Here is a 144179-nt window from a genome sequence, read left to right as displayed (position 1 = left end):
CTGTTAACACTACAGAGCACTGAGTTAATTTTTAGGAGAATATGGAAATATAAAAAAAAAACTGCGCTGGTCTATAATCCTACCACAATTATTAAATCAACGCACAACATTTGGGTTAGGGTGCGATCGAGTTAGCGTTAGGGTATGGGTGGGTCAAGCAATATCATATTCAGTATTTAATAATTACACTTGACCCATCCTAACCCAAAATGCCAACCCACACCCTAACCCAAATAATGTGCGTTGTGGTAAGATTCTAGACCAGCGCCGAATATGGAAATATTAAACAAAACTTACCAATTGTGTACCATATCCATATTTGAACTGTGGATTCTGGTGTCCCGCTCATAAGCAGCCTACTAACATGTAGTAGCTTTTAGCTTAATCTCTCATATTTGTTGTTGCTGAGTTTTCCCTTGACAATCTTAAAAAAGAGACGCAGAAACATATTTTAATATTCGCCCGTTGTATAAGCGAAAGAAAGTTTTGTTACCAAGCCTGTTAAATACGAAAACAAACAAAAACAAAAAACCTGCCTAAAACTTTCGATTCTCGAATAATTATTTTGTCAAAATGAGTAATCAACTTAAATAACTCTTGTTTATTCAAGCGTTACAAGCTAAACAAACCATTATTAAAACTTTGTAAAACGTATTAAAATAGTCATTTATTTTAGGTTACTGTTCTCCATAATAAAATAACATACTTGCTTCCCGTTTAAGATAATGCGGTCTTTTTCGATACTACGGCATATTAACCATCAAAAAAATAATTCAGGCAAACTTTAATTAAATCACCCTTGAAAATATAACCGCTAGTTTTTTCGTCATCCTTATTGATATTGTTTTTAAAACAAAAAGTTTGTGAAGTTGTGTTTTATTTCACGCTTGTCAAATTAATATAATCGACTAAAAAAATGAGTAAGTTTTTAATGTTTGTGTGCAAAGTCCGATTACCATATTTACGTGCTTGTTGTTATGGTGATATTGTGGTGGCGCTGTTGTGAAAGTTAAGCACACTTCAGAATGGAAAGTGAATTTACACGAAATAACTTGCAATTTACGCTTAAATCTACAGCTGTAGCATTTACTATATAACAAATACAAGTGGAAATTGCTCTTAATAAAATTTGTTTGTTCTAAGTACTGATCGTCATAAATTTGTTGAACTTGTGTAAAGTTTATGTTTTACACGGTTCTTGTACACTGAACCATCAAAGAAAGAGATTTGCAAGAAATAAGTAATTGTTTAGAAAGCTTTAAACCAGGAAAATTCTAAGAATTTGATAAATGTTTTGAAAACTTTATATTCAAGATAAGTACTGTTCTGATACCATATGGCCAGTTCATATTAAATGTTTAAAATCTGGGAAAGGTGATTGATATTTGTTTATTTATTAAGGCCCGTTTACACTACAGCTGCACTGAGCTGCACTGGGCGTGAAATTTTTTTCACTTCAGCTGCAGTGAGCTGCGCTGGGCGTAAAAATCGCTCCAAACGTAATGTGTTTCTATAGCTGCACTGGGCTTGAGTTTAGCAAAGCGTGAAAATCGTTCCAAAGCGTATTTTTAAGCTAGCTGCAGCTGCTGCACGGGGCTTGAGTTGAGCAAAGCTTGAAACTTTCGTCACAATAGAATCTAAATGCAAATTACGCTTTGCTCAGCTCAGTGCAGCTGTAGTGTAAACGGGCCTTTAGTCCAGAAATGCTCGATTTTTAGATATTGCATTTTGTTGTTTAACCCAATAATTAACTTTCTAGAGGTTGTTGAAAAGTTGAAGGTGAATTTACCTAAAATAAAGTGTTATAAACTTTTTAGGGAAGGCCAGTTAATAATTGCTTGCATTCCCAAAAAAACTTTAGAGTAACTTTAGGCATTGTTGGCTCAGAATAGTTCAATTTTGTGCGAAGTAAACGTTTTTGATTAAGTATAAAACTAACTGAGTTTACTAAATATTTAGAATTTTAGGAACACAGTAGACTTTTACTTATTTGATGACTAAGGAATCTGGTTGTACTAAAGCACCAATAGATTTTAAAGTATAACCAGTTTTCAAATATACTCAGTTACAAACATTTTGACTTATTGTTTACTCGTTTAGTTTAATTAATGAATTCATCTCATTTTATAGTTTAGGTGATAAATTGGGTGTGTTGTTATCAAGCTGATAAATTCTTAATTTCGATATCATCTACAATTTCTGTATTTTGGAGAGTGTATTAAAGTTATTAGAAAATTAATAAACATTTATTTCAAACGTTTAAATTTTAAAATGTTACCTACTTCCTGTATGGGTTTCGATATTCTTACTACAACCTTTGACCATTATGCTTTGGAGAGTATGTTATTTTTGATAAATAATTATATCAGTCATTTCATTGGCGTGCATTAGTGTTATGCTAGAAATTTATTAGCAAAAAAAATATTTTTACCAGATATACTAGAATCATATTATTTGCAACTTAAAATGGGAGCAGCTTTAGGAAGAGCTGCGCAATGGACTTCTGTGTCTGGAAGTGGGAAAGGAAAACTTGAACTCTCTCCGATGAATGAAAAGCTTCTAAATGACATAATACAGGTATTCATGTGGTTTAAACTAGGGCTGGAGAGTCAAGCTTAGGACTCGAGGAGTTGGTCTGTCTTGCTGGAGTTGGACTTGTAGCTTGACTAAGACTATGTAAAACTACCCAGGTATTAAGCTTATATGTACAGTACCAAATTAAAAAACTTACAATACCACAAACTGTAAATTATTAAAATAGCATTTGTATTAGAGTATTTGTCAGCCATATATTGTGTGAGGATTAGTTTTATGACACCCCATGGTTGGTTGCTGAATATCCACCTTACTTTAGTCACATAAATGGGTTTAATACAGGACTCAACAAATTCGGTACATTTGGCTGAGTTGGACATACTTAGCAGCCCTGGTTTAAACTAATAATTTAGGCAATACTTACTCCTATGGCCAACTATTGGAAAAAAAGCTTTCTTTAACCACAACAATATTTTTATTGATTCTGTGTGTTTTTGATTTCATTTAGAGTGGTAAGAACCTCATTTTGCTGTGCACCATAATAGCATCATGCAAAACAGGCACGCATGCATAATGTATTAGATTACAGTGGGTCTGTATGTCTACAGTGGAATCTATGTGTTTTATGGCATCTAGATATGGTTTATAGAATACAGTGGAATCTATATGTGTTACCAAATTAGTATGCACAAGTGTGGCTAGGATGCCTTATTAACATTTTTCTATTAGTTTATTTGTCATATAATCGAGGCAAAATATTTATTTTAATTTTTTTATCAAACCTATTTTTTCTAGTTTGTTGAAAGTTTCCCAAGTAAGCATCCTGAAGAAGGAACTCTTGTGTTCAAAGATCCACTGGCTTGGGACACTTCACTTACTTCTGCAGCCTTTTCAACTGGATTCGATATCAGGTTTGTAAATGACAAAACAACAAAGAGTTTTAACCATTTTAACAAAAAAATCACTTTGTAACTAATTTTTACATGCTAAAAAAAAAAATTTTATTTTACATGGCGTACAATCATAAAATATTGTGCCAAAAGTTATATTTCGTGTAACGCACTTTGTACTTCTTTTCTCAGTTCTGTTGCTCAAAAAGTTCATTTAACTACTATTAAATTCACATAAAAACAAGATGTAATAGCTTTATACTGAATATTATAAAGCTATTACATAAATGGTTCTTCTGACAATGACTGCTGCTTATCATAAAAATCTCAAAAAAATCATTTATATATACTTAAGAGAACAATTATTGTAATTTAAAGTAAGTATTGATACCCAAAGAAAGTATTGTTACCCTTACTGCTTTTTAAAATATTTTATTTTTTTCTAGCACCCACAAAGTTACATCGGAGGACAAAGATGACAATGGATCTCCCCTTGTGGAGTTATCTGACGGCATTTTGAGAGTAAGAAGCATGAAGCAAGCAGCAAATGTACTAAAGTTGGCCAAGGAAAAGTGTATGAACGAAACAAGACTTTGCCTGGAAGGTTAGTATTTAAATGTTGGTATTTGCCTTAAGAGTTTTGCCGCAGTAGAAACATAGATTGACTGACTGTTTTAATAACAGTTATTGACATATTACAGCACTGATAAAATATCCAACTGATTTCAAATATACAGGCTACAATGTTTATATGGTTCAACTTATTTAAATAAACTTATAGGATGCTATGAGTTATCAGTAGTGTAACAAAGTGTAAAACCTCCTCAAATGAACTAAAGTCGGTATAACCAGTAACCACCAACTAAACTGGCTTATTCTAATATACACAAGTGAATATTAGTTTGAAATTATTTGAAATTGTTTTATAATAGAACATGCATGTGATAATATTAGTTTCAAAATATTTAAGTATTGTTTTATAATAGAAATATGCAGAAATAGTAAAAATATGTAATCAAAGGGTAACAAATATTTCTATTTCACAGCAAACCATGACCCACTGATTAAAATTCTTGGTCCAGCTTTTGCGACAGTTGATGCTGAGGATACAACTCTTATCAGAATGTTTGAGAAGGTTAACATTCTGTTTTATTATTAGTTAGGCAAAATATATTGTGTCTATTTGTACCAAACCATAATTTACTTCATAAAATTGTTTATTGATTATCACTAACTACTGTTTATAACTGTACTAAATCCAGTAATAACATATTTGTGTAGTGTCTATTTTAATTAAGTTTTTGACAATGGTCACACTATTTATGGAGATTGAAGTTCACTGTCTTAATTATGAAATCATATAAGATTTTATTCTTTGGGGTTAATTATTTTTTTGTGTTAATGTATACAAACTTCATTGTTTATTTTGATGTTAAAAAATAATAATTTTATATATGTTTTATCATCATTGTACAGACTAAGAGTCCCTAATCCTAACAGTTGTCTTAAAAACATATTTAGTTTAGCGTTTAAAAAGTGCTAATACTTTCCAGAGTAAGACTGATGAATCTCGGGAATCCTCTCTACAACTCAACTTCTATCTTGTGATTCAACAGTTCGACAAACGACTTCTCGAGTCTTCAATGCAACAAATATCACAGTAATTCACCAACCTTTTAAATTAAACATTTAAAAAATAATATTTAGTGTGGTAACATTTTTAGGTGGCAGTATTTTTATTTAAAGGATTTTAATTGCTCTTTACTTATAGCATTTTGATAAGACTACAAATTTTAAGAAATACGTAATACAGGGTTGAAATTTTGCACCTGTTCGCCAAAACGAGTGCTATTTGCTTTGTACGGGTGTTAATTCAAACCCACTTGCATGACTAATAAGTGCATTAAGCAAAATTTTATTATATACATACTAATGGTGTTATTTAGTTGATATGTTACAAATATATATAAAATATGTCGCTGAAATAAAAATGCAGGTTAAATCATTGGAAAAAAATAATTTGGTAGGGCAAAACTTTCAGCTTAGAATTTTGACAAGTGGATTTTGTTTGGGGAAGTGATAGTTAGTAGAAACCATACTAGGAATGGAAATTTCAATTCAATATTAACCCTGTAATGTACCTGTAAGATTTGCATTTCTATTTGTTAACTGTTCTTTAGACAAGTGCGACTCAGCCCAAGTGCTATAAATGCTGAAGTTGAATTGCTAAAGACTTTTGCTGGGGATGGTTCTCATACAGCACTCAAGGAAATTGACTTTACCTCTCGTAAGTGCAATCGAAGATTAGTTTCTTACTAAAACTCTTATTAAATTAAGGTATTCATTTTGTTGAAACATACACAGCAGTTTTATAACCAACATGTCCTTAACTATTTAGACCAGTGGTTCTTAAACTAGAGTATGCATACCTGTGACGGTTTCATTTTAAAGTGTTAAGGTAAATTTTTTTTTAATAAAAAAAAAAAAAAGTTGTTGGGAAAAAAAAAGAAAGCCTAGCAGGAAAAACTCATTTTTACAACCACTTCCTTAAACCAATTATATTTTTCTTTAGAACATGAGTTTTCGAATCAATGTCGTGCTCTTCCATGGCGCCAAGTGCACGGCGATATTTGCTATATCTTGGTGAAACCACATGATGGAGACCGCTTCTGTGTAACCGCTACAACCTATGGCTGCTATGTTAATGGGGTATGCTTGTTGGACAATTATTGTTTTCAGTAACAAACACGTTTATTTTTGAAAAAGACATTCTGTGATATATTGATAACAAAAAACTAAATAGCAAACAAAAAATTAAACAAACAAGTGATTCAAAAAAGATTGTGATGTCACTTGAAGCAATATCATGATATAAAACACAAAATACCTATTAATCTGGGTTGTTGTATAAAAAAGTAAAGTGACAGGAAAATTAAGCATTTTAACTACACATAAAGTTGATTTAAGTCTGCAAGTGGTTTGAATATGAATAATAGTCTAATAAATTTGGCTGTTTTTTTATAAGGTTAAGAATGTGTATTTTATGTTATGTGAAGTCTATTTTTGCATGTTTTTGTTTTTATGTTATAGGGATTTGAAGAAGAAACTCAGCAAGTAAAGTTTGAAAAGACTGGAGAGGTTTTCAAGGATCTTGTCAGCCTTTTGAGAGAAAAGTCACAAAAGTTCTCTGAAAATATTGCCAAGAAGGTTTGTTTAATTTTTTATTTGTACCTGCTTTCTTTTTGTGCTTTCTAAATATTTGTAGACATGTTTAATCAACCTATTTGTTAGCATTGAACCTACAAAGTTTTCACCTTTTTGTAAGCTCTTCCATTAAAGATAAAAAAGCAATGTAACTTGTGTAGCAGAATAAAGTATCCGGCGTAGGGACAAACTATAAAATTGTCGCCCCCTCCTCCATGTTTAATCACATTTTCTATTACATTAACATCGTATACCTTACTTTATACTGAATAACAATTCAAATTTTAATAGAACATTGTATTTAAAGAAGAAGCAACCTTATTTTGGCATTTTTAAGCCCTAATTTGGCGCCCCTGTACCCCCCTTGTTGTTGTTTGTTTCTAGAGACTGATTCTAGAGACTCGGGCGAAATATACTTTTTTTTCCTAAAACAGTACAACTTATTAATAACTGACTTTGGCAGAAATGTCTAAAGAATATTTGAGATGAGTTTTAAATTGTTGTACAGGAGTTTTCGTCAAACGACTACATGTCAAGAGAGGCTGAAAAGGACACAGTTGTCACTTCTGATCAATCTGTGGACAACGAAAAAGAGGAAGAAGCTCAAACTGAGAAACAACAAAAGAACCTGAAAGAGACTGGAAAGAAAGGTTGTTTTTCTGCTACAATTGTATCTGGACAAAACTAGCTATTTTAAAAAGACATAAGGATAACTGATTTATTTACCTATCTATATATTAGGGCTTACATGTTCGGGCTGCCATCTATAAGGAATTAGGAGGATGTGTAATATTTTCCAAAGAAAATGATTGGTCCTTCAAAGACACTAAAAACATATAAATGTCCTCTTTTCGATTTTTAACTAATTACTGTTAATATCAATGTTTCCTATTACAAAAGTTAAGAAACTACCAAATTATCCTGACCTGAATCTGGCATTTTGCCTTGTTTATGTGTTTTTTTGTGTTTCGTTTGCTGAATATGTGTATAATCACCTATAAACTATAATATTTCTTTAGAAGTAAACTCAACGAAAAATAAAACTTATTAATAATCTTGCAAAATTAAATACAACTTTTGATTTAAAGTTTCTTATTAGTCTTTTATAATTTATAAATTATCTCCACACAGGTAAGACTGGAGACAAGAAGAGAATGCAGCCTTCTTTGAAATGGAAAAGTCTCGAAGAAAGCCGTAAAAATGAGAAGATTGGAGAAAAACAAAAGAAAAAGAAGGTTGAAACTCCACAGATGCAAAGGAGACCATCTTATTTTTAGTAAGGGAACTGCCATTTATACTATAAATGCATTATTTTGACATACTTTATTTATTTAAACCATGGTTTGTTAACCAGGGGCACGAAAACTGTCCCAAGGGGGTGTGGGGATGCTGAATCAGACACAGAAAATGTATAGCTGTCATTTATTTTTTTGCTTTATTAAATGTAAAACTAACTCACATGCTGGTATTGTGTTATCTGTTACTTGTATCTGTATAAACACAAAAAGTATAATGGTTTTGTTATTTAAGCAATTCTAGGAGTGAGAGAATTTGTTGGTAATGTGAAAGGGTGCAGCAAGGAAAAAGGTTAAGAACCACTGGTTTAAATTGTAAACACGCATATTTTGTTACTGAACAAGTTTAATAGAAAACAAATTAGATTTTAAAATCATGATGACAGGAAAAAGAATAATTTTGCTTAATTAAAGGGTTTGTTGGTATGTAGGGCATCCTTTTCTTGTTAAGGTTTGTCAGAGAAACAGCAGTTTAGTAAGATATTGATATATATACCCTACAAAAGCCTTGTTTTTTTAGAATGTAGTTCAAATCCAAGTTTAACAACTTATCCTACTTTGTATTGTTATGAAACAGAAGGTTAACAAAAGCAATGTCTTGTAATTGTGACGTCACAGTAAGTATTTAGCATTGCTGAGTTGCTAGAAAATTTATTTCAGGAAAAATAGAAAAGAGAGTAAAGGAAAGGTTTTAAACGTTTTTAGCTGATTTTTTTGGTAAAAGACAGTAGAAGTTGAAATTAAAGATGCTTTCTGTAGACAATTCACTCCAATTTGAAGATGCAGACATCAGAAAAAGCTTGATTCACATGAAGCCTTGCCAAACGTAAGTTTTAGGCATTTTTGAAAGTTTTAAAGTTTAACTTGGAAGTGAAATATGTTGAGATGAGTTTTAAAAAGTTGATTTTAGAGGAATCAGACTTTTTATTTTTATTAAGGCAGATGGAAATAAAAAGTTGTCAAAGTACAACCAGATTAGGTTTAATATTTATTGCTTTGCCAACATAAGTTTATGTTATTTTTTTAATTATTTATTTATTTATTTATTTTTTTTTTTAAATATTTTTTTTTTTTTAATAATTAAGTTGCAAGTTGAGTGTAAGTTTAAGTCACTTATGTAAAAATAAATCTTTGAGCTTTATTACAGTATAATAACTCAACTAAATAACAAAACATGGCAAAACATGTGATAAGCAGCAAAATTAAAAAAAATAAAATGTTGAATAAAACACTTCACTCACAAACTTCCAGTCAAGTCAAGTTGTTTAACTTTCTTGTAATTAAAATCTGTTTAATTAGTCTTCAGACGTCTGGAAGATTGTTTTAGAAAAGTTACGTTTGTGTTAAAGTAGATTTTGCAATACTGCTAGTTTATTGTAGTTTGTAAGTGAGACACAAAATATCAGTCTAGCTATTTATGGGTTTAGCTTCACTTACTTGGTAATTGCTGAAGATTATCTGTAAGTTGTTGCCTTTTTATATACATTCTGGACTTCATGTACCAACCAACAAGTATAAAATAATAAATTTGACTATAAAAAGATTGTGTACCTAACATGACTGTAGTAACTGTACACGATAAAAATCTAGTTACAGACTAATTCAAGTATTGACAAACTTTTCAACTTATGGATGCATTTTTAATTCGGCATAGTTTTTAATCAAAAGCTTGTATTGTTTGATTTTAGTAAATACAGATAAACAAAAAGGCTTTCAAACTTTGTTAGAGCTTTACCAAAAAATGTTGTTTGTCTTTAATGAAATTGAAACTGTATTTTCTAATAATTGTAAATTAAAATTTTTTTTTAAGAACAAATTATAGTAACAGAACTAAAAAACAAACCAAAAATAGGTGTCAGAAAAACAGACACATCTGTTGGTGTTGCAAAAAAAATTACAATATATATATATATATATATTCTATCAGTACGGAAAACATTGCTGTTAATATGTTAAGTTTTTTTAAGAAAAAAATTTTAAGAAACACATCTTAAGTTCTTCAGCCAAGTAGTAGTTGAATAACAAAAAAAACTTTGTTTGCACTAGCAAATCTGGAAAATACAGTACATAAAAAAGTTATTCAACAAAAAAAAAAAAAAACACTGTTAACAAGAGTTTTACATTATTTTCAAACATAATTTTAATTTCAAGACCCAAGTTTTAAAAAAAAAATTTTGTGCAGTCGCAAATCTCCGCAAGACGATGAAGACATGAGCGAGAGTTCGGACGAATCGGACGAAGAAGAAGAAATGCAGGATCGGAGACAAGACACAGGCTCGGACCTTCCCTCCGAGTACTGGCAGATCCAGAAGCTGGTCAAGTACCTCAAGGGAGGAAACCAGACGGCCACCATCATCGCTCTCTGCTCCATGAGAGACTTCAATCTGGCGCAGGAAACTTGCCAGCTGGCCATCCGAGATGTTGGGGGCTTGGAGGTGCTCATCAATCTGCTTGACACCGATGAAACAAAATGCAAGGTAAATATGCTGAGGTTTTACTAAAGGTGCAATTGCAGTGTTGCTATAACTTAGGTAACTGTTTTCAAATGACTTGAATTGCATTAAGTCGTTTCAACAAATATCTTGACTTGGACTGAAGTCTATCTGTCGAATGACTTGGGTTGAAATAAGGTGGGGTAAAATAAACTTATGCAGTATTCATGGTATAATTTTGGATAAGATTTTGGCTTGTAATCTTTAGCGGCCACAAGGAACGGCAATGTTTTATAAAACCCAAACTTGCTCAATTGATTATAATAAACTAAATTTTTAGCTGTTAATTTAACTTTTAAAGTAGAAAATGCTTGGTTGTTAACGATTTATGGCTAAAAACCTGCATACATTTCGTATTGCATTATCACTGATATATCACCGATGGTGTGCGACTAGTAATTTAGTTTTAGCAGTCGAGTATTTTGTCCCAATCTGATAATATATCGGACATCTACAGTCGTTACCACAAAATAAACTTTAAGAAAACTATTGTCAAAAGTAAAGACTATTGTGGTTCACGAAACCGTTTTAAAACGCAAATTTGGTCTTATAGGAATGCGAGGCTGTTTTGGCAAAAATTGACCCCGACGTGATTTGAACACGCAACCTTCTGATCTGGAGTCAGACGCGCTACCGTTGCGCCACGGAGTCTTGTTATTGCGCTAATTAATATGAGTTGTGCTTAACCGCGGGGAGCCTTAATTCATTGCAGTTGCATATTTTCAATATTTTGCACAGTAACTGTAAGGTTCATAGATTGACTGATTGGCATACACAAATAAACTAGCAAACCAGTATTGTTGACAACCATTTACTTTAATCTTGGTGCAACTAATTTGATTGACTGATTTGCCCATTTACGTTATAAATTGTTAAGTCGTAACAACCATATGGCTTTAATTTTGAAGTTAAGAATGAAACTACTTATTTTAATTGCAATTCAATTGAAATATAAAATTGGCTGTCTTGAAATGGGCAATCAATCAAATTATATATCCAACATTAACTAGTTATTTCTACACCAAACATAAGATTTTTCTACACATATTGTCGATTTGATGTTCCCTATACAAAAAGTGGGTTTTGTGACTTAGCAAACGGATTACATTCCTACACTATTTGTTTAACAGCTGTTTATAATAAAAAATGATACAAACATAGGCGCCGAACTTTAAACATTCCAGGGCGTGATTTTCTAGACAGTACAAAATTCATTTTTAATTGGATAAACATGCTTTTTGTCTGTTTTCATTGACGAATCATTTCGCCTTTTAAAATCTCATTTTCTCGCACTTTTGGGCCAAACATAACAATATTTTGAAATAAATTGCATAAAAAAACATAGTTTGGGGATTTTATGGCTTCGTGTCTATATAGTAATTCAGAAAAACTTTAATCACTTCTGGTTAACTAAGATTGAGCTACAGGAATTATTTGTACATTTATTTATAACTTGGCCGAATTTCAGGGCGTTTTGAACCCCTATACCAGGGCTACTCAATTGGCGGACCGCGGTCTGAATGCGGACCTTTTCAGTGTTGAATCTGGACCTTATATATCTCAGTATTTACTAAGCAATGCGATTTGATGAGTTTTTCTTGGCAAACAATTGCTGCTGTTCATTAAAAAAAAACCTTTCTAGTCACGTAGCCTACATTACAGAATTATCAGTGAGAGTTATAACGGACCTAAGCAAATTTCAAATTTTTGTAACTGGGCCTTTGCTAAAAATAGTTGAGTAGCCCTGCCCTATCCAAAAAATCCAGGGCGTCTAAAAACGCTCTGCATACCCGCGTTCGGCGCCTATGCATACAAATGTGCAAACTGATTGCATTTCAACAACGAACGTTGGTAATTCACCAAAAACTCTATTTCTTTCAGATCGGATCTTTAAAGATTCTCAAGGAGATCAGTCGCAACATCCAGATCAGACGAGCGATCGCTGACCTCGGAGGCTTGCAGACCATGGTTAGAATCCTTCAGTCGCCCAACAAGGAGCTTAAGTGCTTGGCTGCCGAGACCATCGCTAATGTGGCCAAGTTTCGACGTGCTAGAAGGACTGTCCGACAACATGGAGGAATTAAGAAACTGGTAAGTTGATGTATGTCATAAACAACTCAGAGAACTTGGTTTCTTTGGAAGGAAATCAGGTGTTACTTGCGCTTGTGCTTCTACTTCGTGCATTTTAATTGCTTTCAATTCTACTTTGACCTGATGAAGCACGGTTGCGCGAAAGCTTGTCAAGATTTCACTACAATTTGTCTATATATTGCCACCTAATACCCTATTTATAATTAGGGAAATACTGCCATTTGAAAATTTTCCTGTCTTTGGAGTTACCTTTTTGATATGTGCGCTATAGTTTTATCAACTTTATGTGTATTTTTTACGGAGTGTAGTTTAACGACTTATTTGCTTTTTATGTATATTTTCAACGAACTATTTTTTTTTAAATTAATCTCTGTTATGCTATGTACAATAACTTTAAATAATTTCCTTAAAGTGAAAAACTTAAGCTCGTATTTTAAACCGTTTTAAATGATTTTGCTTATATTTTTTATTATTTCAACGATTTTTAGGTGCACTGCTCAACGTGCCGACCAATTCAGTCAACATGAGCAAGGAGTTTTTCTATTTCCATAAAACTTTCTGCCAATGCAAAATAATTGAAGAAGCAAAATTGTATTTTTAGTTTCATTTTTTAACCATTTTTGTAAATTTCCACCAGGTGGCACTGCTCAACGTGCCTGCCAACTCGGCCAACATGAGCAAGGACATCGAGGTGGCGCGTTCGGGCGCCCTGGCCCTCTGGAGCTGTTCCAAGTCTACCAAGAACAAGCACGCCATCCGTCGTGCCGGCGCCATCCCTATGCTGGCGAAACTTCTCAAGTCGGTTCACGAGGAAATGCTTATTCCTGTGGTCGGCACTTTGCAGGAATGCGCTTCTGAGGTTGGTTTAACTTTAGTAGGTTTTTACATTTTTTGTGCGTGTGTGAGTTTTTACTTACGATTTTTTTGTGTATGTTTGTGACTTTTTGATTCCATTTTTTTTTTGTGGTGTGTGAGCTATTGCTTATTGTTGGTTTTTTGAGTAAGTTTATCCTCACATATTTTTTGTGCTAGTTTTTACTTACGAATTTTGTTTTTTTGTGTGTGTGAGATTTTACTGTAAACTTTTTTTGGTATGTGTAAGTTTTTAAATTTTATTTTTGTGTGTTTTTTTCTTGGTATTGGTTTTTAAACGAATTAGGGAATGTACAATGACGCCTCTTTGAATCTTTTTGCGATAATTATTTAACGATTGTGTATTAAAGGTATATTGGTTGTTGCTAACTTGTTATAAGCAATTAAAATATTTCTATGTAGTATTCTATAGTTTATTTTATGTACTTTCGAAAATTACGCACAATTGCAAATTTCGTTAAAGTCATGTTTTTTGCGTCTTATTTTCTGTACGAGTGTTAAGGCGAATTTAAATAATTTACTACACTGTTTCTTTGAAACTTAAAAACATAAAATGCTGCAAAAATTGTCACTGAAAAAATCTTGACCCCGACGTGATTTGAACACGCAACCTTCTGATCTGGAGTCAGACGCGCTACCGTTGCGCCACGGAGTCTTGCTATTGCCGCTAATTAATATGAGTTCTTCTTAATCGCTGGGAGCCTTAATTATTATTTGCAGTGCATGTTTTCAATCATTTGCACAGTAGCTGTAAGGTTCACAGATTAAATGATTGGCATACACAAATAAACTAGCAAACCAGTATTTTTAACAACGATTTTTATTCTTGGTACAATTAATTTAATTAACTGATTTGCCCATTTACTTCATTTAAAAGTCGTAATAACCATATGACTTTAATTTTGAATCTAAAAACCTTATTTTACATGCAATTTAACCAAATACAAAACTGCGGTGGTCTCTTGGACAAAGGTAATTATTTTACCTCTACATTAGTGCGACCCAGCAATGTTTTGTGCTTTTGTCTTATGAAACAATTGTTTTTTCACAGGAAAAATACCGACTTTCGATCCGAACTGAAGGAATGATTGAAGATCTCGTGAAGAACTTGGGAAGTTCAAACAGTGAGCTGCAAATGCACTGCGCTGCCGCCATCTTTAAGGTAATGTGGTTAATGTAAGTTAAGTCAGTAGTCCCCAACTATTGGGTCCTAAAAATTTGTTGGGGTCGTCATATCTCATCATATTCCTACGGTTTTAGTACGATTATTATTATATTTCGTTATGTTTACGATGAGCATAATATTAAAAACGAAACATCCTAATCGCTTGGAAGTAAAGCATGACATGCAGTTATGCTTATGCAAAGTGGAGCCGCGTTTGCAAAAACTATTGGATACTGCTCTGCAGGCGCAATAATCGCACTGAATGCAATTTACTGTTGAAACAAATTAAAATTTTAGTTATCGTTCGTTTGTTAAATTTAAATTTATATGTTACCTAAACTTCCTAAGGGCAATCATTTCTGGTGCACATGTGTAGCCACAATTCTGGAATTGTGCATAATTTACGCACATTCTCTCGTGTTAGCCTTCTTTGTTCCTAAAATGTTTGGAATATTTTTATTTGTATCTGACACAAAATGGGGTCGCAATGTAAATTCTGATTTCATTTTATTCAAATTGGGGTCGCACGTTAAAAAGGTTAACGACCAGTGAGTTAAGTTAAGTTATGCTTGGCTGTTGTAGACCGACTTAGACGAAAGATAACAGCCCCGGCAATCGTTATAAATACATTTTAAATATTTTAATATGTTTTTAACATTTTAATTGCGACACTTTGTTAGTTAAAATAACCCCATACGCATGTTTATAGTTATCTTTTGCTCGCCTATTCAGTATTGTTGTAATGACTTAAGTTACTGACTTGACTTACTTTCATTTAAGTCACTGTTTTTAAATGACTTTACTTTACTTCGGTCTTTCGGACAAATGACTTTGTTTGAATTAATTTGTTTTCATTAAACAAGTTTTATAGAAATAAGATTTTTTGTAACAATTTTTGAACGTATAACAATTTACTTCGCTATACAGTTGGGTTTTTGATATTTTTTTAGTTTAGTTCATTCTTATATTCGTACCATTTTACCCATTTAATAATCACTGAAATCGGGCAACTGATGACTTGGACTGGGGCTGTAGTATTTAAAATGACTTGTTTTGTATTTTACAAAAAAGCCGAAACCACCTGGTATTTCAAAACATTGAACATGTTACTAAGTTTAAAATTTTAAATGTGTGTGTGTGTGGGGGGGGGGGGGGACTTGACTTGCTTTAATAATGACTTCACTTGCACTTTTTTAAAGACTTGACTTGGACTTAACTGTACCAAAAAAGCCTAAAATAGACTGAACAACGTGTTATTTTCTAACATTGCAGTGCGCTGAAGACGGGGTGACCCGAGATCTTGTGCGTCAATACGGGGGTCTGGATCCGCTAGTGGCGCTGTTGCCCCAGGCCGACAACAAAGAGCTTCTCGCGGCAGCTACAGGCGCTATTTGGAAGTGCGCCATTTCGCCGCAGAACGTCGAACGGTGAGCTGTTTAGACGGAGTAAAAATATCAAAGCCCATACAGAAGTAGGTATAGCATTTTGAACGTTTCGAATAAATCTTTATCCATTTTTAACATAATTAGAAAGCGAAGGTCCTGTATGGGCTTTGATATTCTTATTACGTCTTACTACAACCTCCAGTCATTATGCTCCAAGGTGAGCTGTTTGTTTTTATGATAATGACGACAAACACACAGAATATATTCTGGAAAACTCGCAACTCATTAAGCTATGTGTGCTGGCATTTAACCCAACCTGTTGCTTCCTGATAGGTGCTTTTTATTCTCGTCTGTATTTTTAATTATTATCGGCGTAATAATATTAATGAAAAAAAATGTTAAACGGTAAGCCAAATAAGCAGTGAATATTGAAGCAAACGATTACTTTCGCCAACTATAGGACCGCTTGAACTGTACCTTTAAATACGAGTGTTAAGCAAATCTCAACTATACGTCATCAAGCCTAGTCCACGCGAAGCAAAACACAAAAATTAGTGGTCCGCGGTAAAAAAGTTTTAAAGAAAAACTGCCTTAAATCAACTCGGTTCAACCATTCCTTTAAATACCAGTTTTAAGCAATTCTCAGCCATGCCATACAAAGCCCAACTATGCCTATCAGTCCAATCAGCGATTAAATCGTTTTCCACCTGTTTACCGTCTCACGAAGCCGCGCGCATATTTCACAAGTCAGAGACATTTAAATGCAGATACTTGGCAGGCGTCCACCATTTCACGGAAGCTAGCTGTGATGCATGCGAGATAGAGCCCTATAGTTGGCCTGTACCTTATGCTTGCCTTGCTATGCCTGGCAACTTTTAATATTTATGCCAACTTTATCTGGAGCTTGACTTGTGATGAAAAAACTTGACTTGGACGGGGCTTTGACATTCTTACTACGTCTAGGTACAACCTCCATGGCTTCAGCCATTATCTTGAGATTTATTCGAAACGTTCACAAAATGCTACTTAATTCTGTGTGGGCTTTGGTATTCATTCTACGCCACTACAACCTTCAACTAGCATTATTTAAAGATTTATTGGAAACGGTCAAAATACTACCTATTTAGACGCTCTAACCCAAATAATGTTATAGCAATAAACCGACGGACGAAAATGTGGTAGGATTCTAGACCAGCGACTACGTCTGTATGGGCTTTGATATTCATACGCATTGACACAACCGTGCTTCATCAGGCCAAAGTATACTATGAAACATACTTTGACCTGATAAAGCACGGTTGTGCGAAAACTTGCCAACATTTCAACACAATTTTTCGTTAATTCGAACGTTCACCAAATGCTACCTACTTCTGTATAGGCTTTGATATTCATCTACATCAAAGTTAGTTTCCACCTTATTTCTCGACAGTTTCCAGCAACTGAAGGCGATCGAGCAGTTGGTGGGTCTCCTGAACGACCAGCCCGAGGAAGTGTTGGTCAACGTGGTCGGTGCCTTGGGGGAGTGCGCCCAAGAACCCCCCAACCGCCTGGTCATCCGTAAGGCCGGGGGAATCCCCTCGCTGGTCCACCTGCTGACCGGAACCAACCAGGCCCTGCTTGTCAACGTCACAAAGGCGGTTGGCGCATGTGCAACAGAACCCGACAACATGGCGTGAGTGGATTACGTAATAGTGGTGTGATGTGCCGGGATTTGATGGCGCCGTTGTTATAGCTAAGCAAGTCTGATAATACGATACTTAATGCCAGACTTGGACAGCTAGGTTGTTATAGTTTTTTAATTTAATGAATTAGACCAAAATGTGGCTAATTGTAATTCTAATCTAATTGCTTGTGTGCTCTAATTCTAGTTCTTATCTAATTCGGATTTTACCAAAAATGCTACTTTGTCCAACGGTTGAACCCGACAACATGGCGTAAGTGTAGATTACGTAATGGTAAATATTGCGCCGTGCAATTATAGTTGGGGATGTACGATAATATAGAAGAGAAACTGATGGTCAATTTTAAGTGGCATTATCGCTACTTTGCCGATACTAGAGTGCAAGGATGTCCTATAATATCGGATCGGAACCTATACCCGATACCATGTAATAGTATCGGTCAGCGCATGCGCAACTAAACCCGACAACATGGCGTGAGTAGATTACGTATTAATATGACGTGCAGTTATAGTTAAGGATAGGGATGGCCGATACTTGACATTTTATTCGGATATCGATATCCGACATTTTGGGCAAAAAGTCCGATATCGTTATTATAAGATTTAAGATAATTAAAAGAAAGAAAGCTGAAATAAAAATTGCAAATTTAACTTCAAAAACCCGGATTACTTTTTTCAGTTTTAAACGTCTGTGTAAAGTTTATATTTAACTAATTTTGAAGCGAGTTTAATTTATATCTTAATAACATTGTATGAACGAATGACGTAATGGAATGTATTATACGTCACAATTGTACATTTTGTCATACCACAATTATATTTTTTGTAACGGCTTTCTAATGTCGTTGATCGTAATTCTACAGTATTATAGATCATATCTCTTTAGATATTGTTGCCTCATAGATCTTAATGTGTCCTCCTGTTTACAATCTCTCTCTCTCAGTATCATCGACAAACTGGACGGCGTGCGTCTTCTCTGGTCGCTACTCAAGAACCAGAACCCCGAGGTTCAGGCCTCAGCCGCTTGGGCGGTCTGCCCCTGCATCGAGAATGCAAAAGACGCCGGGGAGATGGTCCGTTCGTTCGTGGGAGGCCTCGAACTTATTGTGTCGCTCCTGAAGTCCAGTGACCTGGAGGTGCTGGCCAGTGTGTGCGCTGCCATTGCTAATATCGCCAAAGACGAGGAGAACTTGGCTGTCATCACTGACCACGGTGTGGTGCCTATGCTCGCGAAACTGGCAACAACTGTGAGTCAAACAGTTTCTCACTTTTAAAATGTGCACGTGTGATTTTTTTATCTGTTCAAACGAGCGTTCTTTTTTTTTGTGCGAGCTGTGGTTTTCTGCCTTTTTAACCGTATTTCGAAATTATTTTTTGTTGGCATTTTTTAGCTGATTTCAGCCAGTTAACAAGATCATTTCATTAAAAGCATTATTCTGTATCTATATATATATATATATATATATTATAAATATATGTGTGACCACATAACGTGTCTACAGCAGCAAGAAGTAGTTTGACTCATTGCAACATTCCCTTCACGGAATAATTTCGTAAAATGCAAAAACGATGTGAAATGAGACCAGATATTTTAGCATCTACTTCTTCAACTATTTTCCGTTCACTTTATTGTTCTGTTTGGCGATAAAGGGTACTAATTTCGAAACCGATTTGAGAATAATAGGAAGCATATTCAAGTTAGACTTACCATCATTTTCGTTCTAAAATCGCGAAAAAAGCACAGGGAAAACAAATTATAATAGGAAACTAGGATTTACAATCAATTTTTTGTTTCAGACCAACGACAAGCTACGACGCCACCTTGCGGAAGCCATCGCCCGCTGCTGCACCTGGGGGAATAACCGGGTTTCGTTCGGGCGGGAGGGTGCCGTTGCCCCCCTGGTCGGATACCTCAAGTCCAAGGACACACAGGTCCACAGATCCACAGCCCAAGCCCTCTACCAGCTGTCACGTGACCCCGATAATTGCATCACAATGCACGAGAACGGCGTTGTCAAGGTAACTGCGAGTTTTGTGGGTCGGTTCGGCGCAGGACTGAGTGTGTATAATTGTAAAATTGTTCTTCCGGCAAAATTTTATTAAAGTGCCAGCGTTTCGATCACCTGTATCTTCTTCAGGGCAATATAATTACAACCAAAGGGAAAAACCTATATATATATATATTTACCAGGCAAACAATAAAAAGTTGCCCTTTAGTTGCAATTATATCGCCCTAAAGAAGCTTGCCCAAACAGGTGGTCGAAACATTGGCACTCAAATAAAACTTTACCGTAAGAACAATTTTACAATTTAGACGATGCCTGACAGCAACAGCATATTCATTGAATGTGTATAGTTGTGATTACTGTGCTTATTGTAAAAACGCTATAATTAGGACAAAAATGGATGCTGCCAGTTATTAAGACAATTAGTGAAAGTAAGTCAGAACGGTCCGAAACGATGTTTCGGTAAAATAAATTTTGTAGCTACACCGCATCGGTTAAAACTGTCCTTTCTTTACCTAAAGATGATCTTTCTTTGGCAATGTTCCATGTTCACCAAGCATCACGCTATGTCGCTATGTATTTTAATGTATTCAAAATTCGATTTGTCCGGTAGAAAAATTGTTCATCATTCCTGTATGAAAATTATGACACAAATATAACCTAACAAACGGACATGCTGCACAATATGATTCTACGTGTTGAATCAATAAATAACAAATTTACTATAGTTTGAACATAAATATTTTACAATACACATACACATAGTCTGGGGTGCAACCCACCTGCCTTTCCAGTCCAACTGCATTCCATAATTAGTTTCCTACAAATTTTATTGTTTTGCCGAACTTTAATTTTGTGATATATACGCCAGAAATGCTTTTTTTATTTAGCACGGCGATATTTCACAAAAAATGACGTCACTTACATGGTTTTGGCCAAGAATTCCGCGCCAATGATCTTTGGCGGTAAGGCATTGGATTGTAAGCGGTGCTGGCAGTATTTACGGACATGACCTCTATCTATAGACCTATTAGACCTAGTTTCCAAGCTTATATTCAATTTTTTCAGACGCTCATAAGCATGGATGGAACTTGAAAAACTCACCAATATAAGTTATAATAATGTTAAGCATAGATCAGTGGTTTGAAACCTTTTTGCCTTGTGGTACCCTACATAAACCATATATAGTTGCGGCACCCTTACTAGTTTTTTTTTCCAAGTGGTTTAATGGAATGTTACAAGAAATAAATAGCTGAAACAACACACATCAACTGTGTACAAGGTAGAAAAAAACTTCTCGATTTGTTGCACTCTGACCGTGCACCGGAAACAGTACCAAGAAACTTACCAATAGGGCAAAATGTGGAATCTAAACGAATTTGAGATATCTCTCGGCACTCTTCAACGTTTAAACCGCTACCCCTATTGGAGCCACTGGCTTAAATTTTAAAACATACAAACGCAAATAACATTACACTTTACCTATAGACCTGTAAAATTTAAAGTCTCAGTATTCATTTATTCACAGATGCTACTAAACATGGTCGGGTCTAGCAAAATACAACATGATACCATCTAATAATGTCAGAGCATATATAATGAAACATACAAACGCAAATAACATTGTTTTACCAAGACCTGCAAGGGTTAAAGCTTATTAATGCGTTTCTTTACAGATGCTTCTAAACATGGTTGGATCAAGTGACAACGCGTTACAAGAAGCAGCCGCAGGTTGCATTGGCAACATAAGGAGACTGGCTCTAGCCAATGAGAAGGCTCGGTACACTTAGACGCATTTCACACCTATCCGCAGCACCAATGTACTTCTCTTGTCGTTTTTATGCATTTGCGCGTAGAAATTTGTATTATCTCGTCTGTATTTCCACAGAGTTTGCCCGATTTGTATTAAACTGTAATTAGCCGAGGTGTGAGTGTTTGTAGCCAAGGTTTTTCGATAAATTTAAGGAATAAGGGCCATATGACCTAACCCAAAGGTCACCAAACTTCAGCGGCTGGACAGATTCGGACCGCCATTGCTTGATTAATAATAACTAATCAAAATAAGCACGTGCTTATGGCACCGAGGAAAGGGGGCACCACAGAAATTTTCATCTTAGTGTTTAATAAAATATTCCGAGTTGATCAGACGACTCAGACCCTAACATTGGCCCGGTTGAAATATATTTTTTGCTAATTTTTTTCTAAAGTACAATCTTAAACTTCCCTATAATACTTGTAGGTATAGGAACTATTTCCAAAACAAAAAGCATGTAAATTAATCTAAACTTGATCTTTAAATACTAATGAAAATCATAGGGAACCGAAGTGATAAGTGCTTAGGGAATCTAAACGCCGTGATCTGGCTCTACCGCCGGTTTATTTTTTGGCCCGCGGCATTTTCCCGTTAAATTCCCAAAGTACTATTATTTAGGTTTTAAGAACAAAAAAGTTTGTCGAATGTAAAACTTAAGTTAAGTTTGGATGAACCTAAGCAAGCTATGTTTTTTGCCTAAAGTTAAATCTTTACTTCGCGCAAAACTCACATGGCTTTGTAGTAGCTTTTAATTCTTTTTGCGACACGTGGCTGTGGCCCCGCCCAAAATGTATTTACAAATCTAGCCTATGTATCTTGTATATCTTTCCTATTTTGATAAAATCATTTTAGCCCAAAGGCGTCGTGTGTCTGATCGCACCATAAAAATAAAAGGTTGGGCAACGTAAACAGTAGAAAGGTATTGTTCGCTTGGCGCAAATCTATAATGTAGCTTTTGTATTTAAGTTAAAGCCTGCCCAATCTAAAACTTTAATAAATTAAATTGTGTGGTGCTTTTAAGTTTACTTCACAATGACGTCACGTTTTGAAGTAGCTTTGTGCGTCATTTCTGATTTTTACGCCCCTTCAATCAAAAATCGTAGATCCGCGCCTGATTGAGCCTTAAATACTTGGAACTAAGGCCTATATATTAAAAACCAATAAGAAATCGCGCTTGCTTTGCTCGTCAGGTGTGCCACCACGTTTTCAAAGGTCCACAGGTGCACTCTGACTTAAAAAACGTTCAAGAAACACTTAAGGCTCCACGTCTCCGTTTAAATAAGAAAAGTTATCAATATCAACCAAATTATCGAATGTTTTGCCCCATTTCCTTGAATATATTTCAAACAAGTCTCCGTTGCACACTTACGCAAGAATTCAATCGAAAACAGGAAGTTTGTAAAAGAGGTACTTGTATCATGACGTCACCTTATGGCGTAACTTTGTGACGTGTAATTTTCCGACAAATATATGTGTTATAAAAGTCTCTGTAGCCAAAGTGTCAATTCCAAAGTTATGCCTAGTGACTGTGATTAAAACAATAAAAAAATATTGTTTTATTAAAATAAATGAAAGAAGAATTTTAGACAAAACACGCCAAAATCATGATACTTGTTTATCACAAACAAATAAGTGACTGTATAGGGTTTTGAAGTTCACTGCTGATACGTTAGGATGACTCAGCTTGATCTAGTCGGCAAAAACATGACTCAAACGGTTTTATGTTACCGGGAGAATTTTCTAAGTCGATCAAAATACAAGCAAGTAGGGGACTTTCATTTTGCACGCAAATAACAAAATTGGAGTGAACAGAACCGTTCAATTTGCATTTAGTATTTGTTTTTCTACCGCAAACAACTTAAGTTAAGGAAACGCAGCCAAATTGTAGTTTAGGCTTCTTTTAGAACGGAGTTTTTTGCGATTTTATCTTCATGCGGTCAGCAAAGCCTTTATTTTCGTTGCAAACGTTACGAAATGGCACACACAACTTTCGCAATGTTGTTCTATTTCGGACGATGCCGAAAGATATGAGCGATTAACTTCTATAAGGGGAAGTGTAGGACCATTGCGCTACAACTAACAATTTGAAATTTAATGCGGTCCGCTTTCCGGGGCCAAAAATGACGAATATAAATATTTTGTCATTCGCAAAATAGTCGCAATATATAGACTCGCGTGATGCTTTGAAAGTCATGGGAGAAATGTTTTTATTTTTGCAGTAAAATACCAAGATTTTAAACTGAATATTTTGCTTTTTTTCCAGTATTTATAAACGATATTCACGTTTTGCTTTCATCTTAATAAATTAAGCGAATATTTTATACAAATACAAGCTACCTGAATCATTCGTATAAAGTTTTTTTAAGCATGGTATACATATTGGTTAAAATTTGCCGTTTTATTTAATTCATATATTTCAAAATAGACTAATCTAAAAATAAGACGCACAAGTTAATCGATTTCGTGTTTTGTTTATTGTAACGAATTAAATAAATGTTTTGGGTTTAAACAACAAATTTTTGACTCATGGATATTAGCAGTTACCAAAAATCCACTAAAGTTTGTTTTCGAATAGGTTACCAAAAAGGCCACTAAGAGTTTTTTCGACCAGAAAGGTTGGAAATGCCTCAGTCGAACTTTGTCCGATTTTCCCTCCTTGCCTAACCACGTGTTCTGCAGCGAATGTGACGTCATAAACGTGGCGTGTCGCCGAGCGTACCGATTGTTTGACGATTACGCGAACGTGGGTTGTGCACGTACCATGAAGGGACGACAGCCCTGGGCCTAATCTACCGGTATCTCGAAATTAAATGCACATCAATGTATATTTGCGAAACAGACTAGATAACTTATGGATAATTTTTTTGGATAGACCAGGCACTGATCTGTATGAAACCTCGTAGATTTTATAGAGATTAGTGACACCAGGCTGTTAGTATCACAGGGTAATTTTTTGTTATTTAATAGGGCAGAGACTTACTGAATTTTCAATATTCAGCTTGTCGGCCTTTTAAAACAGGTTTACAGTATTCATTAATTATTTATTTATGAAACAAATTAATTATCTTTTTTACTTTTAATTTATGTTAAAATATTGGACAGGCCAAAATGGCGTTTTTGACTTACGTCATATAAGTTCATTAAAAATCGATTACAGAATTAAAATGTTTTAGCCCCATTCAGGGTTTACATTATGGTATCCAGCAGTTAACATTTATTAAGGTGGACAATAAAGTCTGACGAGTTTCCATTAGTTATTTTAAAATAAGTATCTGTTAAAATGTTGTTTTTCTAAGAATTTTTTATCGAAATATTTTCTTTCAGAGTCTTTGTTCGTTTTTTTCTCATTTAAATTGCGTCACGCTTATTTTAAATATAACACCTCCACAATTTTTATTTAAACTGTATTTTGTGCTTTGAAATGCGTGATTTTAATCCCAAAATAACGTTATTACGCCGTTATTCATCGCTAGTATTATCAATATCTCCTAAAGTGGTTTTATTGAGAAAATTCGTTCGAATGATTCTCGTATGTAGGCTTTATTACTTTATTCAGATTTTTACCACACGTCTCAATCGAATGGCACATCACCACTTTTTATTAAAACTGAATTTGTGTGATCTGACATAAACTGTTTTTTGCTCTGACATACTGAAAAATAACGCTTGCATAACTTTTAATGAAGGCGTTAGAATAGACCTCGCATGCGCCGCCCCAATTTGCCTGCAAAAGTCGTCAGCAATTTGACTAAAACAGGAGCAATTTTTACCCGCCATATCACGAACTTGGCCCGAAATTGCAGCCGACACCTCATCAGTCGTTAGCCGAGCAATCGCGTACAATTCAAGCGCTGCGTCAGGTCATCGGCTGTTTAAGGGAATTCTTGGCAAAGCAGATAGAGAAAACATTTTGCCCGCTTTTTACTTTATCATTCGGGACACGCGTGCCCCGCTCTTACTTCTTAAAAGCCCTCAGGGCAATTCGACGCTCTCAGCAGGACCGCCAGACCACCAAAAGGGAACTCGAGTGTCGGTCATCTTATGTCGCTCGCGTCGCGCCATACCGCTATCATTTTATCGGTCGCCGCCAACGGTTACATGTGCTGCTTACGAGCTTAGTTTTGGACGAGTTTCTGGCAGCGACTGCTGCTGAATTCAACAGCACCACAACGAACGAGCAATAAAGAAAATGCACGACTGGAATTTCCCTTCATCCGACGATTTGTAAGTGCTGGTATTTTTTGTGGATTCTGCGTGCGAAAAAGTTGTGTAATTGGCTACAGTCCAGCACTGATATAAGGTTTAGATTCGTCTTTAATATGTGTATCACAGGATACCACGTGGTTTGTATTACTTGGCAAGTTAAGTGGAAAATGTTTTTATACACATAACTTTACCCCAATTGGCAGTCACTTATAAATACAGCTCAAGTCTAAAAGGTCCTAACAAGCCAAAGAATATTTTTAGGACTCAATCAGTTGAAAAAAAATGCATCTTAACAATCAAGGCATTTAAGTTTTTATTTTAATTGTAGTTTTCAAATCGTTGTAATGCTTTAAAAGATGAGAAACGTAAACAAGTTGATAATAACGGACGTCTGTTTTTCACGGGAAAACAAGGCCTAAGGGCATTTGCACTTATAAAATGACTGTTTACTTTGTAAGAAATCCTAATAACATTTATTCAAAGCTTGCAAGTGTTTTTAGTTAAAAAACGTTTCATTGTTCGTCACAAATGCCCATTAACTGTTGTATTGTTTCGCAGAAAACAATGTTCGGTTTGGTTTGGGAACTGAAACAGCAATTCTTACAATCAGCTATTCACTTTCTGTTGCTTTTTCTTTTGCTGCCTTCCTGTTTTGAACCCGTCGTACTAACTGCCGCCACAATCATCTCAAAGACAAGACACACAAAAATCAGCCCGCTGGAGCAAGGCGTCTTTAAAAACAGTGCAGTTTTCAAGAAAATGCTTCCAATTTTCAGCGATATCAACCTAATGAGGACTAAACGCGGTGTCTTGAGCGAAAATTTACCCGCCGATGCTCTCTGTAAAAGGACTAGGAGAGACATTAACGCCGTAAAAACAATTCTAAGGCGAAACGCCAAGGTTTTTCGGCACGAAATGCGGATAGAAAATGGAATTTACCTGGACACAGCGCAGCACGAAAGTTTAGCGGTAAGTTGATTTTTTTAATTCGTGCATGCTTTTTTTAGTCTTTGGTTATTTCCCAACAACCTTAATGAACTTTGGCTGCTAAACAACCAAATACTTTTTATTTCTGCTAAATAAGTAAGTTTAACGTTTAGTAGAAAATTGTAAAAAAAGCTTTTTTTCTAAAACTAAGAAAATTCTAAACTAAGAAATCCGATCTCTGAATATCTTTGCATGAAACATAACTATTTCAATCATGGCAGAGGTAAAAACTAAATAAGTATCAATATAGGTGAATTGCTTATTAAAATAAACCGCAAAAGTGCCTTAGGGCAGTGTGTTTTTAGGTGGCACGCCAATAGTTTTCAGTTCTCATGCGAAGTTTAGAAAATTAACAAATCATAAAAAATATTACTGTGGTTTCCCTGAGTTACATTTTATCCTAGCTCAATGATATCGAGTAATATAATTTAACACAGTGCTCCGAATTATTTTTTCCACTTGCGGCACACAATCAGGGCTAAATCAATTCGGCGACACACCTACGAAATACATGTGATCGACAACCGACAAGCTTCAGCAAATATCCTAGGGGGGGTGTCGGATGAGCGATTAATGATGTAACGCAACAACTTTACGAATTGCATTCCTTTATTCTCTGATTTTGCGGCTTTGCAGACTTGAAAATTTCTGAAGCGGTCAAAGTCCTGAAAATTGTACCCCCTTGCAATAGCTGATTATGGAACAGAGGGCTCTTAAAATAATTCGAAAAACTAAAACCTGACATTAGTGTTGGTGATTTTAAGCTTAATTTATTTTTCGAAACAGCTCCCAAGAATAAATATAGGTCTACAGTCACAAAATGCCAGTATATTCACAATAATATTTTGTGGGTTTCGAGCGTATGGTTAATCTCCCTTTCCGATTTGGTGTTCACTATATATGAAAACAACTGCTGTATGTTTATACTCCTGGTAGTTAAGTCATTTATAAAAACTATTTTGATATTTCATTTATGGTGATAGAGAGTAACATATGTTTTAAAATAACTTTTAACTATTATGAAAAGCTCATAAAACTACACCTGGGATTATCGCATAAGATCAACATGCCTGCCTTGATGAGTTAACGTTGATTGGACTGATTAGTTACAAGCACGCTTAAAACGCAAATAACACACCTCCGGGAAGGTCGCGGCACACTTGGCATGGTCTCGCGGCACACCAGTTGTGGAGCACTAATCTATAATCTGCGGCTAGCGCTGACTGCAAAGTATTTTTATTCATTTTGGCTTCCAATTAGCTTAAATTGAGTTGAACTTAAAGGTTTCAAAGACAGTAAAAAATCACCAAGTCAGCGTTTCTCAACCAACAGGTCGCGACCCAAAATTGTGTGGCTGTTTAGTTTGGTTTGGTTGTAAACTGCAGTAGTTCTCATGGTTAGATTATTTGATTTAAGTTCTGAGCAAGATAAGTCTAAATTAAAAAAAAAATGTTGAACCAATGCGAAGGCATGCCTAGTATTAGTTTAACTTGGTTTAACAATGCTATTGTCTTGCTTGGTTGTGTTCACATTAAGCATACAACGCGTATAGAGTAAAGAAAATTGGGTCGCAAAAGCTTCTTTTTTTATTTACTTTAGTATTTGGCTCGCCGCAAACAGGTTGAGAAACACACTAATGGTTGGTGGATATAAAATGTTAAAAACCACTACGTTAGGGTGGTTACATCTTATATAACTTATTTTGCATACAATTTGGACTTAACACTTGACTGACAAAGGTAATTTCCTCTTTTAAAGTTGTGAAAGGTTTGAGCAGATTAATACATATGGCCTTACTTCAGTATTTAACTGCCTTCTTTGATTTTTTGCAAGATAATAAAGTGTTTATTACTATTTTGAATTTTTGAATATATTGAATATAAGATATTCCGTTATTAATCGTTCCTACCATTGTGATTTTCCTTAATTGGTAGAGAAAATAAGTCTCAAAAATGCTATTGCCGCAAAGTCAAAAATTTTTTAACTTTAACGCCGAATTCTACGAAAATATAACGCGGTGTCTGCAGGGATTGCTACAAACGCGACGTAATTATTGACACTCCTAATCCATTGCTGTGCGGTCGGTTTATACCCTCCAATTAAGTGTTAAATTAGCCGGCGAAGACAGGCCTTCATTGCCAGCTTTAACGTTGATGATGAAAATAGAACTTCTACTGTCAGCTGTAGCGAGTTTATTTACCTAAATGCGGCGGTGAAAGTAAGCTGGAACGCTCCGGAATGGGGAGGAATGGGGTTACGCTTTTTTCTTTTTGTTGAGGTTTAATTCATTTTTTTACCAGATCTTAAAACTGTTTATTTAATAAAACAGATAAAACATAAAATAATTTCTTAAAATCTTTCAGAAATATATATTACGCCTATAAAGCATTATCAGTTTCTGTAGAAAAACAAATGTAAAAATGCCAATATTAGTAGATAAAAATAAAATACATATATTTAAGTGTTTTAGCTCATTTTTTACCAGGCTATATACTTTTTTACCAGGCTCTATACTTTTTTACCAGGTTCTATTCTTTTTTACCAGGCTCTATACTTTTTACCAGGCCATATACTTTTTTACCAGGCTCTATACTTTTTTACCAGGCCATATACTTTTTTACTAGGCTCTATACTTTTTTACCAGGCTCTATACTTTTTTACCAGGCTCTATACTTTTTTACCAGGCTCTATACTTTTTTACCAGGCCATATACTTTTTTACCAGGCCAACTTGCAATCTCCTTAATTTTATTTAAATTAAGATTCCAATAGAATTTTTACACAATCGAACGGGAACCTTCTATTTCTTAATGTAACTTGAATTTACTTCCCTAACAATAAACATATCTATCTATCTTGACGTCACGCTATGACGTAACTTTGTGAAGTCACCGCTGAAAATGTTTGTCCGTTCCGCTAGAACAATTTTTCACCATTGAACTGAAAAAAATGTTCTACTTTCACCCGTCTGAAAGGAATAGTAGACAGTTAAGTAATGACATGCTCTGATTGGTAAAAAGGTTATTTGAATTGTGTGGCACAAGCGAACATACTACGCCCAAAACTAAAAGCTGAATTCACCTAATCTCGTTACTCTTTTTTCCAGTCATGTTAAAACATAGTACAGAGATCAGAATAAAACAAATTTCAAGACTATATAACAATTGTAAGTAGTTAACAGGTAATGTTTTTTTTCTCTCTCACCTATTGGAATTCAAGTTTAAAGCCAAGAAGGTCGAGTAAATCGTTATCATCTTGATAAAGACGTTTCGATATGTGATTACAAATCATTAGATGATTTACTTAAATTTTTTGGTTTTAAGATTTTTCATCATAATACATAACTTAAATGTATTTGAAAAACACTTTAGTTATTAGTAGGGCGATTATTTTTGACCTAAAAATTAAGAAATTTTGACCTGAAAAATTAAAATTTTGACAAATTTTGACCTAAATATAATTTATTTTGACAAAATTTTGACCTGTTAGAAATGCATTGAGTTAAATAACCTAGGAGTCGTTATTCACGCGTTTTTTATACTGTATATTGCTCTAATAAAGATGTAATACGGTTAAAATGACTTTGAACACAAATCAATACTAATTTTTTTGATAAAATTGAACGATAAATTTCAACCAAACTGAACGACCAATTTCAAAAAGCTGACTATACATTTTTTTTTAATTTTGTAAACTATTTATGTGCATTTTTATTCGATTTTGACAAAAGTAGGCCAATAGTGGTGTTGTTCAAGTAAACTTTTTAAATTATGCTGCTAATTAATGATTGAACTATATCATTAGAAAATCGAATAAATATCGGTTCCATAATTGAAGTTTCAAGACAGAAAAATAAGTTTTCAAGACGGAAATAATACTTTCATAAACTGGGATAGAACCGCTCTTTATAGTCCACCATATAGAAAAGTGCTCACCAAAGGTTTTGAACTAGGGCCGGATAACTCAAAATACTGACGGTCGCTGGCCGCGAACGGAATATTAATTTGTATTCACGGTATTTGACTTAATTTATTTTAAGACGAAGGGGATATAAAAGCAGTACAAGAGCTTTTAGAAAATGTCGTTTATGTTCAAATTTCGTCCAAATTTAGCTTGATTTTGCACCCGACGAATTTTTTCGGATAATAGGTTATTAAAACGATATGTTAGATTTATTTGGGAAATATGCCGCGGGCTGAAAGAATTAAATCGGCTGGATGTAGTATCATAAGCTAATTTCGAAGCTTAGCTATAAATGCGTACCGTTTATCACGAAGCACACCGCTTTAGTTGTACCCAGACTTGGACAACTAGATAAAATAAAGTTTTCAAATTCAATAATTTAGAGCAAAATGCGACTAATTCTAATTCTAATCTAATTATTTTTTAATTCTTTTTTTATAAATAGCCAAAATAAGTCAAGTTGTCCAAGTCTGGTTTTACCATGCTGATTTAGTGTACATGTTTTTTATTGAACTTTGTTGATAGCTATGTTTGTCTAATTTAAAATCTGGAAATAAGGTGGCACTGTTTAACGACAAATTGTGTTAAAACTGTGCTCCATCAGTTCAAAGTAGAAATCAATTTTTTGTCAAGATTTTAATGCAATTCATCTTTAAACAGTGTCACCTCATTTCCAGTTCAAATTGACGTTATCCTTTAAATGCTGTTTGACATTATGGGTTGTATACCAGGTTATTTTAAAAATAATAAATAACTATTCGTCCATTGGTTGATATTTAAGTATGTGCGACGTTCGTTTAATAATTTAGACGAAGTTGGATGTTTTACCTATAGAAGTGTTATTTTGATCTTATGCTATTTTTTGCGTTTTTATTCATTTGGTCCTTCATAACGCAGCTAAAACTGTGAACGTTTATAACCATTGTCTTTAGACATGACGTCACGTCCAGCCAATATCTTAAGATTTGTTTGAAACGTTCAAACTGCCATCTACTTCTATCGGCTTTGATATTTTTACTAGGACTACGCAAAGACTTGAAAACTTATGATTCTCAAAGACCAAAAAACATGTTTTTTTAAAGACGTATTAAGAAAACCAAAGCCCATGCAGAAGTAGGTAAGTAGGTATACTTCTGTATGGGCTTTGATATTCTTATTACGTCTTACTACAACCTCCAACCATTATGCTCCAAATATTTTTAATATGTACAATTGAAAACATTGATTTTCTGGCAACCCTGTCCCGTTTAAAACTGTACTTTTCTCCGTACATAAGGTCGTAAACATTCGCTTATGTTTCAACAGCAATCCAACCCCGAGCTTTCGATAGAAGCCACGATCGAATTTCTCGAGGACTTCGAGCAATTTCTTCTGGTCCACGCGAGAAGGCACCGCAGGGCCATGCACCCAAGTGAACTCAGGTCCCTGGTCCTTAAAACGCGCAACGTACACCGGGAACTTGGCGAGCTACTCAAACTACAGGTAAAAACAGCATTTGTTTTTCACTTTAAAAAAAGATTTAAATAAAAAAATAATAAAAATAAAGATTTAAATCAAAGTGAAGTGTTTTGATCATAATTGTTGGAGGTTGTAGTTAGACGTAGAATGAATATCAAATCCCATACAGAAGTGGGTAGCTTTTTCGACTTTTTGCAGCCGTCTCTTTAAACAACTCTAATTTTAACAATAAACATCAGAAAAAAAAAAAAAGTCATTTAAAGGATAAACAAACAGCGTTAGGGCGACAGTATTAGGTTTGACTTGCATTAATATAAATAACCGCTTAGAAAGCAAAAATAGTTCGTAAAGTAAGGATTTTTCCAGTTGAGACACCAATTCCGCCCATGAATTATTTTTTATAGAAATCCATGCCACAAGCGATATGGTAAACGGAAAACAAAAAAATGTTGAAATGTTTAATCCCAATATAACTTTGAAACTGGCACTGCCTGTCCCCTTAATGCAATAAAGCCTCGGGGCTTAGAAGAGCAACTTAAAATAGTTATATAAGTTGCTTATGCTTAGCAAACGACGTCATTTTGAGAAGAGTGAGTCGGGAAAAAGGAGGATATAAATCCCAGGATATTTTTCAATGCAAATCACTTCAGTTAGCGATAAAAACTTGTGTCAAAGTTTTCATGCAATGTCAGCAAATTTACGCGGTGTGTATATCGCCGCTGAGATCTGGCAAATTTGCGCTTTAACATTTTACGTGAAAACGACGAAATAACCTGTTTTTTTCACACAATTTTGGTTATAATATAAATAAACAATTCTGATTTTTAATATGTTTACATAATCTCATAAAATTTCCCTAATTTACGGAATCGAACAACATTCTGTCGATGTTAAATGTTCTAGTTTGAATATTGTCGATGTTAAATGTTCTGATTTTCTGTTTGTTAAAATTGCTGCGAAAATTGTTGATTGTGCTTCAAAGTTTATGAAACTGGATAAAAAAACTTACAACTTACATGTCGGTTGTATCGAACGTTGTGGTATTTTATTAAGATTGCTTCAAAAACTCGTCAACTGTTACTTAGACGCGATTTAATTACCCAGTGTTGTAAACAAGTCATTTTACAATTGTCACAGTCCCAGTCAAGTCATTTGCAAAAATACGTAAGCCCTTATCAAGGTGTTACAAAAAAACTTTTTTAGGCATTTTAAACAAATAAGTCCCAGTCATAAATCTAACGGTATACTGTTGAAATTGGCAAACTCGTCGGATTTGGGGTAATAGCTCAACCAAAAAATAGCACAAAACGCAACATATACCAAACAAGCTAATTGTTTTGTGCCCCAATCTGATGATAAACAACCCAATTTTATATAAAAAAAATCATAATGAAAACACTTGATTACAACCAAAGTCATTTGTCCAAAATTCTAAAGTCGAGTCAAGATTTTGCTCAACAGACTAAAGTCATTTTAAGTCCTTTTAACAGTGCATTAAGTACGCTTGAGTCAAGTCATTTACTCAAGTCAGTACAACACTGTAATTAACTTTATACTTTTTTAATTTGATATTCTAGTTTGCATTTTGATTTAATTGAGATATAGCTGTTAAATAACGAATTTAATTTTAAAATGAAGTTAAGTCATTGACTTAAGTCGTTAAACACTGTAGTTACCCCTGTTTTTTCTTATTTTTGCAGAGACCGTCGTATGTAAGAAGATGGCCACAAAATGTTGAGGTAAGACTTTCCGGGTAGAATTGTGAAAGGTCTAACCTGTTGATGGTAAAACATATTGCCTGGCAGGCGCTATTCCTTCATTGGCCACGGGCAAAACGTTTTTGGCGCAACCTCATGGTTTGCCAACCATATTAGCCAGAGGCTGGTAAGGTGAACGCCCTGAAAAACTTAACCGACGCACGCTTTTGCTGAGGTTTGCGAAATAAAATAACGCCGAGATACTGAGCTACCGCATAAATACTTTACAGCCCAGAGTGGCTACTTTTGCCTTTATCTTATAAGGGGCAATATTATCCTGCTGCTATTTTTCTCGAAACCTTATCGCTGTGTAAGAATCTTTGTCATAAACATCATTTAAAGGGGAAAAACTATTTTAATTTAACTAATTGTAAAATTAATTGAAACACTATTATATTTAAGGAATCTCCGGCGGACCCCACAGAAAAATTTTTACTTCGCATTAATTAAATATATATTTATGTTTATCTTAAGAAAATAGTTATGCCTTAATCCTCCTTTTCATAAATGACAAAAACTATTAAATTTAAAACTTAATGCAAAACTACTGAATAAGCGAACAAGATATTAAGCCGTTATCGTTGTTTAATAAGAACGTCTACTGATGGGATGAATCACAGTTGTTTTAAGTGTATGTGTAATGGATCTTTCATTAAATTTCGACATAATGGAATTTTTTGTCATGCTGATAAAATATTCAATGTCAATGTTAAAAAAAAAAGCGAAAACTACATAAAAAAAAAGCGAAAAATAATAACGCCATACATTTTCCCAACCCGACAACTACCTGCATGCAGCCGCTTTCCGCAAAAGTCTTATAATTCGTGCTTTGCGTTTCTTGTGACGTCATTACGTGAAATATGACGTAGGTGATCCAGTCGCGTTTGCCCAAATAGTAACGTTATCCGCTGTAATTTAGAAGTATTAGATTCGCGTTTTCGTGTAAGACGTGCGTTTCAATTTTCACCTCTTTCTGTATCGTATAAAAACCCATTCAAAAATTGAACCTTAAAAAATGTGAACCTATATAAAGATTTATTCGAAACGTTCAAAATGCTACTTCTGTATGGGCTTTGATATTCATATTATGAACCTGTATATATTTGGCTTAAATAAAAATTTAGCATTAATTTAAGAATTAAAAAAACTTGAACATGCCTTTAGATTTGTGCTTTTTAAAACTTTCTTAAAAATTTACCAATGTATTTCAAAAGAAGGCAAGACAATGGGTAAATATCATAAAGATAATAGTTCCCCGCTAAACGGAAGTCTATCACTTAGCCTCTCAATGCTGATAGAGTTTTGTTTCGCCAAAATACAGGGGACAAATATAAAAGAAAGACAAATATAAAGAAATACTCCAATTTTATTGAAAAATAATGAATTTAAACAAGTAATTGTCACCCTGACCCAATGACTTAAGTTCCATTCAAGTCATTAAAAAGAGTGACTCAAGTGCACTTAGTTCAAGTCATTGACTTAGGGCATTACGACGGACCTACACAGGGAATGAGTTTTGTTACGCCAAAACACGGGCGACGGTTAACTTATAAAGAATAGCCCTAACTTTTTGTTCGTCAAAAATTGTCGCAGCTCACTTTAAATAGCGCCGCCTTAAAATTTCGCATCCCTTGGCAATTTTAATACGGGCAACAAAGGCTTCGTCTGATCGCGTAAAACCAGTTCGTATCAATTTCCACGTCCGACACAATGAAACAGAATCCGTTAAAATTCGTCGCCGGTGTTTAGCGGCTATTTTCTCGCCAAAACAAGGTTTATTTTCATCCTTGTTTTGCCGGTTGCTTTGGAAACTTTAGAGCTGGATGTAAACGTTGCCACAACGCAATGTTTCTCTATACCAGGGCTTCGCAATCTTTTTTCACTTACGGCACACCAAAAGAGCTAAAGCAGGGGTTCTTAAACGTTTTTTACCGCGGACCCCTAAAATTTTCTTTCATCTCGTGTGGAACGCTGTAGGCAAAAAATATTAAAAAATGACGTCACAAAAGGAATATACTTCATAAATTTGCTGATTTTGGTCCAAAAATGCGAAAGTGAAAAGTGCAAAACCGTTTTATTTTTGATTAAATTGTTTTCTTTAATGATGTGATTACCTCTTAAATATACACTAATATTTCAATTAGACCTTCATGGACCCCCTAAAACTAGTTCACGGACCCCCAAGGGGTCCATGGACCCCAGTTTAAGAACCCCTGAGCTAAAGCAAGTCTGACACACCTACGAAATGTATGACGATCGATATAAAACAACATAAGTAAATATTAAACGGTCGATTTATGATTAAACGCGTTAAGATGCCGAAAACTTGACGTATAACATTATTTTATCTTCTAATTTTGCGGTTTGAGCGTTTACCTAAAAATTACACCCTGTTGCAATAGCGGATCCAATGCGATAAACATGAATTCTTTTTTCAAGGCTTCCGCATAACAATCGTAAAACATCCAACGTTATATAACGTGGCAAGAAACTTATTTTCTCCGCCATTTTAATGAATTATTTTCTCATGAGCTACCGAACGGCGAAAGGAAAAAATATGGCCTTATAGTTATTTAGCAGTTTTGCGATAAATTATAAGCGCAAAATTTAACAGATAAAAACAATCCGATAAATGTCATCTCTGTTTGTATATAGTCTATCAAACTGAAAACATTGGCGGTGTAAGCGACAAAGCATGAGTTTGAATAAGCCATCTCAAAAGATTGCGTCTTTTAATATCCACTAACATAACAAAAAAGGCAGTAACCTTCACAACATTGTGGAAGTAGTGCAAATCAGATTTTACCGCATGTTGTTATAAATTTTATGTCCACTGTTTTTCAAGGTGTTTTGATCAACGAAACGGTATCGCAAACTCAAATTTCTAAAACAATCTCTTATAATATAGCTTGTAATTCTATAACTTACCAACTATAGGGTTATTTTATCCATATTTGGCGACATTTTAGCGAGCTTAAACGTAGGACGGCCTCTGCGACATTTTAGCGAGCTTTAAATTTATTTACCAAAGCCATACTTGAAAAATCCGCCCGCAAATACGATCACGTTGTTGCTAAAAATATTTCACCTTGTGTGACCTTGATCGACTTATTCTGGGCCACACGTGATAATATTTGTGCAAAAATCGTTTTTAATTTGTTGTGCACATTTGGTTATGTGTCTTTACTTTTCAGGCGTGTTTCCGAAACATTAATATTCTCATGGCGTTTAATTTTTCATAGTGCCATATATAAATTCAATTTATTTTATTGGAATACTCCATTTTATGTCTAGCGCGTGCGAATGTTTAAGTGGTTGATTTATTTTGGATAAAATATTGTCTGGGGAATTTTCAGTGAGATTTCTAAACGTTTTTTTGTTCAGCAGAAAGTATATTTATATTTTACAAATCTTAGGCGAAACATATACTTACTGGTAGTACATTTTAACATAGATAATACTTGCATACAACTCAAGTGTTATAGTTTAATGAATTCAACTAAACGAAACAATCTTATATTTTACGTTAAATTTCGCTCAAACTTTCAGGACAATTTTCATTTATATGTTAATTAGTCCGCAAGTATGATGTATTTAAAGCCATTTATTTGCGCCATTTGAGGCACTCTTTCTAATATATACTTTAAAATCAGGTTAAGCGACTAACTGTTTTGTAATCTTGGCAAGCTTTTGCACAACCGAGCCTTATTACAATATACAATTTGTCGTTAAACAGTGTCACTGGATTTCATGATTTAGAATTACAAAAATACGGCTATCAACAAATATATGTGATATATGCTACCGTAACCAACGCCATTTTATTTGCTTTCAATTTTTTAACTTTTTGTTAATTAGCCCGTCCAGGAAAAATAGTGAAACGCCCTTTGTCATTTCGGATATTTTTTAAATGCAGATGTTGAAAATCAATAAAGATTTCCGAGACGTTAAAACCTGAAAATAAGTTGTTGTTGGCGTTCTTCTTGCATTTAAGATTAGACGAATAACACAGGAATTCTAACTAACCTGGTTCTTCGTCTTTTGCTGTTGATTGCAAACCAGAGTTTCTTGGCAATCTAAAAAACATTACACGTCTTAGTCGAAGTGTTTGTAACGGCGCTTTTTACTTCTATGGCTCTATTTAACTCAAAATTCCCGCTTGATAACCCTTACAATATGACGCTGCATTGTGATAACTATACTTATGTATAGGCTTCACTATTCTTAATATGTCCTACTACAACCTCCAGCCAGTATGCTACAAGGCTCTACATCATATTTCACCAACACCCCAATCCTAAACGCCATTTTCTTTGCTTTTCAGCACCTTGAACGCAGCAATTCTTCGCGCAATATGGCTTCCCACATAAACGCACTTCTCACCGACGTAAACCGCTCGGTGGCGCTGTTGTGCACCGGTGTGAGCTCTTCGAAAGCTCCAAGTCGATTTGCCTTCAAGATAAGATGACGAAGCGTTTTTGAGGCGCGTTTTTTTAGCTTTATTGCAGTGGTTCCCAACCATGTGGGTGTTTTATATTTCAACCTAATGCACTTAGTTATTGTTTTTAAGACGTAGATGTAGATCGAGCCCCGGCTTATCCATTGCATTCGATCCCGAGTCAAGTCGTGATTCAGATTCAGATTCAATTTATTTTTGTGCATGTTTGCAAACATCGAAAAAACAAAATAACATAAATAATAACACAAGGACAGCGAAAGGACCATTCGGTCATCGAGTCGAGCTGCCCCTAAGTCGCGAGCATCGTATGATTGTTAAACCATCAAAATTAATAATTTGATTTTATGCCAAGCATTTCGTTTAACATCCACGAAATTGAAATAAATGACTTTTTTATAAAAGAAATGTTTTTATAAAAACTATTCATATTTGCTAAAATGACTTCCAAGTCAAGTCAATTGCCCAAAGGATGCACTTAAGTCAATACAACGGTGATACATTTTTTCCTTATTGTTAACTACAATTTTTACTATTCCATTAGAGTGCAATAAATCAAGAAACATTTTCCTACATTTTGCACGATTACTATGTTGTTGTTTCAATTCCATTTAATGACATTGCAGTAAAAACAAAACACTTGAAAATGCTAGAAAGGGTACCGCCATTTACCTATCTTTTTATTACGGTGTTGCTATCAAAAAAGGTTGGGAACCACTGTTCTATATCCCCTGACATCTATTTATTCGCTTACTTATTTCACTGTGTTCGCTGCGCATACATTCGCGTTGTGTGCGTTGTGTGTGAAAACGCCCTTTACGTGTGTCTGTTTTTATTTGTTTTTTCGACTCTGTGTTCTTCAAAGCTGCCAATCATTTTTACAGCAGTGACCAAAGTTTTCAAATTTTTATTCCATTTAAAGCCCACAAAGTCAACAGCCACCATTTAACTGCGACAATAACTAGCCAGTTATGCATTTTTGTTATCTCTTGTAATGCTATTGCTGATCTCGCAATATTCGGTATTTCCAGTATTATATTTTATTTGCCGTATTCAGCGGTTCTAAGACTGTTGGTTATCAGTCAAAACGACTACTTTAACCATTTACGGGATCTTATATGAGTTACCCCTTTTAAACTCTAAAAAAAACAATCGAAATGTTACACCTTTACAACGATTAAAGTTTTATTTAAATGCAAATTATTAGGTCATTTATTTTTGTTGCTGCCTATTCACTAATGGATCGATTATAACTTGTTAATATAATCTAAAAAAATGGTGCTGCCAATCCATTAAGTTCTTCTCAGGTTTATTGATACCACTAAGGTTACGAAAAACTGTCGCACACTATAAATAACATATATTTTGTAAAATAAACTTTAATTTGGTAATAATTTGTACGTTGACTTGTGGACACGCCCATATTGATTTAATTAGTTGTATTGTGCACACAAATCTTCTGTTTGAATCAGGGCTTCAAAACTTTTTAATCTGCGACCCCTTTTTAATTTATGAAAATTTTCCGCACCCCCTATACGTTTAGCAGTTAAAAACATAACATTTCTCGTTTACGTACTGCTTCGGTGTACATTTTGCATTAAGTTTGTCATTGGCGTGTAAAACTAAAAAATAACAGTTTTTCTCGTTACGCGACACCCAATTTTGGAAGCCCTGGTTTAGATTTATTTTTCATTTCACACCATTCCAAACAATATTGTGATAAACTGCCTATAGCTGCCTAACCATTGACTCTACGAATACAAAGCAAAATAATTTAGGGCTACTCGACTGCAAGGTGTTGTACATGTATCAAAACTGCCATCTGATATGTGCAAAGCATCCATTTATTGCGTAAATAAACTTATATATTGTTATCGAACTTGGAATATTCTATTATAACTAAATCGTTTTTGTGAATGAAAGTGGTTTCAGTTTCTAACTACTGTGGAAAGTTTTACAGACAAAAATAGGTCGAGGGCAATAGCTTTTCTAGCCCTAAAGCTGGATTTTGAAAAGTTGAAAGACTTCTCTCAGTTGTAGTTTTAAATCAATGGGTTTGTTCACTAAAATAACTTACTGTTTTTTTTGTACATGGTCAAATAATTTGGTGCTGTTTTGTTTAAGTTTGGACTGTTGTTAACTAAATGCCATGTAGCCATCCAATTTGTACTGTTCAGATTAAAGACATTTAAGTGCAAGAAAATATTCTTCGTTGTTTATCATTATTCACCTTATGTTCATTTTTTTCTTTTTACAAGTCGTTGTTTGAGAACCATCAAGTTCATATCAGGGATTATTAAAATCATATAGTTTTAAATCTGTGATTAAATGTTAGGCATGTCTGTGGTCTATTGGTATAGCTTGGCCGGTGTTACAAACTGGTTATGCCTAAGGCAAGTTGCGTCTTGACCTTTAAGTGACCACTTTCATTTGTGAAGCGCCGAAGATTTGGTTTGTATGCAAACATTATTAACTCATTTAATTGTCTCCAGTCGAACTAGCTACTGGTCATAAAACGTCGACGAATTGCAAGACTCTGTTTGTCACTATAAGATGGTAATAACTTATAATTTCCTTTATTCAAGTGCCTAAAGCTGTGAGCCTACTTTAAGTTTATTTTTTTATTTAAGTCCATTTTGTTTACGAACTTCAAGTCTATTTTTTTAATCAAACGCTAATAAAATAATGTTTTAGGTTCTTCACAAAATGAAGTTAAACTAAATTACTATAGTGGGTGACGAGGGGCAGATCCGAGTAGCCTACGAAAAATTGCGTAGGCAATATTTCGTTTGAACTGGCAAAAACTCAAATTTGAAAGAAAATGTAACGCATAGGGCACATGAAACAGCTCTGATTATGGCACTTAAGGTCTAATCATCAGAAATCGCACTTTTTAGAATTTGTGTTTACTGCATAACAAAATGTTTCCATTTACATGGAAAGAGTTCGACAAAGCAATATAGTTTTTTGTAGGGGCAAGGCCTGGTTTCCCCTAACCCTGGATCCGCCTTGCAGGTGAACCTATTGAAATAAAGTTTGAAAGTGGTATACCAATCTTTCTAACAACTCTTTTTTAAAACTGTAAAGCATATTGAAGACTCTCTCAATGCCGTTGGTGTTATTATCCAAATTGTTTTATGGTGCAATTTTTTGGCGTATTTTTTACAAAAAATATGTATTATACTAAAAAAAATTTCCACTAAAATTAACAGGAATTAAGTAGTGCTGTGACATCGTTTTATGCCTTACTTATCTTACGTATTGTCATTCTTTTATCTTAAGGTGATTGGCAAGGAAACCATTCTGCCACATGGAGGCAGTACAGCGCAGTAGTCTCGCGCATGTTTAAGCAGCCTTTTACTCAAAGAAAAGAAAAAACAAGTGTTGGAATTTTCTGCGATAAAAGCAGATTATTTATTGTTTTCAACTTAGTTTGCCTGTTTTAGAAGTTTGAAGGAGAGAAGTTGTCGTCCATTCGGATAGAGGTATAGCAGTTAAATAATATTGCCAATTGAACCATGGTTGAAAGTGGGAATTTGCATTTTGCCCTTAACTTGTACAAAATACTTGGTAAAAGTGAGAAAAATGTATTTTTCTCGCCGTACAGCATTTCCTCTGCCATGAGCATGGTTTTAGCTGGATCTCGAAACGAGACAGCGAAAGAATTAAAAGAGGCTCTTGGATACTTAGACCTTTCAGATGCGGAATTAGACGATGCCAACCTAAATATTACGAAAAAAATTAATGCATCAAAAGAAAGCATTATCTTGGAAACAGCAAACAAACTATTTCCAGACGCCTCATTCACATTGCGACAGGAATTCGTGGAAAAATGTAAGGAATATTTTGAAGCCGATATTACAACACTAGATTTTAGTGGTGATGCTGATAATTCTAGATCTGAAATCAACCAATGGGTAGAGAGGCAAACACGAAACAAGATTAAGGATCTAATGCCCCCTGGCTCAGTTAACTCAAGTACAAAGATGATTCTTGCCAATGCCGTGTATTTTAAAGGAGACTGGGTTTTTGAGTTTGACAAAATGCAGACTAAACAGAAAGTCTTTCACACTGGTTTGTTTAAATCTTGCAAGGTGTCAATGATGTATGCTTTGAAATGCTATGGACACAGAACAGACAAAAAATTAAAGGCAGAGATACTGGAACTGCCGTATAAAGGGGAAGCAGTTTCAATGCTAATAGTATTGCCATTTGAAAGGTTTGGCTTGCTCAAAGTAGCAAAAAAGTTAACCCCAGAGTATGTTCTAGGATTAATCAACGAAATCAACAGTGAAAACTTTATACAGCGGTGGATAAAAGTTCAAGTTCCTAAAATGTTGCTTGAGTGTAGTTTTGATCTCGACTCTGGTTTGAAACAAATGGGAATCAAAGAAGCTTTTTCTGAAAGCGCTGATTTTGGAAATATCTCTAATGAGAAAAACCTTTTCTTAAGTTCTATTTTACACAAAGCTTTTATAGAAGTTAACGAAGAGGGTTCAGAAGCTACAGCCGCAACTATAGTGCCATCAATAGTTGGGGCTAGCTGCTGCTGGTCACCACCAAAAAAACCAAAGTTTATATGTGATCACCCTTTTTTGTTTTTTATAGTACACAAACCAACTAACACAGTGTTGTTTATGGGCAGATTTGCATCCAAGAGTGAATAATTTATATTTTGTATGGAGAAAGTAATGCAAAAAATAGGAAAATACCGCAACGCACATTATTTGGGTTGGCTGTGGGTGGTTAAGTATTAATATATATTTATTATTATTATTAATGTCTGACCCACCCGAACCTAAACTCCTCGCTCCCTAACCCAAATGTGCGATGTGTAGACCGTTTTTTTGCCTTACTTTTTCTGTATAAAATCGATGGAGTCGAATAACAGCATTCTGTCAGCTCCTATTTTAATCAAGTGTCATTATCTGTTTTCTTTCACTATGTGTATGATACACAGTGTTGTTTAGTGTTTACTACAAGTGTTGTTCTTGGGTCAATTTTTATCCAAAAATGACTAATGTCATTGTGTCTACATTCCTATTTTAATTTAATGTCATTATCTTTTTTCTTTCACTTTGTGTGTGATACTAAATGGTACACAATCATAATGCCAGCATTTTTTATAGCAGATAAAATTGTGTAGTTTACCTTGTTTTGTTCCATAAATTTTCACTATATTTGAACGTGATATTTTACTCTGTTTGTACAAATTTATATATTGTTTTCATATAAAAACACCTCAGCTATTGTTTTATTTAGGATCATTATCCAATTGTGCCATATTATCACTGTCAAACTTTCTTTTTAAAGAACTTGTTAATTTTTTTATTCTGTTTAAATATTGTGGTTTTTGCCTTGCCAAAACTTATTTTCTAGGTAAAAGCTCAAAATTGCAAATCCGAAATGATAAAAACTTGATTTTAACCTAATAAATATTATAATTTTAACATCAATTTTACAAATTTAACGCTTTTATCTTCATTAATTTCAAAGTTCTATTTATCTTCATATTTCTCTTGTTTATTTTAGTATGCAAATGCCATTTAAGTGCAGTATACAGTTCTTTCATATCTCTCTTGATGCAAATCGTGTTCCAACCTATATCTTTCTGCTTTTAGGCTCCACTTTTTTCTAAAATTGTAAACTAAACTGGGATTATCTCCAACCAACACTTCGCTTCAGTTAAAAGTAAACTTCAGTCAAGAAATCTCATGTGCGACCAGGTCCTTAATCTCGAAAAGTATGGTGAGTATAATGCTTTGAATGAGGCTATTTAACCCTTCATCGAAGTAGCTCTAATCAACATATAGATAGATAGATTTTTTTTCAAAACAACGGTATATACATTCCAAAATGTGATATATATCAAAAAAAAGCGTCTTATCTTTTTTGTAATGCTAATTAAAATTTGGTTTCCAAGGGCATTGTGTTAATATAAAGAATAATAATTGTAACGATTTTTTAAGCAACCTAGGTAAGTTCAAAATGCCTTTTTATTTTTTACAAAAAATGTTTAATTGTTTTTTCCACATATATAACCATTGTGATGGATAGAGCATTTTTTACATTTGTTTGTTTTTATATTCACCACCACAGAACACCACAGTAAAAAACAAACAACAAAAGGAAGATAAAAATTCCCTAAACCGCATACAAGTTTTTGTTTACAACAACTGTAATCTAGCCCATCTGTAGTTGCTTTTGGATCAAGATAAAGGCTTGTGTTTGTGTATCATAGAAACTACCGAAAGCCATCAATATTTAAACTTACAAAGCGACTTGCAGATCCGTTTGCGGATGTCAGGAAAGGAAATGACGTTGGTGTATAATCCGTTTGAACTGGCAAAAACTTTAATTTAAAAAAAACGTGACGCATAGGGCACATGAAAGAGCTCAAATTATAGCACTTCAGGTCTAATCACCCGAGCAGTTGCTCTTTCAGAGCGCAAAATATCGCTGTAAAATTTATTCATTCGTGAAAAGTCAATCAAGGAATATGATATAACGATTTTCTAAGCGACCTAGGTAATTTGAAATGCTTTTTTATTATTTACAAAAAAAAAATTTTACTGTTTTTTCCACAAATAAAGCCATTGTGATTGACTGAGCATTATTACATTTGTCTGTTTTTATATTTATTTCACCTTAATGTGATTTTTAATGTGAATTTAAAAAAATATCAGCATGAAAAAATAAGAGAAGAAAGACACACACACATCATTGTGCTGATAATAAGTTCTTCTGCTATTCATTTGGTAATCCAACGCTCCGACTACCTATTCAGAACATCAGGGAATCGCCATGGTCAACACCACAGTAAAATACCACACAACAAAGGGAGGAAAGAAATCGTTTTGGTACACTTAAATGTGTATAATTTACACATATTTGCTCGGGTTACTTAGCTTTCAGCATTATTATAATTTATTCCTATCTTAAAAAATGAGGTCGCAATGTTTAAATCTGATTTTAAATTGGGGTCGCTTATTAAAAAGGTCCAAGACCACTGCCCTAAACAACATACAATTCATATGTTTTCAACAACTGTAATCTAGCCCTTCTGAAGTCACGTTTTGATAGAAAATACCGCGAAAGCCATCGCTATTTAAACAACTTACAAAACGCTTTGCAGATCCGTTTGCGGATGCCAGGAAAGGAAATGACGTTGGAAGCCAAGGAACGGTGATTCACATTCGAATCCAGCAACGAAATGGAAGAAAGACACTGACCACTGTGCAGGGAATCTCTGATGATTACGACAAAAAGAAGATTGTCAAGTCTTGCAAAAAGGTGAGCATCTAATAAATTAAAGTATTTGCAATTAATGTACTGTTCATATTTGTGCATTATTGCTATATTAAACGCTTGAATTTGTCATTTATATGTTACAGCCAGCTTGTATTTCATGGCTCTTTTTGCCATGAGCTCGAGCGTGTAGCACTAAATTTCCAGGCTATTATGTGTACAATATGGTTTGCACACCAAGTTTTAGAATTCTACAAAATTCTCCCTCACCCTTGTTTTAAATGCTAATTTAGAGCAAACATGGTCAGTAATTGTTTAGCATAAGTTAAGCATCTAATACAGGGTTTCTTGATTTTTTTAAACAGGAGCCCCTTAAATATTTTTGCGTTTTTTGTCATTAAACAAAGAAGACATTAGGATACTGTTGTTTTTTGGTTAAACTCCTGTACAAATATGCAACTCCAGTTTAGTCTATATGAATTTCAGTATAGAGGCCAAAGTGTTGGTTTCAATTATCTCTTGTCATTTGAAAAAATTATAACAGTTTTGAAATAGTGCACAAAAAATTATGAGGCCTTTGGGTCCCCAAAATACGAACCAATGAAGTTAAGGGAATCTGTGGAGTCTAGTTTAAGAACCACTAAACTAATAAGCTGCTTAGATATCTCCTCCGCACAAAATCCAAAGTTTTCCTGTTGTGTTTTTATTCTAAAGAAAATATGGGCGGCCTACCAAAGTTTGACAGTTGCTTTACCAATGGGTGCTAAATGAAATTCGTGAAGGTTTCTTTAGAGAGAATAAAGTTAATATATTTTTACTACTTGTAGGTGTTTGCTTGCAACGGAACAGTGGTGGACCATCCTGAGTATGGAGAGGTTCTTCAAATGCAAGGCGATCAACGACAAAACATTGCTCAATTTTTATTGGATGTAAGTTCAACTGGAGTTAAACTTGAACAAAGGGTAACAAGTCAAATGTCTAAAAACATTGGAGCCAATTTCTGATGACAATTGGTAGTAAAAGTATTCATATCGACAATTTAAACATATAAGTTTCACCACAATTTAACTGGGCACTTTCAGCTTTTAAAAAATAACTTTTCAGAATCTTATATTAACAGTAATGATAACTAATTAGCCCAGTGCTAAAAAAAATTATTTGCTGAACAACCCACAAAACATTACAGTTGTATGTTTTGCTCATTTAACCAGAATAATAAAATAATTTGGTGTCATATCCGAGTAGTGGGACTTATGCTTCCCAAAGTATGGTGCTAACTTGCTCATAAGTGGGCAAAACTGTTTCAATTTTTTTACATTCATCTGTTTTTATTTTACAATAGTTTTTTAAAGGTAATAATAGGTCAGTTCGTTGCCACTGGGTCAATATAATGCCATAAATATTTTTAAAACTCCCTAATTGACCATTTTTCTGGTCATTAAGTACAACCACATTTGTTTTTCCAGGTTGGGCTTGCCAAAAAAGACCAAGTCAAGATCCACGGCTTCTAAATCTGCCAATTTCGACCAGTTCTGCAAATACATTTGTAAAACTGTACATAACGCATTTTTAACTGAAATGTCATTCGTGTTATTTTTAAGTCCTAACTGGTAAAAGCTGTTACTTTAAAATAATATTATATGTTGGGTTTTTGTCTTGTCCCATCTAAGGCGGTAAATGTTTTATGATTTTGTAACAAGGCTAACGCAGCACATTTTTAGTGTGGTTGTTTTTCTTGCGTAAATACAAATAATAAACAATGGACAAAACATTTTATAAACAGCTTTAGATAGTCTTGTAATCTACAGTTTTTAGTGTTTTAAACAAGTCAGTTTGAAATAAATTAATTCGCATTCAAGTCATTTAAAAGACAACTTTTAAGTCCAGTCATGACAACACTGTAATGTACTGCTTAAAAGTTGATGCCAGTAAACGACAGTTTGATTTTTTAGTAATGAAAGGCTTATTACAATGGTATGTTAGATAAGATGGGGCGATTCGCAACAGCTGTTTTCTTTAATAGCAGTTGGCAGTGTTGTAAACAAGTCATTTTATAATGACTTCAGTCCCAGTCAAGTCATTCGTAAAATAACTTAAGTCCTAGTCAAGTCTTTTTGAATAAATAACAAGTCAAGTCATAATTAGAGCAAGTCAACTTCCAGCCCTTGTCAAAAAAATAAAACTTCAAATTATGAAAACCGGTAAACTCTTCCGAGTATGAGCAACTCAAGCAAAAAAATAAAAATATAAACAACATATTACAAGCAAATTGTTTTATGTGCAAAGATTGGGATAAATAACGCAATTTTATAAATAATTGCCTAATTAAAACAATTTATTTTAACCTAAGTCATTTGTCCAAAAGACTTGAGTCAAGTCAAGTCATTTTGCCAAAAGACTTCAGTCAAGTCAAAAAAAAAAAACAAAAAAAAAACAGTGACTTAAGTGCACTTAAGTCAAGTCATTGACTTAAGTCATTACAACACTGGCAGTTGGCGTTTATTGTGAATTTACCCCACAGTCGTCTTTAATTGTAGTTATTCAGTAAATTTATGTTAGTTCAGTAAAATCAAATCTGTGTCACGTAAATCGTTACTAAATGCCATTAATTATCTTGTGATAACAATTAAAATAGCATGAAATGCAGTGTCAATGACTTGACTTAAGTCAGTGTTTTTAAATGACTTGACTTGAGTCTTTTGGACAAATGACTTGACTTGGACTTTAGTCATTAAGTCAAATGACTTGTGTTGAAATTAAGTGTTTTCATTTGACATTTTATTATAAAATTTTGCGCTTAAAACGGTTAGATTGCTTTTTGTTGTCTTTTTTGTTATTTTTTAGTTGGGGTATTGCTTATCAATCGCCCAAATTTTAATGGTTTGTCGTTGAAGTTTTATATCAGTGATTCGACTTGACGTTGACTTGCTTTAATAATGAATTGACTGGGACTCAACTTGGGCAATTGGTGACTGGAACTTATTATGTTTTAAGATTTGAGTTGGACTCAAGTTAATTTAGAAATAACTTGATTAGAACTTAAGACATTCAAAAATGACTTGTTTATAGCAATCATGAAACGCACACTGTTATAGGAAGTTGCGTAGTTTAATCAAATTTATCATTTATCCATCCGAAATGCATCGATACAGAAACATTTAGCTATAAAACATTTGGTATTTTGCACGAAAAAGCAACAAGATGTTGCTATTGCTGAGTGGCCTTTGTTAAACACCTAACACGTCAGTAAAAGGCCCGAAAAATGTTCTTTATTAATTTTTAATTAAGGAATACTCCGACAAGTCACATTACTGTCTTTATAAGAAGTGAAGTCATATGACTGAAGGTAGGTGCATCACGTGATATGACGTCATACATCATATGCGCTCTCGTCATTTGGTGTGTTTTGATAATATTAGAACGTTGTGATTTCATTCCAACTACACCCTTCGCTTTTAATGCCCATGCGGTCCGTATATAGTGTTCAGATTATAATCTAGCAATGTTGAATAGTCGGCGCTGGTCTAGAATCCTACAACAGCGTTGAAATAATTAATAAATCACCGCACAATATTTGGGTTAGGGTGTCGGTTAGTGTTTGGGCGAGGGTGGGTCAAGTATTATTATTTAATAATATTGCTTAACCTACCCGCACCCTAACCCAAATAATGTTCATTGTGGTAGGATTCTAGACCAGCGCCGTATAGTCTTCTGTTGTTTCAGATATGAGAATGTTAGTCAATTTGGTCTTATTTAAATGACCTGAAAATTAATAGGCCGCTATTTTAAACTTGGACTAAACATGTGTTCGTAATCGTATATTGAGTCTTGTAAATGTTATGCCCTGTGAGTGTAAGATAGGAGCTTTAAAAAGTGAAGAAGCACTGAATGTTTGAAATAAATCTAGATACAAATTCCTTTAAAAGTTACCTAATACTAGTTTCAGTCTGGCAAACTATAAATTACAACTATTTTGGTTCTGGTCTAGAATCCTACTACAGCGTTGAAACTATTATTAAAGCAATATGCAATATTAGGGTTAAGGTGTCAGTTAGCGTTTGGGTGAGTCAAATAATATTATATTTATTGTTTAATAATAATGCTTACATCCACCCTAACCCAAATAATGTGCCTTGTGTGGTAAGATTGTAAACCAGCAAGCGACCATTTTTAAATGACCTAGCCACAATTGATAAACCTTGCTTAGGTTAGTCTTTTAAATAGCATGGATATGTGAAGTTTATTTTATTCAACTCCTAAATTACCCCATGATTGTTCAGTTAACACATGCAACTTATGAGCATCTAACCAATTTGAGTTCAGGTATTTTTCGCAATAAAAATAATTTTTGTTTGATTTTTTTCATAATTTTGCCAATTGCTAAGGACAAAAAATTCTACTGTAACTTATTATTTGAATAAAAGTAGAATTTCAGTCCTAAATAATTAAATCTTATTTTTGTAATGCAGTATATAATAAAAGTAAAACAAAATGTTTGGACCACGGTTCAACGAGCAAAAGTTAAAGGTCAACTTAGGGTTGGTTCAAACTCGACTGAAACTCATGGAAAAAAAGAAAACGGATTTAGCATTAAGAGCAAGACCTGAAATCGCGGAGTACGTCAGAAATGCGAAAACAGACAGAGCTAGGGTCCGTGTTGAGAGCATTATCAGGGAAGACTACCTCGTTGAAGCAATGGAGCTTGTAGAAATGTATGCGGATTTACTTCAAGGTCGTGTCGGGCTTATGAAGCAATCTAAAGTCCTGGAAGAAAATTTAAAGACGCCAATTTCTACTTTGATTTGGGCAGCGCCTCGTCTCGGACAATACTGCCAAGAATTGAAGATCGTTCAAAACCTGCTTGGGGCATATTATGGCAAAAAGTATGTGGAAGCATGCCTTTCGAACCAGGTGGGCACCGTTTGCGAGCGGGTCATGGTCAAACTGGATCCGACTCCGCCGAAAAAGGTCCTGGTTGAGCAATATCTGATTGAAATCTGCAAAGTGGCCAATGTGGAGTTCACGCCGGATCCTAGAGTCATGGCAGAAGAGTTGGAGGAAGGTAGAGAGGGGGTCGATACCGATTTCATGGATTTCAACAACAAAGACTTCCCAGGAGACGGAGCTGGTGGAAGTGGTGGTAGTGGTGGCGGAGGTGGTGGTGGTGGACAAATTCCATCTTTCAGCTATGCTGCTTCTGCATCTGCCCCTTTCGCTCCACAGCCTTCTCGTTTTGTCGCTCCTGCCCCTTACAACCCGGAGCCCCAGCTTCCGTATGACCCAGCCCCCATGAAGTACCCCACCGGTAGCACCCCTAACTCTTCCACGACCCTACCCCCATATTCACCCACGGATCCGAACGAGGAAAAACAAGCCCCACCTCTTCCATCTAAAACTCCGAATGGGTCGCCTGGAAAATCAGAAAGCCTTCCCTCTTATAATGATTCTCTTGGCCCTCCTGGCCCCAGTAGAGGCCCCGGCCCTGTAGCGGCACCGAGGTCTGGCTCCCCTGGACTTGGAATTCCCGATTTGCCGTCAGTACCAACCAGAATGCCTGGCGATTCGATTGGACCTGGGCCGAACAACAGTGGCCAGGACAATAATGAAGAAGTTGATTTTGATGATCTATCTCGAAGATTCGATAACCTAAGAAAGAAAACCTAAACTGGTTGTTTAGTTTTGATTTTACAAGTTCTCGAACACTGTACGGTTTCCTAAACAGTTTTATGCAGTTGCTACTTATTCTGGATCAAGAGAAATGTTGACTGAAACAACAGTTTCTTCAATTGCTGCTAGATGCAGCTTCATAGCATGTACATATATCGCTATTTTAATAGATGTATGTAATTCTTATCGATTTCCCTGTATGTGTTACCATGGGCGCCGAACTTTTACAGCGCGTTTTTTTCTGAACATCCTCACATTGCTTATTAATCAGATAAAAATGTGGGCCCTTAGATAACAGCTGTTACCTGTTATCACTGAGCCAAACATTTAACGTTTTCGCACCTTTAGGCTAAAAAAGTTTCCATTGATATTGGCAAAACGTAACAATGTTTTGCAGAACAAACAAAGTATTCTATGGCCCACCTATATGGTAATTCAGGAAAGTTTTAATCACTTTTGGGAAACTAAAGTGTGCTACAGGAATTCTTACAATAATTATTTTACACATTTATTGATAACTTGGTCGATTTGCAGGGCATTTTGACGCCCTATGAGAAATGCAGGGTATCTAAAAACGCTCTGCACACCCAAGTTTGGCGCCAATGTGTGTTACGCTACTGCATACGTTGTAATAATGTACTTACTAAAAACATAGATGTTTTCTTAAATATTTAACTTGCAGTTTATATGAAATACATGGACCAAAACGACTGTATAAGTTTGTAACATATTGTAGTTTTGTTTTCCTATGGTACTACATTTTGGTTGTTGAAGCCTTTTTAGATTTTGATTCGCCCCACCTTTGTATAAAACTGTTGAACCAGTAAACAAAAAAACAAGAAGTAAGTTAACTTGTGAACTGTACATTTGATGTTTTGTTGCCTTTTGCTAAATTTTGCACTTACAGGTTTGGAAATATATTATGCATGTAACAATAAAAGTTTTTTTGAACACGTACACCCTAAAAACCAATACATGCTGTCAAATGTTCATTTAAATTTATGCTTGTCTGTTTAGGGTGAATATTTAAAAGTAGGTCACCTAAATATGTGATGAAGTGTGAAAACTTAAGTATAGAATGTTAGGATTTTTTTTATTTTCTAGGTCAGTGATATTAAACTTATTAGTGTTGTATATTTCAACAGGTGAGACATGACCACCGTACTGTCTGAACTCCACTATGTCGAAACTAAAACAAACTGTCATTGCATTTCAAAGTGTATACTGTCAAGTCGCTTATAAATCTATTGTACGTTCAAATAATTCAGCATAGCTCGCTTTAAATGAAATAGCTTATAGCGCAGTAAAAACACGTGTCGCCAGTAAGGAGAGCATCGTTGACTGGTTTTGCAGTACAATTGGGATACGACTAACGTCCAGGAAAACGCATGTCTAGGGATTAAGTTAATGAGCAGGATGTACGGGAAAGGAAATATGCGAGAACGACTTTTAGCGCACGCAAAACGAACACATTAACTACCAAATACAGACGCTCGCTCTCTACAGTGTCATTACCTAAGAGAAAAACTTGTATTTAAAATGCCCCTTTTTTGGAAGTTTAAACGATGTTAGAACAATTAAATAATAGGTGTTCATATGTGAATTAAAATGCAGCAGACTGTTTTTACGATTTTCAGCTGTATATTTCAACAGGTGAGACATTGGCCACCGTACAAAAGCGAATGCGTTAGGGATTAACTGGTAAGTCAACAACCTCGGTATGCAGGATGCAAACGGTAAAAGGAAATGGCCAGAACGATTTTAATCAGACTTTTCGAATGCGCACGCAAACAAACACGTTAAATAATGAACTACAGATGCTCGGTCTCAACACAGCAGTCAAAGATAGCATGTCTATACGAGTATCATAATATGAGAATATACCCGAAGGTTAAAAACCAGTGCAAGAAGATGTGATGTTTATTATTGTCATGTGAGAGTATTTTTTCACAAAATGTAAAAAATAGCAAATGAAATGCTTTACAAATGGTGCAAAAAAGCCTTCAAAACAAAATGAAGCTTAAATAATGACAAAATTACATTCAATCAGTAATTCATTAGTTGTGTGTCGGTAATGTGTCATTGAGAAAACTTGTACTTATAATGAGCTTTGTTATTCCTTGGATTTTTTATAGTTGATTTCCTAAACAGCTTTGTTGGATGTGTAGCGAATTTCGCGTTTTTTGTGTTATCAGTAGGCATTTTTAATCAAGTCCCGTGCTATAACAAGACTACGTTCTAAACAAATCAATCACAATAAACTACAAGGTTGTGTAACACAGATGAAGTGACGTATTCCGTTATGAAAGTTTGTTTCATTGCGTTAACGCGTTAGAGAAAAACCACCTATAGTTGGCCGCCATCTTTAAATTATCTCGGGTGTTTCCAGTTTAAAGGATTAAAAATGTACTGTAAAGCAATAAAAGAAGCAATTTCTAAGTATATATGTAATTTTTCTTATTAAAGCAAGTATGTTTAAAAAAAAATTGGCGAACTTAGATTAAAATTCAAACACAAAATGGCTACCTGTGAAAACGTTTTTTTTAACAATGCCTTTCTCGTCAAATATTTCTTTCGCCTGCGCATTTTTTCAAGTGTTTTGATTACGCAAGACGATTTGTCAGAAATAGAATATCGTTCGTGGTGTTATTGTGTGTGATTGCCACCTATTTTTCATCATATGAATCATTATTGAGAACATATGTTAGGAAATGTTACATTTGTCAAAGACATGTGTTTAATTCGTAAAACATCGTATCATGCAAATGTTTTTGTTCTCGCTCAAATTTGCGTGCGGCAAAAAACGTGCCGTGATAAAAATTTTTGGAGAATTTTGAAGCAAGAAACAATTAACTTTGTTTTGACAAAGGTTTAAACAAAAATATATTACGTAAAATTGTGTTTTGTGCAAATATTCGAAAGTCGTTGCCGCGGTTTAAAGTTGGCTAAAGGTAGACAAAAAAGGTTTAGATTCTTGGCGAAATTTTGAAAACAAAACTTAATTGTCGTAGCAATTTGCTAAAGCTGTTTTGTCTATATAACTATAAAAATTTAACTTCATTTAAAATTTGCAACTCTATTTAAAGGACTTCTTCACAGATTGATTAATAATTTTGTTTTTTTAAGATTTTGTTTGTTTGTTTATTTTTTTGCATTTTTATTCTGAACAACATTAAAATGTATAAAAGTCCATTTTTATGTTTTGAGCATTTTTGTTTGGATTCATACACTTGTTAAGTGCATACTTAAAAGTATTGTTATGTAAACTAAAAAGGACTTAATTAATTAAGTTGGTAACCTTCTTTTTACTTTTTACATTCAAATAGACATTAAGTACTTCAGCAATTTGAAGTCTAGCTAACAATGTCAACATCAAGTGAACTACGTCCAAGTACAAGTGGTGATACCACGCCAAAGTACAATGGAAGTGACAAAAATGGAACAAGTGAAATACAAGATCCCAGCTCCTCTACTCATAAAACTGAAACCTCAACATACAAGCAGGTTAATAACATAATTTTTCGGTTAATACAACGTATATTAGGGTAAATTTTTAACCTGGTTAACCTATTTTTCTTTTCTTAAATATTGTCACTGTTTTAAGCAAAAATGTACAACTCTAGGCATTTGTAAAATAACAAGTCAAAGTCCCAGCCAAGTCATCATTAGAGCAAGTCAAGTCATTAATAAAAATAAAACATAAATTTATTTAAATCTGCAAACTTGTCCAATTATGAGCAGTTTTTTAAATAAAAAGTAACAAAATGTTTTACGTGCACAAATTGAAATCAATAACATAATTTTATTAAAAGATATTTACTGAAAACAACCTAATTTGAACCCAAAATATTTGACACAATAAATTAACTCAAGTCACATCAAGTCACTTGTCCGAAAAGACTTAAGCCAAGCCAAGTCATTTTGACCAAAAAAACCCAGTCAAATATATTATTGAAAACAGTGATTTAAGTCCTTAGAACAGTAACACTGAATAAAGTCAGACCAAATGAATTTAAATTGCTGTAATGTAATTACTCAAATATTCAAACAATTTTTTTGACATTTTCAGAAACCCTTCAGACATATATTTTTTACCTATTATTATTTCTGGTTTTAAAGTTTCCTGTGATTTTCAGACCCAACCTGCTGGAAGCGGAGATGCACCTAATGACGCAAAACCTAGCGATGATACAAAGGGAAAGGGAGATAGAGAAAAGAGGGCCAAAGAAATCGCGTCTGCTTCAAAACTGTGGCTCTCCAAGTCCCCAAGAGGGTTAACCTCAAGTGCAAAAAGGTACAAAACTTAGAACCTTGATTTTCATAACAGTGTGTTTGAATTGTTTTTTTTTACCTTTGCACTCGATGTTCCGAATAAATACATCTATCTATCTATAAAGTACTTCTAACTCAGGGTTGCTGCAAAGTCTTTTTGTCATGTGTTAAGTAAGTTTGTTTTTTTATTGTGTTAACCATGGAATTTTTACTGAGTCTGATGTGCGCATGTATATTGCGTAGTCCAAAATTTAAAACCCTTTGAGAACGCAAAGTGTGAATTGCAAAAGTGTTCATAGCTTATATTTAAATATTTTCCCACTTAATATTGTGGATACATAACGTGTACAACCACCTCTTTGAATGCATAGCTGTGTATCAACCTAATTTTAGTTATAGGCCAGAGAGTCAGAGCTGGAACTGGATCTTGGCGAAATTTGAAAATTGGCTCGGGAGTCGGACTTCAGTTTATTATTTTGGCTGAAGTTGGACTTGGGTTGTTTTTAACTGATCCAGCAGCCATAATCACTCAGACAGATAACAATATTACACATGGGTATTTGGTTTAAATCCATTTAAATTTTTGTCTTGCGCCATAAAACTGTCAAGAGTTCCATCTTCATACCTTCCCTTTCTTATCACTCCACAAATCTGAACAAAAGTTTTGGATTTCTTTAGCAGTAAAACCTTTTGATTTTTTATAACAGTAAACTGTGTAACATTAAATCCCACTTCAATTTATTTGAATTTACTAATTAAATCATTGCCTTCAAGCAAACATACAGTTTGATATTTGCAAAAATGTTTAAATATTCACAGATGTTCAAAGCACTGCACACTAAGCTTGTGAGATAATATCACTACAAATGTTTATTTTGTTTAGATTACAAAAGGAGTTGGCAGAAATTACGCTTGATCCTCCACCAAATTGCAGGTAATCTAAAAAAACAGTTTCTGTTGCACATTAAAAGCTTTATTTGTTGTAAAAATTACAACAGATCGACCCACAAGATGTCAACAAGCCGTAATCTTGAGTAAATATTTAACGTCAATGCCTGTTGCCATTGAGTAAATATGTAACTATTCTCAGGTTTTGTCGATTATGTGTGTTGTGTAGTACAGAATACATGTTTTTAAAAAAAATATTAGGTAGATTCATTGAACTTATTGTTCACATCACCAAAAAAAAACTGTCCAGTAAAATAAAATTAAAGAACCATTTAACAGATTTGTACATACACTTTTTTTTTTTTAGAAATACCCACAATTTTTAGACATTTTGTCTTTCTAGCAAATTTCAGAGAAAATGTGTATAAAAAGGTTTTTATAACAGTCTATCAGATATTAGGAAAACAATTTATCAAATTTCTATTTACGTAATTTCTGAAAAAAAATTGTTACGATTTTGTGACAGTTGATATTTCTGACAAAACTTAAAAATTATCAAAATTTTATTCACAGGATGTTTCACATAAGCCTTTCCAACTTTTTAATCAGATTTTTATTTACAGGATGCTTTACATAGGCCTACATGTTACTCTACAATCAAAATATTCAATTCATGACATGATTTGGTGACATCCTTTTAAAAAAAAATTCTTACGATTTTGTAACAGTTGATGTTTCTGAAAAAACTTAAAAGAAAACTTGTATAAAACGTTTTAAAATTATCAAATTTTTATTTACAGGATGATTTCCATAAGCCTTTCTTTTTACTCTACAGTTACATTTTTAACTAACGTGTTTTCCCAGTGCCGGCCCCAAGGGTGACAATCTGTACGAGTGGGTTTCAACGATTCTGGGGCCGCCCGGTTCAGTTTATGAGGGTGGCGTATTTTTCCTCGACATTATTTTCACAACAGAATATCCATTTAAACCCCCCAAGGTCTGTTCAGGTTTTAAAACTTACTTTTAATATTAATAATATTAGCTGTTTAACTTTAATAGTAATTTTTAGTATAATTTATTTTATTTATTATTAGTGATTTACTGGTAATTTCGGAAACAGGGACAATCTTTTAATTTTAGCTGCATAGTGTTGTTAAATACCGTTTACTCTTCCAAAAAACAACTTGTATTATAATGTGTGCCAATATGACACTGTGTACAACATATTTTTTTCACTTGCTGTTACTGTGTTTTTAAAAAAAATAGTTTTTTTTTAGGAAATCTGCAAACTCATTTTAAAATATTTTGTTTTGGTAATTAATATATTATAGACTGTTGCGGCTAGGCTTAATATCAATCAAATCAGCTCTTCTGGCAAAGTTATGTTTGTAAATTTGTAAAACAGTAACTAGTCAGAAAACATGTTTTCATTAATAAGACTAATATATTTATAAAACATTTTAATTCCAGCAGCTGTGTGTGATTTAATCTCTTTTGAACATTTGCAAAACACCACTTGTGGTCTAATATGTGTCGATATAACACTGCAATGCCTATTCTCCCAAAATACAAACCTCTTCAAAAGTACCTTGTATTGAAATGCCAAGGGCGTATTTTTGTCTCTTATCGGAGTCTGAAATCTGCATTAACCTTTCAACAGGTGACCTTTAGAACTCGCATATATCATTGCAATATCAATAGCCAGGGAGTAATCTGCTTGGACATACTCAAGGACAACTGGAGTCCGGCACTAACAGTGTCCAAAGTACTACTTTCAATATGCTCCCTACTGTCAGATTGCAACCCTTGTAAGTATTTAGGGCTCAACTTTTCTTTGATTATTTAGGGCCTTTTGTGTGAGTATTGAGATGTTTTTTGTGTGAGTATTGAGATGTTTTTTGTGTGAGTATTTAGGGCCTTTCTGTGTTAGTATTTAGGACTTTCTATGTGAGTATTTGGGGTGTTGAGTATTTAGGTATTTTACTTTAAAGATTTAGGACTGTGGTGTTGTAAACACGTTATTTTAAAATGACCTACGTCCCAGTGAAGTCATTTGTAAAATAAATCGAGTCTTTTAAAAAAATTGCGGTCCCAGTCCCAAGTCATCAGTTGCCCAAGTGAAGTCCCAGTCAGGTCAACCTCAAGTAAAATCATTCATTAAAAAATAAACTAGGAAACTTGTAAATTGGCAAACTCGTTCGATTAGTAACAATATATCAGGTGAAAATTGACAATATCTATAGCAAGCAAATTGTTTCACATTCAAAAATTGAGATAAATCGATTTGACCAAACTTTATTTAATTAAAACACTTAATTTTATGGACATTTCTCAAAATTAAAAAAATATATATTTGTCAGAAAGTGAAAGCTAAGTCATTTGTCAACATCATTTAAAAACAGTGACTTAAATGCACTTGATCAACATGAGTTAGCACTACTATAAAATCCCATTTTTTTTAACCAATAATTCTGTGTTTTCTCCAGCCGACCCCTTAGTAGCCAGCATCGCCACCCAGTACCTAACGCATAGACAGGAGCACGATCGACTATCAAGGCTCTGGACGCAGAAGTACGCCACATGATCCATCCAAGGCCACCATTGGAAGCCCACCAGGGCTGCAGAAAAACACAATTTCCTGTGATCAGCTTTTGACATACTGCGTCTCACTACCGGGTACGCGATGTTTTAGCTGCATTGCAATGAGATTTCTTCTTTTTTAACGAAAAACGCAAGATCCGTGGAAACAAGGATATTCGTTCAGTTACGAAATTATTTTTTTCTGGGTAGTTGTCCGATTGTATCTTATCGGATCGAAAATTAATGTCCGATACCAGGTAAAGTATCGGCATCTGTCCGATATTCATATATCGATAAAAATCTGTTGTGCTCTCAATGCAACGGTTTTCCAAAAAAAAAAAAAAAAAATCTACTTGGTATAGAAATCATAGCTGAGACGCATGACTTCAAAACCCGGTTTTTGAATTCTGTGAGAAGTAGATATTATAGTTTACAATTCTAGAAAATCCGGCTTTCTTGATTTACCACGGGTTTCAATGAGGCAAAAATCAGTAGTTCTTACAACTTTATTGCTTCTCTAAGCTTTGCAATTCTGAAGCACATTTCTTTAGAAAAATAGATATTATTTAACACACGTTTTTATACAACCAAACTCCATCAAAAAACGCAAAATTTCGACCTGACAGGCTTATACTGGCTTTTTGTGTTCGTACTATTGTGGCATAGGCCTAGTTAGACCAAACTTTCTTTACCAGCCATTGTAATTCCGCATATTTTCTCTCTAATGCTTCTTGGTGAAAATCACCTGCGATCAAATCCCTGACAGCTTTCTGTGCTTTAGTTTTTTAACGACGCTCGTCCGATTTGAAAGCGGAGTGTCCAAGCTTTCGCTAAAAACTGACGAAATCCCTATAATGCGAAATTACCATGTCTCATATTTGGTAAGTTTTAGGAATTTTTTTTTTTTGCAGCAAAAAAGTTCGGGATTTATTGTTGCCTCAGTATAATAGTTATTTCTGAGGTATGTTTTCATCCCTTTGTAATATGCGAGGCCCTACACTCCTTGTCCTTGGCATGCCCTGGATATTTAGGGGCAAACATTTTGGGAATACTTTATTGAATCTCTTTAAATGGACCTCTTCATGTTCAACTATAAACGATAAAGGGCAAGGCTATTTTCGAACCAAATGTGTAGGTTCTTCTGTCTACTTTGTCAATTGACAAGAACAAATAGGCACGACTTTTTGCTTTTATAAAGCGATATCTTCTGCATAATGGTGCGCTTTTCGCATGCTTTCCTTAACATTAAAGCGACCTCGAAATATGTCGAAAGAGAAAACTATTTCTCAACGGCTATTCTATTAGTTTTTGATTGTCTCGCAACACCATGGTATGGCGATAAAATTTGTTTGGAATTCTTTGTTTCTGCAATTGTTAACATTTACAATGACTTGCTGTATAACAGCACCCAATTGTTCGCTGATATATTTCATATTGGGCATGTTTAAGCGGCAAGTAAAAATTTAGAAATTTTACCTGTTTTGGCAGTTACTGCTTAAAACATGGCAAAGTCTACACAAATAGCTTAAAACAGTACTTTGAAATGCACCCAGATCAATTTGAATAATTTATTATTCAATTTCAACATTCCTGTGTTCACAAAATGCTACCTACTTCTGTATAGGTTTTGATATTCATTTGATGTCTAACTACAGCCTTCTACAATAATGTAAGATTTATTCGAAAAGTTCACAAAATGAAACCTACTTCTGTATGGGCTTTGATATATTCATTCTACACCAACTACCAACTCCAGACATTCAGCTCGAAAATAAACTGATCCCTTTTTAAATGTGCTGTTTGAACTAGCTTCAACTAACTGTAGAAAATTACGATGCTTGCCAACTCTGCTTATGCTGTGAAACTCCTTAAATCCGGCAGCGGTGGCTTTTGTGAAATGGCAAGCTTCTCTGTAGCTTTCCGCTTTCGTCTGCTTTTTGTTTTTCCCCTGTGCAGTAAATCCGTGTTGGTAATAAAAACAATCCTTAAAAGCAAACTTTACTTATCACTTAAAGCGCGAAAGTACGACTACTTTTGTTGTTTTATTGTGCGAATTAGTACGAAATACGAACAGTGCTGAAGATATCCGACTAATACACAAATGTAAAGTGCTCGCGATAAAAGTACAGCAATATTTAGAGCACAGACACCACTAATGTAAGAAATTACACGATTAGTAAAAAGGCACAAGATGCGGTAATAAATTGGGATAATTGCTATAAGCATGACTAAAAAAGTTTGTGTTTTGACAAATAAAACAACCAAAAATACGCCTAAATAAAAATATAAAAGCTTCTTATATCGAGGTATACATTACTTAAAGTTATCCCATCATGGTATCATTTATTTGGTAACTCTTTGTTGAATGTTTAGGATTATAAACGGATTAGAGTTTAGTTAATTCTTACAGTTTAATTTCACCGTTAAACTTCACTAACTAATTAAATTATGAACGTAACACCTAGCAAGTAGTGCTACCCATGTTCCCTACCCCCTGAAATGTCTCTTAAAACTTTGTCCAAGTCTGCTGCTCACGGTAGAAAAGGTTTGGTAGAAATAGGTTTTCTGGCTTCGGTGCTGCTGTCAGTCTGTGGACTGGGAGCCCGGTTTTGATCGTTGTGCTCCTTTATAACGCTCCTGAAAAAATGAACAGTTAACAAATTGTAATACAAAATAGGGCTGTGGAGTTCATTAAAACAACCAGAGTCAACCGAAATAAAAAAATATTTCGGCCCAAATTTGCGGAGTCCGTTAAAAATAACCCGAGATCGTCTTAAAATGTGCGATTTTGTCGATTCCTAAATCTGGCTCTGATTTTACAGTCTGTATTTATCGATTTAATTAACTGAAGTAAGGTGAAAATACCAGCAATCCCTTCATATGGGGGCCATATAATTTATACACCCGCAATATGTATTGGGAAATATTTCACCATACTTTATTCCATCGTTACAATTTACTGTTCGTGGCTATATCAGATTCAAAATTTGGTACTGCGCAAGTCGGACTCTGGACTCGGGTAGTTTTACGTGGTCTTACTCGAGTCCCGAGTCTGACTCCAGCAAAACGAACCGACTTCGTTGGTCCTGAGTCCGATTGCGAATCCGCAGCGCTGGTCTTAAACCTAATTTTAAACCTTTAAGGGCCAAACTTAACCATCTTTAAAAGTAAGTTGTGGTCTTACTTGAAATGTCGTGATTGTGTGAGGAATCTCCTGGCTTTGGTGATTTCAATGTTGAGTCGGCGAAGGTCGTCGCCTTCAAATGCTGGAAGGTTCGGATCCTGGATAGTAATAAAACAAGCAGATAAAAACTAGTATTTTAAAGCTGTGCAGGGCTATGCTGCATACCATTATGCAAAATGGCCGTATGCTTAAAGATTGCCAAGGAAAGATACAGAATATGTCTATACTGATTATAACTTCGTATTATTTTCTAAAAAAATACTTTTGCGTTAGTCAACAATTACAGTGTTAAATTTCACAATCAGTCTTGTGCGCAGGAGATTTGTTGACACTTCAGCTAAATTATACCAAGAAAAATGTCTAACAATTGAATTCGTAAAAACAGTATACGCCATAGGTTAGTGACTATCTGTCCACTCACGTCTTCGTCCAAGCATCCATCCTGCATAAGTCTGTGAGCAGCAAAATGAGCATCCGCCTCCCCGTGAGAGCGGTGGTAGCGCCCACTGGTGGACGACGCTAGCTGCTTCAGGAATCCGTTAGCGGTGCTGTAACAACATTAGGGTACAAACAGTTTAACAGCAGTGATTTTTCTTCGTTTTTTGCTCTAATGTTGAAAACTTCAACATCCATGCCACCCAGCACGTCAATAACTGCCCAGTGTTTGATTTATTTGAGTTGGGCTGGTTATTTAATTCACTGATTTAGTTGCTAAGCAGGAACCAAGTCGGATAAATGCCAAGCTTATTGTTTTATCTTAATTTTGGGCTCTATTTTACGAGGCCTTTCAACATTCGGTTGAACTGTTACTCATGAATGAATGACCATCAGCTACAATACACATATCACGGACACCAATAATGTGCCTATTTTCAACCCCAAACATAAAATGCAATATTCTACACAAAAATTGAAAGGCTAACATCTAAAAACCATAGGTTTTACATCAAAAAATCATTTTACAACACAAAATTTGAATATTTTTGATCTACAATTTATTAATACTTTTACAGAAAATAAAAGTAAAACCACATATGAGATGAGGATTTTTACATGCTTTAACTTTGTGTAGTAATATAAAGCAAAATACGCCTCCATCACTATCGTTTGACCTGGTTTAACTTACGCGTCGCTACAGTTGAAGGATATTGTGTGCACTGGGATGTTCTTGGTGTTGAGTTGCTCGGATCTCTCAAGAGTAAGCTTAGCGCTTGTGTCAGGTTTTCCGTCACTCAAAAGGTACACAGCTTGCGCCTCAGAGTCGGAAAACGCACACTAAAAAATATATAAGTTGTAGCGTAATTGAGGTTGTATTTACATACAGCATAGCAAGTAACAGCGTCATGGTTGCTTCTCGATTTGCTCCTCTCTGAGCCTGTGTAGCTCAGTTGGTGGGGCGTCGGCCCCGGTATGATCGGAGGTCGTGAGTTCGAACCTCACCACAGGTTGTTTTTCTAACCTGCCTTGCTTTAAGGGGGGCTGTTTTTTGGTTCTGTAAAATCACCTAAGGTCAAACCAATTGGTATTTAAAAATTAAGGTTTTGTCGGAAAAATATAGCGATCCTCAATACCAAAAGTTTGCTCTAGCGTTAGGCAATTTAGTCAGCTCTAGTTGTTAAGGCAATATCTTCTTTGAATTTACCTTTTTGGTAAATTTGCCTTCATTTCTATCAATTTGTTATCGGGTTGGCAACGATATCCACCTAGTATCGGACGAGTAAAGATACTACCATTTGGTATAATTAGTTCCGATCTGGTGATATCGGGCATCCAGCGTTGTTAACAAGACATTTTGAAATTACTTAAGTCAATGCAATCGTAAAATAACAAGCAAAGCATTCAATCGTGTTAAGATAAATAAACCAAAATTATATAATAAAATGCTTAATAAAAACATTTAATTCCCACCGAAGTCGTCAAAGTCAAGTACAATGAAAGCCATTGATATGTAAGCCGTAATCGTTGGAAAAAAGCAGCTTCAGAAGGGCTAGATTCATATGTTTCGTTGAATGAATCAAGTCAAGTAATTTGAAAATAGACAAAATAAAGTCACTAATTCCCACCTCCAGAGCTTCCAGTGTGGCCGTCCCTCCGTGGGCCTTGAGCGTTGAAACCCACTGAACCGCATCGTGGCACGTGGTCTCGTTCGCTTCAGTGACGCTCTCCTGCCATTGGTTAGTCGCGTTCGAGAACGAGATCAGGTTGAAGCTGAGAGCCAATAGGATTAGGTCACGTGATTATCGATTTCAGCAAGACATTAAAATTAGGCCTAGTTTGTTGTAGGTGCAATAAGCAAGCAACGTAGCCGTAGCTAGTTTTTGGCTTGCTTTAAGTTCTATTAATCAGTTTGTTTCCTGATGTGCTGGAGGTTTTAAGTTCGAATCTCACCGCGGGCGGGTATTTTTACCCTTCTTTTACAAAACAAATCTCGATATATAGTATCGCCAAGCCTACCCCAAGGCTCATGATGTACTATTCAGCTATATCACTCCAATACTTAAACTTGTATACATTATTAGGTTTAGGTAAACCTAACGAACATAACTTGTCACAAATTAGCACAGCAACATAAACACAGAGCATTTTATAGCGTCCCAAAAAACCATGCTTTACTCTTGGAAACATACTATGGTTATCAGTTATCACAATTTGTAAAGCAAAAAATCGGAAATATGAATGCAAGCCCCCTACTTTATCTTATTTTTGCTGAACTGCTCCCAGATTAGTGACGTCATCCCCTTCTGTAATTCGTCCATATATGAGCTCATCGAACCAGAGGTGTCAATCAAAATAATCACCTGGAAAGAATTATGCATAAAAACCGAATTATCCTAATGCCGCTTATTTCCTGAATGAAATATTTGTAACTAGTTTTCCAAAATAGACCTATAACGGTTGATGCCTAATTAGCTTGGATTCGGGTTAATAAACGTAGAACTAAGTATGCCACAAACCCGGATATTGCTAGAAAGAAACACCTTGACCAGTTGTTAGAAGATTAATAAAATAGCCATAAAGGAAAGAAAGCCGTTAAAAAGTTTCCATTTCATCAAAATTTTTATGAAACCCACATTATCTTCGATGATGTTGCCAAACAGAGTCCTACTTCCCGACAAGAGCCACTTCATCCTCTTAAGATATCTGTGTATGGCGGAAGTGACGTGAAGCTCGTACTCCTCCATTTCCGATTCTTGCATGTCGATGTGACGAACTGAACCCTAAAGAATAACAGGGGATCATTGTTAGAATGTGCGGTGATATCGGATCGACGCCGATGTCCGATAACACAGATAATGACTTTGTATCGTAACTCGTTAGATTCCATGTCGGTGTTGCAATGCTTAAAACTAAAGTATAGCTGTATTTAAATGACGTGACTTGACTTTAGTATTCCGAAACACAACTTAGGTTGAAATTCAGTAATCTCACAAAAAATTGTTGTTTATCTCAATTTGTGCACGTAAAACAATTATGTTGCTATATCTTGTTTTTTTGTTATTGTTAATTTATTTGCTCATAATCTGACTTTGACCGAACAAAAAATACTGCAAAAAGCTATTTATTTGGATTAAATAAGAAAAAATAACGCAAATAAGGAACGAATAGAGTCTACGTAACTACTAGAAACAAGATTTTTCAAGTTTCCTCACATAAAATAGGGCAAATGCAAGATCTCGCGCATCTCTGCAAAATGCTGTACTTACATCAATCTCTACGCTTGGAAATATTGAGCAGAACCACTTTGAAGTTGTGTGCGATCCAACCGTTTTAACCTTGGACTTGTCGTGGATGCAGACCGGCCCCGACACATAACGATTCAAGTTCAGCTTTAACTTGTTGATGCCGTACTTCTTCAACCACTGTGAACGTAAAGAAGCTATTAGGAAAGTCGTTTAAAAGCAACAAGTGTTGGAGACTAATTATATTACGACGTCACGTATTGACGTAACCATTGTGACGTCATTCTATTTTTTTAATTCTCTTCTCGACTTGTGGAGAGATGGATGCAGGCACCGACTTACAAACTCTGCTAATTTCACTTTAAAGTTTCCCCGAATTCAAAAGGCAATTTAATTTGCTTTGTATGTGTATCCACAACAGAATCTGGCCCTCCAACAGAAGAACACATAATGCCGACGATAAAAGTTCTAAAATTTATTAATAAAAGCTTGAGAAGCGCACCGCTCCGAACAAAAATCAGTCAGCAAGGTCTAAAACTTTTAATACAAATATGCATTTCGCCTATAAATGGCATCATCAGTTTGTCTGTACAAATAAATAGTAAAAAATTAAAATATTAAAATATATGAAATACATCCAAGATGAACAAAGACAAAGACAATCTGCGTAAAAACCCCAACCACTACTGTAAAAACAAAAGCAAAAGGAGCATGCGATACGTGTAGCGGCCGCAGAAAGCCACTGATAGAAACACGGCCCAGAGGGAAGCGGTAATTTAATTTGTTAACTTTTGAAGTGCTTCTTAAACTATGTCGCGACTCAACGTGGGTCGCCGTTTGATTTGGTTGGGTCGCCGGCTGGAGTAGTTTTATATGGTTAGATATTGAGATTGGCTCTGAGAAAGATGTTTCCGATATTTAAGAAAATAGCGAAAGCAATGCTAAGATACCGCTCATATTAATTCAATTTATGTTTACTAATGCTATTGTCTTATTGTGTTGAGTTCCTTACAACACAGTAAATAGAATTGGGCAGCTGAAACTTCATTGGTGTACTTACTCTTAGTAAATAGGGTTAGTAAAATATCGACGCGATAAAAGGTTAAGAAACACTGACCATTACAACACTGTTGTTATTATTTCCAACCTGTTGCTTGTAATCCTTTCCTCAACTTGTGGGAATATTGGTTCAGAAACCGACTTACTAACTATCAAAATTGCACTTTAAATTCAGTTTTTAGACTTCAAGTTATTTCCCCCAATTACAAAGGCAATAAATTAACTTAAAATAAACCATTACAACACTGTTCATAATTTTAACCTGTTTGCTTGTAATTCTTTCCTCAACTTGCGGAAATATTGGTTCAGGCACCGACTTACGAACGCTTCGTTGCTTGGGGTAGTTCTTGTAAACCACACCCACGCTATTCTTGTCCTCAACGTAGAAGGGTTGGCGCTGGGCCCGGGGGCCTTTTTTCTTGCCCCCCTTGGCCGCGGAACCCTTGCGGGGCGGTGGGGTCTCTTCGGGGCTTCCGTAGGGGGCTAGAGGGGTGAAAATAGGGGGTTATGGGTGAAAGAGGTAATTTGGAGTACAAAAGCGAGAGTTGCGTGTTGCGGATACCTAGATTACATTATAATATTTAGGCACACTATGCACGGATCTGTAATGAAGCTTGAAAATGGATTGCAAAGCTAAAAGGTCGAGTAGATCGACATCATCTTCTTAATGAAGACGTTTCGATTAACTGAAGATGATTGAAGTTCGTATCGAAACGTCTTAATCAAGATGATGTCGATTTATACAAACTTTATATTTTTTAATTAATATGAAAATTATAATAAAAACTTTGGAGTATTAAGGATGTAGGTTTTAGTTATAAGTATAGTAGAAGTTATCAAGCCCACACAGAAGTAGGTAACATTGAAAATAGGGGGTAAAAGACAGAATCGTTGATTTGAACGGTAAATACTTTATTTGCGTATTAACAGTGAGCTGGTTTACTCTATAATTTGAAAGAAAAACGCAAATTAATCAACCTAAATTGCCTAAAAGATATATGAACACTACATCCCAAAAACTTCATATATTTTGCAAATAAACAGTGAACAATTTAAAACTAGCAAAATATACGAAATTTTTCCAACAACTTTATATTACCTATTAAATACTTGTAAGCAAAAAAAATCAAAACAAGTACGGATTTCTCTCATGTACAGAAAACAATCTCAGTTATTACTTTGCACAGTAAATAGTTTATTACCGGTTGGTAGAGGCGCTTTTCTGCTTGATACCTTCCAAGCAAGCGCCTTTGGAGAATCATTTTCCTAAAACACAAAAATAAAACGTCAAATAAACGTGAATAAAAGTATATGTTTTCAAATTTGTTTAAAACATAGCAATTTGTCCACGCGAACAAATATACCTTTTTAGGGGCTAGCGTTTAAAAATGTTTAAGAACCACTGTATTGCACGATGCACGACAGCAGTCAGAGCAAACATGAAACTAAAAGTTGTAGTTACACACAAAAAAGTATTAGTTTTATTAAATATAGTATTACATAAATATACTATCTATCAACTGTTGCTACTAGGAATAGCAATATTAATCAGAAACAGCTCTTCAGATATTGTAAGTGTTAACCAGCTTTTTGGCATGCCAAAACGTTGGTTCCAAATTACAATTACCAGAGGAGCTTATTTTCCTATTGAAGTTTTTTTACATACAAAAACTGGGACTTAAAGTTGACTTAAACCAGCCATTAACTCTATATTACGTCATAATACTGCAAATTACGCAACTCGCGAAGTTTTAAATTTGATGCAAGCCTTCAACATCTTGCATTTTGCTTGCAATTTGATAGAAAATTGTAATATATTTGGCGGACCGGCAGGAAAGTTGACGCGGACCGGCGGTTGAGAACCACTGCTTTACGTAACAAAAAGCAAAAGACCGCCTTATAACACGATAGCAATCACACACTATTATTACGTTGCGCCTTCTACGAGGAAATACGTCTTACCATTCTCGCCTTGCTCAGCGCAGTCTGCCTCGGTTCGATAAACTCAACTGCTTTGAGTTTTTCTTGTCGTTTTCGTCTCGCGTTGGTTGGAGTATCACACAACATCTGTGGAATACAAAAATACAAAACAAATTATGGTACTTTGGTTTAAAAACATTTTGGTCCGCTTTTTGTGGCTACTTGTTTTTAAAATTCAGTGTGCTGACACAGTGACTTGAGTCTCGGTCAAGTCATTTGTCCAAAATACTTACTTATGTCAAATCAAGTCATTTTGCTTAAAAGACTTAAGTAAAGGCAAGTCATATAGAAACAGTAACAGTAAGTCAAATGTTAAAAAGTTATCATGATATTGACTTAAATCATTACAACATCATAAAAATGTTGCTGCCAAGCAAACTTTAACCAAAACAGCTTTTTCGGACGACCTAAAACTTAAACGCTATACAAATGACACCGATCGCCATTTTTACTAAATATATTTCGTTGCTGTCACCCCACCCTTGAAAGAATAATGGCCATATTTCACACTTATACAAAATGTATATGAAATATTCGGTATAGTTTCCAACTCACGAGTTGCTTTAGCGCTTTCTGTTCCTTTCTTAAGTCGTCCCTTTCCTTCACCGAATCAACCAACATTGCGCATCGCTTGGAAAAGTAAACAGCTTGGTCCATCTCAGTTGTAAGCGCTAGGATGTCGTCGCTTTCAACTATGCCTGGAGAATGTAGTGTTGTGAGAATAAGTGATAACAATATACCAATATACTTTCTAACGCGGAGGAGAATGTAAATGATCAGTATGGCTTTTCAGTTGAGGTCCTAACCGCGGAAAACCTCGCCGACCGGTACGAGTCACAGGTTTTAAGTTACAGGCGAAAACTGAAGGTCTACCAACTGAGCTATAGAAGTATGGAACAACCAAAGCATATTTGTCTCCTGCATCATATTCTTAAAACCACCACGACCTCTGTTATACCGGCCAATCAGGACCGTCGCTCTACCAACTGAGCTTCACAGGCTCAGAGAGAATCAAGTCGAGAAACAACCATAGCACCGTTGTCTGCTGCATACTGTTCTTAAAAAACTACCTGTGGTGAGGTTTGAACCCACGACCTATAATCGTGCTACGACCACTCATTTAACCGAATTCAACAGTTTTCTGATTATTATTTCTCACATATTTTCACCCACCTGTTTCCCTGAACCAGTGGAATCTTCCCCGAGCGCAGTGAGCCACATTTCTTATACAATCCACCGTTTGTTGGACGGTTGCGTATCTGCTCGGCAATTCTTCTTCGCTGACCTAAGCGGAAAAATATCTTATTTGCGCTGGTAAAAAAATTAACTTATCTAAACAAAAATTCTAAGGGAGTAAACGTCTAAACCCCCAAAACTGCATCTACATACCACTCAACATCACGATATTTAAAATTCTACGATTTATAGTTGTTTTTAAATAGCATTAGCGTCAGCTTGGTGAAAAAGAGTTTTGTTCAATTTTTTGGCAAACCAGATTACGACTGACCGATACCTAAGATTTTATTCCCATATTAATAATATAATCGATATGTTGGACAAAAGTATCGCGATACGACCGATACCGAATTACGTCATAACTATGGTCAAGCAGGAATAAAGTTGAAATTTAACGAAGGTTATTTTGCCAGGACATTAAGCTAAGTGATAGGAAGTTTTATTACCTCCAGTAGTTCAGCTACTGTCTTTTAACAACGTTTCAAGGTAGAAATCACTGCGCACAAATTAAGGCTGAAAATCCTATATAAATAAGGTATCGGATCGGCACCGATACAGCCAAATGTCGGACGAGTACTATCACTTGGCATCGGGTATCTGTTCCGTTCAGATATTATCAGACAACCCTACACGGTAACATGAATTTTACAATTTTTACCAACTGTGACTGGGTTGTATTGCGTGGCCAGCTTACTGTGTAATCGTCGATGCTGAACAGAACTGTGTGCTGCTTTAATTCCGATCCGGTAGAAGTTTCACTCACGTAAGAACAAATCACGTCCTACAAGGCAGAGAGCAATTTAATAAGAAAACATTGCATAATTTATTGTTTTTAAGCCATTGTTTGGGGGGGGGGGGGGGGCTATGAATCCGCCCCTGGCCTTAACATTGTATATACGACACTTAGAATTAGTAGCGGTAGGAGTTTTTTTAAGTGTTGGCAATGATGTATAACTTACACTGATGTTAAAAGCGCGCCACTAGGAGCACTGTTTAATTAAATAAAACACTAAGGTTAACAGTTCACTTAAAACAAGTCACTTAAAACAGAAGCTTAATGTCAACACGTGCACCTTAACGAAAGTAGTGTTTTATGTAAAAAATGTATATAAAACAACCGAAACAAAAAGAGAAAGTTCGTTCAAACAAAAAGAAAAAAAGCCAACTAATAACCAGAGTTCGTAAAAAATGGTATTGGTTTCATTTTAAAACAGGCACCTAAATAACAAAAAAAAACAGTTCCGGGATTTTTGAAACAAAATTATAAAAAATAATCATTATTGCTTTACTCAAAATACACCTAAAATAACAAACTACGCTATTGCAGAACTTGCGATTTTCTGGTATTTTTTGTTGACTCTTGCAACCACTTATACTCTTGGTCCTATTTGTTCCATATTAAAACAGGCGAAAACTCACCTGCACAAAAATAATAGTTGTAGAGATTTTGGAAACAAAGTCATCAAAAAAGTCATTCAAAATGGACTAAAGATAACGAACTATCGCTGAACTTTTTGGTATTTTTTTTCAATCACTTACTTCCTCTTGATCTGGGACGCCGCTCGTGAAAAGGTAAATCCCTTTGACACCCCCATACACCTTCATGTCATCTTCATTCTCAACAGCTGCCCTGAAAGCTGAGAGAAGGTTGCGACTTCCTGAAGCTTCAAGGTGCTGGACCCAACTGCGGATGCAATAACATATCCTTTACAACGTGGAATAGTTGCTGAATAATTGACTTTAAAATTAAAAAAACACACTTTATTGGTCCTAACCGTATTTTGCTTCGATAATTAAGCATCACAATGTCACGATTACTTCACAAAACAATTAGTCTTAAAAACACCCATCGTTCTCGAAAAGTCGCACGTAAATAAGCAGCTAAAATACAGTCTAACCCAGAGGTTCTCAACCTTTTCCTTTCGTGGCCCATTTACGTTGCAAAAAAATTCTTGTGGCCCAATACATTTTTTATGAAAGAAAAAACTTTAAAATAGGTTTAGAACAAAACACAGCAGAACACATGTTCAAAACAGATTATTTATTCAACCGTGCATTAGTGAGATACTTGCGACTCAATAGTAAATTTACATTCCTTCTAAATTCCTCCCCAAGCACTTATTCCTGTAAAATTAAATATGGTGACACAAATAAAACTAAATCTAACTTTTAAATTGGTCTGTGGCCCACCTCAAATTTTTTTATGGCCCACCAGTGAGCCATGCCCCACTGGTCTAACCGAGAGAAGCGCGAAACGACGCGTATATTTCGTTCAAATTAGAAAAACAACCTTTAATTTAATGGTGAAACTTACTTCCAAGCGGCTTGTAAGCTTTCAGGTGTAGGTTTCACCATACTTGGCTTCCACATCTTAGGATGGCTTCCAAATCTGCGTGCAATGTACAACATTGAATAACAGCACTAGCAAAATGTGACATTTAAGTATGTTTTCCTATAACCAAAGGTATTTAAATTTATATAGGCTTACTTATGTATAACTCAGTGTTGTAAACAAGTCATTTTGAAATTAAATAAGTCTAAGTCAAGTTATTGGTAAAATAACTGAAGTACAGATCAAGTCATATTGATAAAAAAATAACAAGCCGAGTCATTATTGGAGAAGGTCAACTTCAAGTAAAATGATTGTTTTAACTGAAATATACCAAGCACCATCATATGGCACGCAAAATTGTTCTATGTACAAAAATTAAGCAACAGCAAAATAATCTAGCAAAGCTAGCAATTCAGGTCAGACACAATAAACAGATCGTAAAAGATATATATATATATATTGCCAACTAAGGCATCGTCAGTATATCTTATTCAAATAGAATTCTATTTTTTTTAAGATCTGTTTATTGTGTCTGACCTGAATTGCTAGCTTTGCTAGAGTATTTTGCTGTTACTGATCAGGAATTAAGGTCGACATTTATCTTGCAAGGGTCAAGGTGATTTCTATTATTCACATATTCAGTGCAACATACAAAGACACTTTCGAAACTCAAACCTTAAGCTGGGCATGAAAAATAGTTATAGACTTTTAAAACATGAACGTTTTTCAAAGACTTTTTGTAACGCAAATACATACAAAGACTTGGTGGCAACCCTGTAGATTTTTCGAGCCTTGCTCATTTTGGTTAACCTACTATACAAAACATAAGAAACGTACCAGAATGTGTAAAACTCACGCTATAATGTTGAAAGCTTGCTTATTTGCGAGTTGCTGTTCCATCAAGACCCGAAGTGAATGTTGGATGTGGATCATGTAAGCTTTGTTAGAAAGTGAAGTGTCGATCAGAAATATGACGCTGTAAAACAACATGTAGGAATTGTTTACATTAAGTCTTTAATTAAAAATGCCTAAAAACAGATATAAAAAAACTTCATACAAAATCTAAATATATATTGTTTAAAGCTGTGCGTTAAAAAAAAATGAACAACGCTGTTTAGGATTGACTCAATCGAAAATAAACAAAAATCACGGTTAAAACATCATTAAACTACAAAAAACATTTTGCTGACGCCAAAAATATATAATCGACGCCTATATTTGTATTAATTTCATCTTTAAAACTAAAACATTGGGTTAAATTTTTACAAGATGTCTCACCACTTCTCACAGATGGTTCCCCACAATGTTCTACTTCCAGAAGCCAACCATTCAACTCTCCGCTCGAAAGCCTTAACAGCCGCGCCAAGTTGTTTCTAGAAATATGGTAAAAATACTTTTTAATCTGGCTTGCAAAATTTTTATATTGAATTGTATCTCAACCTGTGGATTGCGACTTAAACTTGGGTCACCGTGTGATTAGTTTAAGTCGACTGGGGTACTTTTACATGGTTAGATTTATTGAGATTGGTTCTGAGCCTGAGCAAGATCTATCTAAATTTTTTTATTTTAAAGAAAATAAAGTTAAGGATTATACAATGATATGGCTCGTAATAATTAAAACTGGGTTTATTCCTACTGTTATCTTATTTGTGGTTTACAGTTACTCCTATCTTATTTGTGGTTTACAATTCACTTTAAACTTAAAAAGTTTAGTGGAGAGAATTAGGTCGGTAAAGCTTCAGTGTTATACTTACGCCTAACATTTGAGTCGGCACGAAAAAAGATTTTTGAACTTATACCTAAGAAAAATTGTTGCGGGCGACCAAGCTTTTCCGAACGAGCCATTATTATTCACGTATAACAGCCTCGTAAAATTTTCGACCAAAACGAAAAATACTTTTTACCTGGTATTGTTTTATTAACTTTAGGCTTACGAAGAATTTTTTTGGGATAAGGTAGTAAAACAGAGAACAGGTGTTTCCAGATTTTATGACGTCACGTTATTACACAGCTTTCTGACGGCATTTCTGGAAATTTTCTACTAACTGAAATGCGGCTGTAAATAGGTAGTTTTACCTGGTATTCAAACAGCATGGCGACATCGACGTGGACGTTCTTAATACTCCCATCGTGCCATTCAACCTGCTGCATTGCTCGCTGCAATCAATAAATATGATGCTTAGGATGGGGTAAGAAATCTGTGACCGCTTTAATTGGGTGCTAGTCACGATAGAAGTCGAATCTCCACGCAAACAAAACACGTTTTTAGGGATCCGATGATTTTTTTTACATTTGTGAAAGCCACAACTGGGTTCCGGCAAAACAACTTCCGTAAGACTTAATGTTAGGATGTGGAATAGCTCTTGTTGCTTCAGAACCTCTGATAGTATCGGTAAGAGGCCGATATTACCGATACCAGGTCGTTGTATATCGGGTACTAGTAAGATACTACAGTAGGTTGACGTAAATAATCCTATATCGGCACCAATCCAATGCTAAATTAGTTCGTAATTTGATCATGTTTAACTATTCAACGACATAACTGCCGTTTACTGTTAGAAAATGAGTAATTCACCAAGTTATCAATATTAAAGCCCATATTATAATAGTACAGTATAGTTATATAGCAAAGCGAGGTTTTCAACCAGGGTTCCGCGGAACCTTTGGGTTCCGCTAGTACTGTCCAAGGGTGCCGCAATTTTTAAATTCTTTAGCTAATTGAGGTGTGTTTATTACACTGGGGTTCCTCGAGCCAGTGGAATGTTTCTATAGGGTTCCACTCCAGCAAAAAGGTTGAAAAGCACTGGTATATAGTATTTTAAACGTTACAAAAAAATATTTATTTAAAACGTTCACAAAATGCTACCTACTTCTGTTTAGGCTTTGATATTCTTACTACGTCTTACTACAACCTCCAACCAATATGCTACAAACAAAGTAATTTTGTTACTGCGAAAACAAATAATGGCACAATTATATGGTTTGCAAGGAACTTACAAGTATAAGTTTAAACTGCTTTGTATCAACTTGACCTTCTTAATAAAATAGTTGGACTCGTAATCGGTTACGAATATTAGTTTGACAGAAAAAATCGTCTTACCCCGTGTATTTTCGACCCGACAGACTTCCGCAAGATTGGAACGAAATCTTGAACTGGGTCGAATGCGTTGGGAGAAAGGATCTGCGTCGAACGAAAAATTTAAATGATGCAAAATATCGTTAATGACGTCATAATTGAAGCCTGTCCGAGTGCCCGTTAATGTACGAAAACAGGATCAAAACATATAATTGTCATGCTTACACGCGTTGTAAGCACCAACGTTTTTATCTGGCCAGAATTACTAGATGGAAATAATTTAGGAAAACCATTAAGTTTTTTTCAGGTTGCATTAACTAGTAAAAAAAATCATTGTTGCTTTTTAAAGCGCTATTTCTTAAAAACAGAGCAGAAATCCACTTTTAACGAGATATTTTGTGATTGTGATAAAAACAATTTAGCCTCCTTCATTTTATTTCAGACTAGTATTATAACATTGCTAATTCTCAAATAAATTGAAGTACAATAACGCATTTTTCAAAGCAAATAAACAAGGAAAGTGTGACACTTTTGCCTTTTAAGGTGCGTTTTTTTAAATAAGTTCAAATAATATCGTAATTGCTAAAAAATCAATATATTGCCTAAATTATTATTTTCACATGCATTTAAACACTACTTACTTGGAATAGATTCAGGTTTCTTGGCTTCAGCCCGTTTTCAGCCAACCAGTCCACCGAGGTTGAAGGGTGAAAATTGGGGGTCTCAATGCTTAGGGGGCGGTGGTGGTTTGGGGGTCGGGGTAAAAACCGGGCCGTCGATAAGCGGTTCACTTCCATTGAAATCTGGTCGAAAAAAAATACACAATGATTTTTGTGTGTACACCGAAAGCCATCGCAGATTCACCGAGTCTGTTGATCAATGATGCAAGCAGAGCAGACTAGAAAAACAACTGGCCTGCAGTGAGGTTCGAACTCACGACCTCCGGTCAAGCCGGGACCGTCGCTCTACCAACTGAGCTATGCAGGCTCAGAAGGGAACGAGTCGAGAAACAACCATACGCATATGCTTGCTCAATCTATTAGTACAAGCAACCTCATAGAAGGGGATCCACAGTATCATATCATTTATTCAATGAAACATGAACACAAATGTGTGTTAATAACTGAGATCTAGCCCTTCGAAGCTGCTTTTTGACCAACGACTACGGCTTACGTATAATTAGTACACCGAAAGCCATCGCAGACTCACCGAATCTGTTGATCTATTATGCAAGCAGGGCAGACTAGAAAAACAACTAGCCTGTTGTGAGGTTCGAACTCACGACCTCCGGTCAAGCCTGATTTTTGTGTGTTAAGGTAAAACATATAGGAATACCTATATAGGAGGTAAAACGTTAGAAATGGCAGGTGGTAATATTTTGATTTTATCATGCTAGTGAGGCAATTCCAAGCTTATTATCATTATTATTAAAAAAATAGCAAATTGATGCTATTTCGAGCAAAATTTTGCAACAAACAACAAAAACGGATCAAATAGCAAACACCAGAAGCCATCGCAGACTAACTGAATGCAATTAAGACAAGCTAGGAAAAACAACGGAACCTCACTGCAGGCCAGTTGTTTTCCTTGCTTGCATTATTGGTCGACAGATTCGGTGAGTCTGCGATGACTTTCGGTTAACTAATGATACGTAACCCTTCAGAAGGGCTAGATGACAGTTGTTGAACACGAATGTCAGTGTAATCTTTCATTAAACATCAAACATTGCGGAAATACAAACCTCGTTTTCAATGCTGACCAGAGCGTCTCCCAGCATTCCAGTTCGCATTTGCTTGATCTTGGAGATAACGTCGACAGCCCGTTGCGCCTCACGAAGCAATAGTTGGATGTCAAAGCTCTGCGAAGTTGTGAATTGTTAAGACAAAAGGTTAAACTATAAGCCTCACTGTTTAATGCAGTGGTCGGCAAACTGTGGGCCGCGGCCAAAATGTGAGTCTTTGAGCCAATTTTATTATGCCGCAAGCTATTTTTTAACTGTTTATCATTATCATGTAGTTGTGAGCCGCGTCATAGTGCAGCATTTATTATACTGTATTTTAAAAGTTGGTGTGGCTAAGAGTTTTTATCTTGACTCATTGTTGCATTACAGGGAATTTGTTTAAATTGGGTTATTTATCTTAATATTTAAAGTTAATGACTTGACGAAATTGACTTGCTCTACTAAACTGACTTAAGTCATATTGAAATGATTTGAGTACAACACTGATTTGCTAGTTTAAATACTCTGTGTTTTTGTGAGATCTCACTCAAGTTGGACCACGTAGCCGGTACCCTTACGTTAAAAAATAATCGCCTTCATGATTAGTTACAAGCGACCGAATACCTTGTAGACCTCTCTATCGTCGGACGAATTGTAGCAGTGATATCTCCCGTTCGAGCATTCTGCTAGTTTGCTGAGTGTTTCGTGTGTAAGGTGGTTGCTAGTGTCGTACGCCACCGCGTGGATCGGGAGATTCTTGCCCAACAGTAACTGCTGAACGTGGTCGAACAGGATTGTGGATGTCTGGTCCGGGCTGAAACGCAAATTGTGTGGAGATTTTTATTGAAAATAATTAACAAAACTGATGATGTTATGATAAAATCGGTTTGCCTCAATTTTAAAACTGAATGTAAATATCGTTGTTTTTTATTAAAACATGTTGATAAAATATGTGGATTTGTGGGAAAGTTAGTTCATAAAGCTACAACAAAATATATGACATTTTTTTAAAACTTCGACTTTTAAAAAGCTAGTTTATCCGATAGTATTGGAGAGCTTCGATTCAAAATTATTTCACATATCTAAATTAGTTATTATATAACAGTCGCAAATTAAAAGTTGATTTTTTATTATATTAGAAGTTAATTTTAATTTTTAGCGTCTTACCAGTTTCCCAGAATGATAAGGATTGAGTTGAGTCTTTCCACTTTGAGTATTTTCTTGAAGGCTTTCAACAAATTGCAGCCTCCAGAAGGATGGAGACCTCTTACAAAATCACGCACCTCCTCTAAACTAAAATGTAAAAATTACAACGAGATCTTCTTTAAACAGTGGTTATGAAACTTTTTCCTGCGACTCTTTTAAGAAAAAATGCTGGTTTTGGGATAAGAATTTTACTAATTTGTATTTATTTATATTTTTGTAACAGAAAATTAAAATTAATCCCAGTAGATATTTCGTAGCAATGATTTCGATGTGTCAGGGGATTATCATCTGTGGTGTTTTACTACCACAGTTGAGTTTAGTTAAGAAACGTTAACCTCTTCTTTAAATCAATTATTATTAAATTGGTAGTTTATTTTTCGATGAGTAATCATAGAAATTAAAAAAACAATACATAATAAAAAACCTTAAGTTGACCTGAACAAAATAATGAAACAGCAGTTGGGCTTCGTTTAAAAAATAATAGTTTGCAGTAGAAAAAAGCATTCTAAATTTTAACAACCAATTAAAATTAAAACAAATTGTTTATACAAAGTTTTATAAGTAATGGGGCTTCTAAACATTTGAAAAATAAATTTCCGTTCTAAAGACAATTAAAATTCAGTTTTCAAGTTAAACTTTAGTTTTAGTATTGCAGTTAGCATAGTTACATTCGTATATTGATGTCTCTTGCATGTTCCCATAAGTTTTCCAACTCTGATCCAAAGCTAAGAAAATAGAGAGACTTTTTGTGCTGTAGTTGTTCGTCAATGAGATACTGTATCAACACAAAACATATGCTTTTGTATCTGTGTTTGAATTATAAGGCTAATATAAGACACCAAATAATTTAATGCCACAAAAATTGAAACAACTCTGTGACACATATTTAACAAAATTAAACAATATTGTACGTCAGATATACTATATTTTCATCACCCAAAGAGAGGAAAAAAAGCACAATGTAAATGGATTTTTCCTTTGAATAATTTATTACCTCTATTGGTATAACTATACGCATATTTAGCACAACAGCAAACGAGACATACAAGATACACACTAAAATTTAATATATTTGTCCGATTTACACCCCGAATATTTGCTGTCTCCGTTTAATCTTTTGAGGGAGGACATTGATAAGAAAATTATTAGTCCTGTAGCAGGAAAAGTCACATAAAAATATAGTTCTGTTAAAAACATAAGCAAAAAACGCAAATCGCAGAAGAGGGCACTTTATGCTTTATATTAAACATAAACTTCTTACCAACTGCTATTCTGAGAATAACTTACCAAAAGAGACTGCTGAAAATCTTGAAGTCTTCCGAAGCCAGTATTTGCATCGGATGAATCAATAAGGACACCAACTCTGTCTCCTTTGACCAAACCAAACAGCTTCAAATAAATATTATAACATTAAATGAGATCAATATCATTTAACATTCTTGCCACAAAAAGTGTTACAATTTCCCTAACATATATTTTTGGGATATGTTAATGATGTTCATCACAAGTTTTGTTTCTAGGAAGTTTATGAAATTTCAACATTATACTACTTTAATGTTTTGTATTTCGAAATTAGCAAAATTAGGTTTTATAATATTTAAAAAAGAGCTCGCTGAATTGCAGAAAAATATAAAAATTACCTTTTTGCTTCCTTCCAAAAGCCATTTTACTCTTTTGTGATACATTTCTATGGCTCTAAAAACACAATTGGTAATATGAAGTGGCCAGTTACCTACTATACAGGCCCATGTTATGCCTTTTGTAGTGTTTAATTGAGTTTACAATATTAGTAAAAGGTAGAGTTTATTATCTGACATGGTTAGGTAAGGAACTATTTTGTAAATTTAGAACACAATACACAAGTTACTTTTGCTAATTAACTTAAAATATGAAAGTCACTTAAATTTATAATAATGATGGTCAGAGTAATTTCCTAATTCAATTTGTGTAAAGATTTATATTTTTATTTAAATTGCAAATGAAGCAAAAGTAGAAACTTCACAAAAGTAAAGATTTAAAAGTATGTATGAAGAATGCAACTTACACATTAAGCTTGTATTCAATTTCAGTGATAACAGTTGCATCAAACGTCATGTGCTTTCCTTGGCCTTTTCTGTTTACACATAATTATAGTTCAATTCACTGATCATTTTTAACAATGTTCATATTTTTTGAGTGTTTTGACTTACCTGACTTGGGTTCCTTTTGCCAACAAATCTTTGAGGGTCAACTTTTGATATTCAATGCTGTGATTGCTCAACCATTCTTCTGATGTCTGACTTTTGTTCGGGACAGCGCTAAAAGCTTTGGCTTTCTGTTAATCAAATCAGTTTTTGTAAATATGCAATACACGTTTTTCATCAAAGTGATTTGTTTAAGTGAAACAATTTAAAAAATTTTTTAAAATTTTGGCAGTTTTAGGTAGTTTATAGTGTCTAAGTATTATACAGAAACCACATTGGCTTCTGCAAAATTGATGTATTTCAATTACATATAGTATCATTTTGCAATCTTGAGAAAGTTATTATAGTACATTCAATTTAGTTTTTAAAGTAAAAAAAAACTAAGCAAGCTAGTTAACCCTAGGGAATCAAGTTAGTTTAAAAAACAATCAAAAAAACAACACCTTATTATTACGTTACAGCTAGGTAAGTTGATTTAAAACTGCATTGCACATATAAGGCATAAGCTTAACCTACTTGCAAATCATGCGTTTGATTGACATGTGTCACTATAAGATCTGATTGAGGTGTGATTGACAGCTTGTCAAGCTCATCCATCTTCCAAGCTGGACGCTTGCCAAAATGTTTCGGATCATCGCATTGACTTGAACTAAATAGTTTTCATAAAAAAATTGTTTGTATTGAATAAAAAAAAAATGAATATACGCTGATATGTTTACAAGTATTAGTCAGTGCTTCCTGTAGTTTTATATAAAAGCTAAAGTGGAAAATGTCGCTGTGGTCGCACATCTTTGTCAGAGTTGGTACCGCCGTACCAGTATTACAAAACATTTCAGAAAAAATAAAAGTGACGCTAGTGCATCTTCAGTAAACAGAAAATGACAAATACATTTATATGGTAACTCAGCTGATATCCCGTACTGATTTAGGACACTAGTCGTCCGTTAATAAACAACCCTGGCACAAATCATTTATTAAATTCCCACATATGTTTTTAACTCAGTACTTGAATGTGTGTTGATCGCAAACATGAAAACTAGCATATTTTAAGGGAATACTGGAATGTATAGTCATTGTAAAGAATAAAAATTTTTTAGCTGTGAAAATTCAATGCGCAAAACTTCAGTCATGCCTAAGGTTTTTCGTAGTAAATCATTTATAGTCACCATAATTTAAACAATATAATTACAGCTGCCAAATTTTCGCAGTAACTTTATTACAGCCACCATTTTATTGCAAGGAAGGCATAACTTTGTTATAATCAATATAATAATAATACTTGACCAGCCCGAACTCAAACGCTAACTCTCACCCTGACCCAAATATGGTTAGCAAAATAACCCCTGACGAAAAAGGGTGAGAATTGTAGACCAGTGCCAATTTTTTACTTTGCTGTTAGATTTGGAAAGTTAAAACACAAATGAGATATAAATAACTTTTTCTTGTTATTGATAAATCTAGTGTTTTTCAAAAAGTTTCTAAAATTAAAAAATACAACAATCTTATATTATATAGTTAGAGATTAAAGTGATACAGTAATGTTCTTCGTACTTATCTGGCCCGTTCAGAAATTGAGCGTTGTCCAAAATTGCTTCCATGATAAAAGCGGTGATATTACAACATCTACGATAAACAGTTCAGTGATATTAAGATTGGATACTTTAAACTATCGCAAAATCCACTTGTTAACTTTATTAAAGCTTTAATAACATTTCTCAAGTGTTTTGGACTACTTTTATCAAAAACCAACAATAGTAGTCTCCACTCTCCATCCTTGTCAAAGCCACCTTAATCCGTTGCAAAATTCACAACGCAAACTTCAAAAATAAACAAAAATAACTATCTTGCGAAGTATTTTTTGCTAATTAGGTAAATATATTTAGTTTAAAAGCAAACTAATTGTATCATTTTATGTCATAAAGTTTATTTTATTAAAATATATTTCAAAAATGTTCTTTTTGCTCAGGATAACTTGATTAAATTTAGAAAAAAGGGGTTACTATAAACAATTGTGTTTGTTCCTAAATCAAGCTGTTTAAAAAATCTTTTACATGGGAACGCGTATGCATGTACTTTCCTCAAATTTTAATGCTTTTGTTGCTTATAAACAATCATAATGCATTTTTTGTTGAAGATTTAATAAGATCTAATAAATCTGTATATACCTTAGGCAGACACACTGAATGGACTAACAAAATAGCATTGTGGACACTTTTGGAAATCAGACAAACTGTCGAGCAAAAGGAAACAAGTTTCAAGCTTATTTAAATTTATTAACAATAGACGGTTCGCGTCACATACAACGCATTTCAATGATATTTTTTGTTAACTAAAAAGACAATCACTTTAAAGTGCATTAAACGTTAGCAAACAAATAAATACCAAGAACCTCATAACAAGCAATTCAACAGGACCGCTCTAAAAACATATGAACTGACCCGGGATTGTATTGGTTTTCAAGATCAACGGTGTGGAAAAATGTTTATTAAATTCATAGCTAAACCATTTTAATTTACACAAGATGCCTTTAAAAAGGATTTTCGAAATCAGTCATCCAGTCATTCAGGCTGACTGATTTCGAAAATCCTCTTTGAAGGCATCTTGTGTTCTTTATACTACATATGGGTGCCGTTATGATTGGCAATATAACTCCAGAAGGGCTTGATCACAGAATATACACAACTGTGTATATGTATGTTCCACTTTCAAGTTTTCATGCAATTGACAACATGGTTGTTAAAATACTTCAAAGCGGTCCTGTTAACACAACAATACCAAACCTTCACTTACAAAAGGAACAATCTCTCTACCAGCAGTACACAGTGCCATAATACTCCTAACACCACAAAGCAGCAAAATCTCAGACCAACTTGAGAGATTCAAAGCACTTGGCATTGCAAGACATAAAAGCATTGGCAACTAACATGGCCACAAAATGATAAAAAGCGATATAATGGAAAAAGCTTAATTTAATTTTGGCCAGAGTAGGGCTACTCAATAGTAAAGCTCAGGAAAGAAAAATTCAAATGTTCTGTTAAATGTTTAACATTTCTTGGAAATTGCTGGTAACCTGTGATATAAATTGCATGTATTTGTATATTTACAAGTTAGGCTACTAGAAAAGTGGTCAAGTCGTACCGTTAAGCAATTAATATATAAAGTGTATGTTCAGGCCCGTTTTTCAACACAAAGTTAGAAATACGAACTACCAATTGAGTAGCCCTAGTAAGAGCACTTTTAAAAATATTAAGGTAGGTATGCTGCTTTATTGTCTATGTTTTTTTAGGAAGGCATTGTCGAAATATATAAAAAAGTAACGCACGGCTCCGATATTTGACCAATTAAATAACCGTAAGACTACGTATTAAAACAAGAAGCAAACGTTGCAAAAACAGTAAGCATAAGGTCAGTACTTTAGATCGCGAAAGTTGTAGAAAGAAAACGTCTAAAAACTTAAATACAAACAAACAAAGAAGATAAAGATACGAAAAAACAAGTAACGTAAGCGTTAGATTTCAATTTTTTGACTTAACATTAAACTTGATAGGCATGAAACATAAAACTAATAGAAATATCTCAGTGAGCAGCAAAGTGTTTAAACACATTTCAAATTTACAGCAAACCTTATTTTCATTTTAAATTTGGTACTAAACGAAAATTTCTTAAAAACAAAAACAAAAAATTAAAATTCAATTCCTCGAGTGGTTTTTGATGACGATGACGTCGAACTTTCGCTTTGTGACGTAGCGAATCGGTGGATTGTGACGCAACCGTGGTGGAACGAGGGCCGGGGCATGTTGGCCACCTTGACCAACTTGTTGCCAGTGACGTCATACGAGAATATGACGTCACTAGCCTCAGAGCCTTCGCCTTTTCCGCCTGTGAAAATATTAGAGTGGAATTATAAGTGTTGTAATGACTCGTATTAAGTGTAGTTTAATCACTGTTTTAAGTTCAAATAACTTGACCTAGGGAAAAATGCTTGAATCGAATTAGGCCAATTTGGACAAATGGCTTATTGACTTTATGCCTTTGGACAAATTGATTGGATTAACTTTGAGCAAATTATTGACTTGAGGTTAGTCTTTCCAGCAAATTACTTGACTTACCTAAATTTATATTGAAGTGCAATCACAAGTGTTGTAATAACTTGACTTAAGCCTACCCAAATCACTTTTTTAAATTGACATAACTTGACAGGGAAAAATTACTTAAATTAGGCCTTTTAGACCAATGGTTTAGCTGTAGCCTTTTTAGCAAATTATGTGGCTTAACTTAAGTCTTGTTGGCACGGTACTTGACTTAACTCAAGTCTTTGGGAGACCTACTTAACTTGAATTAAGTATGTTGGGCATACGCAAAGAACCCATTTTAACGCTCAGCCAGAAACAAAAAGTGGTAACAGTTCGTTCACAGTATGCTCCCATACTGTTTATAGGCACCCTGATAAAAACAATTCCATTCGAGTAAATTTTTAAATATTTACTCCAAATTTACCAGTTTTATAGATTATTAATTATCTTATAGAATGAATCAACACATTATTACGATATTTGTCACTGACCAGTGATATAGAGCTTCCCACCGCACACAGTGATCCCACAATTGTCCAGTTTATCACCGGCCAGTAAGGATGAAGTCCAAACGTCGCTCAGCGGATCGTAACAGTGCATCATCTTTTCGCTAGTACCTTAATTTAAAAAGAACTTTGTTTAGATCTGCAAATATTTCAAGAAAAATTAGGAGTTATTCCTCAAATTTAAATTTTAGTCAGCGGAAATTACTCTGGAAATTGTCATATTTTGCCGAATTTAAGAGCAATATCATTATTCTGTTGCTGAATATGTTACAGCAAACTAGCAGTTTTACATAAACAAACGTTTTCGGCCTTAAAATTCTTTAATAACATCGCTCTACCAATTGCATGTGTAGCTCAGTTGGTATAGCGACGGTCCCGGTATGACCGAGGTTGTTTCATTATGTACGCAGTTTGTACGTACATAATGCAGCAGGCAACGGTGCTATGGTTGTTTCTCGACTTGCTCTCCTCTGAGCCAGTGTACCTCAATTGGTGGAGCGACGGTCCTGGTATGACCGGAGGTCGTGAGTTTGAACACCACTGCAGGCTAGTTGTTTTCTAGCCTACCTTGTGTGCATTATTGATCGACAGATTTAATTAGTCTGCCATGGCTTTTGTTGTACTATGGTACGAAGGCGGAAGCGACTCCACAAGGGTTTGATCTTAAATTATACACACTGTGTATATGGATGTTTCAGTGCTTCTCTATGGTATTTTTTCCAAAAATTCTAATTAGTTTGCACAACAATGTATGTCGTTACACAACAGTCTTGTCCCGTTATAATATGACTCACCGAGAACGTAAATCTTGCCGCTGATGGTTGCAGATGATACGCAATGATTTGGAGATGGAAGTGACGACTTCAGGCTCCACATGTTTGTGTCGGGATTGTAGCATTGAACCTACAGGATCATGAAACACTTTAGTTTGATTTGATTTAGTCTTCCGCATACAAACTAAAGCGTTCATGGTAGGCTACTTTTGTTGAAATCGGAGTTCTTTAACTAGCTTCCGTAGACCCCTTGGGGGTATGTGGAAGAGTTTTAGGGGGACATGAAAACTTATATTTGGTTATATTTAAAAAACAGAGTTTATTGGAATAACAAAGTTAGCTTTGGCGTCTTCCCCTAAAATGTATTTAAACTCATGCACTGCTCTTTATTTAAAGTTTCAAACTTTTTGGACCGAAAACGTTTAAGAACTCCTGGTTAAAAGAAACAGAGAATCTTTTACAAACATAAAACAAAAACGAGTTTACCCCGTTCTATTTAAAACAAAACGAATTAAAATGGAGCGCTACACCTCGAAATAAAAACTTTCGGATTGCCTTTAACTAACCCGTCTTTCTTTAACGCTAAATATTAAAATCGGAAGTAAAATAAGGCGACTGCTGTGATTTTTAAGTCAACTTATTTAGACCACAAACCCAGACAGCCAGTGGTTTATAAAATGTGTCAATAAATAACTAAATGCGTTTATTCGACTTTTAAGGGTTTCCTACTTCAACAATACAATTGAAGTTCGAAGCACTAAATAGTTACAGTCTTGTTAATTGTTTGACAGATATTCCAATAGCAGGTATTACGTGTTTTTGTGTTGTTTAAAATTGATCTATTGCAAGACATAGTTGTGTTTTTTTTACACGTTTAGGTCTATGGACCACTGCCCAAATCCGCGTAACCCCGGAGTATTATAACACATCACACAGACAACATTAGCCCGATAATTGACAAAAAATGTCATCGTCAATCTATGACTCAATGTATTGAGGCGGTTGTACAACAAACTGTCGCGTGTAGTTCACTCGGTTTCCCACCTAGTAACGTCCAACCCCGCTATTCCCGTTTGTTTTAATCGCGTTGAGTGACGCGTGGTTTGGTGTCGCGCCGCGATGCGTGGAGCGAGCAGCTGCAATTAACCATTGTGACGTCACAAGGGTTACGCCGATTTAGCGTCGTGGGCGTATTTCTGTCTGGTGTGTTGTTGCGGCAGTTTCTTGTTTTAGCTCACAGCGGTTCTAAACCTTTTGTGTTTTATGGCTTTGCAAACTGCGGGGGTCGCGAGTTTCAGGGGTGAAAGAAGAATACTTTTCTTACCACAACGTATAAAATTTTTAGGGATGGCCTCACAAAGTTGCTTCTAAATAGGCCTCATAAAGCATGTAGCCTTAAACAACTGGGCTTAACGTTCGGGTTCGTACATAAATATGCAACTGAAACAGGCAAACATGGTTTTGGGACATGGCACTTGAAAAGAGATATATTTTTACAAGGTCTAATTAGTTTACTGGAACGCCGATCGTCTCAATAGACCTTTTAGACCAGAGGTCACCAAACTTTTTTCATAAAGGGCCAGATAACTTCAAGGCCTTACGATTGCGGACTGGATAAAAAAATTGTGTCGAACTTTTTTAACTTCAAGAAAAATCAACAAAAACTGTAGTGAGATTTAAATTGTCATAAATTCTCATTCCGTTTAAAATTTTGTTTGGAATTGACTATATTTCAACAGAACTTTATCTTTATTAAAAAAATATGCAGCGGACAGGTAGAATTAACTCTGCCGGATCTCGCTCGCGGGCCATAGTTTGGTTAGCCCTGCTCAAGCACCCTTAACACGCGTTTAAAATAACACACTGGGTATGGCTTTACCTTGTTGAACGAGTTAGGGTCTTCCCCTCCTCCTCCGATGGCGTACAACTTTCCGTTGCATGTCGCTAGAGCGCACGAACTCACCGCTAGCGGCAGTGGAGAGACCTCGAGCCACGAGTTGCAGAAACTGTGGAGCAAAAACAAATAATTACAATTAAGAAAAAAAAATGTTTTCGAGACTTAAATTACTCGAATAGTTGTGGAGCCACTAAATTTTTGAAGAAAAATTGCGTTCCATGAACCAAGTGGTTCAAGTTCAAATTTGAAATAACTGGGACAGATCACTATTTCATAGATACTTTGGAAATTGAGTTACGAGACTAAACCTTTCACAGCTTGTGTTATAACAGTTGTTTTTGAGACGTGATCATTTACATACATAGAAATTAAAAAGCCACGTTAGTAGGTACACCATACAATACAACCAGTTTTGAAGCTAAGCAAACTGTAACGAGTTTCTGTGACGACACCACGTCGATTCTCCGAGATTCTGCCATCACAAAAGCTATCACAAAAACAGCAACAGCAACAACCAGCACCTGTCGTATCTCTCCACGCTCTTGAGCTTGTTCTTGCCGTCGTAACCTCCAACGCTATACACGTGGCCGCCCAAGGTCACCATACGGTGGCGCCATCTGCCCTTACAAAGGGGCGCGATCTTCACCCAGTTGTCGAGGTGCGACTGAAACAATAAAAACAGGCTTTTGTCAGACCTACCCTCTTTTTAATGGAATTTTGCATCTGTTTGAAAGTGTACCAATCTTAAAAAAACCTCAATGTATATTTGATGTAATTTAAAATCACTATAGCCCAGATTTTTGCACTATTCACAAAAATAGCCCTCTTTTTAATCCTGCCTCTTTGTTTTATAATTTAAAAGACCAAGAGCTTCAGCCGTTTTTGCAGCCAATGACCAATTCACAAGGTTTACTTTAAATTAGGCTTAATCTCAATAGATTGTAGAAATTCGCGTGAAAACGTCGGAAAGTCCATAAGCGCGCTGCCAAACTTTTCTATGACCTTTCGTTTGTTGGACAGCTTTAGAAAATTCTGCTTATTCGTTCAAACATACCCAGATCTTAAGGCCTTAAAAACATCAGCTATTAACTGATGTATAGCCAGGCGTAATAGGACACAAAACAATGCTTAATTTAAACCATGCTGCTGCCTTTGTTTAACTTTTTTTCATTTTCCTAATTTCCTCAATAAGCAAACTACAATATAACCTTACAATAAAAACAACAACAGCTCTTACCTGATAAAGCCAAACATCCCTCGAATGTATTCTCCCTCCACTGACAATGATGCTGTTCCGAAACGACGCCACCGCATACTCCGACTTGGTGAAGGCCGGCAACTTGGCCAGCGAGCCCCACTGGCACGTAACGGGGTCAAAGGCCTCCACGTAGGGCATGTTGTACCCCCCTAGACGGTCGTAACCCCCCACGATGACCACTGCGGCGCTGCAGCCCGTGGAACGTCGAGGCCGGGTCCTGGCGCTGTTGATCTCGTTTCCTGCGCGAATCGTGAAAAAAATGATATATTGCTTTCACAACGTTAAATGTTATGCATTATGCGACGAAATCTTAAAGCAGTGCTGTACACGCATTTTTTTATAAGAAACTTGGCTCAAGCCGAGTACTAAAGGTTTCTTAAATTTTCTATTATTTTCTATTGTTTAAGAGAACAATAGAACAAAAGAATCTATTGTTCTTTTTCGTGAAAACTTTTACTAGTCCACAGGGCCGACAGGAGTAGGGCTTGAGCTACGAAAAAATGCAAAAAAATTCGCAAAATGACATGGTTGACATTTGTTAAAACATTTTTGGTACCTTTTTAAGCCAATCTAGAGGCGTGGCCGCAAACATTTTTGCGGGGGAGTACCCTTGGGACCGTTTCGGCTTACTTTCACCACTGATCCAAACGACTGATTTCTCACCAAGTATGTGGTATTTCCTGGTCTCCTGTAGAATTGACTGACAGGCAGGGTTTGATGAAACCTGTTCATCACTTTCAACAACATTTACAAAGTAGCTTGGGTGGATGAGAGGAAGGCGAACGTACGACAGCAGCTCAGCGAAATCTTCCGACCTGCGACAATAACAGAAAGTAGTTTAAACATGGGGTTTAAAATTGCATTGTTTCTTTAAAGTTGATTGGTTTTATAATGAATTATCTTGGGCACGGTAACTGATGACTTAGTCTTGCCTTGTTTGTTTTAAAAAAATATTTGACAAAGACTTGAGTTGTTTTTAGAAATGACCTGGGACTTTAGTCATTTTAAAATTACTTGTTTACAAGACTGGGTGCCACAGTTAAGAAGACCTGATTCGGAGCTTTTTAATATTTTTATACAACGTTGTTATATGAATACAATCGTATAGATTTGTATTTTTCATAAAGAATAACATTTTTTTCGTTTCACAATTACAACATTTTCGTCACCCGAGTTGCTAGTCATGGAGACAGCCGGCACCGCGCTCGACAACAATAAGGTCTATGACGTCATAGTTGTGCGCTACATATAAACAGTCGCGCGCGTTCTAATCTGGAAATGTGAATTCCCGGCGGGATTACAAGCGTATGACGTCACGATGACGTATACAATAGATTACCGTAATGCGGCTTGCGTCAAGTTGACGAACTGAGTATTATGAGTCTGACTACTACCAACTGGGAACACACAAGAAAAACAAATTAAAAACTTAATACATTTGACTTCTTGTAGCCTACTGTAATAATCACGCTTCAAACATCAATATACAACTCAGTTCATGTCTGTTTAATGTCCGTGTTCGAAATCTTTTTTTTTTTTTGGTGTTATTCTAAAACCAACTCTACTAATTTTTGTATATGCTGCATTTTTCGTGTAAATTTTGCGTTTCGTGTAAATTTTGCGTCGTTAAGACTTAAATCGTAAAAACGGGAGCAACAGCAAGACAAATAAAGCAATAATCTAAATTGGAACTCTCCATAATATCATAGTAGTAAGTAACGACAAATGAAACCAAACATGCAGTAATGTCCACGACAGAATAAGATCTAAAATCGTCTGAATAAGACCTAAACATGTAGAACTAGGTCCTAAATTTATCGGAATAAGACAAAAATAAACAAATAACGCGTAAAACTGTAGGGAGAGCATATGGGACGAATGTGGAACACCTGCCTGGCATCGGCTGTTTTGGCGACGTAATTGAAAGAAACATCATTCTAGAATATATATAAGATAAGGTACAGGATGGACGTTTGTGAAAAACGATTCCAAAGTTTGAAATACAAAATAGAAAGACAGTTATAAACCCCCCATGACAGATTTGGTATATACTAACAGAAATCGCTACAACTAGAGTTGTTTTATTTTAATAGTGTTTTCAAGTGTTTCATATTTTTCCGTTGAACAAAAGCAATTTGGCCGTTTTGAAGATAAGATCCGAAATCGTGTTTGGCTCAGTATCAAGTGTTTGTGGCGCGCAAAAAAGCGGATCAAACTGGCAAGAGAAAGCACTAGGCAACTTGAACTGGCCGATCGGTAGCCTGGGGATATAGGGAAATGCAAAAATGTATGAAAACAAGTTCAGAATTTTGGTCAAATTAAATCCTGAAGAGGTAAAATAACATTGGAGCATAATGCCTTTTAATTGGACGTAGAATAAATGATAAAGCCCATTCAGACATAGTTAGCAATTATGAGAGTTTGAAATAAACATTTTAACGTGAAAAATAAAAGAATGATTAAAAAGATTTCTAAAATGCTACCGACTTCTGTATGGGCTTTGATATTACATTTATAGTTATTAAGACAATAAAAGGTTACATATCTAGATTGTGCATGAGCTAAACACCCGAAAACACATTTTAAAACAAGTATAAATCATATTTGACTGGTAAAACACCTGATTCATAAACCGTGGTAATTACGATGATGAGCAAATAAAAAACACATTTATAGGAACAAAAAACTCCACATTTTGACAAATGTACTGAGTTACTCATTATCCAATGGAATAAATTCAGTTTAACGATTATGAATCAGTTTAATAGAAACGTCTTGCCATCGTTTTAAGTAGTTTTTAGCCTTAGGCGTTTTAAGCATTCAACGATCATTGAATTCCATATTAAGTCTGAACACATCACCAACATTCGGGTGTGTCATATTTAGGAATTGACATAGCTGCTTTACCTTACGCAATAATATTAGCGTTTTTTTATGTTAATGCCTGTTATGCAGCTTGTCAGGTTGACAAAATACAAAGCCTAATTAAGTTGGCATAGATAAAATTACTGAGACAATATAAAAACAAACTTCCATTTTTGACTGAGTGGTGGAACTGACCATAGAGATGACCGATACTGTTTTTATTCCGATATTGCAAAAATACGATATCAAATAATGAACCTAATATGAGTAATGTTATCGAAAATATATTTCTGTTTAAATTTCCCCCGTTCTGTAATTAACAAGTTAAAGGCATCATACCGTCTTCCGTGTCAGGTGGGAAACCAAACTTTAGAAAAAATTGAAGTTAGTTAAACAAATACAAACAGTAACCGTTTTTTAAGAAATTGTTTCAGCGTTAGAAAATTTAACTCCCTTTCATTAAATTAAAAACAAATTAGGAAAATGAATTCTCGACAATCTTTCGCACAACCGTGCTTCATCAGGTCAAAGTGGAAAACTTTTTTTGTAACCTGTCGAGAATTTAATACAATTTGTCTTTATATACAGCCATGAAGATTTATATGAATTAGGCGACTTTCGATAGAAAACAAATTCAATCAATTGAATTCCGGGAACTAATGCACAATTGTGTGTACCACATAACCCACAAGGATCTAAGTTTATCCATATTCAAGGAAAATTCTTTCACGCGTATGCCGTTTGGTTACAGGTCAACGCTCCTAAAAAAACAGTTCACAGAACTAGAGTTCTTGTGCTCAACATTTAAAACCATACCAACACATCTAGCAGGAAAAGTCTCCCAAACTTTCAATCTGTAATCATTTTGAAATTTCAAAAAGATTTGCTACCTTTTAGTTTTGACAGCGATCAACACAATATGCTTGTTGTCTATTTAATTGATTTATTGACGTAATGCAACTCAAGAGTAGCCTATTGCGTTTTGAATTCGTTTTGAAATTCAAGTCGAGAGTACCATTGCATTGTTGTTGTTTCAAAGTACCAAACCTTGTAAAAAATCCACTCATAATTTGTTACCATACATTTTTTTAACCCTGTTGTGGTCTTTAGAACCCAATTACACGTAATGGAACAAAAATATGGTACTTGAATCCATTTTATCAAGTTTTATCCATTTTATGCGGCTCTTTGAAACACGTGAATTTCAAAATTTGGACTCGCGTTGCTGAAAGCTTTGGCCACCCCTGACATAGTATAGGTTGTAGAACCGCATGGCGCAATGCGTAAAGGTTATGGTGTTAAAGTACATCTACACAAGGCAAAGTAAATATAGATCCAAGCTATTCGAGTTCCACGTCACGCTTGCCTGATCATAAATCCTGAAACTGTTCCAGCATAGGCTGGTTGTTGATTAACTTCAGGCGAATAACTAACACAAGACTAGAAGTTAAAATCAAATAACTTGACTTGTTGGTGGAAAATTCCAATTACGTAGGCACCTGTTTCCATAGTTGGGTGTAAAATGATTAAAACAAGAATAAAGCGATAGAAAGCGTGAGAGCGATTAGGTTATTTGCCCACACATCGCCCGTTTTCACATTTACCCATTTTTGGTATTAAGATTTGTTATTTCCCTTTTGAGATTTGTTATTTCCCTTTTTGATTTTATATTTTCCAATTTATGTTTGCATACATTTTTTGGAGCATAATGGTTGGAGGTTGGATAAAGATTTAGTAACAATATCAAAGCACATACAGGTAGCATTTTGAACGTTGCGCAATTATCATGTTGAATATGAATACAGAGTTATTCGAAAGGGTTACAAATGCTACCTACTTCTTTAAGGTCTTAAACATTCTACTACGTGCTTGTATACAGTTTTGTACAGTCCAAATTCCTGTTTCCGTTCACGAGCATTGCTGTGTGTTTTAACCGTCAGTTCTAAACTTTTTCTACACGAAAAACGCCAAACCAGACAAAAGACCCTCTGCGTTGGGACCGCATAGTCCATTCGCAATTTTGAAAACAGAGTTTTGTGTACTCCAATTTCACGTTTTTTTGTGTTTTTTTTATTTAGGAGCATTTTTTGCAAATTTAACCGTTAACTCAAAAAATTTCCCTTTAAACAAAAAAGACACAGACCAAGTCGGGACATCAGAGTCCATTTGAAGTCGTGTCATTGACCCACCTGACCACGGGGTCGTGCGCCACCCAGCGTTTAACCGCCTCGTACACGATTTCCTCGCGAACCACGTTTATGTCGTCATCAGTGATGTAATCGATGACGCGCGTCTTGGGAAGCTCGAGAAATTCTTCGTGCTGGAGCAGAAAAAATAATTAGTTAAAAAATAATATATAAAAATATAATGTTTTGGAGGTGTAAAGTCCTTGGAAATTTGATATTCTCACCATTTAATTTTACAGGACGTAAAATATAAAGATTAACATTTTAAACTGTTGTAATAAAAAAGGCCTCAATAATATTTTATTCCATAATAAAGGATGGTTTACTTTTATGAAGAATTATATTGGTTGGGCCCTGGTTTTTCACAAAAATAGAAAATATAATCCGGTCTTCCGTTTATGAAAAACCAAGCAATTCCAAAGGATTTAAAATGCAAAAAAGTAACTGCGGCGTTTCGAGTCTCCATTTCCCGCATAAACCGATCGCTTACCACGACAACATCTGCGAACTTGTCCATGATGAGGTCGGAAGCTTTTGTGAAGAGATCTGAGAGAGCGTGGGCTTCCGCGAACTCTCGCATCCCAATGCAGTTGCAAGGATCAAGTTGAGCCTCAAGGAAGCGAGTGCAGGCATCTCCGAGTGGGAGGATCTGTTGGAACGAGGAGGAAGAATATATAACCTCAAGTTATTTGAACTAACAACGAAGAAAAGCAGGAAAAATAAAGGAATTTAGGGAAAACGTGTCCCCAAGAGGAATGATCTGGAAAATAATAAAAGGAGAATAGGTTAACTGGAGAAAACTATAGGGAAGATATGAGCAATTATTTGGAGGAAAAAAAAAAAGAATTGTGGAGCCCATGCAGAAGTAGTAGCATTTTAAACATTTCTAATAACAAAAAATCGAAGAAAAATGAAAAAAATCGAAACAAAATAGGATAAATCTGAAAAAGAGAAAGCGGGAAACAAACTGGAAACTGGAAACTATAGGAGAGAGAAAAAATGATAAGAAACAATACGAAATATAGGAAGAACTACGAGGAAAATAGAATATATCTAAAAAAAAGAGGCACTCGGAGGAAAACGGTGAAACTCGTACAAAATGGGTTTAAGTCAGAGTATAAAGTTACAAACTCGGAGGAAAATTGGTTTAACTCAAAGAATCATGGGTTGATTGAATTCATTGAAAAATATGACAAGTTAAAAAAATGTGGTAAACTTAGAGAAGATAAAAATAAAGAAATATCATGAAATTTTGGTAAAAATGGGTTAAAAATGCATTAAACCAACAGTGGAATAAACGTTAAAAAATTGGATTGAATTAGAAAAAAATGGGAAAACTATAGGGAAATCTCTAACGCAAAACAATATTTTTCTCGAGAAGTGCAGATGTTTGCCAATTTAAACGAACACCATTCTAGTTGTACTTCATAAACGATATGACCAATCTTTCTTCACATACAATTTCCGTTTTATTTGTTTGTATAGCTGGTTCGACTCATTTGTATGGGGAGCTGAACTGAATTGGACAATCAAAACCCATTCGGAAAATAATAGAACCCAATGTCAATAAAAGCCAACGTGATTGAGATTGGCGGTTAGCGACTAACTATTACTCTACAATTGAAGTGGCGAACCGAGACAAATATGCCAGTTGATAAAATTGGCGGTTACGTTCTTAACAACGAAATACGATTTCCGGACTTCGTTGAAAGTTTTCCTGTTTTCCAGTGGCGCGTTTCGCCGAATTGCCGCATATGGCTTTGAATTGCGCGCCAAGCCGTTAATCCAAATACAGGTTAGGCAATGCTATAATTACAGGTCGTGGACGGTTAATGATGTAAACCTTCTTATGGCATGCAATCAAGCAAATTCCTCGTTCGCCAATTTCGGATAAAAATCTTTGGTATGGCTCAAACTGCCTTAAACCTTTTTTAATTGTTTTTCTGTTTGAGCCGGCCTGAATTATTTAGAAGGTCACGGACTGTTTCTGGATCTGCCCCTAACAAAAGATCCGAAAGAAGTAGGCTTGCCACAACACTATTAATGAAGTAAACTTTCGCGTAACAAAGACAAGTAGTCTAAAGTTTCTGATCATTTGGAGACACACAAACGTCATCAACTTGTGCAGATCGTCGAAAGGTTGGAGATCAAAAGTTTTACCAGGTCATTTATTTGCAAACAACCATCGTTTTCACCTGGAACAAATTGGAAGCTTCTAGAAGCAACTGAACGTTCTAATAAGAGTACTTAAATTTGTTTGTGCGACCTTTTGAACTTTTTAGTGTTTTTTTCCCGGTTTAAAAAATCCAAACCCGCCGTGAAGCCATGTTTAGGATGTTCAATCCAATTTTGCCGTTTATATCGGGTAATGGAAGTGAAATAATTTGTTTTACCGCGGAAGGTTGCGCCAAATTTTAGATATGCGATTAACAAGCATGGATTAGGGTATGTAAGAGCTACTGTGCTTGCTTGAAATGTATCTGCATCAGTGTTTTTCCGGGCGGTCAAATTATTGTCAGTAACCTTTGCTTTATTTATAAAGTGCCAATCATATGATATTGGGCAAGCGGTTGACTTGCGTAGAACTTCGAAACAGTGAAGATCAAAATATTTAAGATGTTTTTTTACCTGGAACAAATTGGAAGCTTCTAGAAGCAGTTGTACGTTGTCTGCGGTGATGCTCGCTCGTGACGTGTACAAATACTCGAGTAGTAGTTCCATGACGTCACCCTGCATCCCGTTGATTTGAACGAGCATCTCACGTGATTCCTTGTGGTCGTTACAGAACATCGCGCGGAAGTATTTGCTTCCTACGAGGAACAAAATTAACTGAAATTAGTAAAATAAGACAAAATATAAAATTGTTGCAAGAAACAACGATCAAAATAAAACCGAAAACTAAAACAAATGGTAAACTGTAAAAAAAGAACCAAATATGAAAATTCATTATAAAAGGTAAACAATACATAGGGCAAAATACGACGAAAAAGGGTATACATTGAACTAAGGTAAAACAATAACCAAAAATTGCTTAAAAAGACAAAAAATTTAAATAAAAAAACACAACAAGGTAAAACTATGATTAAAATTGAAATAAAATTTAAAAGCCGCGACACCCCGGTTGCGTAGCACAGCGGTAGAGTGAAGGTTTTCTAGTCAAGGCGGTCCAATTCGTAGTTTTTGTGCTAATGCTGCAAAGACGTTTCCCCTTAGTTGAATTATTATTCGCAGCCCGACCTTCAAATGTACTTATTTGTGTTATCAGCTTACCGATAAGGCTACAGTAGTCGTTGGATTTATAACCGATACAGAAAGTTTGATAAATCGAAAAAGCGCGAATGCTGTAAAATTGGGGTTCGACTTCAAATCTTTGCACCGTATTTGTAAAGATCTTAAAACTAAGCTGGATTCGAAACGTTGTGATAAATGATGATGGTGTTGTAAAGAACTTAAAAGGGACGATATAGGTTTCAAACACCGGAATTTGTTTTCCGGGACTGTAGGATAATGTAAATATGGGTTATTATCCACCCATTGAAGCGGGGACAATTTTTCAAATATGTTAGATAGTTCTCCATTGGTTTTAAAACTGGTACGAACGTTAATGCCAAAAGATTGGTGTGCAACGAGTCGGATTTAAAACATTAAGCGAAAAAAAAATGAAAAAAATAATACAAATTCGCAATTAAAACAGATGTAATTTGAAAATATCGAATCCGTACACCAATAATTTGTGCAAAATTGACTGAAATCTGAAGACCTTTTTTATGCAGTTTGTTTCCAGTAAAAGAAACGTATTTATTGGTAATATATTGCATAATTCGAAAGAGAGTATTGTACAGTAATAAAGATTTGTCGCATTTAGCCTCAATTATAAACGATAATGCCTTCAATATGCGCATGAGGATTCGACGAAAAAAAGCGACGCAAGTAAGCGGTCACGAAACGCAAAGTACCATTTCTCATAAATTAGTTGACAAAATTAGTAAAACAGCTAATTTCGTTTATTTACTAATTCGCCATAGCGCCATTATGTCAGAGATATAAAATGCAATAACGTCCATCGTTAAACTTAAACGTCATCTCAATTCGCTTTATTGCAAGTCATGAACAGCGGGTCGCAAAATACACTTACGCAGTGTAATGTCCGGCAGCCTCACATTAAGCTTTATTTAGGAGGCTTATAGCTCGTAAAGCATTTCAGCGCTTTAAGTTGTAATATTGGAAAAGTGTTTGTGTTTTGGACGTTGGAACACAAGGCAGTACCAGTTTGTGATGGAACTAATGTCACCCAGAGAATGCCATCGTAACATTCGGTGACAGGGGACGTTAAAATTCACTACGTTTAGATGATTTATTTGCTCCCAAGTTGCACTACAATAGTGGTCACCAAACCATCTGGTCAGCAGAGTTAAGTTTACCGGCCCACGGAATAGTTTTGAGGTAAAGTGTTTTTTGGGCGCAATTTAAAACCTAATTTCATTAAATTTAAAGCTGAACGACAATTAATTGAAGAAAAGTTTTCGGACAAATTAGGGAAAAATACTCCATCAGCGACTTTTGCCTGCAACCAACACCGATACAACGGGTATTATCGGACGAGTACCGATACTGCCACTTAGTATCGAGTATTGGCTCCGATCCGATATTATCGGACGAGTACCGATACTACCACTTAGTATCGGGTATCTCCTTCGATCCGATAATATCGGACAAACACGCGACTTTTGCCTGCAACCAACACCGATATTGCTTTTTTATCTTATTTTTTAGTATCGGACGAATAACGATACTATCACTTGGTATCGGGTATCAACTCGATCCGATATTATCGGACAAACACGAAACGTTTACCTGCAACCAGCACCGATCGATGGCAGGGAAACTCGCGATTGGCTGCCGACAAAATGACGTCAGTAAAAAGCCCCCTCTCCCTGAGTTGGTTGAATGTGGTGAGAACCTCCCCAGCATGCTTGGCATTCTCGAACTGGTAAACGTCAGGGCTTATTCCTGAGCCGGTTAAGTCGTCTTCGCCTTTCTTTTGCTGATCTTCGCCCTCCATAGCCTTGACCACTGGCGGGTTTACACTCATTAGCGAACTGGCTCGAACCAAGCGCAGCGGCATGCCAGATTAAACAAAAAACAAATGCTGTTGCCTCAAGAGCCTAAAAGTTCTTTTTTTCAAGCCTGCAAAAAAGCGTACATCAGAGTATTTTTTCCCCCTTTTTGCCGGGCAAATTATTATACGTCGATAGTCAAATATCGCCCAGCCCCGGTCTAACGTTCAATTAGCGTTTTTTCCCTTTTTCGTTTCGACTGATATGCTGCTGTTTCAAGCGCGTAAACGTTGTTTTTTTTAAGCCTGTAAAGAAACGAACAATTAACGTTGTGCAAATTATTTGTGGTCAGCTATAGAACGCAAACAACTTAACAAATTAAACAAAAAAAAACAAAAAAAAACTGCCGCTGTTGTTGCTTCAAGAGTCTAAATTTCCTTTTTCTCTTTTTTTGGATCGCAAAAAAAACGAACAATTAGCCCGTTTTTTCTTTTTTCAGTTGCGCATATTATGCCGAATTATGAAGCAGCGTTGGCAGCTGCAAAACGCATAGTCTACAAAAACATGTCAAAGGGTATCGTAATGTTCATTCTTGTTGTTGTAAGTCTGCGCCAACAAAGTTTAGGACTCTGCATTTCAAATATCGCTGAATAACCAGGCGGCAATAACAGCTGCAAAACGTACATCTCGAAAATTAAAACAACACTGCTGATGTAAGGTGCTGCGCAAGGCGGGCCTAAATGTCCTACTGCTTTCCAATCCTAAAACGTGCCTTTATTGCATTTGTCTCTTTTGGGAAACTAAACAAAAACTCTCTCGGCGCCTAAATTTCCTCGGGCGCTTGAAAGAAACCCACACTAACACTAACGAAACGAGTTGTCAAAAATGAAATTGCAAGGATGAAATAAATATAGGAGAATAAATATAATAATACTACTTGAACCCAAATGCTAACTCTCAACCTAACCCAAATATTGTTAGCAATATAAACCCGCGGAAGAAAATGTGATAGGATTCTAGACAAGCGCTTTTTCGTTTTCAAGCCAGCAGAAAAACGTACCAGTAACGCATTTTCCCCTATTTCGCTTCGCTATTCAAAAACTACGCTGAGAACGCCAGGCCACCAACCCATCTCTACCAGCAGTTCGTCGACTTGTTTTGCCACTCACGTGCTTTTTCTTTGTTGCTCTCTCGCCCAGTTCGTCGCTGGCCGTTCTTTGTGACGTCACACAAGAAAATTGTCACGACGCGCTCGAGCGCTTTCGCGCGCGTCCAAGTTCGACGAACAAAGGCGACGAATCGACGCGACAACAAAATACGTAAAACCCCCGAATTTAGGGGATTTTTGTCTCGTTTCGTGGTTTTTAACAAACAAAATCGGTTCCGAACACGGGGGCCCCCACGGGGGGAAAGGGGGAGGGGGGACTTGCCCCCCCTCTGCAATTTCAAAACGCGATTATTATTATTGTTTATAAAAGTAATATGTATTACTTATGAAGGTTATGGAGTAATATTGATTTGTGTAAAAATTTCTACTGATGTGAAGTCTATGTACATATTAATACCAAGGGCACTGAAGTTAAATTAAGTGAAAGCATTAATATCCCCCCTGGAAAATTTTCTGCGCTTGCCTCTTCCGAATAAGCTCAACGAAATGCTTTACATATACTTAAGGATGTCCGTTAGTTGACACTTGGTTCCGGGATCTGATCCGATACATAATGACGTCACTACTGCGATTAAACAAGCAAAAAACTTTAATTTTTAAAATTCAAAGGTAATTTTCAGGTGGTTAGACTAAAATTTAGTTTGTTTTCAATTTTTAACCTACACTTGTTTTTTTACATTCACATTTCAAGGTACTAAGAAAAGTTTACAATTAAAAATAATAGCAAATAGCGGATTAGATTTTAAGTTCATAGTTCTTTCCTTTAAGTTTTTAAGGGAACACATCCTCAAGTCTGAAATAGGAAAAAAATGCCGTTTATTTTATTTTTTTATATTTTTTTTGTTGCCTGCTGGATATTGGTTTGTATAACTTTACAGCTTATATGTATATTTGACAAATGAGAAAATGTATCTGCCTTACGTAACATTTAGTAAACTGTCTTTTGTGAAATACGTTTTGCTTGAAAGCTGAAATATTTGGCACAAGTACGTATACAACTGAGCGATTCAGATTTAAGATTATTTTGGCTAAGTAAAAAACCCGAATGGAAAAAAAAAATGTGTTTGAACATTTTGGTTGACTCTACTCTTGTTGAGGAAAAAATGAGTAAATGTTTTCTGATTGATTTGCCACACGGTACCTGGCCTGACGTTTACGCTAATTAATTTACTGCGAATAGCCAACACCGCGAACCTGAACACGAAATACAGTTGACCTTTATAAACCTAATACATGTCAGGGCGGATCCCCCACAAAACTTTATGTTTTGCATATTTCTACGTTTTTGCACATTTTTTCGAGCTACGCGGAAATCTAACTTATCAAGGTTCATGCAAGTGTTTTTCATCTTTTCATATGAAATACGTCACGTTTTGACGTAACTTTACACCGCGATTCCTTATTTTCTTTCATAAACCTACAAACATAGAAAACTGACCTGAAAGAACCTAATATACGCTCTATAGCAAGTAAACTTGGGAATACAGCTACAAGGAATACAAATAGACCTCGATAGACTGTAAAGACTGTAAAGACTGTAAATTTGTTAGCCACAGCACAAAGCATAGAAACAAAACGTTATAAACAAGAGTATACACGGGTTAAACTAATGTATTTTTAACGACTAAATTTAACCTAAAAATACCTAATCTACACCATAAGGAAAGTAAACTCGAAAAATACAACTGATAAACATGTAGATCGATTTGGCTATATAAAGGTAACTGCCAGCACAATTCACATAAACATATACACAACGCGTTGCATACTAACAACGACAGCAACCTAACTGAAGTCATTAAACCTTAATGTGCCCTTTTCTCTGGCGCTGCTAATGCAATTGACAGCTAGTTAACCCTTCGCTTCTCTCTACGGCGCCTTGAATGTGTATAGCAGTTCACTCACACTAACGTTCGACTAAAATGCCGCGGGCCCTGCAAGGCGCGTACGTCATCTCAAATAGACTTTGTGGTGTTAGAGAGACGTAGATGCGGTTTTGGCGTCGCTTATATTTGGCCTTGAGTGTACGACTGTACGCTACGCAGTAGCTTATGGCGTAATTTACACACAAAACCGGTTGTTGCAAGGCACCGAGTCATATTTTGACTGCTTTAAAACCTATATTTTTGCTCAACTTCTAAGCTTCTTTATACAACAGTTTGTATATACTGTTGCTGCCAGGCATTATATTAATTATAAAGAGGGTTCTTCCGACAATTATTTATTCTGTACAACAGTTTGTGTACCAGTTTAGTGCGATAAATCATAAATATCGACCTACATTGAGGACATCATTTTTATCATAGCATTTATACTCTTTTGTTTTCGATTAAAAACCGCCGAGTGATTGAGCTTTGGTCATATAATTATTCTTTGAGTTGGAATAACGTGGGTTTAGGAACTAGGGTATTACAAGAAAAGAAGCGATACAGGATTTTTGTTTTGAGGGAGTCATGCGATTTTTTAAAGATGTGACGTCATAAAGTAATGCCATACGTGACGTCACAAAGAAGTAACCTTAATCACACCACTCAGATCTTTTGGCGTAACTTTTAAATGGACTGTGTTTTATTTGCAGATTATATAAAATTCAATTAAATTACATAAGGCGGAATGATTCTTATGTACTGGCAAAAAATGGCAAAATTATTAGGGAAGAAAGTAACGTGGTTTAGGGTTAGGTAAAGTTTGTTTCGAACTTATTTTGGCCATTTAGGTCTTATTACGACAAGTTTAAGTCTCATTTCAAATTAAGCGTTATCACGACTAACATATTGATCCTATGCTGATGCTATTCCGAAATGTGTTTTATCTCGACTTTGATGTTATTCTAACTTTGGTCTCATATGTTTAAATGTATCCGTACATAATTTAAATATGCCTAGATGTCTTCAAATACGAGAATAGGCTTTCGGTAGAAAAGCTATAATTTGCGGCTAAAATTACCTTTTGAAGAGGTTTATGTATATTTGGAGTAATTTTAAATATAAAAAAAAAATAAAAATAAAAACTTAAATTAATGTTCAGACTATAGCGATGTCAATTATATATTCACCAAGTAACATGCATCAAAGAGCGCTTATATTTCGATTAAGCAATAAACTTCGTGTGAAAAATTCGAGTCATTTTACGGGATATTTGTACTTCATAATAGATACTATGACATTTTGCGGAAATGAGACGACAGTTAGTTTTGAATGCAGCGTTGCTGATATGGGGTGAGGTTTAAATGATAATGAGCAATATATTAATGAGTGAAGTGTATTAATAACTATTAAACCAAGTACAGAAAACGTGATTCATTTGAATTAATATACCGATGCTACTTTTAGGAGCGAAATATGTTTATCATAAAACGTTCAAACAAACTCATTTTGTTTACTAAGTTAAATAGTTTGGTGTAATTAACTTAGTGTTATAACCTTTGTAGAAGATGAATGTTAAATGGCATGTTAGAAATCTAATTTCACAGCGATTTTGTAACACTAAAAAAGTGTCTTCTAATAAATCTTTGCAAATAAATAAATAAATGTGAAAAAACATGTTATAAAAGTAAACAATATGGTTGAGTTTATTAAGATGGCTTTCCCATTTACTAATTTTGAGGACCTAAAAATTCGATTCGCGTTCCAACAAGTAATTGGTTCGTTAATCGCAACTGAGCTGAATTTTGAACTTGTTGCTAAACCTACAGGTTTCATGATAAACTAATTCCTACTTCGTTTCCAGGCACCCAGGTGTGCCGTTTCAATCAGTCAAGGGTGCCCAAAAATATTTCAAATTTTGAGAATTTGCATTTTTCGCTCTATTGTTTTTTGTGTGTGCAACGAATCCAGAATGATTTTTCTACCTTGTGTACAGTTGATCATGTGAAGCTGTTTGTTACGCATTTCCAGTTAACTTCGTCGCTGAATCAAACTGTTTGAGCCTTCCCGACACATTAGCCTAAGAATTGAAAACAAGTGACACTGGTTATGTTTAAAGGTGACGAAGACTCTTACTCTGGCCTGATAAAGCACGGTTGTGCGAAAGCTCGTCACTATTAAATACAATTTGTCAAAAGTGCATTTTTTTAGTTTTTGAATAAGACAAATATGGCAATCAACCAAACTTGAGAATTGTTGCGTTCACATCTAAATCACATTCAAACTATCGACTTGATTCCTGTCTTCCGACAAATTAACACGCCTTGGTTCGTTAGAGATAGTTTATTACACAAATAAAAAAGCAAACTAAATGATTTCGGAAGAAAAATAACCAGCAAAAAAACAGAAAACACACAAACTTAAACTTGATAAAAAAGTTCGAAGAAACAAATGATTGTTGACAAACGGGTGAAGCCTCAAATGTTAGAGTTTACTTGACTAAAATTAGTATTTTAAACGTTTATTCAATTATGGGATAATTATGTTTTTAAACAAACGATGTAAACATCGGAGAGAGAGGTTGTAGTTCGACGTAGAATGGACATTAAAGCTCATACAGAAGTAAAATATAAAGAGTTGTTCCAAACTATATTTATTCTACGTCAACATTAATCGTGAAATATTGTCAAGTGAAGTTTGGAAAACAATCTGCCATCAAATGGCTTGTGTATAAAACGTGTTTTTAAAGTAGAAAAGAGATAATATGCCTTGAAGAAGAGTTTGGAACTCACGAACAAACAGAAACACAATGCGTCTTCAAGTCTCAATGCTGCAAATGCATAAAGAAATCTCAACACGAGATTTGTTAATAGTTAGTTGACGCTAAATGATCATCTGAGTTGGATCTTATTTCTGAATCAAACGAAAAACACAAAGCATCTTTAATTATAATGTTGGAATCGTGCATAAAACAACACTTTTAAAATAGTATAGAAATAACTATTGAGCGCTGAATGGCTGGTTGTCCAATTAGTTGGGTGTAATTTCGATGCACAAAAATAAGATTGTTATGAAATTTCACCCTTGGTAATAAATACAGTCGTAAATCAACGTGAACTTTTAGTATCATCAACAGATGATCGATCCAACCTTCAAAATATTCGGCAACTTTTTTCGGTTATAAACGAATTCAATCAAACTTAACACTACATCAAGCAGTGGTTTCAAAACCTTTGTGACGTTTTTAATGCTTAAGGGTGCCGAGAGATACATTGGATTAATTTGGACTTAATTTGGCTCTATTGTAAAGCATTGAGATGCAAGTTTTTGAGTACGATTGGCATGCAAAATAATCACGAAGCATTTTTGTACATTGCGCACAGTTAATGGGTGTTAATAACCTTGTTTAACTGTGACGCTACAAAAAAACACTCAGTAAAAATAGCTGGAAGATTTTTTAAATTAGTTAACTCTTTTGAAAGCCAAAACGGTTTGAAACCACTGCTTTAAAGCCGCAACATTCGAAAAGTTGCTAAATCCGACATCCTTCTTCGAAATCTCTCGGCCAACTTCGCCACCGCTTACGTCATCGCGTATTACGTCAACACGCATAAATTACGTATCCCATTGACGTCAGTGCTCGATCAGCTGATCGATATCGTCGATGATCTGCTGCGTCTCCTGCATGCTCACTTGACCGTACTGGGACGGCGTCATCGAGCGCGCGGCCTCGGCGCGTGACGTCATCAGCGCCACGTCATCACCTCGTGACGTCATAGCGTCGTTGCCCTGCGCGACGGCGAGGAAACGTCGATGAAGGAGCTCGCCGTGCAAAGAGGCGGTTGATCTTCGCTTTGATGAAGAAGCGCAGTCGCTCTTGGAGGAAGGACTTGAACATCGAGGGATGGACTTGGTTGGGGAGAACTTAGGGTAAAATGAGGGAGGTTGCTGCTGGTTTAAACCGTCGTGAAAGAGGTCGGAGGCGGAGTGGCGGTAGTCGGGGGCTGTGTAGCTTTGCTGCAGCTGCTGGGGATATTGCTGCTGGCTCATGTAGATTGTCTCGTAGTTGCTTGAGTGAGGAAGCACTTCATTGTTGTGATGCTGGTGGTGGGTGTAGGGGATTGTGTAAGTGTTGGGGTACATCTGATCCTGTTCCTGTTGGTACATATAAGCTCCAGGGACGGTCTGGCTGCGGTTGAGGTACGAGCTCTCGGCCAAGTAACTTTCTTCCGCTTCTTCATCTGTTCCGAGGACAGAATGAAGAGGTTGCGTCTCACAGATTGTCTCCAAACCACAGGGAGTCATAGGCGAACTGTTGACTATTTGCTGGTAAGCGTACGATGGAGTGTTGCAGCGCCGCGAGTCAGGGTAGTCCTCACTTTGTGCGTCTAAGGGAATAAAAAAGACGGTTTAAAAATGGAAATATTTGCATTTTGTGTAGATGTGTAATGCGTTACTGTTTCGATAATGGATGAAAACTTCTAGCATCTTCCTTTGGCATTGTTTCGTTTCTAAGGTTTAACGGTTGCACATAAAACTTTACAAAAGTATAATTTATGTAAAAGTAAACTTTGTGTAGAATTGATGCAGGCTTACTTACAAATGTTTGGAAAGCCCTTAGGAAAGAGTCCATTAAAAAGCGGATTGTTGACTTAGCCATTCACACTTTTTCTGTAAATATTAAAAGAATAGTCGAAAAATTCCAACTCTCACCGTAAACGTTCATCCAGCATTTATCGCTGTGTCCGTACTCCAGGCAGCTACTTGTACAGAGAGGTCCCATCTCCCCGTTGCTTGCGTTCACCTCCATAACTTGTACGTCACTAGGCTCGTTATGGTAACTGACCACGACAGGTTGGACGTGATGCTGGTCTGCTTGCTGTTGCTGCAAGGCGTCTGTGAATAAATTAGGGTTTTAGAGAATGCTATACCCGGTAAAAGTGTGTTTTTTGGACGCTGGCTTTGCAAAACCGTCCAGATGTTTTCGGTCGCCTGCCTGCGTTTATAAAGGCGATACTACTGTCATTTTAGAGAAACTTAAAACTCGTGGCTAATATAGTATCATGTAATGTAAAACATAAAACGTTTGTTAAAACTTAATTTTTTTTTGAGTATATAAGTATATTGAATCGCCTTAAAGCGTAAACGTAACAAATAATTTATTTTGGATTTAATTAAAATACATTTAAATTTAAAACGTCTTATATACAATATAAAAATAAATCATTTTAAAAACGTTCAAAAAGTCTCACCTTTATCCTCACAGCTACCGGTGTCGTGGTCGCTGTCTCCCCTTCCACTATCGCCGTCAATTTGGGGGGTAAGGGGGTGCGCGCTCTCAGATCGAGTGGGCTGTAAGGGGTAAAACAAAAAGGTTAAGGGAAGAAATTAATATCGAGGTGTGGAAAATGGTCACTTTTGATAATCGACGAATGCAGTCGTTACGAAAATTATACCCATACAAAAAAACAGAATATGGGCTTACCTAAAGTATTAGAATAAAACCTTATAATATAAAATGTTTATTAATTTAATTTTTGGGGTGTTTTGTAGCCTTACATTTTCTGTATATTAAGTTTGTGATTAGAAGCTTGTACATGTACAAAAAATATTAGGTCTTTGAAAAAGCTATTTAATCAGCCTTTTCATCACAACACTGACCCTTATTGCGAAGCGAGTCTTACCTTGGAGAAACTTGTCATTTTGCGTTCTAGTGTATGTTGGTGATAAATCTGTGAAGTGCTGCGAGAAATACCGGATCCTAATAGTTGTTCCTTGGTGTCACACGACAACCTGAACGAATAATAAGTGTTAAAAGGCAGAAATAATTAACACCCTGCCATAACACTTCGAAATATTGTATCAGAGTTTTAGATGACGAAATTACACTATACACATGTGCAGTCTACATAATTGAAAAAAAAGAGTTTAAACATTGTACTTAAAATTAACTGTTTTACTGAATATTTACAAGTGTGCATTATTCTGTATTGTTTCCATTAATTAACTTTTCTATAAAAACAAAAAGTCAGGAAAATCGATAAAATTATCATTTCAAGTGTCGATTTTATTGAGAGTAAATAATTTTTATTTATCTGTGTTCTAATTATTTTTTTATTTTTTTCACATCATTTCTTTACCTTCTTGCTGGTGTAGGGTTCCATCCCAGGCTGTTCAGGTTGGAATCTCGTGACGCCATAATGTGCTTTGGTGACGCAACCATGATGTCATTGGTCAGTGTGCCCTGGCTCGCGCCCAGCTGCCAGCCTTTGCGAGTTTCGGCGTTTCGGCAGTTGTAAGTGCGAATTTCCTGCAAAAAAGGAGTTGGGAATTTAAAAACTTGACTTGTTGTGGCTTAATTCTTGGTTGTAGTTTTGTTAGAGTTTGCTACCTCATCAAAAATACCAAGACAAACCCTAAAAAATGCTATTATGAAGTCATTTGTTCGAATTATCTACTTTAAATAAAGTTAAGAGCTGTTTAACAAGTGGTAAAACCAAGGTGGTTCCAGTTTTCACATAAAACAAATTTCCCCATCCACATAAACAACCAAAATATACATAAAAAGTGGCGACGGTTTGTTTAAAATCGTTCGCATTTATTGAACAGTCAAACCCCAGCCAAAAACTGTACCTAATCCATTTAAAGTTTGCAAAATAAAAAATCAAAGCCGAACAAAAATCTTCCCAAATTAAAAAAATACAACACCAACCATCATAAAAAACTCACCTTATTTTCTCTCTTGCACTTCACAACCACTCCAGTGAGTATAATAACGAGCAAGACAGCAGCAGCAGCCAGCGAGGCGATGAGCACCACGGTGAGGTTACTTGCGGCAAGCTTATCGCTACTGTCCAGCCGCTCCTGCATGCTGATGATCTGGTGAAGTGGCAAGTTGGTGACCCTCACGTTTAAGGTGGTCATGCTTGAAGAAGGAGGGACACCCTGGTCTTGAACCTAGGGAAACAAAGGGTTTTAGTTGGATTGTTGATTTTGACTATTTTTGTCTTATAAATAGTTAGTTCACTTATTTGTCGATTTTTGTGTTCATTTTTAATAGTCAGAAAAATTATGAAATCAATTTCAAGCTGTACAATAAAAAAAATAACCTGAGGGTGTTTGGCGAAGTAAATGTAACTTACTTAGGTTTTTCCAAAACCTACAAAAAAATCAGAGGTTTTTCCAAAACGTAAAAAACAGATGTTTTTCCCAAACGTACATAAATGTCCTACAATGAATTGTTTTCCTAAGCTTTTAGTATAATTATTAAGGGGCTATTTAATAAAATAGACTTAATGACCAACCTTTAGGGTGAGCTTGTGATCGCCAAGCATGTCCTCGATGTTGGGGTTACTAAAGTTCAACCTGAGGGTCCCTGTCCGAGCTTCAACGATGAACTTTCCCCCACTTTTTGGTTTCTTGCCGTTCTCAAGCACAATGCTGAAGCGGAGTCGGTCTTTGTCGGCGTCTTTGGCCTGAAATCAAATAAACTCGGTTAAAATGTGAACTCTTTTTGCAAGCAATGATTAATTGAAGATAAGTGTTTATATAAACTTCAACAGTACCTATTAAAATATTCCATGCTTTATATTAAAATGCGTTTTTGTGATGATTGCTTAGCATTGGATGGAAAATAGCTGATTTTAACGCGCACATGGTGTAAAAATAACTAATTTTTTTACCTTGAAAAGCACCGGTTAGCCATTCATTGGTTAAAATTAATATTTATTATGAAAAAATCGCCTTTCTCATAAAACAATGTGCATTTTCACATATTTTACAGAAAAAGTGTCCGAGTTTGCCCCATTGCCAAAATTACCATTTTTTGGAAATAACCCAGAGAACATATTGCGCTAAATTTCAAAAAATATACTTTTCAACTTGCAAAAAGTTCGTGAAACGCAAAATTAGCTGAAAATAACTTTTAATTCGCCTTAATCCAAAACCACCTACCTTCAAAACTGTGATCGCCTCTTCGCTCTTAATGGTCGCGTAAATGGTCGAGTTGGTCACCGAAGGACTCACGAACACCGGGCTATTGTCGTTAACGTTGATGACGTCAACGATGACGTCAGTGCGCGTCGATTTGGGTGAAGGGCCTTCGTCGCGAGCAACAACGGTCAGCTGTTGAGAAAAATGTATACATTTAATGTTTGAAGTCGTTTTAAAGCAGTGTTTGATGTTTTTTTGTTTTTAAGGATTGACTCCCAAAGTTTAAAAAATAAAGAACCTCTGAAATATAAAAAAAAAATATAGACACTTGAATAACTTATCCTCAAAATATAAATTTTTCAGCTCTTTAAAAAGATTATTACCTATGTGTGTTAAAGACTTTTCTTCATAAAAAACACAAAACGTACGCTGGACTTTGAAATTTGTAAAAAAAAATCTTGGTTGGCAAATACAAATTATTTTCAGTGTTCTTTAAGAATTAAATCAAAAATTTAGGAGACCATTTCGCTTCCTTAAAAAGAATTACACAAAAGCTAGTAGTAGTTGTGAAACTATAAAAAATAACTGTATTTATTGCACTTTTAGCAACATACAGTGAGCAATATTGTCTACATTCAAATCTTCCCACCTTCCACTGTGCTTTGGTCTCGAAGTCGAGCTTTCCCGCCAACTTAATGTCCCCGGTTTTTTTGGCGATCACAAACACCCCTTTACCGCCCTCTAGCAGGTAAACGATCACGCCGTTCGTGGAGGGAACTACTCGGTCGTTCTGCGTTGAAAGAAATAAGTTAACGTGTATACAAAAGATTGGAGTATGCGACCCTAAGCTAACGAAACCTGTTTTCATCTAAAGCACTGGGTGTTTTTTTTTTACTCGGAAAACATACAACTTAAGATAAGCTACAAAAATATAGTTTCGAATTTTTAAGATATGTAAATGTGGGGAAAATGATTGCAATCAACTACATTTTCAAATTCCTCAGGTTACACTTAACAAAAATCGCCATTTTGTTGTAAATAACAAAAGCGGTAAACAATAAAAAACGCCAAACACTCACCCCTTCCATCCTGAGTGCTGGTTGAAAAACTTGGTCACGGTCGGTTGCCGTTACCTGGGCAACGCGAGAGCCAATGGGAGTGCTTTCCTTCAGTTCTTGCCTTGTGACGTCATGAAACACGGGGTAGTTGTCATTGACGTCAAGAAGCTGGATTGTGAAGTTCTTGGACGTACATCTGATGACGTAGTTATAAGTGATACTTGAGTTGGGTTCATAAAATAAAAATTTAGGAACACTGTTGTGGGGCGAAAAGGAAACATATAAAAATCAGTCATATGAAAAAAACAAACAAAAGTGTTTGTTAAGTTGTTTGTTATTTATAAAGGGTTTTATAAAAACAGTTTGTGTGTAAAAACACTGAGAGTAGTGTTTTGGTTTAATAAGTGGCTTCAGACTTAGACCAAAATAAATGATACTCTTTGCTCCGAGATTGAAAAAAATGGTGTTTATTTACCAAAACCAATATTATAACCAATATTATTAAGCATAAGACTCAAATTTCAGAGCACAATGATTGGAGGTTGTAGTAAGAATATTACAGCTCATATAGGAGCAGGTGGCACTCTGTAGGTTTCAAAAATGAATAAAGAGAAATTTAAAAATTACCTACTTCTGTATTGGCTTTTAGATTCTTACCACAACTTATTTTTTTTTTGTCTCAAATTACCAGAAAATTCGTAAATTCAAAGGTAAAAATCTAGAAATGCAACGTAATTAAAAAAAAACACAAGAACCTACCTCCGCGGGGTGGCGCTGTCGCACGCGTTAACTTCCACCAAGAAGCCTGGAATATCCTCGCGGTCCAACTTCTTCGTCGTTTTCACGTAACCTTCCTCGCTCAGCTCAAAGTACCCGCTCACCGGCGCCCCCAGGCGGGCAGCCTCGTCCTTTGATGACGTCATCACGGGCCGGGTGGACACCTCGGTGACCACGTGACCGTTGACCCCCTTGTCAGCGTCGCTGACCACAACCTGGGCCACGTAGAACCCGACCTCGGCCGATTCAGGCACATAGGCTGAAACATAGTGGGTTGTTTTCGATCAGAAAATGGAAAATATATAAAATATTACAAACAACGCAAAAAATAAAATTTGTTTTATGAGTTAAGCTCTGAGATTGTATAACCCCCAAAAAATACCACGTTTATTACAATAATTTGATTTGTTTGCCTTGAAACTGGTCTCCTCAGGCAGTGTTACGCTTTCTACATATTTTATTATGTTTACTGATAATAAAAAAAATATTTTTGTACACATTTTATACAAAATCACTAAATACCGACTAATTACTTTGTTTGTAACAATTATCACTTAACATCACGCAAAGTTAAAACAAAAACTAGAAGGAAAACATTTATGGTTTCTAGTCGCTCTGACGCCACCTACCGGTATCTCCTTGTGACGTCACAATGAAGTCGATGCGCACTTCGGGCGAGTTGTCGTTGACGTCGATGACCTTGATCTCAAGGACGGTCTTTCCCACCCTCGACTTTTCTCCAAGGTCACGAGCCCCGATTGCGATTCGAATGCTGAGAAAAACGAGTTGTTTTGTTTCAAATTTGAGACGTTTGTTACGACACAGCTAAGTTTAGAACTACATCACAATGCAAGATGTAAAGAATGCACCGACTAATTAAGTCAGTAATTAACTAGTGGTGGCTGATTTGTGTCTGCTGTAGTTTTTCGACGTTTAGGTTTTAGTTTTTGTGAACTTTAAAATAAGAATTAGAAAATGCAGTGTTATTCTTTTCGAGAGCCATGTAAAAACTTTATACTTTTTCTGATTAAAGCAACAAAACACCATGAAATATGTGTCAAAATGACCAAAACAGGGGATGTCATTAATTGACAAGTTTAACAAAGTTAACTTTCAACTTATTTATAATTTCAATAAATTGCATTTTTACCAAAAAACTTTCCACATTAAATTTAAACAAAAGACAGTTTTAAAGTTTTCACAAATAATTAATACTCACTTGTTATGCTTGGCGTGGTTCAGGGGTTGGTTTAAAAACACTCGACCACTCCTAGGGTCCACCCGGACCAGTCGGCGCCCCACAGCCGAGTTGCCCCCCTTGGGCACGAAGTAGCGGACCTGGCCGAATCGCCCGCTGTCTACGTCATGCGCCGTCACGGTAGTGATTACGTCACCAACTGCAAGGCTCTCTTGGAGACTAATGACGGTGACCTGAGATAATAAAAATCGATTGAGTTTAAATTAAGGGAATGTAGATAAATGTATTTCAGTTAACAAATTTTGGGAAAAAAGGACAAGCATGATGCTAATATTTTTCATATTTAAGGATGATTTGGGGTAATTTCGACTATTTCCATAAAAATTTAGAATTTTACTTCTGTATGGGCTTTGATATTTATTCTCAGTCAAAGTACAACCTCCAGCCATTATTTTAAGATTTATTCGAAATGTTCACAAAATTCTACATACTTCAGTATGGGCTTTGATATTCACACTACCTTTATTCTTAATAATACATTTTCGAGGTAAACTACTGTATCCACATGTCTACTCTTTTCAAAGGCCGAACTTTTACAATGGACAAAATGGCGAATATGTTCCTCACCTACACAGTAATTAAATATCACAACAAAGCAGTATCTGGAACATGTTGTGATTCAAAATGACGCGACGTCACATTACTGCCTTTGTTTCGGAACAAAGAACACAAAACCCAGCATCACATTTTACAACTACAACCTCAGTAGTAATCATAAAAGTGTCGCAATCCCCGAATTAAACCCTAATATTGCCACAAAAACGGAAAACGATGAAACTGGAGTCCAATTCTCGCCCACTCACTTCGTCACCCGATCTCAAGTTATTTTGCCATCGAGAAAATCGAATTAAGCCTGTTGTTTTGCTGACGCCTTGCCTTGATGTCAAGCAGCAGGCAACTAGGTTAGGGCTTTGGCCCAACTAAGACTAAGACGGTTTAGGCTTACACTAGGCAGGGTGTTTTTTTCAGGGTGTTGAGTACTTGCGGTTTGTTAAGGTTGATTTGTTACAGATTTTGACGCAATTAAAAGTACGCTGCTTGATTTTGGAACAGGTTGGTTAGTTGCACAACAAATTAAAAAAAAATGCACAGTAGGTTGGTTAAAATAGTGACTCTCTGGACATATGTTGTGTTTAATTTTGATTTGAAAAATGACTCAAGCAACACATTTATATAACTTCGCGGGAATTTAACTGTAACATGACATTTGTACTTTACAGTCCCTATGCATTTTTACGTAGTTTGCAGAATCACCCATTTTGCTGTCTTACGTAACTTTAAACGTGTGCTTCGCAATCATTATTTCAAAAATACAACGGCAATATTTGTCGCACCAGAACGGCGTCAAAACAGCCGCGGGTTAAAGCTACTGTCACGCTTTTGAGCTTTAAATAATGCATACGCGTAATACTATGGTGTACAACAGCACTTTTTATTTTCTTGTACTTACCGGTTTGGTGAAGACTGGAGAATTATCGTTGGCGTCCTGTATGTTCACAACGAGCCGGGCAGTCTGTGACTTAATAGGCTGACCTCCGTCTAATGCAGTCAGAATCAACTCTTCAATGCTGGATCTCTCGTGGTCTGCAAATAAAAACAACCCTTTTAAATTGATTGTCCGTTTTTTTCACCGATTCTATGGTGATTTGGACGTTTACAGTAGTCTAAGAATAACAAGCCTGATAATTCCGTGCCTCACTTAGTTGTTCATAGTGCTATGCCTAACTTTGACACAGGCCGTCTTTATTCATGATAGCAACTTTTTTGTTTGCTTCAAATTGAATTAACGCTTTTTGTATTTATTTAGTAGTGCTTTTGCATTTCCATTCCTTTTATACTATATGTTTCATTTCGACACAGTTTTAAGCGTTTTTTTAGGATTGCATTTTAAATATCGTTTTTACAACCGATTCAACATTCCAATCGTACATTACTAAACAAAAAACAAAAAAAAAAACATTAATTAACACTAAACCACTATTCATAAAACTGAGAACGTTTTATTGGAAATTTACTTCAGCGTTTACAAACATTTGTTTGAATATTGATGCTTATAGTGGAACTTAAATGAAGTTATACACCAAAACCTTTTCTGTTGTCAAAAGCGTAAAGGTTAAACAAAACAATGCGGACTAGAAACGCCATTCAAGCATCCGTAAATCGCTTTTTTTCACTTTCTTTACGTTTTTTTTTCGCTTTTTTGCATTTTTTTCCTTGATGAGTCATGGTTGTTATTTCCTGTGTCTACTCGACCTTTTAACTCACCCAAATCGTCGAGTAGAACCAGGTCGAGTCTTGGCGCACCCGTTTCGTCTTCTTTCGAGTCGAGTCCGAAGTACTGGTTGCGGGTGAGCGAGTAGGTGATTCGCGAGTGGTCGCCTGAGAGAAATTACTCATGTTTTTATGCGGTTTGTATGCAAAAGGATTGAGGGTTAGTCACCGTTGGATTAGGTTTTTTTTGAGAAACATTTATAAATTCTAGGCTGTGCTTACCAACGAACATGACTTGATCAAAATGATTCATTTTGTTATAAGTGGTTGTAAAGCAACATTTTGGCAGCAGAAAATTTTTGGGCAGATTTTGTTTGGCGAAAATGAATCAATAGTTTTAAATGTTTTAAATATTAGATTAAAAAAAGTTGAAAACAATTTATGCGGCTTTAAAAAAACCTTATAACTTATTAATCGCTGAAAAAAATTGTAATAAGTTTTGCTGAATGGAAAAAGGTTATGCTTTTTTGTGAGTTCAAATATTAGCAGAAGAAAATAAAGTAAAGTTGAAAACCTGGTACACTTACCCATATCCAGGTCGGTGGCGATGAACTTGTCCAACGAAATTCTAGAATCGATTGGCGCCGTTTCGCTTATATTCACAACGATTGGGTCTTGGGGAAACACCGGAAAGTGGTCGTTAATATCTGTGATGGCCAAGTTCACGGTGATTGAAACGATGCTCTGCTGAGGGTACTGGATGATCTGTGGACACAAAATGGCGCTCGAATTTATTATTGCTGGAAGACAGAAAATAAGGTTAGGTTTTACGAAGTGACACTCCCCTTTTTTTATGTTTTTCTGTCACTTTCGGATATTGAATATATTAACTAAAATAAAGAGTAGCCAGTATGAGTTAAAAGAATGGAATAGCGTACACCGTATGGTGGTTATGTTGTTGTTAATCTAACTGTGTATTATGATATATCAGAAGCAATTTAAACAGGAATACATTCCAAAAAACAAACATGGTTACTACAATACATTCACACTTGTAGGGCAACCAAACAAATGCTGTAGAAATTTATAATGACTGTAAACTTTGTAAGTTTACTTATGATACAATTTACGAAAAAATTAAAAATATTCTAATCACGGCAAACTTACCGAAACACGAATCACGCAGTCATGCGTATCGTCCTCTCCACAGTCCACCTCCCTGTCGACCGGACGTTTTACCGACAACACTCCAGTCCTGTCGTTCAGTTCCACCCACTTAATGTCCTTACTCACGACGTCAGACCCGGAAATGAGTTGCTGACTGAGCAGTCGAAAGGTGGCGGTAGAGCGCAGGCTCTGATCCACGTGACGCATCAAGTTGAAAATCTCTGTTCCTGTGAGTTAGGGAAATTGGTAAAAAAGTGATTATTGATTATAAAAATGGACACTAGAAACAAATTGTTATTCACAAATCCGAAGTATGAGTTTTTCTACACTATTTAAAAACTCCGTTTTGCAGTTAAAGGACCACGGTTTTTAAAGGAATGAATGAAAAACGAATAAAACACTAACGCAGTTATGTTAACATCAAATCAAATTAAAGCTATAATTTTCAATAAACAAAAATTAGTAGTAAAAATTGATTCGGAATTGTTTTGTTGTGCTGTAAATATTCTTATAAACAAAAAAATATCACTTAGTGGGTTAAAGGTTTTAAAACAAACAGAAAAACTTAGAAGAAATAAAGTGAAATCTTTTTTTTTATCATGGAAATTTGTTAGAAACTACAGAATTAGTTTTAACCTTTCCGGAACAGTTTAATGAACAACCATTACATCAATTATTTTGCAAGAGGAACCAAAGTTACTTGTTTTAAAGATGTTTTATTGGCTATTTACCTCTGGCTTGTTCCTCCAGGTAGGGGACATTGTAGACTTTCTTTGCGGGGGCAGATCTTGTATATGACGTCATTAATATCAAGAGCAACAGTGACGCAATAATAGGCGGCGCCATCACTTAAGTTTCGCGCGCAGCTGAAGAAACAAAAACAAAAAGGTTAAATTTAAGTCGTTCAAAATGTGTTCAATCGTAACAAGATGGCGATTTCGACTGAATTAAGTGAAATTGGCGAAAATTACTAAACAGGTCATTTTCGAAATCGTTTGTTGTTGCTAAGTCAAAAGAAAGAGAGGCTCGCGCGACGGATTGTGACCTCATAATGGCCGAGCGCTAATCACGTGCAAAACGCCGGGGATTGGAAATTATTCATGCCGAGAAAATTGCCAGAAAACGAAGCTAGCGAAGCGGTAACGCCCGAGATTCTTATCTACATTATCGGCTCGCTTTTGCAGACTTTCGCTGAGTTGGGTGAAGCTATTGCTTTTGCTGTAGAAGGCTAGGGCGTAAAAAGCAGAATAAATAGGTCGTTTCGTTGCGAAATTTGATGATTTTTGTTCATCGCGACACGCGACATCTCTTTGCGTCGCGCCGCGGCGACACGCGACACGTATTCGGTGCGTTTAAACGTGAACAAAACAAAACGTCACTGAAGTAATATAAACAAAAACAAGTGTCATTGAAATAAACATTAACAGATTGCTCTTAAAACTAATGGAGTTATAAATAGAACTGCCAACAATCTTGTTCGCCTAAACTAATTAAAATCCTTTCCAAGAGCAAACTTCAAAACCCAACTAAATAGTTTTCACAGCCAACCGTAACAATTATAATGGTTCACGTTTTTTATCGAAATGCTTCTAAATCTTTATAACCTTGACATTTAAAATAATCCTCTTAAAAATACAATAAAATAGAAATACAAAAGTCCGACATTTTGTTCGCCCCTGAAAAGCGCCGATACGGCAAATTGGCAGCGGTCCTAGCTTTTACAAGCAAAGCGTTTTTTAACCAAAAACCGAATCCGTTCAGCCAAAAAAACGTGGGCTAGACACGGGGGGTGGCTGTCGTTGAAACGGGTCGAAAAATTTCGCGCACCGCTGCTAAAGGTGAAATGGCGAACATTCATCGTTTCACAATCTGCCGGTTAAATAGACCACTTAAGAAACAGTAGGCCGAATGTTTGGTTTTCTCTTTGGCCTTGTTAGGGTTAAAACAGCAAAAAACGGACAATTTTAGCAAAAAATGGCTAAAATTGAATTTCCTATGCGTTTTTAAGATATAAACTGTGCTAAAGAAAAGATAACGTCGTTGTATAAAATCCGATGCTAAAAATAAATAAAGATTTATTTTAAGCGTTTACCAAATGCAACCGACTTCTGTATGGGCTTCGATATTCTTACTACGTCTTACTACAACCTTCAGCCATTATGTTTCAAATGTTAAGATTGTCGTTCTTTTATTTTCATTATGATTTATACATACACCCCACAAGCAACAGTTTTTAGGCTTTTTTGGGAGTTGACCAAGACCACCGGCCTTAAACGTCTTGAGAGGTTATTCTCGTTATCAGCGAGGCGTGAGCTTTCAAACTTCAACAAAAAAGCGACAAAAATGTCAACATTCGGCAGCACAAGTTAGGTTTGATGTGCCCCGGTAAACCTCGATGGCTTAAAAACGCGGCCAATTTGAACGCGATAGACTGGAATGAATAGCTGACGGTAAGCAAGTCAAAATGCTTGTTTTGACGCGGCAAATAAATTTGCGACGCACGGTTGGAGGCAAAAAGTCAACTTTAAAGACGGTTAGTTTTAGAGATAAGTCCTTAAATTTGCTGTAGTTCAAAATATGAGTATTTCCCTTGCTTAAATTTTCCCCTTACGAAATTTTCACTGATATTTAGCGGTATGCGGTAACTTATTGTTTTTAATCCTGACATTAAATTATGGGTAAAGGCCAAAATATCAATGATTTAGGTAAATATTAAACCTATACAAAAAAAACCCAAAAAATATATAAAGCGTAGCTAAATAAGGGATAAACTGTTATAATAATCCCATAATCACGCGAAATCATTAGAAAAGGGGTAAAATGTTTATGTTCCGCATCCGACTTATACACAAAAACAAAAGTTCTAAATTGGTACTGAAGTTTGTGTGAGGGTTTAAAAGAGCCACAAATCAGAGTTTTCAAAAAAACTTGCTACAAACGCCGGCATCGTTAAAAGCTTCAGCTAGACTAGGGAAAGGTGGTTGGAGCATTAAGAATGGTTCGCCCGCTGTGACCAGCTGCTATGGTGCGAAGTTACGCTGCGAGGACAGATGCTACATTGTGCATTCAAACTGCTGTGTGGCCGCCTTTAGCACTTTAGCGTTCAAGACTGCCTGGTTCTGTACTTAACCACGCGCTTAAATTTTAACGCAAATTGGCAATGATTGCAAAAAACAAATTGTCAATTGGAGTTAAACTTCTCTGATTTGTTTCTATTTCTTACGCTGTACATCTTATACCCAAGGCGCATTGCCCCAATTTTTTAACATTTTGTTTCGCTTCGTTACTGCGAGATTGCGTAAAGCGATTAACCTAATAAGCGAGTAATTGTGCTACTTAATCGTGGTATCCGGCCCCGAGGAACATTTTCTGATTTTTAGGTTATCCTAATAAGCAAGTAATTTAGGGAATCGAGGTTGAAAATAAAAAAACAACAACAGTAAAACGATCTTTCTTGCGCAAAACCAAACATTTGCGTCAGAAAACGAAGGCAAAATCTTACATTAACAGGTGACTGCGTAAATCGTGTATCTATACTTATGTTCTAGCTGTCAAAAATCGAAATTTTACCCATTTTTGAGGTGAAGCAATTTGAAATCAAACTCGAAAATACAACAGTACAAAAACGACGCATCTCGTGCAAAACGAAGCTTGCGTCAAAACTGCTTCGATTTCTTACGTCGCGGTTCGAAAATTCGATCGATTCGCGACAAGAATACACGGCGAAGGCGCGACCCAATCGCCGGGAAAATCCGACCCAGTTCCCGGCCGTAAATTGGCGTCTTGAGCGGCGCCCAATCGATGCCAGGCGGTTAATTAATTACGCTCTGACGAACCGGCTTGTGGAACCCTGAGCGGTTGCCTTATGGGATGCTCTTTGACCGGAAAAAGACGTTTTGTGACAGTGAGCCGAATTTTGATTAAATTTGCAATTTTTTGTCTTATTTTGCAAACCTACCGGCGTGTGTTATGCGATCGCAAAAGGTCTTGATCGTAATGATACTAAAAAGTGTTTTTTTATTACATAAAAAAATATAATTATAATGTTAGTACATGCGCTTTAAAACTACGTGTTAATATTGTGTCAAAAAATAACGATTTTCGTTTTTTTCAAAAACGGATTATGGACCAAGTTAAAAAATATAAAACTTGATATTCAGTTTATCAGCCAAGCTTTTAATTTCATGCAAGTCGTTTTGTTATTTGCATAGTGTGTTTAATGCTTAATAATTTGCGAAAAAATATATTTTCACAGGTAAAATTACTAAAAATTAACGTCGCTTCACGGAGTAATACGCTGATTGATATTTCGACCTTGAAAAGTTGGTCCGTCGACCTTGACAGTAAATTAAAATTTCCCGCCGGCCCCTAATGGACTTTCCTTGCAACTTGCTAAACTTAAATATCGCATTATCGAAAATCAGAAAACGCCATCAAACCAACCGACGCAGTATGTATACCGTTAGTAGCTGTGGGTGGACTATCAATCATTTGTAGCAGGATTAGGCAAGGCATGATAGATACAAGGAAACGGTAACGATTTTTTTATGGTCTTAGCAGTCAAAATATCGAGTTTAGTGTACTTGTGTAGCATTTCGTGCGACCTTAATCCATTGAGATGGTTCTCGTTGGAAAAATCTAATTCCGTTAATGGAATGCATCTACGCTTATGACTTGAGAAGCAAAGGGCAACCGGGTGTGCCTTTTCCATTGGAACATATGCCTTAATCCTTTATAGTTTATTAATGCAGATATGTACTAGAGATCCTTACATAACCCGTATGGTTTCGGTGGGTCCGCCTAATCTGAATTTACGTCATTAATATATTCAAGGCCACTTCGCAAAAATACCACTGTTAGTTAGTACAGGCTAACAGTTGGGGGTGCACATAGACTAAGTAAAATCAGCCTCAAGAAAGTAGTAATGCCCATATAGAAGTAGCTAACGCTGTGCGAACGCATAAGAAATAACTTTTTAACTTCAGTTTGCACAGTTTCCTTTCTTTCAGGTGTAAGTTTTACTTTTTAATTACAATCCACAATCATTGTTTCATTTGAATGCCCATTGTTATAATGGAACGTTCAAACAATGCTGCCTGCTTCTGTATCGGCTTTTATGTTCATTCTACGTTCAACTAAAACCTTTAACAACTATGCTCAAAATAAAGTTAAATGCTATAACACCCCGAAACACAACAACAAAAGTTTAGTGTAAAAAGCTTTCTCACGACTTTCAAAAACAAGCAACATCCAAAAAAAACACATGTCGTTTTAAAAACAAAACGCAGAGAGAAGCACGAGTTCCCAGTGCGCAAATAAGTAAGGGGAAACTTTTCCCGCGACGCAAAAGCGTGGCATATTTTTCTTGCGGATTAATTCGGTTTTCTTAAGAACGACGTCGCCGCCGCGAATTCCGCTAATCGCCACCTGCACAATGCAACCGCCATTCCAATTACAGCGATTAGGAAAAGCGACAGAATACTCAATTTGCATCCTTCGTAGAACAAAGCCATACCGTCTGTCTTTCCCTCAACGGCCCAGCAGTCAAGGGCTCTAGCTGGATTAGTGCTGTGTAGTGCTAGCAGCGCTTAATGAAATATTTCCATCTCCGATATATCGACTGGATTTGGCTCGCAAATTGACGCAGTGTGTTACGCCGGAGAATGTTTCATCAATTTGCAAAAAGTCGCTAACAAGCGTGGAAGGCTGTCCCTAGGGGTCTGTGCCTAAGCACTTAACGGTATCCTCTGTATTGAATTTGAATCCCTTGCAACGCTATGTGTAAATCACGTTAAAGTGCTGTAAGAGCAGACTGCATAAAATACTTTGATTAAACGTTCAAACTTCAAATGATCAACTTTTACACAACTATTTTCAAACACTGTGTTTAGCACGAAATCCTCTATGTTAAATTTCACAACTCGTTGGATTCTTTATTTTACTTTACAGCGGTAATAACAGTAAACGCCATAAAGCAGGCTCTGACATAAAACAATTGACAAATCAACTTTTTACACAACAAATTTCAAAAAAAAAGTGTTACTGTAGTCCAGCATAATTACCTGTCTCACTTATAAAAATAAAGTTATTTTTCACCAAACCTTACAACCTACTTGGACCTTTCGGCGTATCATATTTCCAAATCGAATTCTACAACATGCAACCAATACTATCCAGGCATTGCTGTTGTTCTGCGACCAAACAGATGCACACAAATACCATCCAACACGCAAAGCTTATTAAGATGATCCTTCAGAGCCTAATCTAATTCCTAAGGCTGGGATGCGCAGCTTGTCTTCCTTGAGGTTACACATATCAGCAAAAGGCGATAAAGGTCGTGTCCATATTTAATTATACCTAACTCAGTTTCAACTGAAATTCACTTAAAAACTGACGGTTTTGCTGCGACGTAAACAGAATAGAGCGGGTGCTATTATGCGTTGTGGCCAGACAGATACAGGACAGGAATCGGCACCGTCGGTGCAAAAGGGTGCTGAGACCCCCGCCTAGAGCCACGGGGGACTTTCGAGCCGCTATTTACCGCCTGTGAAGGATTTAAACGTTTTTTTGTCGAAATGCGACCACAATCTGATATCTGCTGCTGATATTTTTACATGAGAATCAATTTAGCATGAAAATTACCTCTACGTTGCACATTATTTTCTCCAAAATCTAATCATTACTAACCAGGACACTGAATATGCTAAACGTTAATACGCGCGAATTAATAACCGAAATTTAAAACGGCTGATGTAAAAATTCGACAAGACTTTTTAACTAAAATCTACTAAAGCGTCATTTAAAACAACTTCTTTTCGATTTCGAATAGTTTTTTAATCCTCACAATAAAACTTATCCAACAGAATGACAAAGGTTTAAAAATATTTAAACAACTTTAATAAAATACTGCAGTTCTGCCAAAACGGCATCATTAGTTCTACTAAGTTCTGCTTACCATGATAACCTTAGTTTTAAAACAAACCACTTTCTAAATAAACTGTTACCAAAATACACATCTTAAAACACCTCAAGCTTTTCAACCGACAAAACTAAACTATAACGTGGCCTTGACCTTCGAATAAACAACTTATCGAACCACAGCCGCAAAAGTTCGACACAAATCCGTCCATTTGCGCGAACGCCAATCACACAGAATGACGTTCGATCTGAATGACCCGCTTTTCCCAGTCTGACCAATTGCTCTAATTGCCGGTAAGAAATCGTCACCACAGGACGGCAAAGCCCCTTCTGCCTTTTTCGCTCGCTTTTCTCAGTTCCTTTCGCTCGTGCTTTATTCCGTATTGGAGCGTAAAGGATTTGGCCGCGATTCGAGTCGCTTTGTGTCTTCGACGCTCGTGTTTTTGTTTTGGCCGACGCAACGGGATTTTTTGCAATTTCACGCCAGTTTTTGTCCACATTCTGATAGTGTATCTCTTTCCCAGCGCCACTGGAGACCTTTCGAGTTTTGGAATGTCCGTTAATTAATGGTTTATTCCGATTACCGATATTTGGGCCTAAAACTATACCATCCGGTACCAATTGACATTATAAATACGCTTCAGCAAAAAAATTAAATTGAAACGATCGAAGGTGTTTTTTTGGCGTTGTTAGGCTAAAATTTGATTCGGCGTTAAAAAGTTACCAAATGACGTCGTCACTATAATAAGCAATTTAATTAAATTGAAAAGATCAGTGGTAATGTTTTCCAAGTTTTTAAACCGAAATTTGCTTTTTATCGTAAGCAAGCTAAATTATTTTCCATTTTTAAAGTAATATTTTCACTAAAATATTTGGATGGAAAATGTTGGATCGCCGAACATTGCTAAAATGCGCGAATTAATTTGGTATTGGATCGGCACCGATACTACCCGAGCATCGGACGACTATCACTCGGTATCGACTATCGGTTACGATCCGAGATTATCGGACTTCCCTATGGTTCTATCACTGTCCCGGTTCACGAAGCATTTGCAGCATGTCCATTGTGCTTAATCCGTCGTGAGAATTTTCTAAGTGGAAAACAATGCAACGGGATGCGAGCCTGTCTTGCTATGATCGATGTGTGCTTGAACATATGCGACGTTTTGCGTGAAATTTTGATTGAAGCTCATTTCACGCAACCTGTTTGGACCGTTGTATGATTATGTAATTCATACAAAAAATAGCCAACATTCTGGGTTCAGTTTTGTTGTTAAAATAATTCCATTTCGACTGATGCTTTAATTAATAGAAAAGAATACCTAATTATTTATTTTTTGACATGCAACTCTCGTATTAAGATATATCAACTTGAATGATTAAAATAATTTCATTTTGACTGATGTTTTAGGTAATACAAAATGCAATACTAAAATCGTCAATCTTGCGCTTAATCAAGTAATAAGACAAAAAGTTATATGTTTAGCAACGAAGTACATTACCAGAAGCCAAAACCTTTATAAATCCTCAACTTAGTTGCAAAAATAGCATCCTGACATTTCAAACCAACTTAAAAGTCAAACCTCGCACCCTTGAAAGTAAACAGAAAACGCGGTTTCATTGCGTTTAAAACTAAGCGCAAAACTCTTCTAAATTTAATTAAAATCGTCGCTTGAACTTTTCACAAACATACGTAAACTTAAAAACCAGGGGTCTTTCTATTGAAATCTCAACTCGACTAAGAATGACTGCGCATCTTCGACACTTCTAAGCTACTCGAGTAAGCTGACCAAACATACGACAGGGCCCTTTTGGGTGCGGCGTTGTCTTGGCGAGAAAAAGTTGCACCTACTATAACCCTGGTCGTATTTGCGCGATTTTTTCTGGGGTCTGCCCACAGTAGACACTAAACAACAGCAACGGGTAGAGAGGCAAACAAGGATTTAAAACTACACGCCGCTGTTCAAACTCTCTCCCTACACTTTGGCGGGTACTCGAAGGACGCAACAACTATCATCTCTAATTAAGCGGCAGACAACGCAGCGGTGGTCTGCTGTATTCGCCGCACATTCATTACAGTCATTACACACAGACTACACTGTTGGAACGCTGTATGACGGTTGCGTCGTACATTGGTTCTCTATGTATTGCAATTCATAAAACGTTAGACGCGTGGTGCTTAAGTGTCCTAGCCCTATAGCTATGGATTTCGGCTATTGGCCGATTCATTTGGGCAAAGCAAAAATATAACTTACATCAGTCGTAATATTATTACACTTGCGTTATTTTCTAAAGTCTGGACAAGACCTGAAAGCTGCTGCCATGTCATTTAAAAACCCTTTGTATACTACTGGTGGTATGTATACAACATTTCAAGAACTACAGCTCTATAGCCTCCGTTCACAAAACGTTATAGGTGGATTAAATTGTACTTTAGCATTACGTTAAGCGTTGGCTTGCTATTAATAGGGTTGGACAACTTTCAGTGTGCATATTAAATTGGCTTCTCTTTACATTCCAATTCACATAACCTTATGTGGTTTAAATATACTTTGTTTTTGTTAAGTGTGGGCCTTAATATGTTACAAGGTTGAACGAATTTCACTGAAAGTAGCATATTCGGTTCTCTTTATATTTCAATCTATACAACGTTGTATGTATGAAGTACAATACCCTTTAGCATTGCGTTACGATGGGCCTTAATGTACAACAAGGTTGGATGAATTTAACCGTACAAGTAGTAACATTATTCTTGCTTTATATTCCAATTTATACAACGCTGTATGGAGTACAATAGTCTTTGAGATTGTATTAAGCGTGTGCTTTAATATATTTAAGGACAAACGGCTTTCACAGCCAAAGCTTCACAAAAGCGAAAATCCCTTTTAATCAATTAGCACACGGGCGTTCATGAAAGTGTGGTGCACGTGCTACACACGATTGCAACACGTAAAACCGTCAAATTTGCCCTCATTGTTCATTCGCTCCCAATCGCCGTTCAAAAGCTTGATTACGCGAGCTCATTCGGGCGACGAGCGAATAAAACTCGCGCGAAACTAGTCGCGGATTAGCCGTCAAAAGTCAACAATGGCCCCCAAGCGAACGGTAATTGCTTAATTGGTCTTTTCACGGCGCCCCGCAGTCCGATTCGGGAAATATCCAGTTCTTGGCCTCCCCTGGTGTATACGTCGGCCCACGTAAGTGTCGACTTACCCCAGTATTCACATATTTGACAGTAGTCGGACGTTTAAGCACCCGGTTGCTGTCAAAAGCGGTGGGAAAAACAAGAGTGGCGAAAGTTTCAAATTCGTGGCTTGCCGCCAAAATAACTTTAACCACTTTGTACTGACTTGTTTCTGGCTAAGCTAGGCTTAAATTAGGCCCGTTAATTGCAAGTTGCTTAAGTATAACCGGCCGCAAAATGTCCACCGTGCTTAGCCGAACGTGTGAAATCCCATGGGCTTTTCTACCAGCAGTTGTGGGCGCTTTTAAAACACCGCCAGGCCTTTTACAACGCGCTATGTGTGTCAACGAGGCTTCACCAGCAACACTCTTATGGCAAAGTGCGCGCAGAATTTTTGTGAGTTTTTTGCCCCACGCGTGCTAGCATAAACACCCTTGTGAAAACATTCGGCGAATTTAGTTTGTCAAGCTTTTAAAGGCACTCGAAACGCCGCCCTTTGATCGTTTAAAAGCTACCGCGAACGTAAATCGCTTTTTGCTACACATTTGTCTATTTGCCGGGCAATAAATGTCAGAACAGATTACATTTATACTTGAATGTCCGATGAAATGCACTGCTTTCGAATTCAACGTTAAAATGTCGCGGTTGCCAAGATGATTTTCTAAAAGCATTTCAACTTTTGGAAATGTCCGTTGTTGAATACCGGGTTTTACAGAGAGAGTAAACTACGACAAAATAGATTAAAGTCGCATAATTTAGTGCCCATTTCACTTTTTGCTTTTGTTTATCAATTGTTTTCTATTTTAAACAGCATAAGCAAAAAGTCATTCAATGGGCAAAAAGTAAATTTTACTTTCCACAGCAGAGCGTTTATTATTCATCCATGTTTGGAATACGCACTTCTGTTTAGAATTTTTATTTTGAAAGATAAACCAACACAATTTCTAACTTTACCGTGTTATTGTTTGAACTAGTATTTCGTTTGTTACGTCATATTACAATAAACAATTTGCGGAATGCAGGAATGTAGGAAAATATAAAACGCAATTGGCATTTTTTGGCCTCTCTTTTTATATTAAGGATTATGGGAAAAGTTAGTGTTAGCAACCAAAAGTATGAAGTCTTTAGCAATGCTAGGTTTTTACGGTTCAATTTAAAAATTAGAAACGTGTCTGTTTCAGGTGTTCTGAAAATATTTCAAGCTCCATAGTATTTTGTATTAAATTGCTTTCGCTAGCGTCAAAGTGACAGCTCACCAATTTCGGACAAGGCTGTTAGCCAATCACCACTGTACACTAAGCACTTCAGGGTATTGGGCCTAATTACCCCAGCACAAGCCGAGATAGGCAGGCAATTTAATCCAGGGCAAGGCCACATCGTGCTAGCTAACAGCTGGTTGCTTGAGACAACTGTTTTGGGTATCCGGTAAAGCAATCAGCAGCTTACAAGATGGTTTCGTTTTGCCACAAGCGAATTATGAGCAACTGTAAATTTTCTCACCTTTTCACAGTTTCCTCTGCAGCTTTTCCTGTACGATTTTACGACGACGCTGTAGAAATTTCGCTTTAAGTGTATTTCGGACTGTCGCTGTAGCGAAAGAAGCCTTTGCCTTGTCTCCAGCGAAATCAAAATATTTATGTTTTATTCTTGTATAGCTGTAAAAGAAAATACAATAGGGTCACATTGTATACAATTGGTGCCTTTTAAACTTGTATTGTTGAATTTTATATATATACAGTATGCTGCTGCAAGTTTTATTGGTATCTTGAACAAAATGCTGTTATAAAATAAATGACATTTTTATGAAAAAAAACCTTTTACTAATTCGATGTGACATCTGTACAAGAATCGGGGTCATTTTTTTATACTTTTATTGACTTCAAGTGATTTTTTAGCCTTAATTCATTTATGGTGCTGCTACATTATACAACTTTTAATATACATACAAACTTATTAGGTTGATCAGAAAATTGCTGTAACGGCTATTAAGTAGGCTACAACAATATACACGTTAGTAATTCTCACTGTATAGCCGGTATTGAGAAAATACGTCCATCGTCCAACCTTGCATTGAATAAACTTAACTCTTTTTTTCTTTCAAACGTGAAAGGTTGACGCCAAACTTAATTAAGAATACATTTCGTCGTACTACGTCGAAACAGGCAACGGTACACAAACAACTTACACCGTAACTCGTCGTATTTGCCAAACAGCTGACACAATTTAATACGGAAGGGGCTCATTTCGGCTGCGATGTTTACTAATTACAAATGTGTCTGGCTCCGATTAGTAGTTGACCATCGTACAAGCCTACGTAACACTACGTACACCGTACAGCAGTTGACCAATTAAACCCGTACTAGGAACACACAGCGCATAATCAGTTGTTACAGGAGCCTAGTTAATGATAACAAGCGCGCCAACTAACAAAACGAAACCTGTAGCGGCGTCTGCGGGCTTTTGAATCCCAAATCACCGCGCCCAGTTTTATCACAGCTTCGGGAACGTGTTTTGTCCGGCAGTCTGATTCATCTTCGCCAATAAAATCAACGGCTTGTTTATTTAGCCTGCTTTCAAAGGCTGTAGGACAGTATAGGTGTCTTTCGCTGTTTTTGTGCGACACCTTTTCACGGATAAATTAACAATGCCAGTTTGGGGGCCAGGGCAAGGTTTTGTGAAAACATTTTCTTTGCGATTTCGTGTTTTCCTAGCTTTGGCATTGTTTGTTATCAACCCGAGTCTAAAGTTTACACACCGGTCTGCTGATTTCAGAAATATTGCTGCTAAATTATCCAAGAAAAATGTGGACGCACATAATCGTTACCAAAACCAAGCATTTTAGTCGAATGCATATTAGTTATAAAAGAACGAAATTCGCGTTCAGAACCAAAGATTGATGACAATTTAAGCTTTACTGATTTTTCTTAGTTTTTCTGTAGTTCCATGTAAGATGCCATTTTCTCGCAAAACCAATTTGTACAAAAATGCAGCGGTAATGCATAAAAAAACGGTTCTGAAAAAGACAAAATTTTATACGGTTCTAGGTCTACAGATAAGTTATACCTGTAATAGAGAAGAATTTCTAACTGTAATAACCAGTTAATATTCCAAACTGTTTTCACTGAAAAAAAAACGACAATTTATAAACGTTTCTGGTAAAGCACTAAACAATTAAAGGTAGAATTCTATAATGAGCAAAATATTTTACCAACGGTTCTAATTACACTTTGAGACGTTATTATGCAAATCCGCAAACTATTTCACCGAAAAAAGCGCACAAAACAGCAGCAATACGCAACTGTTCCAGTAAAGTAACCAAAGCGGCCACAAAAACCAAAACCGTCCCGCAAAACGATGTTAGCTGTCAAGTCGGTGTCGGTGGCGCAGTTACAAGGAAACGAACGGATACGCAAGGCGCGTGTTAATTGCGTACCCGGCAAGGCGCATACATAATTCACCGCCGCCCAAACGTCTGCAATCCGCAGGGGGTTTGCAATTGGCGGGTGTCCCTCATTCCAGTAAGCAGCGACCCCTATTTTGTAGCGCGCTGTCCACGCGTTTAGGAAGCTGTTAGTCGAGCACGACGCGTAATTGCTGGGATTTTGCGCCACCGAAAGCAGCGGTTCGCGTGCCGAAACTGTATGTAACTTCCGTCACTTTGTAGCGGCTGGTGAACGTCAAAAAACCCTGCCCTGAATGCGATCGTCGTTCGTTAGAATTGCGAGAAGTAAAGTAGACCACACTGATTGACAATGTAATACTGTAGTAAGTTTATGTAATACTGTAGTAAATTTGACGAACGTATTTTCAAAGGAAAGTGCCATCACTGTACCACCCAAAGCATTTATGAAATACAGCAGCAAATAAGTAGCACTTTTGACAGACTGTATTTTCAAACTTAAAAAAAATCTGGAAACGTCTGGTAAACGTCAAAAAAACTTTGACCTGAATGCGATCGTCGTTTGGTAAAATTGCGAGAAACAAGCTGGACCACACTGATTGACTAAATGCGTTTAAGGAATACTGTAGTGAAGTCAACGTTTTTTCAAGTTTAGCTGGGATTAAGTAACCTGTAACCACTACTTTTTAAACCAAAACCATAACTTTATAAACCTGAATCATTTCTTTGTGAATCTTCCTTTTAAATTTTATGTATAAAATTGTCGCTTTAACTCTAATAATACGCTGGGGTGCCTTTTACACTTATTAGCAAAAAAATGCGGCCAAACGAATCAAGGCCTTTGTAAGACCGCTAATAGCGAATGAGTGTAGTATTCTTATAAAGTCCTGTTTATATGTTAGAGTTGTTTTTACAACGCACAAGCATGACTTATACTTTTTAACCGACTTTGTTATCACACATTCATTTCTGAAACTCTAAACTACGAACGTTAATAGGTTGACGTGAAAATTGGGCGAACTTCTTCATAACGCATCGGCCGCACACTAACGAAGTAAAACTACGTTAATTACACACAAAACGTAAAAGAAATGGTAAACTCACGCACAAAGCGGAAACAATATTGTTTAAAACGTCCTTCTAATGTTTTAACGTTGTGCAGTACACATTCTCAAACCGTTACACTTCCAAACAAGCTAAATATTATTAGCAACACTAAATTCCCTAAATGGCCGAACAACTTGAGTTCCAAGGAAACTCCAATTTATAATCGCAATAAGGACTTAAACACCATCTGATCTGGGTTAAATAAGTAACGCTACCTTGACATATATAAAGGTTCCTCCATTTACTACAACACAAACTTTCCTAACTGCTAAATACAATAGTAACATTCAGATTTAGTAGGAACTTACGAAACAAGACAGTACTCTATCTCAATCCAGTCGCATTTTCCTACATACTAAAAAGCGGGGAACTGTAAAACAACGTACAAAACGCTTTCGACAGTTCGGACATTAAAAACGTGTTTAAAAATAATGAATATAAGTTCCGCTATTACACAATCTTTCACGGAACCGCTAAATGCAGAATTAACAGGTTTTAGTGGAAACTTTAACGAAACAAGACTGTACAGTGTACACTTAAAAAGACAGCCGTATTTTCCTCACTAAAAAACGAAGAACTGTATTTCCTTTGATGGCAACCAGTCGGGCTTTTTGGCCCCGATATTTGACAGGGATGGCGGCGCTAAAACAAAAACCAGACTTGCTCTTTACGCTGGCTGATTTCGTGCGGAAGGGGCTGTTACACGCGTCGCGCACAATATCGCCCCAAACCTCACCCTCTACTCTCTTATTCTCTGCTTTTTAAACTTGAAATCCTAAACCTGCTTTGCCCGAAATCTTTACCGTTGACTGCACCCCCCGACAACTGCAGAAAATTGGAATATTTCTGTTGAGTTTTTTTAGTTTTAGTTTTAACTGAAGAGCAAACGCACTTTTATTATTTTTTTTGTAAGATCTGAAACTTGACGGAAATATAAATGTCATCTGGAATCTGAAAAAAGATAAGCAATCGTTTTTTCGGCGTTTTGTGCAGCAAATTCTCCTTGTTCAATTTCGACTTGACTTTAATAAATGTTTTGTAACATTTTATATCTGCTTCAAAATGGACGGAATCATGAATGTCACTTGGATTGTAAAAAGAAAAGCAACGTTTTTTTTCGCCGTTCTTGCTTTACAAATTCTGTAGCAATTTCTACTTTCGGACTTATCAGCAAAGCGTTTTTATCAACACTTTTTATTAGTTCTTTTAAATATTTGACGAAAATAGAAATGTCCAAACAGACTTCAAAATAAATAACCGATCGATTTTCGACGTTCTGTTTTTAAAAAATGCGAAACATAACGAAAACTAAATACAAATCAATTTAGGTAAGTTGAACTCGTTTTTAGCGACCATGATTTAAACTCAAAATTTTGCTTCACTTTATTAAAAAACGGAGTTTAGAAATCTAAGCCTAGAGACATAAAAAAAGGCTCAGCCTGAAAAAAGTAAATCAAAACCTCTTTCGTTTCTTATGGGCTCAAATCTCAGCTAAAAAATCATTCAGAACGATTCAAGCCTTCAACGGAATAAACAAATCGTAAAACACCAACGCGGATGAGATTTACACGAGGTAAAATATGGCCGGGATCTTATGTTTACCAAACCAGCGCTAACCGAGCCCATATAGCGGCCAACTACCCTGCTATACCTGGCAACGCTTACTCCACAGTCTTATGTCTGGAGCGGCGTCCATGAAATGCCAACCTTCGCTTGGATAGCGTTGGTGGAAATCGCTGGGCGACGAAAAAGGCTTTCGCTTCCTGACTATAATCAGCAGATCGAAAACTTGGCTGCGAGCCGGGTTAAAAACTTTCTCTTCTTTCGCCTTTAGGCCGAGCAGTAGATATCTGCTGCTCTACTGGTCTGCGATCATAGATGCTTATGCTTTACACAATCATGAATAAACCATATATCATAAATAAAAAGCAAAACATGAGGTTATATATTTAATAATACTAAGCCTGGCACTAACCCCCCAAAATAATTTCATAGAGGTTTGAACTTCGAAATACGCACTTCTGTTTAAGACCGAGAAAAATTAAATTCTAACGTGAAAAGAATAACGAAAACGCAATAAGCCGTATATTACTATCTGCTAGTTTAACAGCGATTATCTACTACTCGGCTTTGGATGGGAAATGTTAAATTAGAAGACACCCAGAAGTTGTCAGATCGGCTCAAAAAATGTTTCGTTTTTAGTTTGTCGGTTGACACCAGGGTATTGCGAGTATGGCGAGAGCTTTAGCGTGGTTTTATCCACAATTGATGGATGAACGGCCGTGGTGATTCAACCCCTGATATGTGCGCATGGAATCCTCTACATCGCTTTCGCCCTTTTCCACTTGCTCTGCTTGCAAGCTGTTTATTTCTCGCGTGGAGTTATTAGGGCGGGGGAGGTCATGAAATATGTTCAGTTATGACGTCACAAATCATGTCAAAACGTGACGTCACTAAGAATTAATCATAAAACACTCACAATTCGTTTTTTTTAAGTTTTAAGTTTGAGAGGTGTTTCGTTCAATACATAAGCTACAATACAAAGATGGTATGGTATCGCGCAAAAGCGTCTTTATATTGCTTAAATTGCTCAAACTTTCATTTTCAAAGGTTCGATGAGACGTACGCCTTTGGGCTGAAACAAATTTATCGAAATGGGAAAAGACATACTGTAAACGTATAATAAGAATATCAAAGCTCATATTGAAGTAGGTATCATTTTGAACGTTTCAAATATCTCTCTTTATTCTTTTTCAACATCAGTGATACCTATACTTCTGTATGGTTTTTGATATGTTCTTACTACGTCTAAATACAACTTCTAATAATTATGCTCCAACACATACTATAAACATAAATAAGAATCAAAAATTTTTGCATTTACGTGGTTAAAACAGGAAAAAATACAGTTGAGGTAGGGGGAGATATAAACAGTCATGTACCTCCTGGATTCGCCCCTGGTTTGTTGTACAACCGCCCATAGTAGAATGTGTGCAGACGACACATTTTCCAGACGCAAACACCCCTGTCTGTTGCTAGCAGCACTGACGAATCTGTCGTTTTTGTTTGCTTTCTGTACAGCTGTGTGACTAAACACCAAGCTACACACCGCACTTTCATTTCACTGATCGTTCAATAATTACACATCAAACAAATAGGACCTCTTGGGTCTTGAAAACTCTTCCGTTATAAACAGCTAATTTTAAGTGTTATATACACTTATTTTATTTTAACCAGAAAATATTCTACGCATGATTTAAAGTTTTTTAAAAATGTTTTACCGTCACATTTTATTTTGTTTTTAATTCCTGGAACCGTCTAAATATAAATACCATAGCTACATGCAAACATCCAGATAACCTTTGTCTTCCAATCCCTATTATATAAAATTGTTTCTTTCGTTGCACAAGTACAGTATTGAATAACAAAACAAAAGTTCTAAACCTCGATCTTCATTCATTACAATTAAATATATAACTCACTACTTTCGTTGCTCTGTCTGCCTATAAATATTTGTATATACGTATTGGTCTCATTTTCATTATTTTTTCTACATATAAGTACTTCTACTATAAATACCAAGTTCTCCTTTTTCAATATTTTAAGCTGTAACATCACTATAGGATTTTACCTCAGTCTACATATAAATACCCAGCTTTCCAAGCTGTAACTCCAGTAACCTAGTCAAGGTGTAAATGACCTCCCTTACCTCACGGGCCTCGTTTCTTATACAAGCTCAAACGGAAGTGTCTCCCTGTTAAAAGACTTGCGCCGCTCGTATCGCCTTTGCCTTGCAGACCGGATTTATTGGATCGGCCGCGCTGCGCAAAGTCCCCAAACTTTCCTATCGCAAGTTCAAAGTGTCGCATTTGCACCTTTATAACAAACAAACTACATCTGTCGTTTTTTCGGCTGCTGGCTTGTAGACCCTCTAAGAGTAGCAGTTGTTCAAATAAACAGCAATCAAAGTCGAACCATGCGTGGTGTGTAGAGTTTCAACTTTGGTGTGTAACAGAAAAATCAATACCGTAATCATTAGCGTCGATTGGATTTAGGATTTTGGTTTGAACGGGCAATCAATTCCAAAATTCCTACTAAAAGCCAATATTTTTGAAAACTACTGCTAAAATTTCATATTTAATTTATACAAAGCAGATGTTTGTGATGCAATATTTTCTTAAGTTCAGACAGGTATACACGGTACACATGCCAATCAATGTATACAACAGCTTTTATAATAAATTAGCCTAGGAATATACAAGATTTCATGTTGTAATGGAGAATCAATACCGTAGCCTAGTGGATTTCAATTGCATTTTGAACAAACATGACTTTATAATATCATTTTTAATATGACTGGAAATTTAAGTTTTGAGTTCTTTACGGCGCCGCGATTGTTAATATGCTTTCCAAGGGCGCCGTCCACAAAAAAAGTTTGAACCCGCTGCCTTAGTCCTTACAAAAACATTCCTAACATTTTGACTATAAACCATACACATGCAACTACCATGTGAAATATACACGTGTAGTCGTGCATATCTGTAATCTTATTATCCCAAGAACATCAATGATACATCGGGCATATATATTAATAAAACATGGTAATACTTTGTAATGCACCAGGTGTACATTTTGAACGTTTCTTATATATAGATTTACTGCGATCAACACCGAATAATTTGTTGATTGTAACATATGTGCAATTTTACACAGGGTATACTGCAACGTTCAATTTTGAATGTTACTGGGAATTAATATCCAATCCCTCATTTTTAAGTTTGGCTTTGGTGCTCAAGAAATTTAATTGACCACAACTACCGCTTAGATTATAAAGTCTAACTGCGAACGTTCAGCCGTATAGCTAAACAAGTATAGGCAGTATTGTAAGACGCCTTTTTGCTTCTCAACTTATCCTATACAGAGGTCAACAACATTTCACAAAATAATTTTTATCTAATCTATCTAAAGTTAATGAAGAAACAATAAGATCACGGATATCAATGTTACGCTACATCAAGCAGGCATATCGTTAGTACATTTTGACACCAGATAATAGTGTGCAAAATGTAATGGTGATTAGAAGGTATATATCCGTGTATTTGCCTCTAACGAGTAATATGCGAAGCGCTGTTCGCCAATACTAACAGTGTTTGATTGGATTAATATAATTTCACTCTTTGACAATTGATTTTCGTGAAAGCGGAAAGATTTAGAAGTTGTGCGAATGTTAGCGATTTTGTCTGTAATCTTTATACAAACTTGCAAATATTATATACGAGTCGGTTAAGCTGTTTTCGAAAATCAAAGTATCCTATTTGTAATCCTATAGTTATATTGTTTATTGTACAATACATGTTTCGTAAATTATTCAATTGCAATTTACAAACGAATTGCTTAATCATAATTTATTCAATCGAATTTTGTATACAGGCTAACTGGTCTCATATCATCTGTTTTCTAAACAAACAAAATGTTGATAAGAACCTGCAAAGCTAAGATTAAAACCCAGACGAGAATCCGTTAATTGGTTATACTTGCTGTATTTCGAAAATCAAAGCATTATTTTTGTAATCCTAATTATCTTGTTCATTGTCCAATGCATGTTTGCGTAGATTATGAAATTTCAATTTACAAAGGTATTCCTTTATTCTAATCCATTTGATCCAAAGGATAAACGCATGTTTGTTTCCAAATATAGACCTTGTTTACAAGACTTGCCAAAGCAAAGATTAAATCCTAAACGCTACTTTCCCACCGTGATCAAACCGCTTATTGGACTTAACATAGCCTTTATTACAAGTAAGAGTTCATGTCTTAAGATTTAACAAAGTTTATTAAACTTATAACGTTGATATGTACAGATGAAGTTGAACGAGGTAATTCAGGGCACTAAATGTAGAATTATAGGGTTTCATTTAAAAGAACATTAAGTAATTTTTTCTTTATTAACCATAAGCATTTTGTGACTAAGTTTAAAGAGCTGGATGAATTAGTATAGTTATTTCAACTTTGAAAAAATTAGGAAAAAGCTTTCTTATGATTTAGGTAACCTTTTCTCTTGACTATAGTCAGTCTTCCCTCTAAAGAATTCCCATGTTGAGTGATTTTTGTTTTATTAACTAAAATAGAGTTAATTTATAAAAAAAGGTATAAAGAAGGGTTAATTAATAAAAAAGTTATCATCCCTAAACTATTTCGCCTGGGCGCCCATTTAGCAATCACCAAATAATAGAGGCTTTTGACCTTTAAAAAAACTTTGTTTCCAACGGAGTTTTGGCATCAGCCATGAGCGAATTGTTTACTTTGCATGCGAATAATATTTTCGCTCATTAACTATACCCGGGAGTAAACTGCACGGGCGACACTGATATCGATTTTAGCGAACTTTTAGGCCGCCTCTGTACGCCTAAACACACTCCTGAACGTGGAATTATGGGTGGATTGATCAAAACTACAACGCATATTTTGCAAGCAAAACACCCGGCCTAAAACGCGGTCCTGATTTTTAAAACCTGTGTTTAAACCTGTGTTATTTCGTCGGGAGACTTTTACTTGAGCTGTTTCACTATGGACAACATCGCTCACAAAACAAAAACACACAAACACACAAACAAACAAACAAACACACAAACACACAAACGCACAAACGCACAAACACACAAACACACACAAACACACTCACAAACAAACACACAAACACATAAACGCACACAAACACACACAAACACACAAACACACAAACACACAAACACACAAACACTCAAACACACAAACACACAAACACACAAACACACAAACACACAAACACACAAACACACAAACACACAAACACACAAACACACAAACACACAAACACACAAACACACAAACACACAAACATACGTGATTAAGAGGAAAACAAACGCATAAACACCATAAACTAACATGACCAAGAGATACGCACAAATACAAACAAGGCCACACACACAATCACACAAACAAGAACACACGCACAAGCACACAAACAAGAACACACACAAACACACACAAAAACACGCACAGCCGCACAGATACAAACAAGAACACACGCATACAAACAAGAACACACACAAACACACACACAAACACGCACAGCCGCACACACACACTTCGTAACCCGAGAAAGCAATTTCTTGTTTTTTCGCCTTGCGCCATATCCGCTAATACGAAAGGGCCGGGAAAGCGATTGTTGAAGTATTGCTGACAGTTGGTTCCTCAAGAAACTCACGCAAATTGCAAAATCGCAATCGCGCGGCTCGAAACAACAAGCCTGTGTTGTCAGCACTTGGAAATATCTAGTTTCGGGGAATTGGCCTCGATTATTTGCTTCAGCGATTGTTCGAGGCACGAAATTTGAAGCGTAGTAAGTTTATTGGAATTCGCAATAAATTGAATGGAATTATTTGATTTTCTTTGAAATTGGAGTTAGTATGAAATAAGGGTGTTCTTATACCGAAAGTTAGGCGCAGATTAGAAATATAACTGACCAAGTAGTAAGAAAATTTAAAAAAGTCTTACTACAACCTCAAACCATTATGCTCCAAAACCGACAAAGTTATTTGATAAGTTAAACATTCCGACCATAGAAGAAAAATACTAAAAGTATGTTTAAATAATTATATTAAATTAGACAAAAGCAATATCTAACCGATATTTCCCAATTTATCTGGAACGAAAATAATTTCTTCTGTCGTCCGTAATTTTGTAATTAACTTAACCGAATCATTGAAGTTTCGGATCAAATCAATAAAACGTGTAGAGGCGAGGCAGTAATTCTTCTCGATGTATGTATGACACGACAATGAACGCGCGCGCTACGCTGAATGAACAGTTGCACTAGCATTGGGGTAGCGCGCAAAACAACTGATGGGGTTTGACAGCAAAGACCTTTGACATTCAAACCTGCCTATCAAGTCGGGCTTTCTGCGATTCTAAATTACGGGCCGCTCTTGTTAATTATTTAATGTCTAATGCTGTATGCTGTGGTTAGGGCCGGATTAACCATTAGGCAAAATAAGCACAAAAAGGGACGCTACACAAATTTTCCAAGCCGAACTTTCAACGGTACCTCACTCACTGTTTGTTGAAGTAATTTGAGTTGGTGAGACGGCTCTTATCACTTCAATAATGGCCGTCTTTTTCTTACTGTTAGTATTGATTAATTTCGTTGGATAATATCTTGTGTGCTTCATTGTGTTTATATTTTGAGTGATACACCATGCGAGGTCCAAAGTGCTTACGACGTCTAAAATGTAAGATACGGTAAAAATCACTCAACTTGGCTTAAGTTAGGCGAATAAATGATTTGACTTTGGCTTTAAACTTCTTTAATACTTGTATTTTTTTGACAGTTTAGCATTTGTTGACTCTGCATGCCAATGACTTGTAAGAATTGACTTTCTCGTTTTGAAAACGACTGAACTTATATTTCATTTAGTTGCCTCAATCCAGATAAAGCCATTTTAAAACTACTCGCCTTCGGACGGTTTAATCTTTTATTTTCCCGACGACTTGACAACTTTATTCTTCTAATTTTGGTAACGGGAATCCTTTTATATATTAACCAAATGAACGTTAATTCTAGTGATGTTCACCAAATGGTAGCACAATTTTTTTTTTAATTTTTTTAATAAGATTGTGAGTTTTTGGCGTTTTTTTAAAGTAATTTTTTGTTGATATTTATTGTTATTATTGCCAAAAACGTCTAGACGAAAATGTTAGCGAATGGAAAGTATAGTAAAAAGTCTAGGAGAATGAATTTTTCAGATGCGCGAACAGAACAAACGAAAGTTTGAATTATGATTCCCGATTTCGCCAATTCCAGATCAAGCGTATTATTCGGACTATCCAAGCGTAGCACACATAACACGCAATTACTGTGGCTTTTACGACCCAAACATTGTCGTCCTTCCACTGGTAATAACACCAACAATAGCGACCTACTCTTTATCGCGCGTGATTTTAAATCCACAATAGCATGAATTAAACATGATACCGTGTTAAAGTGAAGAAATTTTCCTGTGTATATCAGCGCCCGGCTTTTCTCTGATTATGATTGCACGAAAGGTATCATTTGACCAAAAGATACTGCCTATGACCGTAAATTATACTAGAATCGAATGTAATGGGCGAATATTGCTGGGAATTTTGAAATAAGTACAATATAAAATTGTATGTTTGGTGTATACTGTTGATTCCGATACCGCTGACTCCGTTTCAATTACGCCGTTGTTAAAGCATCTTACGCTTAAGGTTCGAGAAGTTTAATTATACTTTCAATCTTTTAATTTCCTCACAAATTTACTTTTTAATTTAGAAAATGTTGTGTTATTTATGGCAAACAATGAGTGAAATTTTCTATAAATTTGGAATCGTGTATAGGCAACACTTTCCTAGAATCGGAAAGGTTTTCTATCCTCTAATGTGAGGTGTAGCCTCCGATCTAAAAATATCGTACATCGTTTAATTGGGATCTAAAAAACAATTATAAATAACATCGTTGTATTTAAATAATTGCGGTGGATCGCTAGCGCACGCTTGGCAAATAATCGATTAAAAGTGAGGCTTAATTATTGATAAAAGGTCATTTTGTCATTTAGTCATGTTGTTTTCGACTTTATTGCAGCAGAACTTCAGGATAACATAAACCGTGTGTTCCGCTAATTTTGCATTTATTTAGCTGTGGAATAAACAGTTCTTCTAAAACTGCCACCTATTAACCAAATAGAGCATTGGCAGCTGTAAGTTCAGACCGTTTTTACCATTCATTACTGAGACTATTCTGGTTTCAAAAGTAATAATTGTACTTAAAAGTTTCGTTTAACATGGACAAAATAAAAGACAGGAAACAAAAAATAATGGTTTCCAGAGCTAACCGCAGTTTTTAGGTTATAGTTTGATTTAATGTGGAAAAGAAAAAAAACTCGTCCGTTTATGAGCAATATTTAAAAAAATACCAAAATCGCAACGTTTACCAAGAAAATTGCTTTACGTGCCAATATTAAGATAAGTAACTCAATTTTAAACAAATTTAAACGAAAACACCTGACTTTAAGTCTTTTGACTGAATGACTTAAATCTAAGTGAAATTAGTAGTCCAAAAGACTCAAGTCAAGTGAAGTAATTTTACCAAAATACCTAAAAATATAGTGACCTAAGTGCACTTAGTCATTATAACACCGCGTTTTAGTATGGCATTGGTTGTTGCCAGATGACTCACCAAAAACAAAATTTCTGCAGTAATATATTATTCAAGTGACACGCAGGGACCATGACACGGCCCTACTCCAATTATCCGCCTTTAAAATGCAAAAAGGCCGGAGCAAAATCAAAGTTTCGCAATTAGCGAAGTTTCCCCTGATTGGCGGCATCGAACAGAACTTGTAATCGAATTAAGCCCAACACAAATTGCAGCTTTTTCTCTCTCTGTGTTGCTAGCTGCGTAAAGCTGCGGCCAAATGTAAGAGCAAAGACCTCGCTTCTTGAACGGGCGACAGAGGCGTAATATCAATCGTTATTGGCTGTGTTCCTCGGCCAGAAAAAACGACCAAAATAGGCCAGGGTTTAACTGAGCTTGCTCGCTAGTGATATAGTCTTAATTGGGCACTTGTCTACAAAGCGATGAACGCGACTTAAAACAGGACTACTTTGAAATTGAATACAGTAAAACTATTTTTACTCAGTACTATAAGCTAAAACAAAAAAATGATTTAGAAAAAAGGTTTTGAAATGATTTTTACACCTCTATTCATTTTTGATTTGTTAAATCACAGATATCCAATTTAACCCATCACATAATTAAAAGCAGTATAATATTGTGTTTCATGAAATGATTTTCCCTTCTTATAGCAGGTAACACTGTTGTGAAGTCCCGCAAGAAATGTAAAACGATAATAGAAACAAATGCCTACCTTTTCGTAATTAAAATACCTTAAAATGTATTTTTGGAATTAGCAATAGTACCCTACTGTATTTTTATAGTGACATGGCTCATAGTTTTTAAATCCAATCACAGTAAATTACTTTTAGCAGCTCCGAAAAATCGTAAGGGAATATTTCCACAGTCTTGTCAAACGCGGATCAATTTTTTTATCAGAGTTTTAAATTTTTACCACTTTTAGCACCACCTTTAACGTTAGGTGCTTCCCCGAAAGGTCTATATGCCCATAGAAACACACCGATGTAAAAATAGAAATTTTTAATGCAACCACAATAAATTGCTCTCAGCGGACCAGAAAAACCACAATGATATATTTCCACAGTCGTGTCAAACGCGGCTTAAGTTTTCTTCGGCAGAGGTTTAAATTTTACCACTTTTAGCACAACCTTTAACCCCACACGCTTCCAAAAGGTCGCTATAAATCAGAGAGAGCGAAAGAGCGAGGGCTGAACCCTAGTATAGGGGGGAGGGGGCGAGAAATTTAGCGTAATCGAAGTTTTGCGTCGTTAATCTTTGTCTTGTAGCTCGCCTCACGGGAATCAATAATCCCGGAGCCGTCTCGTTCCGCAACCAGCCTTCATCGATCCTTGGATCCCGCTATGATTCCTAATTCGCCGCTTGTTGTCCTTTCCCGCGTTCTCCTGGCCCCGATAAAAGCATTCATGTGTCGGAGGGTTGAGGGCGATTGCTGCGAAGAGCGAAATTTGCCACAGAATTATACTCGCACGCGGTGGTGCGTGCTATTTATCGATTTTTACCAATTTGAGCGGATTACGTGGTTCGTTTAAGAAAACACTGGCATTTTGCACTTTGGTGTATTTTTAAAATTTGGAAAAACTTATTTTGTGTAGAACGTGAGAAGTGACGAATTATACTCGTACGCGGTGGTGCGTGCGATTTATTGATTTCTTTCAATTTAAGCAGATTACGTGGTTCGTTCAAGAAAACACTGGCATTTTGCACGTTTGGTTTATTTTTTACTTTGGAACATCCATTTTTCCGCCCGAAACTTAGTTGTGTTGAACTTGAGACGTGACGAAATAAAAAGTCGAATTTACATTTTTACTTTGTGGCCAAAAACATAAAAACTTACAAGGATGGTTTGAAAAAGGTCTTTGGTTTTACGATTTTCATACGTTTTGCGATTAGTTGGCTTTAAATGCGTATAGGATACAATAATCTAGTCTTTGTTGCTTTTCTTAAAAAAAAAGAAGCCGATCACTGCCTTTAGGAGATGTTTTGAAACACCATAACCTTTAAATGAATTGTTTCCAACGTTGACAGTTATTGTAATATTATCGGCTAATGTTAGTTGAATTCTGCCAACGATTTTCAAGTGAAAAAAAATACTTCAGCAGGAAAAGTTTATTTCCGCCATGACAAAGTGTGCAGAGATTTGGGTAAAGAACGGTTAATGTTTGATATTAAATGGAAGTATCATATAAAACTCGTATTTGGTGACTTTTGTAGGACTGATAGTTGCTCTATTTAGGGCAAATATACATTGGTACTATGTTCCTGGTTATAAATGAAGTATCATTCAAATTTAGTGACATTAAATAGTTAAGAAATGCAGACAAAGATAGCTTGTTAAAACTCTAGATTCAACTTTTCAGATTTAAACTTTATTTTGAAAACAAGGCATAAACGTGCGAAAATTAAAACTAAGAGAAACGTTCGTAAAATTCCCAGGGATCTACAGTTGGGAACTTTCTATTGGCCCGGGATTTCCCACCAAACAACCCTCTAGGTGTGCACAACATACAACTCGCCTTAACTATTTACATGTCCATAACTAATCCCGTTGAAACAACGCGACGTCGCCAAAAACGCGCTGTTTTGCTTTGGGACAGGGCAGCACCCAAAACACGAAGCTCCGTGGAGAGAAACAACGTGGGTTAATATAAAATATTATCAGTAATGAGGTGCTTTATCCACAAAAAGTTTAACAACGACATCATACTAATTTTTTTAGCCTGTCTTGATTGCATCATT

The 144179-nt window shown here is 35.8% G+C and overlaps 8 protein-coding genes, 2 non-coding genes and 1 pseudogene across 10 annotated transcripts; 6 read left to right on the top strand and 5 right to left on the bottom strand.

The window, feature by feature from the left end:
• The first annotated feature begins 2441 nt into the window (after positions 1–2441).
• LOC146134615 (outer dynein arm-docking complex subunit 2-like) lies at positions 2442–21534 on the top strand. Its single transcript, XM_083396595.1, has 19 exons — positions 2442–2577; positions 3331–3446; positions 3872–4029; positions 4472–4560; positions 4979–5085; positions 5606–5712; positions 5998–6134; positions 6516–6632; positions 7138–7279; positions 7761–7905; positions 10107–10401; positions 12298–12507; positions 13145–13366; positions 14432–14542; positions 15818–15972; positions 17360–17602; positions 18555–18858; positions 19409–19630; positions 21294–21534. The coding sequence occupies exons 1-19, from the start codon at positions 2467–2469 to the stop codon at positions 21405–21407; spliced, it is 3105 nt and encodes a 1034-aa protein (XP_083252721.1). The 5' UTR covers positions 2442–2466; the 3' UTR covers positions 21408–21534.
• Positions 10996–11067, bottom strand: Trnaw-cca (transfer RNA tryptophan (anticodon CCA)). The gene has a single exon. It is a non-coding gene; the product is annotated as a tRNA-Trp (tRNA).
• Trnaw-cca (transfer RNA tryptophan (anticodon CCA)) lies at positions 13964–14035 on the bottom strand. Its single transcript has one exon. It is a non-coding gene; the product is annotated as a tRNA-Trp (tRNA).
• A 3988-nt stretch (positions 21535–25522) lies between the features above and the next one.
• LOC146134614 (uncharacterized) lies at positions 25523–40070 on the top strand. Its single transcript, XM_083397144.1, has 5 exons — positions 25523–25654; positions 26195–26605; positions 31891–32067; positions 33744–33782; positions 38125–40070. The coding sequence occupies exons 2-5, from the start codon at positions 26201–26203 to the stop codon at positions 38266–38268; spliced, it is 765 nt and encodes a 254-aa protein (XP_083253270.1). The 5' UTR covers positions 25523–25654; positions 26195–26200; the 3' UTR covers positions 38269–40070.
• Positions 40071–41636: 1566 nt separating this feature from the next.
• LOC146134613 (serpin B8 pseudogene) lies at positions 41637–43877 on the top strand (annotated as a pseudogene).
• On the top strand, positions 43857–47275 carry LOC146134612 (eukaryotic translation initiation factor 1-like). The gene is made up of 4 exons (XM_083396599.1): positions 43857–44004; positions 45392–45549; positions 46332–46433; positions 46971–47275. The coding sequence occupies exons 1-4, from the start codon at positions 43971–43973 to the stop codon at positions 47013–47015; spliced, it is 339 nt and encodes a 112-aa protein (XP_083252725.1). The 5' UTR covers positions 43857–43970; the 3' UTR covers positions 47016–47275.
• A 1800-nt stretch (positions 47276–49075) lies between these two features.
• LOC146134611 (IST1 homolog) lies at positions 49076–52141 on the top strand. Its single transcript, XM_083397016.1, has one exon. The coding sequence runs from the start codon at positions 49996–49998 to the stop codon at positions 51166–51168; it is 1173 nt and encodes a 390-aa protein (XP_083253142.1). The 5' UTR covers positions 49076–49995; the 3' UTR covers positions 51169–52141.
• Positions 52142–54501: 2360 nt separating this feature from the next.
• On the top strand, positions 54502–60883 carry LOC146134610 (ubiquitin-conjugating enzyme E2 E1-like). The gene is made up of 6 exons (XM_083397397.1): positions 54502–54675; positions 55308–55465; positions 56327–56377; positions 57196–57328; positions 57992–58139; positions 58818–60883. The coding sequence occupies exons 1-6, from the start codon at positions 54535–54537 to the stop codon at positions 58913–58915; spliced, it is 729 nt and encodes a 242-aa protein (XP_083253523.1). The 5' UTR covers positions 54502–54534; the 3' UTR covers positions 58916–60883.
• A 73-nt stretch (positions 60884–60956) lies between these two features.
• On the bottom strand, positions 60957–82301 carry LOC146134609 (von Willebrand factor A domain-containing protein 3A-like). Its single transcript, XM_083396594.1, has 31 exons — positions 82119–82301; positions 81084–81216; positions 80574–80698; positions 80429–80497; positions 80025–80079; positions 79672–79773; positions 79053–79159; positions 78346–78471; positions 77803–77992; positions 77200–77316; positions 76100–76261; positions 75483–75563; positions 74459–74539; positions 73661–73755; positions 73239–73358; positions 72365–72439; positions 71590–71734; positions 70745–70831; positions 69988–70099; positions 69370–69512; positions 68797–68901; positions 68037–68100; positions 67097–67317; positions 65800–65955; positions 65167–65313; positions 64787–64893; positions 64159–64303; positions 63222–63370; positions 62517–62643; positions 62096–62193; positions 60957–61548 (listed from the first exon to the last, which is right to left on the bottom strand). The coding sequence occupies exons 1-31, from the start codon at positions 82163–82165 to the stop codon at positions 61443–61445; spliced, it is 3597 nt and encodes a 1198-aa protein (XP_083252720.1). The 5' UTR covers positions 82166–82301; the 3' UTR covers positions 60957–61442.
• Positions 82302–82825: 524 nt separating this feature from the next.
• Positions 82826–99308, bottom strand: LOC146134608 (kelch-like protein 24). Its single transcript, XM_083396483.1, has 11 exons — positions 98980–99308; positions 96754–96935; positions 94616–94774; positions 94129–94259; positions 89738–89889; positions 89054–89313; positions 88338–88480; positions 87799–87925; positions 85941–86049; positions 85132–85257; positions 82826–84446 (listed from the first exon to the last, which is right to left on the bottom strand). The coding sequence occupies exons 1-11, from the start codon at positions 99248–99250 to the stop codon at positions 84250–84252; spliced, it is 1857 nt and encodes a 618-aa protein (XP_083252609.1). The 5' UTR covers positions 99251–99308; the 3' UTR covers positions 82826–84249.
• Positions 99309–104586: 5278 nt separating this feature from the next.
• On the bottom strand, positions 104587–128332 carry LOC146134607 (protocadherin beta-15-like). The gene is made up of 19 exons (XM_083396828.1): positions 128221–128332; positions 117350–117484; positions 116619–116845; positions 116039–116216; positions 115506–115619; positions 114691–114824; positions 113202–113413; positions 112612–112754; positions 111965–112241; positions 111227–111401; positions 110797–110937; positions 110169–110339; positions 109520–109690; positions 108945–109172; positions 108356–108525; positions 107900–108008; positions 107468–107567; positions 106929–107111; positions 104587–106603 (listed from the first exon to the last, which is right to left on the bottom strand). Exons 2-19 carry the CDS (start codon positions 117462–117464, stop codon positions 105849–105851), a joined length of 3603 nt encoding a protein of 1200 aa, XP_083252954.1. The 5' UTR covers positions 117465–117484; positions 128221–128332; the 3' UTR covers positions 104587–105848.
• Between the last annotated feature and the right edge of the window lie 15847 nt (positions 128333–144179).

This window comes from Ascidiella aspersa, chromosome 9 (assembly GCF_963924565.1).
Source record: "Ascidiella aspersa chromosome 9, kaAscAspe10.2, whole genome shotgun sequence".
NCBI classification, from domain to species: Eukaryota; Metazoa; Chordata; class Ascidiacea; order Phlebobranchia; family Ascidiidae; genus Ascidiella; species Ascidiella aspersa.
This window is presented reverse-complemented; position numbering and strand designations above follow the sequence as displayed.

Coding starts and splice junctions, on each gene's coding strand:
- LOC146134608 (XM_083396483.1), bottom strand. CDS start 99,250: ATGCCGCTGCGCTTGGTTCGAGCCAGTTCGCTAATGAGTGTAAACCCG. Junction 89,314..89,737: donor CAGGAAATACCACATACTTG/GTGAGAAATCAG, acceptor CGATTCGCGCAG/GAAACGAGATCAACAGCGCC. Junction 88,481..89,053: donor GGGATGTTTGGCTTTATCAG/GTAAGAGCTGTT, acceptor TTATTGTTTCAG/TCGCACCTCGACAACTGGGT.
- LOC146134614 (XM_083397144.1), top strand. CDS start 26,201: ATGTTCGGTTTGGTTTGGGAACTGAAACAGCAATTCTTACAATCAGCT. Junction 32,068..33,743: donor GCGAGCTACTCAAACTACAG/GTAAAAACAGCA, acceptor TTATTTTTGCAG/AGACCGTCGTATGTAAGAAG. Junction 33,783..38,124: donor GATGGCCACAAAATGTTGAG/GTAAGACTTTCC, acceptor TTTGCTTTTCAG/CACCTTGAACGCAGCAATTC.
- LOC146134607 (XM_083396828.1), bottom strand. CDS start 117,464: ATGGCGCCGCCTATTATTGCGTCACTGTTGCTCTTGATATTAATGACG. Junction 109,173..109,519: donor ATCACAAGCTCACCCTAAAG/GTTGGTCATTAA, acceptor TTGTTTCCCTAG/GTTCAAGACCAGGGTGTCCC. Junction 106,604..106,928: donor ATGCTGGATGAACGTTTACG/GTGAGAGTTGGA, acceptor TTATTCCCTTAG/ACGCACAAAGTGAGGACTAC.
- LOC146134610 (XM_083397397.1), top strand. CDS start 54,535: ATGTCAACATCAAGTGAACTACGTCCAAGTACAAGTGGTGATACCACG. Junction 56,378..57,195: donor GATCCTCCACCAAATTGCAG/GTAATCTAAAAA, acceptor GTGTTTTCCCAG/TGCCGGCCCCAAGGGTGACA. Junction 57,329..57,991: donor ATCCATTTAAACCCCCCAAG/GTCTGTTCAGGT, acceptor ACCTTTCAACAG/GTGACCTTTAGAACTCGCAT.
- LOC146134611 (XM_083397016.1), top strand. CDS start 49,996: ATGTTTGGACCACGGTTCAACGAGCAAAAGTTAAAGGTCAACTTAGGG.
- LOC146134615 (XM_083396595.1), top strand. CDS start 2,467: ATGGGAGCAGCTTTAGGAAGAGCTGCGCAATGGACTTCTGTGTCTGGA. Junction 7,280..7,760: donor GAAAGAGACTGGAAAGAAAG/GTTGTTTTTCTG, acceptor ATCTCCACACAG/GTAAGACTGGAGACAAGAAG. Junction 12,508..13,144: donor ATGGAGGAATTAAGAAACTG/GTAAGTTGATGT, acceptor AATTTCCACCAG/GTGGCACTGCTCAACGTGCC.
- LOC146134609 (XM_083396594.1), bottom strand. CDS start 82,165: ATGGAAGCAATTTTGGACAACGCTCAATTTCTGAACGGGCCAGATAA. Junction 79,774..80,024: donor TTTTGGAAGGAAGCAAAAAG/GTAATTTTTATA, acceptor ATTTATTTGAAG/CTGTTTGGTTTGGTCAAAGG. Junction 79,160..79,671: donor ATTTTCAGCAGTCTCTTTTG/GTAAGTTATTCT, acceptor GTGTTGATACAG/TATCTCATTGACGAACAACT.
- LOC146134612 (XM_083396599.1), top strand. CDS start 43,971: ATGTGCGACCAGGTCCTTAATCTCGAAAAGTATG. Junction 44,005..45,391: donor CCTTAATCTCGAAAAGTATG/GTGAGTATAATG, acceptor AACGCTTTGCAG/ATCCGTTTGCGGATGCCAGG. Junction 45,550..46,331: donor TTGTCAAGTCTTGCAAAAAG/GTGAGCATCTAA, acceptor TACTACTTGTAG/GTGTTTGCTTGCAACGGAAC.